Genomic DNA, 144,179 nt, shown 5'->3' on the forward strand with positions numbered 1-144,179 from the left:
TTGGTGTAATCATGTAAAAATAACTCTGCATTCCACCCACATTCATGGCGAAACAGAGCGATAACATCAGAGTGATGAAAGTTGGCCGGAGTGACTATCCTTGCATATCACCCACATTTTACTTAACACATTATTATAACACAAACACATTACACACTATCCTTGCATTTCGCCAACATTCATTGAGAAACAGAGTGATAACATCAGAAGAAAGTTGGTTGGACAGACTATCCATTGGTAATTACGCCATCGTGTACATGCAGCGCTTCTGCCCTTTAAATACTCTTTAAATCGGATGATATATATGTGTGTAAACTTATCTATGTGATATTTTACCTTAGGAAGCGAAAGGTGTATGTTACCTCTGGTATACTAAAATGTCGGTCTACTTTGAGAAATGGGTGATGATAACCAAACACGACAACACCTCCACATTTACGTCATCTTCACAAATATCCGGTGACGGCATCAAGCTATCTACTCAACGTACAATGAAAATCAATTGATAGTTCTTTGCCAAACTGGGTAAATTATCTCAGCATGATAGAACACAGCCATGTATGTGTTGTGTGACCTAAATTGGTATGTAAACGAGAGAGAGAGAGAGAGAGAGAGAGAGAGAGAGAGAGAGAGAGAGAGAGAGAGAGAGAGAGTTCAACTCTTATCAAAGAAAGACAAAAACATGTCGAACTATTTGCTTGTTAAGTATGATGACGTGGCGATTAAAGGGGGAATTTTCATCAACTTATTGCTTTGTACTAATGGTGTTTGTCTTCGCATGGGGCGCCATCCCTTCGTTGTGTTTGGATGTCAACGTGTGCAGGGATGAAGATGAAAACTGCTTAAGCAAGATTTCGGAGCGAACCTTCAGTTCTGAAAAAGTTGTCCGTATTTGTACATTTACATGTTTGTTAGCCTCCAAAGAATATTTGTCATGCTTTGAAGGGTAAGCAGACAATGGAAATGTTCTACCTTAAACTTTTGTTCTTGTTGCAAAGCAAGTATCACGTTTGTTGTTGCATTGTCAAGTTTGGTTTTTGCAAAGAAATAAAGGCAATGTAATAACTTTCTTGTCAAATAATCCATCTCTCTTGCATCCGCTACGTACATTTATAGTAAATGTATTGTTGTGTCATTTGATATGCACCGGCTGTTCAAAAGTTAAACATAATTCAGGATTCAGACAGCCTGCAAGGAGGAATGAAAGTGATTGTAGGCATCGTGCATGTGAGACAGTGGTTTCGAATACAGGACTCATATCACTATCAAGGGGGGGGGGATACTGAGTTCGACTCGGACTCAAAAACTGTGCGCACATGCTGTGCCTCAGAGTAAGGTACCGTGCCGTTTGTAGAAAGCGTGTCATCTGTAATTGGGTGTTCGCATGTGATGATGGATTGAATAAATAAATGACCATATGAAAAAGTTATAGGGCCCCTGTTTATTGTTGTCACACGCACACTTCAAAAATTGATGACGTGTTTCTCCGGGATAATCGTAATTAAAGGGGAAAAAACCCCTGATGGTTTGATTGTACACTTGTACAATGAACAATGCAGTCCAAGTCCGGCACATATCGCATATTACCTTCAGTGGCGACTCAACTTTTATTTTCGTTGTTTGAACTTCAAAATAAAAATCATTAACAAGTCATGAAAACACGAAGCAAAGATCAAATATATTCAATATTTATAACTTAAAGGTTTATGGAAGTGCAAATAATTGCCCTTTGTCAGCAAATGTTTAAAGTTCGACACCTTTACCCCTACGTGTGTCCTGCTAGCATTTAGGCGACTTGCAGAACAACGATACATGTGGGAAATAAAATTGATCATGGATGCATGTTGACATAGTCTTTTTCAATTATCTTAAATCACCACGCGTGGTTTTTTTATTTTCCGTCTATCAATTGGCATTATGAAATATTAATGACATCATGGTTCGAAGTGTAGGATTGCGAAAACATTAATTGTTTTCAAGACTTGTATTTCATATAATTATGTTTATTCAAGAGGTATCCGGCTTATAAAATTTTCACAGCTCTATGCGTACAGGTGAAGGGTTCACACACACAATGCGTGAGTCCAAGGCGATGTATATGCATATATGTACACAGTGATTTGCATACCACCTTACCCGGTAGACAGTGGCAGCAACGAAGTACAGCGATCTGGAAATGTCTGCATTCATGACAAAAGGCCGTGATCATCGGACGGAGACAGGCTGGATAGCTGTTCAGTTCGAAACAGGTCGATCTACAAAATATGAAATTGCATTTCTAAATCGATACAGCAATATTACATCGGCTTTTTTGTCTTGATATTTAATTAGAAAAGCATACTAACATTTGTGGCTGCTGTTGAAAGCGAGGTAGCAATATCTTCTATAGCGTTTCCATTTTGAAATAATATAAAATCAAATCATTTTTCTAAACTACTGCATGTTCTCAAACAAATCAGTTTTAGCACGTGTCCAGTAGATATAAAATATTACGAAAATACCGACATTCGATAAAACACACGAGATTATTTCAGTCTCACTTAAATATCGGCTGACTATCAACTGTAAAAATTTTCTTTCTTAAAACATTGATTTTCGCCCCTTCCAACCTTGGTCGAGGAAAATGGCGATCGTCAAAGTGCGTGATGCTTTCATTTCAAGTAGAAATTGGAGATTTTATAATGAGATGAGACATGAACGACACTTGAGAAACATAGGATTTCAAATATGATATTTATATGCAGTATTTCAAGGAACTGTATTATTCAGAAATACAAAAGAAGTGTAAATATCTTCGTTAGGAGACTTGGTACCGTACGTTCTGAGTTTGAATCGAATAGAATATTCAATGATTTGAAACAGATTGTCCAGAGGTTAGGCTGCGTTCACAAAAAACGTTTAGGGGGTTGGAGGAATTCGTCGGGGATTCGAAAAGTTTTGGGGTAGTAGAGGGCGCTTGAAAATTTTGCTCTGTCTGTTGGGGGGACATGAAAATTTTTTTGTTCCCTTTTACGTTTCAGATTTTCAAATTCCAGGTTTTTGTAGGTAATTTAATGAAAAATGAATACCATTTTATGTCATCCAATTGTTGTAATTTTTGTAATAGTTTCAAAAAATCTAGAATCGTTTTGTCACATTTCATGACTTTTATCTAGAAAAAATCTAAATATGTATGATTTGTTGTAAAAAACCCCCCAAACTTGAGCCTAGTGACAGGGCAGAAGCTGCAATTGTTGATGATTTTTGCGATATTTCTGTGCAATATATCAACTACAGTTTCTTGCTGTTTCCCTACAGCATCCTCAAACACATTAGTTTGTCGACAAAATCTATACATACAAATATGTATTCGGTGATAATTTAATTAGAGTCCAGACTGACATTCAGTTGTCAGTGATACAAATGCATGGCACACATACAAGGCTGTGTTAGCAAGCTGAATACTGGACAGTTCAACATGCTGCAGGGAATAGAACAAGAACACAGTTGTGTAAACTGAACAAAAATATTGTCAAAATTATCTAAATTAATACAGCTACTGCCTACGGGTAGTGTCACTATCAGGTACCGCCCTGCTACTGCAGTGTCACTGTCACTGCATACCTGAGCAGTGATAGAGATAGCTCTGACTCTGATGTATATGGTAGTTGAAGAAGAGTTTCGTTCAAATGACACTCATGACAGTGAAACACACTTTCACACAAGATCAGACCAGAGAGCAACACATGGAAGACCAGGAGACTTTAAAAGTTATCGGGGATTTTGGAATTCTGGTATATGAGAATAATCAAATATTGAAGAAAAAAAAGGTCACCATGCTTGATTTTCTAAATTTTCACATATTCAGCATAAAATAATACAAAAGCAAAACTTTGAACAGCAAAAACTCAATGAAAAATATGTGACTAAATGGAATTATTTATGTTTTAACCAAATTTGCCATTATTACACCATAAATTTCAGAGATGAAAACATTTATTTGATGGAATATTTTAATTTTCAAGTATTGTCAATTTTGAGTAGCATCTAATTCATATTTGTCTTGTACTTTTGAAACAAATTTTTGGTAGGTCACTGCGCTCAGTTTTTACAATATGACAATTAGCCAGAATTCACAATTTGCCCACTCTCTCATGACCATGCATCATTTTGTGTGCTCTTCGGCAGGAGCAATCTACCTGGCCAGAGTTGGATTAACTCAAGTTACCTTAGATTGATAAATCCTAAAAGTTCACTGATGCGTTTAAAACTGAATCATTTTAAGAACTTGCTTTAGGAATATGACTTTATAAACTGCTAATAACAGGTAGTGTTGAACATCTGCGAGCGGAACAGCGCGATACATGTTTATTTGTACATCCTTTACTGATATACGGGCTTGTGATAGTTGGGGGGACTTGAAAAATTTTGATCATATAGAGGGGGAATTTGAAATTTTTTTACGGTATTGAGGGGGATCTGAAAAAAAAAGATTTCAATCGCAATTCCTCCAGCCACCTCCTAATCATTATTTGTTATGCAGCCTTACTCTACCCTTCGGAGACATAAGTCATTGGAAGCTTTACAATACCACAGATGATAGTACAGAACCTGTAATAAATACACAATACATAATATTGAGTGGTAATTTTCAGTAATCTCTATCTTTTATAACGTCTAGGGGTTGACCAGGTAGCCTCTCAGGAGGATATCTTTATCCTTTCCGATCAGTAAGACATAGATTACACTCTATTTCGCAGGGAAATGGAGTATTTCTTAGGGCAAGATACATCTAAGTCTAGACAAAATAACTAGAGTGTCAACTTGCTTTTTTCAACGTTTTTTAATTTATTAATCCGTTACACAATCGACTGGGGATCTCCTGTCCAGCGATACAGTGTTAGAGAGAGAGAGAGAGAGAGAAAGAGAGAGAGAGAGAGAGAGAGAGAGAGAGAGAGAGAGAGAGAATTGGTATGCTGAGTTGGTTTGCTTTTGGATGGCTAAGGTACGGAGACAACAGAACAGCGTGAATACAGTTTTTGGACCTTCAGTAAGATGTGTTTATTCTCGAAATACAAAATTTTATCCCTTTTTAATTTCCGTATCATTTACACGCATAGACAGGCCCCTGTGTTTATTCCATTCTTTCCAGTGTAACTATTTCAGTGCAATGTCTCTTCTTTGGACAAAACAAATGATGTTGGAAATTTTGAACAATACAGATGACAACACCAAAGTCCTGAACACCTGAAATTTCTGTCTCTGCGCATGTGCCCTACTGAGAGTGCTAACTTGTCACCTGCATATCTGTTCAAACCGTTAACGCCCTTTTCGTTCCAGAGCACATGATCAGAGAAAAATGAAATTTGGTAAAGAGATATCGTTTTATAATTAAATCTATTTGCATTTTAAACTAATGACATTGTTGTGGACGGGTGATTAGTCGTAAAATTGGTCTTCATTGGCATGGCAAATTACATTTTGAAATTAATTATCACTCACCAAGAGCAGCAATTTGAGAAACTTGTACTAAAGTAAATTGGCTCCAGCGTCATTATATTTTGTGGTTTTCAGATAAATGAGCAGTTGGAAATTATGGACTCATTTGATAGGCAAGCATTTAAACAACAACAAAACGATTAATAAAACATGAACATGTCATCCTTAAATTGATCAGAAACTTGTAAGACAATCTGGTGCTTACAAGACACGCACTTAATTGGATATTTATCTGACTGTGCACGCAGTTTGGCAAATACGTGTCTTATTATTGGACCATCAATTGTCAGCGTTACATCTCTGAGTCTGAGGGACATTTCATTTCCTGCACATTAGTTAGATTTGGGTCAGTATTTGCTCATAAGATGGCGATACTAAGTGCATGATTATGAACTTTATCCATACGCATATTGACATACTGTAAGGCATACATCATACAACTTCACAAGTTGAATTTTAAGAGTATGATTCAGCCATGCAGAGATAAGATGCAAATTACCCACTTGCCAATTTGAATATTTAATTGGTATATCAAAAAAATCTGGGAAAATTACTAAAATATTTTTGTGGTACAAAAGCTATGAGATGAAATGATGTCTGATAAAATGGTGGTCAGCACGTGCTCAAAAATGTAGAGCTTTTAATTATATGTAGTAAGAAATGATATATGTTGAAGAAATACCACATGTTACTAAATACTTCCCGTGGTTAAATGAACATGAAACTTATTGCATTTTCGCGTGACTCATTTGGTTTTAATTTGAAAAATTGCCTGCTTCTGTCATCTCTGTAAACATGCATGTCTGACCTCATCAAATTTTGATGAGTATGTTTTGTTGATTGTTCGTATAGAAGAGCTTGTCACAAAACTATAGCTGTTGAACGTCTTTTATTCAGCTTTCATGACATTTAATTTTCGCCCTCGTGTTGTGAGGGATGAACAGCTTTCAGAACTAACATGCACTAACTTCAATCAAGCACTTTAATCCCCCTCCCCCTCTGTGTATGTCTCTGTCTGTCTGTCTGTCTGTCTCACTCTCTCTCTCTCTCTCTCTCTCTCACTCTCTCTCTCACTCTCTCTCTCTCTCTCTCTCTCTCACTCACACTTTCTTATGTTAAGTGTCCTTGATGTGTGTGCTAAATGCAACAGTTGCACATAAAATTACTTCAAGTTGCAAGGTAATAATATCTGTAACTCAAGTTACATGCATTTTCTCAATCATCAGATAGAAAAAAACCAGCGATTTATTCGGTTGTTCTATGTCATAAACGTGCCAGAAAGACTTCTTGGTAACATCGACTCTTAGATCTAGAATTAGATCATGCAACGAAGGCGTTTGCTGCACAAATAACGAGTTCACTCTACGTTTTAATACTATACAAACATTTGCAAGTAATGAAACCGTACGAAAGTCCATTTCTATGCGAAAATACGAACGATTTCACTTTCATAACGCTTCTTTATGTATAAGAGACAGCACATTTTCAATATATAATTAATTACACACCCGGCTCGGCCGATTTTACTCTCTGTCATTTACTATTGAAATATCACAAAAGTTCACATTCTAAATCAACTCTACCACGTCATAAAAATGTCAGCATTTTCTAAAAATAACAGATACAGTTCGCTTTATCCAATGAGCAATCTCGTCGCAAAATTGACATGAGGAAACTAGATTTTATAAAGTTGGAAACATCACTGTTTCACGTATTAAAGCAATTGTCATATTAACATGATCGGTGCGAATGAAAGCTCTCGTTCCTTATGTGCATGTCCTGACGTAGAGGGCGTAAGCGACGCACGATGGGACTTCGCGCCAAATCGGCAGCAAATATAGTGCGGAAGTCTCGAACCTGTCACATTGTCGTTGCTTTCACAGTGTTGTGCTTTCGTTGCAAAATATAGATCTGCGTTGTTAAAAACTAGTACACTAAGGGTATATCGTTTATATGTCCTGTCCTTGGTCCTGTTCGGGGAAACATTGTTTCACTTGCTGTATTATTGCAAAGTTGGTGTATTAAGGGCTACATGTAGGCCTACAGTTGTGCATGTAAGTCTAAACGATATAAATATTTTTCATCGTTGAGTATTGATGCTTCACCGTTAACACTGCAGGTAATGGTATTTTAGGCAAATATCTTACATAAGTAATTTAGAAGATCACGCTCAGATCAATAAAGTAGATTATGCGTATAAACCTCCCTTCAGAAAAATGAAACTTTTCTTTCAAAAGTTAATTTCTTTAATTAACCCGGTGAGATTGTTAAGCGCAAACTACTTTCTTGATTGCGAATCTGCTTGACACCAGCAACTTAATATCGAATGCAAACATATCACACACACTGAACGTATTAAAATATATGATCGTATCAGTTTGTTAAAAGGCCAATTGATAAGCCGCAGGGGAGGGCCGAAAGGGCATTTGATTCTTCAAATATGCCCAGAATTTATTTAAAGAGGAACTTGTCACAGTGATGGAAAGCCGTAAACACGCAACGTCAAGTAGATAGGGTCACCCAGATTCCTGGTTCAAGCCTGTCAAGTCACGTGACCCTGGATGACGCCATCTCCAACAATAGCCAGTTTGTCAGTGCAGCGTGTCCGTGTGTGACTTCCACCGGGCTCAGGCACCAAGAAATAATAAATGTAGCATACTTAAGTTTCATACATCTTGCAATCTTCAGATATAGCTCCAACTTTTCCTCGTGCCTTTTCTCTCATTGATATGGTTGGGACGTACCATTATGTTACGGTTGTCGGGGGGGGGGGGGGGGGGGGGGGGGGGCGGGGGGGGGGGGTTGCACATACGTACCATGGTTTTGGTCCATATTTGTCATGTTGATAAATTTAGACTTCTATAAGAGAGTCGTCATTATTTACGGTCTGGATTAAAATAGCTTCTTCCACATGTGATGATATTGAACAGATACGAATTTTTAAGTCAATAATGCTTGTAGCTGTGTCGTGTATTTTGATGAAAGAATTCACAACTTCAAACGATGGCCTGTAAGGGATTTAATTTAATATACCTTTCCAAAACGCAAGCTTAAAATATTTGAATAAACCCTTTTAAAATACTTAAAACACTTTTAAGACAGTTTAATGAACTTGCTTTTCTCTTTTTGTTTTGTTTTTCGTGTTTTAAACCACAAGCCTCACCACTACAGTCTTTCCTTGATAAGTTGAAATAAGGAACATGTTTCATGTGATCAAAACTTATTGTTCTGTTAAAGTATTCATTTTCTTTTTTATAAGATTTATAAGAGTAAAATATACTTCATCAAATAATCATTTTTATGCATAGAATGCATTTTATTATTTAGAGTATCAATACTTTGTTTCTACAATATTGTATTTATCAAGAAATAGAAAAAAAATGTGTCAAAGAGGACAGAGAAAATAAACGCTTTTAAGACAAAGGAAAAAAATAATGTAGAGATAAATTTACATTTGGCTGATAGATACAAGGAATCTCTATCGCTCAACTAATTTTGGACTGTGCAAAAGATCGGTTTGTAAGTGAGGCAGTCCACTGTAGACTTTGTATAATTAGCTTTTCTTACATATTCTCCCCAATAATCAGTACATTATAGAGACAGCAGATGTTTCTCATGCTTAATCAGGTAAATATGCCAATTTGTTTGAACAGGAAATACTGAAAAATTACTCAATTAGGAATGATGGTCAATATAGTTTGTAGGCCTATACATATACATAAATTGTACCATGTTTATTTTAAATTGTATCATTTTTAATCTAGTGTAATTTTTATTTTTTTTTCTATTTGTATCATTTCATAATTACACTAAATGCTTCTGTGCATTTCTTTAAAAATGAGTAGACCCCTGCTCCTCTCCACATTATGAACACTCCCTTGTACCTTTCAGTTTCTTGAGACCCCTCTGATTACTCTGACCCCTAGTGACGGCTCCCTCAAGCACGACATAAATTGAATAGTTGTAAAGTCAGTATTTCAACCAACCTGTGAACGTTTAAATTTGCCCCCGATTCAGGCTAAGGGTGACCCTATTATTTTTTTTTGTTTCTCATCTCCAGAGGAATATTCGGGCAAGCCGGGCGGTCGAAATAAAAAAAAAAACAAGTACCAAAAAAATAAAAATCTGTATTTGTTTCAGTTCAATGTTCTGTCCATTCAGTCTCTACAATTTTAAGTACAGAAAAACGTGTACTTGTTTCAGTTCAATGTTCTGTCCATTCAGTCACTGCAATTTCTTGTCTTTCAGTTCAGTGTTCTGTGCTCTCTGTCCTTTCAGTCTGAGTCGCTGCAATCTCACAATTTGATGATGGTGGTGCTGTTGCTAGGATGATCGCCTCAGAGGCGGCGCAAATAAAAAAGTTTTTTTTTATTTTCATGTCGGAGCTGAAATTTACGGTCGGTCGGGAGATGAGAAACACAAAAATAAAAAATGTCGCCCTAAGGGAAAATAGCAGAGTTTGTGTTTTGTGGTACCAACTGTGGAGCTGTTCGGGTTATACCTAAGCTTATGGCAAAACCCAATTCGGGGATAACAACAGCGCCCCCACCTCCACCCGGTTCGAGAGCACGCAGAGAGTTAGAATCCAATAAAGAATTACTGAAATTTCCTAAGGGACTGGTCAGTTTCTTCGGCCGGGGGGCGGTTGATTATTTTTTGCCGACGTCAAAAAATGGCTGACCCCCCATTCCAACTTTCGAAAACAGGGTGACCCCCCCCTGTACGCGACAAGGGTAAAACAAAAGGTTTAATATAAATTGAATAATTCTAAGTATTCAGTGTAATTTTGGGGGTATAATTTAAACATTCAGTCATTCTGTGTGTTAACGAAATCGTTGTCATGTCAATTGTAAGATAAAAACTTGAAAGTGTCAATTCTAAAGTTTGAATACAGTATTTTGAATGAACTGTGAATGTACTCCACTCTTTTTATGCATAACCAGATGTCCAGAACTGTTGTAAGAAAAATGTGATTGTGAAATATTAGTGCATGTTGCTTTCTAATAATGAATTCTCAAAGAGAAAACAGAAAAGTATCAGGAACCTGTCATGCTTTTCATATGAACTGCAGATTTCATAATGATTAGTACACTTTGCAAAACAGACTTTCAATTTACAGACATCAAGATATATCTGACATATATCTCTGATATATTAATTTACTGCACCCGAAGGGCGCACGGAAAAATATTCAACATCCAGAAGTCTGATATATATATGTCTGATACGTGAAAGTCATGCAGCTGAAGGGCATGCTGAAAAATATTGTTTGACATTTTAAAGAAATGTGCCCGAAGGGCGCGCCGAAAAATTTTAAACATAAAGGTATCTCAGATACATATACCGGTATGTCTGATATATTAAAGTTTTGCACTAGGACGGGGCTCTTAAAAATATGTCTTATGAAAGTTACGCGCCCGAAGGGCGCGCCGAAAAATACAACTGAATGATGAAATTTGTGGCTGGCACAATGTATTTTTCGCAAGTATTAGCCATGTCGAAATTCAAAAACACACTGACCCCCCTATTGGGCATTTCAAAAACATGGTGACCCCCCTATCGCCAAAGTCAAAAACAGGGTGACCCCCATGAATCCACCCCCCCCCAGGCCGAAGAAACTGACCAGTCCCTAACCTTAGTTACTCAAGACGAGACTTCAGGACTATCATCCGGCAGTCTAGGTAAAGTTCCAAAATTGCAAAATCCAATTTCTTGTACTCACATGCACGTTTTACTTCCAAGTTCAAGCATAGTACATTTACATATATTATCAAAAATAATATATGTGCAGATATAGCTTGTTTTGCGGGGGAGGGGGATTGTCAATAGTTTGCCCTATAGACTCCGATGTATTATGATTTGGTATTTTTTGGTGAAGCACTATATGGCATCTAATTTTTTCTTTTAATAATTTTACCAAGGAAAGAAAACATTTATACAATAGTTGTGAAATTACAGATGACAGACTCACTGATGTTTACAAGAGAAAAGCTGTTATCATCAACATCATGAGTTACAATACATTACCATTAGCAGGGGGATTGCTTCCTTCAGTAGCTCTGCCCAAGTTGGTAGGCCAAAGTAAGTAAATTCTTTGTTTTGCGTCCACTCTAAATGGGAAAAGGTACGCGTCTAAGCGGCTGAAAAACACACACAGAAAATTAACACAATGTAATTTGATTGCAGCGAATAAAAAATTGTAACAAATTTTAGTTCAGAAAAGCTAAGCGGCCATGTCCTTAAATTTCCTATTCAAATACACTGTGTGTTTTTTATGAATTACTTTGGCCTAATTAGGTATTTTGCAAAGCTGTTCACTCATGCACGGGTATGTTCATTGTTGCATTTATTGCATTTACTGACGCAATTCAGTTATGTTATTATGTAATTTTCCCACTGTACTATTAGTGTACTGTACCTTACAACACTCTCTGATAGTGTATGTTGAGTACTAATAAAATGTTAAATGTGTTATATCATCCACATTTTGCCTTCTTTTAGTTGAGCATAGTATGATGACCCTCCCGCAAATGTGTGATCCTTTAAAAATGCTTGTGTGATAAATTGCGACCCTCCAAACCAAAACGCCATCCCTCTCGTCGTAATTTCTGCCTCCAACTTGCATAACAATTGAACCGATTGTTATGTAAATTGGCTCATCCTGGAACGTTTATTCCTGGGGAGAATACTGCATTGATTCGGGGTGGGGGAGGGTCTAGTTTTAGGGTGTCGGACAAGGGAGAGGGTCACATTTTAGACAAGAGGTTAGTGGGACGGTCACATTTTACAGCACAGGCGGCCCAATCACTATTAATAAGCTTATTTATTGAGTTTTTCTCACTGCTTTCTCTATCATTTTCTCTCCTTTTCTTCATGCTCTGACTAATCGGAGTAAATAAAATAAATGATTATATAACCTAACCTAGCCTCTGTGACTCTTTATTTATTTTACACCCCATTACAAGGACATATATCTCTCATACACACATGTTGTAATTAATTAGTCAACACAACTAATTATGCTAATCAGTGGACTTATCAGGGATTTTACCGGTTGGTCAACATCGCGAAAGATAGGAAAGGTTACATCTCTATTATCTTTGCAATGTTGACCAACCTTTGATAAGTCCACGGATTAGCATAATTAGTTGTGTTGACTAATTAATTACAAGATGTGTGTATGAGAGATGTACGTCCTTGTAATGGGGTGTAAAATAAATAAAGAGTCAAGAGGCTATAGGTTAGGCTATAGGCCTAGTCATTTATTTTATTTACTCCGATCAGTAAGAGCATGAAGAAAAGGAGAGAAAATGACAGAGAAAACAGTGAGAAAACTCAATAATAAGCTTATTAATAGTGATTGGGCCGCCTGTGTTTACAGTACAGGAACAGGTGCGCACGGAATTCCCCGGCCCACCGCACCCCCTGTATTTACTGAAGGCTTCCTAACCGAGACTAGAAATTCCCACGATCGAAACTCAGCAGAAACTCGGCGTTCAGTGCTGTCCCAGGATGGCGCGATGACAACCTTTGACCCCATCCAGCAAACAGATCAAACAGACGCTCAACCTGCGCCTGACGCGACGCTACGCGCTTGTCGGCGTATCAATCCTGATCGATAAGGTACATGTCGCTCAGGCTCAACGTGCACGTAATGCTGGTGACTGAACCCAGTAATTCTCGAGGAAGTCGAAGGCCATTTACTTGTCGAAAAAGAGTCACATCTTCTAGAAAGGTGAGTGTAAAAGCTCTATTCCATCCAACCACTGTGTAACTTCCTCAAATACACCCCCTGACGACTTCGACATGTCGATGTCGTTTTCGACTGTGAATGTGATGAAACATATGTAAAGCCCCTATAGTCGGCACGGAACTCATCGACATTTAAATGTTGTAGATAATGTGACAGCTCATGGAAAGATGTATTTCGTCACTGAGATCCTGAGGCTGAACAAATCTGGACAAGCAGACTTTTATTTAAACAATATACATACTCGCCGTGCAAAGTTGCACGGTGCAGTGAACACACAAGAACGAATGTTGTAGTGTACCTCAATGGCCGAATTCGCGATGAGTTCGCTTATCAACATTTCATTGCAGTCTGTGACATGTGCTGCATGTCACTGAAATCTCCGTCAATTCATATTCTGTTTTTCTCTGAAATTACTTAAGTTGACAAAAAATCGTTTTCAAAAGCATTTATGATTCATAAGGAAGGTGATGTTGGGAAACTAAATTACTTTCGTTTTGTTGTCAGCGAGCGTCCATCCCGAGTACACAGCCGCCATTTATATACACAGTCACAGTAGAAAATGCTCAATTTAATCCTTGACGAGCGGCAGGGACAGTGTTTGAGGTCTGAGACGTCTCGACGTAACAGTCTCTGAGCAAAATCTCAGCTATTGCACTAGAAACATCCCTAAACAATGTGTAAACATGATTGTGTATAAAAGGTTGGTCTAGATTAAATTTGTCAGCCATATGTACTACCTTAGAGGAAGGAAGATTAAGAAATGTTAGTGTGATATTGCATGGGGTTCATGATGAAGTATACAGCAGTGTAATCATGATTGTGCCATTGTTTTAGTTTTTGGAGCCATCATTTTCTTGTCTTTTCATTTCTTTCGGTATTTCATTTGTTCATTTGTTTGTGTCAGAAACTTCAGATGAAAATGTTATGTAAACAGTTGTCGGAATAACAAAGTGAAAGTAAAACACTATTTACAGATGTAGACACCATACTCCGTTTCAGTGTGGTGCATTATACCAATTTATATGAACAAGATACTAATTTTTGTCGATGTCCCATTTTAACAACAATGGTATATGAATGTCGAAAATTTGATGCTAAATCACGGCTGGATAAAAAAACTCACTGACCTTGAAAATTCTTGAGATTGTCTCGCTATAACTTAATCTTAAAGCCCTGTTAACTGTATCTTTTTGCATTTTACTTATCATAATAATACCACAAAAATGCCGTACAATCTTCAAAGATGTTTTTTCATTCTCATTATTATCTTTAAAAAATGTCGCTATTTCAATCTTTAGCGATGGATTTGTTCAATTATTCACAGTTTTTTGTGTTGTCACTTGTGGTGACCACACCTGTATGACTTGCAAGTACAAAATCATGTTTAAATCTGAGTTGCACGTTTTTTGCCAATTTTTGTAAAAATTATATGGTCACACTACAGTATGTCTTTAGTTAAATGAAAACATAGGTTGTTTTTACTGTCGTCATGACAGCAGGGAAAGGGTTGACTGAGACCTGCAAAATACCAGCCACTGACCTGTCGCCATGTCAACAACATTGACCAATCAGAACCAGGGGTGCGGCACTAAAAGCCAATGAGAAGTCAATGACACTATTGTATATGGAGCTGAATTCCTAAAATTAGAAATAGAAATGGTACATATAATTTTTACTCTCTCAAACTTGAGACATCATACCAGGCATCATACCAAATTTTTTTTTAATTGAATGGAACCGTGCACACTTGGTCTCCAAGGCTGTTATCTTTATTCTGTACAATGATATTTTTTCCTTCTTTTTACCAATAGGTTGACTGCCACCTCAGTCTTCTGAATTTGAACGTAGAAGCCAAGTATTTCGAAACTTGAAGAGTTGCAAGCATAATGTCTGGATTGAGTAATTTGTTCAGCAGGATTTTCTCTCGTGATGTTGTCATCACCACAGTTTTATCCATACTGATTGGTGTAGTGATCTGTGGAGTAGTTGGAGTTCAGAGTCCGATGAACATACTTGCTTTGGTTGGTTTCAGTTTAGTCAATATTCTCTCTGTGGGTGTGCTGAGGTATCTTGATGGAAGAAATGAGCAGATACAGTTGTTGCGAGATGACAAAGCCCAGATGAAGAGCAAAATTCGGCGGCTCCAAGACAATGTGACAAGGGGTGAGGAAGAAAAAGCCAAATTGCTGAGGCAGATTTCCACCATTGAACGAGAATTTCGCTGTCAGTCTGTACAAGTCAGGGTGGACAATTCAAATGAACAGTTACATAGAGCTGAGAGGGCAGCACATGAATGGCAAATTCAGTGTCGCGATACCAGTGCACGAGTTATGAAATTGGACAGGAAGCTTGCAGAAAGTGAAGAGAGATGCAGTCAGCTTGCTCGTGATAAAATACGCATTCAAGAGGAGAAGCTGGAATTAGAGGAAAGTGTGTTTTCAGTGCAGGAGCGGGAGAACAGCAGGTTGCATGAAATGAACCAGATGCGGATGAGAGTCACAGAATTGAATGAAGAAAATGAAGAACTGACCAGTAAGTGTCAAGAGTTGGAAGCAGAAATGAAGTCAGTAATCAAGAAGATGACACAAAGCTTGACTCCGGATGACAGTGGATTTGGTGATGACCTCAATACCAGTTTAGCCAGCAGCTATTCCATTGAATACACTACCCTGACAGAAGCTACAGATGGCATTGTAGCAGCTATTAGAGATGAACGTCACACTGTAGATCTCTTGAATCGAGACACAGATGACTCTAAAAGAAAGATTAAGAGCCTTGAGGATGAACTGGGGTTGTGTAATGCTGAAGTTGACAAGCAACAATCAGAGAACAGCAACAAAGAGCAGCAATTACAAGCACTGCAGGAACAGTTTGCCAACTTAAAAAGTGAGAACAGTAAAATAATGATGACTGTATACCAATTGGGTGTTCAGAATAAAGATTTGATGCAAAAATATTCAGAATTGATGCGCACAGCACAACTACAAGACGAGAAGATCAAACATCTTGGGGCAGAACTCGTGAAGATGACAAATCAATGTGAGTTAGCAGAAAAAGGTCTGAAGGGTTGTGAAACAGAGAAGAAGAAAATTGAAAATGAAAACGGTGAGCTGGAAAGCAAGAATGATGCACTGAGCAGAGACCTAGACGTCAAGAACCAGGAACTGGAGAAGCTACAAGAAAAATGTGTTGAACTTGAGAAGGCAAAGGATACTCTTGAAAATGAGATAAGTCTACTCCGTGAACATGTTGATGATGTAGATGCAAGGCTGCAAGAGAAACAAGAACAACTTGAAGAAAAGATTCAGAAACTCAAGAAGTTGGAACATCTGCAAACATTCAAGTTATACATAAACAAGATAGGAGACACTACAGAATGACACCAACAACAAAAATGTCTGATCGTGAACAAATTGTTGATGCAATCAATAATATGACAGGAAAATATTAATCCTTGTAAATCTTGAAAGTGTGGAAATGTATATGAAACTCATTTTCTCTTTCGAAATGAAGTTATTATTTTTTCAAAAGAATAATTTAATTTAATAATTTTTTTAATGACAAGGTATTTGTTTGCTGAACTGAATTTTGTTTAGTCCAAAAAAGTGAATACCTGTGCCCTAAATTTGATCACAGTTTCTCAAAATTCAGTGTCAAAACTTTGATGAAAGTTGAGCTCCTTGCAAAAAACCCAGTTTCCTTCAATGAAGTGACACATGTGTGTCTGTCTCCTGTTGTTTTCAGCAAAGTTTTGGCACCCTCAGGTTTGTATGGTACAATCTTTTCTGTTTATCTGTCTGGCAAGAATAGAGTTTATATTATGGATCTTGTATGGTCACGGTACCTCTATCACTGTGCTTTAGCTTTCAATCAAAACAAAGAATCACAGTACATGTAATACACTATAGAGTAGTGGTTAGGGTACTTGACTTACTATCAGAGGATGGTTAGTCTGAGGTAAGTCAGGAGTAACAGACTCACTGTTAGAGGATGGTGAGTTTGAGACTTGGTAAGTCCATAGTAACGCACTCAGAGTATGTTGAGTTGGAGACGCTAGAACAGTGTTGTGCCCCCTGAGCAAAGCACTTTACTCCCCATTGACGTAACCCATAACCTATTTGGTTGTGGGTTACTCATCCTGTACTTGGGCATTTGCCTGTTGGATTGATTAAAAAGGGCAAGTACGTGGTATTTTGATGATTTTTCTACGATTTTTGTTTTTAATGCCATAGAGTAGGTTTTTGTTCTACTACCCAAAGCACACCATATTGAGCTCATTAATTCAAGGCTGTACATGTATAAAGTGCATGGTTATCATTGACAGGTGAACTCTGGTCAAGACTAGAATTCAAATAACAGTCCATTTTACAGTGTTGACAAGCTAAATAGTGGCTGTTTCAACATACTTTGGGAAGTGGAAGAAGAACTTGCCATTGACATGCAAACTGAAAATAATAAAAAATTTATCAAAAGTTACAGCTAGGAGCTCTTTTGAGTGAAAACTGTGAAAGAGACATGTAATAAAAACATCATAGCCCAAACAAGGGACTATGTACCCTCGGGGCAGGAGACCATTTACCCTCCTTACGTTGGGCAAATGGTCACCTACCCTTGGGCACATAGTCCCATGTTTTGGCTATAACATACAATAGCTTCACATGTAAATATTCCACTATGTTGTAGATTATTTTGTATGTAGCAATTAGTCACGAATGATTTCATTCGTTGGTATTGACAATAATCTTATTGTTGTAATATTTTCTTGAAGTGCAACTTAAGAATAAAGATAATTTCAATACAGAATGTCAATATTTTATAATAAAGTACTAGATTTTAGATACTTGTAACCAGTATAGTACTTTCTCACTGACATTTTGCCTTTTGAAGGTTCAGAGTCAAGTGTTCTGATTGGTTTGTAGAAATCTTGTTTAATTACCATAATTGTATACAAAAGAAAAATGAGAAGTTTTATTCAAATCATTTATTTTAAGATGATCTCATATTATACTTTTATTATAAAAGGACTATTCCAAATTTGTACATATAAACATTAATTTTAAATTGTATTTCTGCATATTTTCATTATGCAATTGAAATTGCATTTTAAATGACAAGTATCCAATGAAATGTGTGTCAGTGATCCATTTTTGCACCTTGGTGTTTTAAAAGTACTCCAGTTGATTTCGGGAGATAAGAGTTTGAATGTGTGTATACATATTTTGAAATATCTCCCGAGGTATTTGTATATCATGCATGTTGATAAATGTTTCGTGTAAGAGTTGGTTTTATTGTAATTATCACTGGTGTTTTACATTTCAAAGTAATATTTTGGCACTTCTTGAATGAAACTACATAATTCATCGCGTAAAAATTGCCAATATGACAAATAACTGTAGCCTGTGTGACTGAATGACTGACTTTACTGTAGCGTGTATTGTACAGCTACGGGCTCATAGTAGGAAGCTTTCAATGAAAAAACACATTGATGAAGGATTGTAATTTAGCATTCCAGTATTTAGTAAGATCTGCCTTATTTCTTGTAGAGCTGATAGTTCAAATGTTTGTTAGTGTTTTTCTCAAGAATTGTTTCAGCGGCATTGACATTCATTTTACTTTTGTTATATTTTCTTGTAGTGCAACTTGACTTCAAAAAATGAAAATGCAGAATGTCAATTTTCATTGCTATAAAGTAAAGTGAACGATACTTTCTTCACAGTGTTTTGCCTTTGAATTTATTTAGCTCTAAAGGAATTCTGTGTGGCTTATAAACAAAAAAAAGAAATTGAATTGTTCATTTGAATTTTTTTTAGTAAAGATAGTCTCCTGTGCTATTTAGTTTGATTTATATATATATATATATATATATATAATATATATATATATATATAAATATATATATATATATATATATATATATATATATATATATATATATATTTAATTCAAGTACAAAGTAATGAAGTCTATTACTTAAGTTCCATGTTTTCCACGAGGACACTGTATACTTATATATATATATATATATATATATATATATATATATATATATATATATATATATATATATATATATATATATATATATATATATATATATATCAGTGGCTTGGCAAGTTCCAGGTCTAGCAATACCTATGCAAGACAAGTTCCAGGTCTAGCATATATATATATATATATATATATATATATATATATATATATATATATATATATATATATATATATAATATATATATATATATATATATATATATATATATATATATATATTTATATACTCCTCTTTGTGACCAAGATGCCTTTGCAAGTACTTTAGGATGTCAATTCATTATCACTTTTTGAGTTCACATGTGTAAGACAGCATGTTTGAAACTAGTGTTGCATTTAATTGAAAAAGAACACAAGTGTTTGTTACAGAGTTTCATATATATACAGATTTATTTTAACAGATATTAGAAATTATATGTTTAAAACTAAATTGTTGATGAGTTTTATCATATTTTAGCATGCAAGGATGTTTTGGTTTTACAAGTGACTGTAATGTTTATTCGGAAAAGTGATGGGTTATGGAACAGCTATCAGTTCTTATCTGCAGTGAAAGCATAAATTTTGGAAGAGAAATGTATTCATGGTGAAAGGGAACAACACAGATCTTAAGTTTGGAGAAACTGCAATGCTTTGCTGATTTTGAAATTTTTTGAAAAGTTGCATGCATGACTGCCAAGCTGTCAATCTTAGAAACTATTTCTTAATTCTTTCTTGTCTTTCTTGTGTTACCTATTATCCTCTTCCTTTTTTTAAGAAGGTTGTTGAAAAATGTTTGAGAAATTTCTGTACAACCAAACAACCCCCCCCCCCCCCCCACCCTGCCAATGAACTGAAATAATAAAGATTACCGGGTAACAACTTCTCAAGTTTTATTGTTTTGCAATTTCTAGGTGTATTTCAATGTCCTTCATTGCATTCAAGTTGTATTTTCTATTAAACTTAGGGGCTGTCCATCATTAAACTCACTGCGTTTAATCACAAACTTCATCTCCTGAAGGAAAGCGGGACTTGCCAAATTTGGGGACAAAATCATGTTTTGATCTCCACCTTGACATGATTGATACATTGCTGAACTTGAAGGCTGTTTGAAGTTTAAACTGCTGGTATAGGTTTTGAACAAAAAAATTTCAAAACCTACAATGAGTAGGAGTGTCATGGACATACATGTATTCATTGCAAAGAACCAATGTGCATTTGCACACGATAAACAATTCAAGCTACACCAGCCCTTCCATTAAATGTCATGAGTTTTTATTTTCATGTGTGCACTATAATTATCTACATCCCCTGAGAAATATAGAGATTGATATCCAATGTTATCTCTCTGTAATTACTCATAATACCAATTTCTTCATGGTTACGAAAGTTTTAAACTTTTAATTATATCATATCTGCTTGTTTTTACATAGAGTGCTTTGTGTGATACACAGATTAAAGCAAAGATTAGAATACAGAATTTCAAAAATTCAAATATGTGTGTGTTTTTGGGTTTGTAGCATGACAGTATACACCATTAATGTGCTTTGATAATGTAACTGATGCTTTGTTTTTCTTGCCATTTGAAGTTGAAATAAAATTTCACAGAGTTTTCATCACCAGCCAGTGTTGTATATTAATCTGTCACATGTAGCATTGTTGAAATAGAGGAGAATGTGAGACTAATGATATGAATGGTCCCTGTCAATGATAATGATTAGGATATTGTAACCTTTTGAAGTTTGAATCAATACATGTATTCCACTCACAACAATTTTTGGCCAGTATGCTTTAGTAAAAGTAACAACCATTGCGGATTATTAAAATACCTAGTTATCAGTAAACTAGTCAAAATTCCCAAATGTACCAGTATTTTGTTACCGCCAAGTTGATAAAAGTAGACAAGAGCATATGTAAATATTAAATATTTAATATGCGAGTTTTGATTTTCAAAATGACCACAAACAAGCTGTAATTTACTTTGCTGAAAATAAAACTTTTGGTAGAGTCATTCCCACTACTAGGGAGGAAGTTTCCATATTAATGCTGTTAATCCTCCAACCAAACTTTTCTCAGCGTTGATCACACATGATCAGAATATCAAATGAAGCCTTCCTGGAAATTCATTCAGGGGAAGGGGGGGGGGGGGGGGGAGAGGGGAGGTTAGTAAGCTCAATTCTCTGAGTTAATTCAATATTCCACAGGATAACTGACAGCAAAAGATTCTTTAAGTTTGTATGCACCTCGAAAGTGAAAGACTTAAAATTTTGCTCAAACTTTCCTAAATTAAACTTTCAACAATTATGTTACCAAATCAACAACAAAAATCACTTGCACGAAGTCATCAACTTAAGATGTGATATCTGGACTTCTGTGCGAGTCCCTGTTGAATCCATAGGATCCTTAGGCAGAAAGATGAGGTGATGACTGTAGCCAAAACTCACTATACACGCACATGAAATGAAGAGCCCCATCTAAGTGATAGGACCGACCACAGTAATTCCGACTGATCCATTAGCTCAGTTGGTAGAGCATCCGAAATGTATTCGGGGGTTGTGAGTTTGAGTCCCACATGAGTCACTTTTCATTTCATTTACTACATTACACAAAAAAAAATTTCGTATAGTGAGGTGAGTCACCACTTCAAACCCAAAAAGTTACTTTGCATTGAATGCTTAAAGTGCCAGTAATTAATAAGGTAAAGTCTAACAATTTTATCATTTCCCAGCATCTGCTTGTTTTCATCCCGCATCATGCTGTGTATTTGAAGAACATGAAGACTCTCAGTGATGTTGTCATTATGGCGGTCATGTCAATAGAAAACAGTATTTGGCCAGCCAGTAAAGTCTTACAGTCATATGCCAAGTTGACAGGTAAAAATAATGTCCTAGTTTTGGACTGCTGAGATTTTTGTAATATCTATGTATGATATTTTGCTGAGGCGGGCAACAAAGTTACCTGCCTTAATGTTTGCTTGTTATGTATGGGTCAATCATTGAAAGTTATTTTTCATATTCTTTAAAATCAGGATATGTAAATCTGGCCAAGTATTTGAATATGGATAGAACAGTCAATCATTGCCTGGGCTTATGTGTATATCCAGATAGAACTGGGGCAAATTTATTTTCAGAAATTACAGTGATTCAAAATATTATCCATGTCAGCACACTTCAATTGAAATCATAGTATCAATCAGGTCCACATTCACCCACATGTACTTGTGTACTCTCATGTTCTTTTAACCTAAAGGTGTGTGTGTGTGTGTGTGTGTGTGTGTGTGTGTGTGCGATAACCACAATAAGACTCATAAAGGTACCAGCTGCCCCAGTACTATTTTCATCTCGACGACAGATGGGTGTGTAGACTGCTGGGGTCCGTATCTTCAAAGTTATTTAAAATTCATGGATGTGTAAGGATATATACCATTTTAATATCATTTTACACAATTACTTCAATTATGAGTTGACTGATCATACACAATCTGTGAAAATTGTGTGCCTTATAAATCATCCAAGACTTTCCAGACTACTTTCATGTCCAAGGCCTTTCCTGATGTCTGCCAGGAACTTAGGGGCCGTCGATAATAAAAGCTGACGCACAAGAAACGTAATTCCTTCGTTTTACTTGAAACTCCCTCCCTCCCCCTCAAAACGAAAGTTCTTATGCGAAATCAATTTCGTATTATGCCATTTCTGACAAACCAACACGCATGATCTCTGATCCGCACGCCCATGAAAATACACCGGAAGGGCACATCAATTAATAAACGTCCACTTCAACGCGTTTCACTTTTTAAGACAGCACATTTTAATGTGTTTCGTATGTAGGAAAATGTTTCACGTACATGTTTCATGTTAAAAAGGCATACAAGTGTCAGTAGTTAAGGAAGTCTGGATAGCACACTTAATATTCATATATTCCTGCCTACGTCATCATTACGTAAAACTATTCATACTTTTTATGCTAATGTACTTCCTGCTTACGTCATTAATGTATGCTCATATGATGTAACTCATTAAATATTCATAATGTTTTTGAATATATGAATATTAAGTGTGCTATCCAGACTTCTTTAACTACTAGTGTCTATTTCACATTCATGTCTTTTCATTGTCTTTTCTGTCTCCGTATTTTGTGGTCATTCAGTTCTCGATGAACGCGAAGGTAACATTGCGTTCTCGCTGCGAAGTCACACTTCGAAAACAATAGAAAATCCCTATGCGATTTTGACGCACACAAAACGAAATGAGCTTTTACCCCCTCCCCCCCTAAACAAAAGAATTACGTTTGTCGTGCGTCAGCTTTTATTATCGACGGCCCCTTACAGACTCTAACTTCAGGTTCAGATAAAGACGAGTCCGATTCAGTGATGCATTTCCAACAAACATGGTTAAGATACAGATTGGAATCTGTAATTTTGATTTGAAATGGACATATTTTTCTTTGCCAGACTAGTATACCCTTCAAAATTTCACATACGTGTAGTTTGCCCAGAGTTCAACAATATCATCTCTCTCTCCTTTCCAGTTGGCCAGGAAAGATCCAACATGTCCTCAATTTTTCCCAAAGCCTTGTAGACCCAGTAGCTGTAACTTTAAAGGACTTTTTCAATATTTTTGTTTTGCATGCCAACTGTAGTTTCTTATTCTACTTCCCAAACCATATTGAGATGTACAGCATTCAGTTTCTCAGCCTGTACAGGTGTAAACTGCATTGTTAATGCCAACAAGAGAATTCTCAGTGGCTCCAACTAAAATTTGTATGTAAATAATAACAGTGCATTATACATGTACAGACACTGTGTTAAAGGTATACTGTCACCGTTCCAATTTTGCCACAGTTACAATGGAAAGAGAAAATCTAACCAATCACAGATTTTAAGCGGGTGGCCACTTTTTAAAAACAGCGCCCTCACATGGACATTTAGATTACAGGTGACTGTATGCCTTTAACAAGCTAAAACATTGCAACTGCCATACAAAACAAAAATAATAAAGTAAATAAGCAACAATTACATCTACTGGCTTTTTAAATGACTATAAGCAGACAAACAATTACCAACAGTCACATTTTTTAATGACATCTTTAAAAAATGTTTTACATTTCATAACAAATGTTGGTATTCTCCTAGCTTTTAGGCCCAGTTTGTATACACCTTTGTAGCAAATATCTACAAAGTGATTCTGTATTTTCAAGTCGAAAATATGTGAAAGACAACAGGCTATGCCAAGACCAAGGGTTCCCTAAAACTTGCAAGTTTAATGTGTATATTCCATGGAAAACAAAAAAAAAAGCTGAAAATTTCCTGATGGATTGAAGGAAACATCAAATTCAAGGACAATATAGATGTGTACCGCAACGACATAAATAATGAAATGAAATGTGCCAATATTCTGCCTGTTTTGAATTATCTGGTATATCTGTACAAATTTAAAATATGCGTCTATTGGAGTTGCAACAAGGATGGGTTTACGGATCTTAAAAATAGAAAATTAAAAGGTAATGTTAAACTAGCAAAAGTGCGCTAAAAACTGACTTCAGCTTAGAAGAGTGCCCCACCCTCTTTCAACAGAAAACTAGTGATTTAATACACCATAATACTACGTGTAGTTTATGTTCAAGTTCAGAACAAGTACTGCCTGTACCATGATGGATATCAATCCCTAACTTCATTCTATGTCACCTTTGAATAACATGGCTTTTGAAAGTTTTTTTAAAAAAATGTTTTCTGGAACTGAAACAAGGCAAACTCAATTATTTTATAATTCGTCTTTGCCAGCGTCTTCCTCTTCATCATCCATATCAAAGTCACTGAGATCAATGTCATCCTCTACAGGAAGCTGAAAAATACAAAATTGTCACAATCACTGACTCTGTCACCCCTAGTATTCATTGTGTGAACATCCAAGACCATATTAAAACACATCCAAGACCATTTTAAACCAAATAATTTGGAGTGGTAGGGGTGTTGTACTTTGTCTTATGGGAAATACATATTTTAATGTGCAGTTTGCTAAAGCATGAAGCAAATGTCTTCTGTGATTCAGACAACGGGTCAATTTTGACAAAATGCAGAAATTTTTTTAAAAAACATTCAAAAGTTTCACAGTAATTTTGGACAAACACTTCAAACATCATTATCGAAACCATTCATGATTAGTTTGTGATACTAATCTTAAATGTCCTTAGGCTGTTCACATTCACAACATCCTAAAAAACCAACATGAACACAATTCTACACCACAGTTTCATATCAGGATATAGACTATGTTGTACTTACTTCTCCATCTTTGCCGTCCCATGCATCTATTTTATTTACTGTTGGTAGTTTAGCTCCTCTTATGGGTGCTGTTGAACCCCGTCCAAATGACAACTCTCTGAAAATCACAAAAATATCACACATTATAGCATACCAATATATTGAGGGCGCAAATACAGCGATCTGATTGGTCGAGATGCGAAAAGAACAGTGGTATATTCGTGATATACTACAGCTGGCATATGCACAAGCTCTTAGCTTGAGCAAAAATCAGTTTTTGCATCCCACGCCAGAATTTCAATATACTGTTATGATATCATAGCAGTAAATCACACCAAGTGACGGTACACCACGAGATTTTGACCAGTTCACTTCATATATGCACTCACTATCGCTCGTGCATACATGTTGTGAACTGGTCAAAATCTCGTGGTATACCATCGCTGAGTGTGCTTTATTGCTTAATTATGGAAGATGGCATTCTGGACTATTAACCCTTTCATCACCATGGTTTGGCCCAAACCCATTGTTATCAATGGTGACTGTGGACCTGATTACAGGAAATGGGGGTGAACAGGTCACAAGTCAGAATATAGAAAAGCCAATTATGGAAATAAGTTCATGCACTGTATACCTGATAGTTCAGTCAAATCTTAATATGATGCTGGGAAATAAATTTAAGTCCCATTTGTAAAGACTCAGTCCTGTTGTTACGTCAAGGTCTCCTCAAAGAACACATGGAATTCTTGACTGCCAATAACTTAATTCTTATGAATCCTTCAACAGGAAACTGTATGAAAGACTGACAAAAGACTGTCACACACACTCTCTCAACAAAGTTCAACACAAAACATCGGTAGAATGTATTAATGTCAGGATGAGTGTTATTGCTGTTGCAAAAATGAAAATTGTGAATAGAAAGGTGCAATGCAGAGAAAATGCTGAAACACTGAATACAAAACATGAGACTTGTCACATGAATTTACCTGAGAAATTCAGTGAGACCATCTTCACCAAATGATCCTTTTAATAATGCAAATTTCATTTTTCTAGTATTTACAGCAGCCATGGCTGGATAACCAAATCCTCCAATTCCTAGTGATTCTTCTACTGCAGACTGGGCACCTGCTTCAGCCCATACCCATCTGAAATGTTGACATAAACAGAAAATTAACGCATATATACAAATGGTTTTTCTTCCTCCAATTTAAACTAAATTTTGAAAAGAGACTTGAATTGATACCTTCAGAAGAAGAACCCCTTTCTCATCAGGTATGTTACCTGTCATCATGCCATCAGTAAAACAAAGTATTGAGTCAAAAGCTACATTGTATTTTCACAAACTCTACATGTTTTATGCAAGAATATAATAAATTATCTTCTGTTCAACAGTTTCAGCCTCTGGCCTCATAACTCATCTAAACAGGGTGTGTCACACCAGACTTGGTTGGCTATCATAAAGAGATATTACTGAATTTCACAGACTTTGCAGATCAAATGGCCCCTCAATGTCAATGTACTCTTTAAACCACATATTTGTTCCATTAACCACAGACACGTTCGTTTTTCTCACTAAATTGTTCTGAAGTTGCATGGCAGATTTCACAGAATGATTTTCAAACAGAGGACAGAAACCTTAAAACTAGAACTCTACAGAATATAGTTTGATCCGCTAGTTCATCAAAAATAGAGCAACTTTCTGAAAAATTTAGTCTGGAAAATGTACACTTCTATGTGGAGGACAATAAAAATAACAAATGTTGAGGCACATGGGAAAGTTGGAGCTGTGCACCAGAAAATAGGAGTGAAAGCCTGTCAAATTCTGGCAGTAGGAACTCACCCCCACATCTTCTTCTTGTATCTGTCAGCCATGTCCCTGAGAAGATCAAGGTATTTGTTTCGTCCTGCTGCTCCAGTGTCTAGAATATGTGGCAGGATGGAAATAACGCACAACTGATGTTTTTCACAGGCATCCTTCAGGACTTGCTCTCCTACAAGCTGAAGATGACAATATTCAACCAAGATCAATTAAAGGAACAATAGTTGTTACTGTTGATAATATTACATTATTTTCGTTAAATAAAATGTTTTCATATTCTTCTCCTGAAAGTATGAAGAAATACAGAGAACTAGCTTTACCAACATATTGGAAGGAGCGTGTATAGTATGCAATGTCAAAGTCCACAAATGACCATGGTACTTGATGGAGGGACCGTGCTAAAACGGCGTTTGTGATGGAAGAACTGTGCTAAAACCACGTACATGGCAAAGGACCGTGCTAAAACGGAGTTTGTGATGGGAGGGACTGTGCCAAAACCATGTATGTGATGGAGGGATCGACTGTGCTAAAACCATGTATGTGATGAAGGGACTGTGCTAAAATCATGTATGTGATGGAGGGACTGTGCTAAAACCATGTATGTGATGGAGGGACTGTGCTAAATGTATGTGATGGAGGGACTGTGCTAAAACCATGTATGTGATGGAGGGACTGTGCTAAAACCATGTATGTGATGGAGGGACTGTGCTAAATGTATGTGATGGAGGGACTGTGCTAAAACATGTATGTGATGGAGGGACTGTGCTAAAATCATGTATGTGATGGAGGGACTGTGCTAAAACCATGTATGTGATGGAGGGACTGTGCTAAAATCATGTATGTGATGGAGGGACTGTGCTAAAACCATGTATGTGATGGAGGGACTGTGCTAAATGTATGTGATGGAGGGACTGTGCTAAAACCATGTATGTGATGGAGGGACTGTGCTAAATGTATGTGTGGAGGGACTGTGCTAAAACCATGTATGTGATGGAGGGACTGTGCTAAAACCATGTATGTGATGGAGGGACTGTGCTAAATGTATGTGATGGAGGGACTGTGCTAAATGTATGTGATGGAGGGACTGTGCTAAAATCATGTATGTGATGGAGGGACTGTGCTAAAACCATGTATGTGATGGGAGGGACTGTGCTAAATGTATGTGATGGAGGGACTGTGCTAAAACCATGTATGTGATGGAGGGACTGTGCTAAATGTATGTGATGGAGGGACTGTGCTAAATGTATGTGATGGAGGGACTGTGCTAAATGTATGTGATGGAGGGACTGTGCTAAATGTATGTGATGGAGGGACTGTGCTAAAATCATGTATGTGATGGGAGGGACTGTGCTAAAACCATGTATGTGATGGAGGGACTGTGCTAACCATGTATGTGATGGGAGGGACTGTGCTAAAACCATGTATGTGATGGAGGGACTGTGCTAAATGTATGTGATGGAGGGACTGTGCTAAATGTATGTGATGGGAGGGACTGTGCTAAATGTATGTGATGGAGGACTGTGCTAAAACCATGTATGTGATGGAGGGACTGTGCTAAAATCATGTATGTGATGGAGGGACTGTGCTAAATGTATGTGATGGGAGGGACTGTGCTAAATGTATGTGATGGGAGGGACTGTGCTAAATGTATGTGATGGAGGGACTGTGCTAAAACCATGTATGTGATGGAGGGACTGTGCTAAATGTATGTGATGGAGGGACTGTGCTAAATGTATGTGATGGAGGGACTGTGCTAAATGTATGTGATGGAGGGACTGTGCTAAAACCATGTATGTGATGGAGGGACTGTGCTAAAATCATGTATGTGATGGAGGGACTGTGCTAAATGTATGTGATGGAGGGACTGTGCTAAATGTATGTGATGGGAGGGACTGTGCTAAATGTATGTGATGGAGGACTGTGCTAAAACCATGTATGTGATGGAGGGACTGTGCTAAATGTATGTGATGAAGGGACTGTGCTAAAACCATGTATGTGATGGAGGGACTGTGCTAAAATCATGTATGTGATGGAGGGACTGTGCTAAATGTATGTGATGGAGGGACTGTGCTAAATGTATGTGATGGAGGGACTGTGCTAATGTATGTGATGGAGGGACTGTGCTAAAACCATGTATGTGATGGGAGGGACTGTGCTAAATGTATGTGATGGAGGGACTGTGCTAAAACAATGTATGTGATGGAGGGACTGTGCTAAATGTATGTGATGGAGGGACTGTGCTAAATGTATGTGATGGAGGGACTGTGCTAAATGTATGTGATGGAGGGACTGTGCTAAATGTATGTGATGGAGGAACTGTGCTAAAACCATGTATGTGATGGAGGGACTGTGCTAAAACCATGTATGTGATGGAGGGACTGTGCTAAAACCATGTATGTGATGGAGGGACTGTGCTAAATGTATGTGATGGAGGGACTGTGCTAAATGTATGTGATGGGAGGGACTGTGCTAAATGTATGTGATGGGAGGGACTGTGCTAAATGTATGTGATGGAGGGACTGTGCTAAAACCATGTATGTGATGGAGGGACTGTGCTAAAATCATGTATGTGATGGAGGGACTGTGCTAAATGTATGTGATGGGAGGGACTGTGCTAAATGTATGTGATGGGAGGGACTGTGCTAAATGTATGTGATGGAGGGACTGTGCTAAAATCATGTATGTGATGGAGGGACTGTGCTAAATGTATGTGATGGAGGGACTGTGCTAAATGTATGTGATGGAGGGACTGTGCTAAAATCATGTATGTGATGGAGGGACTGTGCTAAATGTATGTGATGGGAGGGACTGTGCTAAATGTATGTGATGGAGGGACTGTGCTAAAACCATGTATGTGATGGAGGGACTGTGCTAAAATCATGTATGTGATGGAGGGACTGTGCTAAATGTATGTGATGGGAGGGACTGTGCTAAATGTATGTGATGGGAGGGACTGTGCTAAATGTATGTGATGGAGGGACTGTGCTAAAATCATGTATGTGATGGAGGGACTGTGCTAAATGTATGTGATGGAGGGACTGTGCTAAATGTATGTGATGGGAGGGACTGTGCTAAATGTATGTGATGGAGGGACTGTGCTAAAACCATGTATGTGATGGAGGGACTGTGCTAAAATCATGTATGTGATGGAGGGACTGTGCTAAATGTATGTGATGGAGGGACTGTGCTAAATGTATGTGATGGGAGGGACTGTGCTAAATGTATGTGATGGAGGGACTGTGCTAAAACCATGTATGTGATGGAGGGACTGTGCTAAATGTATGTGATGGGAGGGACTGTGCTAAAACCATGTATGTGATGGAGGGACTGTGCTAAAATCATGTATGTGATGGAGGGACTGTGCTAAATGTATGTGATGGAGGGACTGTGCTAAATGTATGTGATGGAGGGACTGTGCTAAAACCATGTATGTGATGGAGGGACTGTGCTAAATGTATGTGATGGAGGGACTGTGCTAAATGTATGTGATGGAGGGACTGTGCTAAATGTATGTGATGGAGGGACTGTGCTAAATGTATGTGATGGAGGGACTGTGCTAAAACCATGTATGTGATGGGAGGGACTGTGCTAAATGTATGTGATGGAGGGACTGTGCTAAAACATGTATGTGATGGAGGGACTGTGCTAAAACCATGTATGTGATGGAGGGACTGTGCTAAAACCATGTATGTGATGGAGGGACTGTGCTAAAACCATGTATGTGATGGAGGGACTGTGCTAAATGTATGTGATGGAGGGACTGTGCTAAATGTATGTGATGGAGGGACTGTGCTAAATGTATGTGATGGGAGGGACTGTGCTAAAACCATGTATGTGATGGAGGGACTGTGCTAAAACCATGTATGTGATGGGAGGGACTGTGCTAAAACCATGTATGTGATGGGAGGGACTGTGCTAAAACCATGTATGTGATGGAGGGACTGTGCTAAATGTATGTGATGGGAGGGACTGTGCTAAAATCATGTATGTGATGGAGGGACTGTGCTAAAATCATGTATGTGATGGAGGGACTGTGCTAAATGTATGTGATGGAGGGACTGTGCTAAAACCATGTATGTGATGGGAGGGACTGTGCTAAAATCATGTATGTGATGGAGCTAGGGAATGTGCTAAAATCATGTATGTGATGGAGGGACTGTGCTAAATGTATGTGATGGAGGGACTGTGCTAAATGTATGTGATGGAGGGACTGTGCCAAGATATGTATGTGATGGAGGGACTGTGCTAAAATCATGTATGTGATGGAGGGACTGTGCTAAAACCATGTATGTGATGGAGGGACTGTGCTAAATGTATGTGATGGAGGGACTGTGCTAAAACCATGTATGTGATGGAGGGACTGTGCTAAACCATGTATATGATGGAGGGACTGTGCTAAATGTATGTGATGGAGGGACTGTGCTAAATGTATGTGATGGAGGGACTGTGCTAAAATCATGTATGTGATGGAGGGACTGTGCTAAAACCATGTATGTGATGGAGGGACTGTGCTAAATGTATGTGATGGAGGGACTGTGCTAAAATCATGTATGTGATGGAGGGACTGTGCTAAATGTATGTGATGGAGGGACTGTGCTAAATGTATGTGATGGAGGGACTGTGCTAAATGTATGTGATGGAGGGACTGTGCTAAATGTATGTGATGGAGGGACTGTGCTAAATGTATGTGATGGAGGGACTGTGCTAAATGTATGTGATGGAGGGACTGTGCTAAATGTATGTGATGGAGGGACTGTGCTAAATGTATGTGATGGAGGGACTGTGCTAAAACCATGTATGTGATGGAGGGACTGTGCTAAATGTATGTGATGGAGGGATTGTGCTAAAACCATGTATGTGATGGAGGGACTGTGCTAAATGTATGTGATGGAGGGACTGTGCTAAATGTATGTGATGGAGGGACTGTGCTAAATGTATGTGATGGAGGGACTGTGCTAAATGTATGTGATGGGAGGGACTGTGCTAAACCATGTATGTGATGGAGGGACTGTGCTAAATGTATGTGATGGAGGGACTGTGCTAAAACCATGTATGTGATGGAGGGACTGTGCTAAAACCATGTATGTGATGGAGGGATTGTGCTAAAACCATGTATGTGATGGAGGGACTGTGCTAAATGTATGTGATGGGAGGGACTGTGCTAAAACCATGTATGTGATGGAGGGACTGTGCTAAATGTATGTGATGGAGGACTGTGCTAAAACCATGTATGTGATGGAGGGACTGTGCTAAAACCATGTATGTGATGGAGGGATTGTGCTAAAACCATGTATGTGATGGAGGGACTGTGCTAAATGTATGTGATGGAGGGACTGTGCTAAATGTATGTGATGGAGGGACTGTGCTAAATGTATGTGATGGAGGGACTGTGCTAAATGTATGTGATGGAGGGATTATGCTAAAAGGACATTTGTGATGGAAGCACAATGTTTAAAACCTGGTACATGATGGAGGGGATGTGCTAAAACCACGTACATGATGAGGAACCATGCTAAAACCAAACAAACCTGATAACTCTACATGATTATTCAGTATGTGTAACACTAACCTCTTCAATCTCTGGTGGTGGCAGGGTTTCAGCAAGTTTGTCTAAACACCAGTTGACGATATCACCAGATGTCCTACCACCTGTGAATTCTTCGGCATCACCACTCTTCTTACCAGCTGGGAAATATTTGATGGTTGGGTATCCACGTACCTAACACACAAGGAAATTGTTGGTCAACTTGCAAATGTGTTGATCAGCAGCCAGATGCTGGATAAATAGATCAGCTTTTTACTCATTTTGGCAAGCTTATTTTCCATTAAAAAAAAATTGATTCGGGAGGACTTATGTATTATTGGAAATCAACTTCAAAAGCTGTTTCTAGTATTATATGCCACATACTCAGCAAATTTTCAATTATTTTCCTTAATAAACATGTACAAAATACAAAAAATTAAAATAAAATTTCCTAAGACCAAAAAATGTATCTAATATTGTTTAGCCAATGACTAAGTTTTCACAGCCTGGATCATACAAAAGGTGTAATATTTTGTTTGTCCTGTTTCTTTCTAGTGAATTAATTCCTTTCTTTGGTAAAATGTCTACGAAGTGGACCTCTTTTCTTAGCGTTACTCCTGCAATGCTTCCAAAGAACCAAACTTTTTCAGGAAATATTGAACTGTGAATCGTTTCACAACATGACTAGTTGCAGTTATCATTTTATCATAATCTTATTCACAACACAGATTGCCAGATCAGCATGAGATATCCACAATACAGACAACTCCAAGTAAAAACAGCTGACTCAACCCATATTTCTGTGCAAAGATATATATGATATACATTCACAAATACAGACAACTCAAAGTAAAACAGCGGACTTACCCCATATTTCTGTGCAAAGATACGGTATATATGATATACATTCACAAATACAGACAACTCCACATAAAAACAGCGGACTTACCCCATATTTCTGTGCAAAGATATATATGATATACATTCACAAATACAGACAACTCCACATAAAAACAGCTGACTCAACCCATATTTCTGTGCACAGATACCGGTATATATGATATACATTCACAAATGCAGACAACTCAAAGTAAAAACAGCGGACTCACCCCATATTTCTGTGCAAAGATAGTTTCAGCAGTGGCATCAACAGCTCCAAGGTTAAATTTTCCTTTGAGTTCAGCTGCAGCCTTTGCCCACTCTGGTTCTAAGTTTTTACAATGTCCACACCATGGTGCATAGAATTCTACCAACCAGTTTTCCTCACTGCCCAACACAAGCTCTTCAAAGTTCGAGTCTGTCAGGGTGATCACAGCCTTCTCACCACCACTGCCGCCACCGCCGCCGCCTCCGCTACCACCACTCTGCAAGAGAAACACAGCCAACAAATTAATTCAAATAACAGGAGAGAATTAATTGTCACATTGGTCATTTCATTACTTTTCGTTTTACACTTGAGAAAATAACAACCACACTTAACCAAAGGAGTTATTTTCATCACAGATATATGCAAATTTGGTCACATGACAGGTCCATTTCTTTATTTTATTGACTTATATTCAAATTAGTGGCATCTGGTCCAAGTAATGATATTCTTGATACACTGAGGTTGGATCATTGTCTTTGATATGGTATGCCTGCGTCTTGCAATCAGATGTACCAAAAGACAGTACATCTCTCTATCTATTTATTTATCTTCATGTATCTATCTATCTAATAAATTTATATAGAGCCAAATATCCAAAGCTACGCTATGCTCAGGGGTGCTTTGAGTGACTTTGAGAATGAAAACGCTCTCTGAAAGATGCAAGTTTCTGAGCATCTTTTCAAAGTGTTCACATTGGGAGAGGTTTTTATGTCCACGGGTAAAGAGTTCCAAAGGACGGGAACTGCTGAGGAGAATGACTAGCAACTGTAGGAAGTCAGATTCTATCTGGGTGTGTGTGAATAAGGCAATTCAGATTTATCCTTTCATGATATATTAGTAGGAAATCAAGGCTGATGTGCATAGTCTTGGAAACTGTTATCCAATTCGGTTGCTGAATCTTACTGTATAACACAAATAGACTCCCTAAGTTGCTGTGAATAGTGACAATCGACCAATCAGATATAACCTTCCAAGCATGCTGCATATCAGCGGAGAAATCAGTGTTACTTATGAATTTTAGCTGACTTACAGACTTGCTGCCACCTCCAGAGCTGCCGCCGCCGCCAGCTTTCTTACCAAGACGTTGTCCAACCATGTCCTTAGCTTTCTTCATGCACTCATTTGTAATGGCATCAGCCGTTCTGGCACCTGAAAATAGCAACATTCAAATTTTGGTTAATCCTTGCTCAATTGTCTCATCTTTTATTTTGTTGTGAAAATTCATCTACTCTTACTGACAAGAAATATTGCAATCTATTAAATATTACTTTATCTCATCTCCCTACTGTTTTGGACCTACAAACAGGGAACCAATTCAGTAGCTCTGATGAAATTTAAGGGTAACTTCTTAAATACATGCACGTAAAAACTCGGATGTTGCAGTCGCCTTTAACACTGGAACTATCCCTTAATAATTAGAAGAAACACAGGCATGACAAACAAAACTCTGTTTTTTATATTATGCTGTGCAGATTTAGAACAATAATAATCCACTTTTACTCCATGGACACCAAATCTATGCCTGATACTTAACTTCTGCCTACATTTTTATTTGATACGTTTAATTATCAAATATCCTTTGCCGGAGCATTTCATGGGTTAAGAGATTGCAGATTTTTTCTCTATTTATTTTTGCTGTTTGTATAGTGATGCCATTAGAATTTGTCGATTTGTATTAAACTTGTTTATCCAGAGTATTGTCTATGCATAATAACATGCTGTGACATTTTGTGATGATGTGGCGATCTATTTACCATTCAAATGAGCATGACATGCAAATAGAGTGATTGATTATGTCATTTTCAAATGTTGCCAATAGCTTATGCAACCACCAATGAAAAACAAGCAGAGTATATGCCAAAACTATCAGTAGTTTTAACTGTATCTTAAGGTGGTTGGAAAGGCTAGAGCGTCAGTTATAAATTTCAACAAAACTATTAAAATATAAAAGTAGTCAACATTCTCTGTGGAATAAAAAAACTAGACATTTGGGCACAAAGGCATTGCAGAGTTATAGCCTGTTAAAACTTCTGAAAAACTGACCTAATAAGAAGAAGTTGGGGAGTCCTTAGTGTATTGACTATGGTAGAGGTCCCCTAGCTGTTAATAAAATGTTGAAAAGGGAAAGTCATTGTTTGCTGTTTTTCAGGAAAGTTTGACAAGGTGGTGCTGGCATTCAGAGTGAGTGACTGCTATTGTAAATGCATTTTTAAATTCTTTGAGTGTAAAAGAGGTGTCAAAACGTGAGATTAACAAAAAAAACCTGCTCTATGACTTCAAAAGAGGGGTGCAAATATGGCTTTTTTTCGACATTTTTGACAGAATAACAGTTTTCCTACATTCTTGTATACCAATTTAATCCAACTTTGAAATGAGATATGGCCATGGAATTTTTATAGCCTATTAACAAGGTTACAGATAAGATTTGTACGGCACAATTTTCCTGTATTTGAAGTACTTTTTGAAAAATCACATTTTGAAATTTGAAAGAATTTTAATAATTTTTTGATATATAAACCCCATGTAAAATCATGAAAACAAATTTTATTTACAAATCCTGCCGTACAAATCTTACAATAAATAGTGTCAACATATTTATAACTAATTTGGTAATATTAATACTATCCAATTATTATTAAATTCAAATATGTAAAAAAAATATGAAAATTAAATTTTAATATTTACTGGTGTCATATTTCAAAATCATGGCTGCAAATGTACCATTTTTATATTCTTTGGAGAAAATATCAACTAAGGGAGTTATCCTGAAAATTTGAACTAAATATCTTGATTCTAACACTTGAAACTTGACATTAACTCTGAGAAAAGAATTGGTGAAAAAATAGCCTTTCCAACCACCTTAATTGAAAGCCCTTTTAAAAACTGAGATATGAAAATCCCCTGCGGGGAGATGTGGTAAATCATAACATATCAAAAGCTTATCATCAAAATTTCTGCTTGATTGCCTGAAGGAATTACATTAAATCTAAAACTCACCATTATAATCGGATGGTTTTGCCTTATCTTGTCCAAATATTTTCAGGGTTGGAAATCCCTGTACCTGATAGGGTGCCCCAAGTTGCTGGTGTTTTGTCATGTCAACAGCTCCAACTTTCACCACACCCTGAAAATTTGTAATTATGAATACTTTACATCTACTACATATTAAAGTTTAGTATATTGAATCCTGTAGAAAGGAACTGTAGAGATGGCATTCAACTCTTGAGCATTTAATGAGATCAAAGTTGACATGCTACTGCCTCATATGTTTTCTCCCTGCCTAAAAAATATTTTACACAATACCTATATTTGTGTAAGGCTAACTTCCTGAAAATTTCTGTTTTGACTCAAGGCGTTCAGGAATCTTAAAAGTTTGAAAGACTACTGATTGAAACTATGTACATTTTCGAAGGTAAAGTGACTCAAAACTTCGAAAGCATTAAAACTAGTGGGCAGAAAACTTCAAAACGTTTGGCAACTATCGTAAATGGATTTCTGCCACAGAGGGCGCCCTTTCAACTTGCTCAACAGTCTGTAAACCTGCCAGGAAGTATGAAGTCGTGGCAGAAGAAGATTTAATGCATCAAATACTACAAACATTCAATGAGTACAAAAAGTTTGACAATTCTGTTATTTCAACTTATTTTATTTCAACTGACAGACCATTCCATACATTATGGAAGTTGGTTAGCAACTTTTACGTTACCTTCAATGCTGTGGCAGCTTTGTCATACTCTGGTGCCAAAGATTTGCAGTGACCACACCTGAATGGAGAAAATGTATATATCAACATGAAAAACAGGGAGATCACTTCTTGAGAAGGCAAAGAATCAGGCACACAGGGCAGTGGTTTATGAAAAATATCAGGTATAATGATACGAAAGGAAGGATGCATTCAGGAAACCCTGCTAAATCACAAATTCTTGGATGGAATGGTAATTTTATATATTAAGAGTGATAAGAGTGTTTGAGGTGGCGTAAACAAAGTTGGAAAGGTATTTTATGATTCCATTGAAACGCCTTTATCATTAATCTTGTAGCCACGATGAATGCAGAAGTATGCTGAGTTTATCCAAATATATGCAAAGACACACCTTCAAAAAAATTATACAAATGAAAATTCAAAACTAGTGACAGGTGACCGGAAATTTTTGTTTTGAAAGTAAAAATCTATACAGTAATTCATGCAAGTCAGAAGTATCAGCTGAAATGTATTGCAAAGTCACTCACCATGGTGCATAGAACTCTACAATCCAAAGCGAATCACTTTTCAACATCTTGTCAAATTTGTCAGGATCAAGGTCAATGACATTGGAGGTGCTGCTGTACAAGCCATGTGTGAAACTGGAGAATGCTGCACACAGGAATATGCCTGAAATTTAAACAACAATGCCAATATGTAATGTTACGTTTTTAATTCAGGGATGCTGATTACAGAATGCAACTGTTCTGTAATAACACCACAATATACAGACAACACAATAGCTACAGTGTCTCTCATATGGGAGTTCAGGCTTTGAGCAAATTACTAGAAGAGAAGGTGTGTGTGTGTGTGTGTGAGAGAGAGAGAGAGAGAGAGAGAGAGAGAGAGAGAGAGAGATTTTTCTATTTTTCATCAGAATGTGTCAACTACCAGCAGAAGTGTTGTTTCAATTTTATCGTAAAAATTTATGACTGACCATAAATCATTTTTATAGAAAACAAGACAACAATAACAAGAAGAGATACTGATGATTTCCATAAATGAACTGAAACTTCATTTTTGAACTATGCAAAAAGACTTGTGTAAAATAGATAGGCATAAACAAAGTTACAATACATTACAATTTCAACAAAACAACAGCATAAAGCAACTACTTGTGAAGCCAGTCACTGGTGTGGCATTGCATGATTTAGAATGAGAGATTTCCTTCATAAATATTTGCAACCTACTACTCTAAACATGGAAATTGCCGCAACAAATAATTGGATCTGTGGTAGGTGGTAGTTGAATGTCTTTGAGCAACTTTCAGTGCATTTTGATCTTATGTAATCCTCTGATGTACAAGATAAATTGCACCCAGAAGACTGTAAAATGGTATCAAACAAACACATTTCCAGTTACAATCATAAAATGTGAAAATCCACAATCATGCACCTAATAGATTATGTATAGTAAAAATACAACATTATCGCTGTTCCAAGGGGGTTGCCATTAGTTTAATTCCATACGTAAACTGTGGTACATATGTAACAATACACTGTATTGCTTAAAATCCAACATCTGTTGAATCAAACATGTGCTCATCATGGTAAACACTGCCATGATAAATATTCATGTCTGGGACGCATTAATAAACACCAGCCAATCATATGAGGAGGAGTGTGACAACTACCCAATCACATTTCTTTTAGTGTATGGCAATTTTAAACAATAGCCTGAACCAAAGGCATACCAACAAATCCACACTGGCAACAATGAATAAATAATCTTTCACATGTTAATCTGATTTTAAAGAAATAACCAATGACCATAATGTATTGGGATTTAATCCCAATACATAGGCTTCTTCAGCTTTCCGCTGTATGTTTGTTGAAGCTTGCTTTGTCATGGTGCATAATTGATGTTTGAGCCATAGCTAGGCAATGAGTGCTGGTACTTGACTCAATTATGCAGCTATAGAGGGTGCCATTGGCTTCATTAAACACACAACAGGCCTTGATATAATAAACCGAAGAATGACGTGTCCTAAATCAAAAAAAGGACGGGGCGTTGCAGGTTTAAGTAGCAACAATGCAATTATAAACAGACCACGAAGACAGCAACCAGTTGAACCTCATCCTCCACAAATGCCCCAATATGGTGAGTCATGCGAATGAATGGAGGAATTGTCTATATGTGACTCTCTAATCAAACTTGGGACATACATCTTTCTTAAGGAGTGGCCCCACATTTGCTCAGTGAAAGTATATAACCTGTGATCTGAAGGTCCCCAGTAATTCACCTTCTTTATAGTTATGTTACCCTGTCTGTCCGCGCGGCCGCGCCTTGTGTTTTATTGGTATTGCAACTTGGCATAATATATTCTGATACCCTCCCGACAAATAGAGAAAGAGGGGCCATGGATATACCCTGTGGTACATTCATGCAAGAGTGAGACGATGTGCTCTGGAAGTGGAAGAAGCCATACAATACGTATCTCGATTCTTCAAAAGCCCTCTACATAACATGTTCAAACTGGACAACTTTTCCATTGTGGGTAAACAAAGTTGAATTGCGACCAAAAACAAAAGTTAGATCAGGTCGCATTTCTGAGTAGCTAAAAAAATCTAGTATTTCGTTAAATCGAAGTAAACTCAACATCACTAACAAAACTTGTTAAGACATTTTACTGACGTGACAGGAACCCACCGTTTTACTGTTTATGAATGGGGAAGTTAAGACGAGGGGTGCTGACCCATCGATGGCAAGTTGAGAACTCATTTACTGCAAAACATGATGATATATAAAGGTCGAATTTAGTGTGGAAACAGGGAAGCTGCTGACTTACCTGCAAGAAGTTTCATGATTGCTGGTTCTGCTGTGACAAAGTCACTAACACCGCTCTCTTGGCTAGTTACCCTGTACGTGGACAGCTGAGCAAGCGTGCGAATATAACCGGGGTTAAAATGGCCTACCGTGGCTTTACCTGATTGGTTAAAATGTGCTCATGCGTGGTTACTTGTTCGGTACTCACTTAGGCTAGAAACACCAACAAACGAACTGAGGGCAAAGGTTATTATCACAGCAGACGAGGGTTGAGGCCGAGGACGGCCACAAATGAAATGAACGTTTGAGCTAACCATTTTGTCTTATGCACAATGAAACTGGTAAGTACATTAGAGAAAGGTTGATTGTACATTCTGTTTCCCCATATAAATATAGATCTGTCGACGGCCTAGTTTGAGTCCCCCGAGAGAACCGCACGTGAAACCAAACAGGCTGAGCCCTTAGCTCTGCATGACAGGGCTGTGTTACCGGCGTTATACGACCTCCCACATAACGCCGGTAACACACAGCCTGCCATGCAGAGCTAGCTGAGTCCTCTGCACCACGTACCACTGTACTACAATTTAAACATTGATTGTCACATCGTATTTTCACCAGGATCGTCAACTCTGTTTAGCCGTTTGCATTCACCAAACTGTCAACGCTTAATAATTATTTCGAAGTACTTTCTTTAGTCTATTCATTAGATGGATAGTGTATATAATATGTAGGTAGGTAGGTGGGTGGATGGGTGATGTATGTATGTATGTATGTATAATGTATGTATAATGTATGTACGTATGTATGAAAAGTTGTCTGACATACAAACATATATTGCACATAGTAACTATTGGTGTTGATGATGTAAGGAAATATCTAGAAATTTCTAATTATTAACACTCTAGTCTCTAGTAATGTACCAGTAGTTATATTTTTGCAGATGTCATTGCCCTGAAAAGGGTCATTACATTTGATTTTGGTTTCTGAACTTTTTTACATAGCCTGTATCAAACAAGATGGCCTTCAATGTGAAGTTTATGTCAGTAAACATCATGTTAATTTTTTCATACTGAAACGCTTTCCTGTACTGTAAAATTAAAAAAAGACAAGATTCAAGCTAATGGCATGAATCAGTGAGCAAGTCGCTTTCAGCAATGAATGAGTAAACACTGCATCACTCATTTGGTAGTGGCCGTGCACCCTTATATAATAAAAGTTTGTTCGACTAGAAGCTACAGTGATTCCATTCTAAGCTAATCCAACAATAAAGTCTGTGTATGTATCTATGCACAAGTTTGTGAGTGACTGCGTGGTTGCTTGCATATGTTTATGTACATTCATGTTGTGTGTATCTGTATACATCTTTCTTGCATTGTTTTGAATTTTGTCAATCTTCAAAATTGCCAAAAATCACCTTGTATCTTGCAGTATTGTCTATCATCGCAGCCCAATGCACCATGCCTTGTGTTGACATTCAAAGACTGTACAGTCATGTTGGACTGTTCTCTGGATATGTCATCCTTGATGCATTTCTTACCTCTGCCAGTAGTTCACAGGTTAGTACTCCTATGGTACAGATAAGCATGTAGAACAACAACTGCTTTCTTCCTCTTTGAGGGTCAACAAATTTTAAACCACATTAACATTTCAATGCTCATAGTCCAACCCTTTCCAGACACCATCAGACAAAAGTATCCATTTTATAAGTATTTCAGTTTGTGGCAAAGTTAAAAGTTATCACAGCAACTTATCATTGACTTGAATCATTGAGGATCGAACGGTATATACCAGTTTAGCCATTTAAAGACATTGTACTCTACTTTGGTGGATGTCCCAACAATATCTCATCCATTTTCAGTGAAAGATTAACAAAGTTACCGATATGGAAACCCTATGAAGACAAGGAGTCATGTGTTGGAAAGGTAAGTGTTATGGTTAGGTTGAGGATTGTACACAAATGGTGGATAGTCACCCATTCAACTGGAAGAATCCATTTCTCAGTTGTGGCTGCCATTTATATCTTGAGTGGATCATTTGATTACTTTAATCACTTTCAGATCAAGTAAACCAAAGAAATTAACATCATCTTCAAATGGTCTGATAAATAGATTTGAATATCATAAAGCAAGATTCAGAAAAAAATCATAGGAGTATAATTTAGTGTATGTAATATTTTTATTTTCAATTTTTCCTCAATGCAGGAGTTGAAAGACTGTGGTGGACATGTCTTTGTTGATAGTAGTTTGGAGTTCTGTACACCAGAGGTAAGTATCTGTTGTGTGGTAGTGATTACCCTAACATTCCCTGTTGAAGCTACAACCTTGACTGAAGGCATTTTGTACATACAGTCCTTTACTGTTATGTCTTTGAAAAAGTAGTTATACTACAAGTACAATAACAATTGAATCATCATATGGTATACTTAGATAGAATACTACAATAAAAGACAAAAGTACTACAAGTATAGGGCCTGATGACATTTAATATTGATGCGTATCATATCAAATAAAGCTGTGACCTAATGTTACATGTTAGTCATCCAATCATAAATATTTATACTTTGTTAGTCATATTTAATAGTGAAGAGGCTGTTTTTAACCAGTGATAACTTATATAACCAACTTATTTTTTCCAAATATTGCCGATAAAATACATCAAGTATAATTTAAATACCGTAAACATGTGTGATATATTTAATTGTACTTTCCTTTCTTCATTTTCACTTTACAGACAGGTTTGTTAGATCTGTCAACAGTAGATGTTATCCTGATTTCCAATTATCACACAATGCTAGCATTGCCTTTCATCACAGAGGTGAGTAAAACAAAGTTGTCATTTATTTCTTCATGTTCATAACATATACATGATATATTAAGGTAGAATGTGCCTCAAAAGTGAAAGACTTAAACTTTTACTCAAACTTTTCTCAATGAATCTTTCAACCATTCTCTTTCAAAATCAAGGATAAAAATCGGGGGTCACCGTGCAAATTTTGTAACTAGAGAAACAAATAATCCAATATTTACCAATATTTGAACTTCAAAATGGCCACCATTCCTGTGTTAACTCTATGGTGTAAAAATAAAATTTTGGGCTTTCGAAAAACTAAGATGGTGAAAGTTTTTCTTTCTCCAAGAGCTTTAAAATAAGCCCCAACAAGTGGTAATTCAGAGAAAATTTTTTAGAAATTTGAGAGTCCGAATATCTGTCCCCGAGGCACATTCTGCTCCACTGCTACATGAATCATATAATGCAAGAAACGTTTTCCTCATTTAGCCAGATGATGACTTTAGTTCATTTACTTTTGATGAAAGGCTGTATTTCTGTCACTATAATGAACTGTCTGTTACAAATATATCCAGTTTACTGTTTCATTGTCTTTTAGTCATTTCTTTTTCAATCAGCCACAGCTCACATATTCATTACGCAATTATCTATTGTCTCTGACTGGTTCGCAGATGATCATTGTATTTGCACAAGATTTGTACCTTCACTCTCTTGTTCTATCAAAATGAGTTCCACCTTCTCTATCTTGTTCTATAAAGTTGTTGTTTCTTAAGTTTTGTGTATCTTTGTAGTACACAGGGTTTCGTGGAGCAATTTATGCTACAGAACCAACTCTGCAAACAGGAAGGTAGGGCAATTAATATGGTTCTTGGATTTCTTGCATACTTATAATTATAAGGAAAGTTTTGTGTTCTGAATCAATTTATCAACTTGTTTTATTTGTATCACAGTTAAATACTTCATTTTTCGTTAAAATTTGGGATTATTGTCACATGATTGTAGAGAAGCCTGATCCTAAAAATCATGGCATCCTTCTTTGACCTATACTTACAGTAGAGGGCAAAATAAGAAACAAGATCAAAATTGTGCAAGTTTTAAACTTTTTACAGTAGTACTAGTAATGATATTCAGAACCTGTACTTTGAAGGCCAAGAACATTCTGAGCAACCATCTGTTTTCAATGATGATGATATGCTTGACTTATGATTTCTGAATTTCAGTGTACACTTTGCTGGTAGGCAATATGTAATAGAAGATTCTTTTAAACCTGTTTTCTCCTCTGTCAGCATAGGTTCTGTGTTTCCTCTGGCTTCTAAAATTTTTTAGCAAATTTACGAATTGGGTATCGAAACTTTTCGTAAATTTTGAAATTCATAAGTAAAGTTAACCGTTCCAATACGGAATATCATTCAATCAAATTCAAATTAAGTACAACATGTGCTTAGACAGAACTATTTTGAGGTTTGGGGGCCTTGAGCTCTCAATCAACCAACTGCTTTGCTTCCTTGCATTCGTATATTTACGAATCAACAATGAAAAAAATTAGTAAATCATCTAAAAAATTAGTAATTTTACGAATTTGAGAGTGGCAGAGGAAATACAGAGGTTCATCTAATGCATTGACAACAGTAGGGTGCCATCATATCTGTAGTTGTAAAAGGCTTATCAGTACTGTCAGATTATGCAATAACATTTGAAATTAAAGAAGCGATAGGTACTACTTTGCATTCTGATTTGAAAGGAATTGTAAAACCTTCTTGATCCCTAGGCAGCTTATGGAAGAACTGGTAGAGTACTGTGAGAGAGTACCCAAGTTACAGCCAGCAACAAAGTGGAAACAACCAGACATTATCAAAACACTGCCATCTCCATTACGTGAAGCACAGAATGTACCATCATGGAGAAAGTGCTACAGCAAACATGATGTCAATGCTGCTTTGTCAAAAGTCAGGTTTGCTGGTTATGCAGAGAGATTGGTGAGTTCCTGTTGTGTTTTCTTCCACCCTGAAACAATAAAAACATAGCTTACAGCGCCACCGTAGGGCGGTCATACAACATACCGGTAGCTGTCATATTGACTATTGAGGGCGCTATCTGTGATATGAAATCATAGAAGAGGAATCATACCGAGGTATAGACAAATAATGAAAAAACAACGTATTATGAGTGACAGGGTGACATGCCAAAGGGCAAAGCACTGTCATGGAGTAGTGTTTTGTTTTTTTCTTGAGATCATGCCACCACAATGATCCGTCCACTACATTGTATCACTAACAATAGTAGACCCAAAGAGTCAAGTTGCCCACAGTTCCTTTATATTTGTGATGGTACTGAAATGTTTTAACATGATGAACAAAGCTGTCGGTGTGAGAAAAAGGCTGTGCCTGTAACTCATAGTTAAATTGCACTGTTGACATTTGTTTTCTCTTCTTTAATACCGTGTGCTTTTCAGAACATTTCTTTGTACATTATTCACTTTCTTCTCTTATTTACAGTTAGTAGACATGATGCTTCATGTTGATTGCCGACGTATCTTCTGTCGAAGTTTTATGAATGAATAAATTTAATTTTGTTGATTGTATCATGTTCCAAAGTTTGTCAGATTTTACTAATTATATTAATGACAGCCTAGTATAACTTTGCTTTCAGTATGCCATATATGAGCTGCAGCAAATGTGATGCAGAAGCAATATTAACTTATTTATGCATAAATATGTACACACCCAGTAAATACATACACCATGTCAAACCAAAACACATGCACAAAGAAACTGCAAATCCTGAGTCACTATTTTTGTGTCATTTCTAGAACTTGTACGGGGCCCTAACCATGATCCCATTGAGCTCTGGTTACTGCATTGGTAGTTGTAATTGGGTCATACAGTCTGAGTATGAAAAGGTGAGGACTCTTTGTGTGTTTGTTCATGTCATTTGAAAACCATGACATTTTAATGTGTTGATGGGTGTCATCACTAACATGTAAAGACAGAATCATGACTGATAGTCCAGTACAGCAGTTGCTTCTAGTGATTTAGATAGATTTGAAGGAATATCTGGACAGATGGATGGATTGATGAATGGATGGATGGATGGACAATAGGACAGCTAGATAGATGTTGCACACAGTGAAAGGTAAACCTATAAGAAGGCAGATCTTTCATGTCATGCCTAACTTGTTCAAAATCTTGAAAGTAAATGAAAGAGAGAGAGTTACATTTAGGTAGCTATCAAATCATTTAAACCATGAATGATAGTGACAAGTTTAATTTGTAGATAATTAATTACATTGATTACAATCTGGTACTGTATTAATTCAACAGGGTTCTTGTTTAGATTAGACTTGAAACTAGTATCTTTGACAGGTGACATACATTTCTGGGTCATCGTTGCTGACGACACACCCATTGCCAATGGATACAGCGCCAATGAAGAACAGTGATGTGCTAGTGTTAACTGGGTTGAACCAGACACCTACATACAACCCAGACAGTATGCTTGGAGAATTCTGCAGCAATTTGGGTCAGTATCTGCATGTACTTATGGGTTGTGACGTAGTCTACCTAAAAAACAGAAATATAGTTACAGCTATACTGTCATTGTTTCACAGTTTTTCAACAGTGTAAAGTCAGTCCTTTTTACTGAGCTTGCTTCAACCCTATCATACCATTGTCCAATACACAGGTCTACAGTAATTGTCATTGACAACAGCAGGGCTTCCAGAAAATTTGGAGGTATAAGGATGGTTCCACACCTTGGAGTGTAAACATGTATAGCCATCAATTCAATAAATTATGCGGTTCGTAGATTTCTGACTGATATACTTTGCTATATAGTTTTGTACTGTGCTTGTAGTCACACAACTGCGTGGGCTCTATCATATGTGACACTTGTGTCTTTCTGCAAATTGTTGTTTGCTAGGTATACATACTGTGTGTATCAAAGTTTTGTTTGCTAAAGTTCATCACAAGACAAATTAAAAAAAATTTCCAGGACATATCAAGTTATGACCTCTCTTCTCAGATGTTCCGTTTTTTTCGTTTCAGCTGTCACAATAAAAAATGGTGGCAATGTTCTAGTTCCGTGCTGTCCATCTGGTGTCATCTATGATTTGTTTGAGTGTCTGTCAGCATTCATGGACAGTGCAGGGCTGACACAGACTCCTATGTACTTCATATCCCCTGTGGCAGACAGCTCATTAGCATATTCCCAGATATTTGCTGAATGGTAAGTAACTAATCAGCATAAAAATGGTCTCTTTTAATCTCGTGTCTAAGCTTATTGGATGTTAAAATGTTGGCTTCTTAAACTTCTAATCTTGTCTCTAATTGGTTATTAAAATGTTGTCTTCTTAGACTTCTAATCTGGTTTCTCATTGGTTGTTGAAATGATGTCTTCTAAGACTTCTAATCTTGTCTCTCATTGGTTGTTGCTGTTTGAGGTAAATATTTGGTAATTGATTTTAGCCATCATACCCTATTTTATTCAAACTCTCAATGAACAGCACCCAGTCACCCAGCAAAGTCATAACACAAAACCAATTGGCAAAATCCCCACCCTTAAAGACGCCCATTGGTTATAAATACCGGATTACATGAAAGGACGCTCATTATGCAAAGAGACACCGTGCGAGTAACTTGAACTGAGAGCTCCACAGATTGCGGTTTTTTGCGTGTTTTTTATGAAAATTTATGAAATGGGAATGCTCTACAGCAGGGTAAATACCTGATCAATACATAACGACTCCATATTTTTTAAACCGATAAGTTTTCAGGACAATTTTAGTGAGTAATCGTGCGTGGCCAGTGAGAACGTCGACCCAGGGGACGCCGATTGGGATTTGAATACCACTGTCAATCAAACCTTGTGCAAAGTAAGACACGAGTCAGCTTGATGTGTACCTAATGTAGATTAGCATTCGTCTTATCTGCTAATGGTGACTAAAATAAATAAAATATGTGTCAAGATTTCCAGTGTCGAAAGATGTGCGCAATAGTTTCTTCACAGTTCTCCAACTTTTGTACCTACCCGCCGCATTTCTGGCGATAAAAAAACGTGATCAGACTACATTCAAGTCGATTACATCTTAGTAACCGTGAACACGGTCCCTCCACAAAACGTTCCGTGAAGAAGAAAATGTATTATCGGGTTCTATCTTACTGGAAAGTTTGATGGCCCTGAAAAGGGCCATTTGGTTTTTGGTTTTGTGGCTTCTACCTTACACCCAAGGATGGCAAATGTGTATGGTACGCCGGGCAAATTTGGATTCAACGATCGGACAACAAAAGTCACGCAAAATGGCATATCAATTTTCTTCTTTTGATGGTTACGTCATTGGCCTGCATCAGATGCTGTTTTCGGGCCAAAAATCGCTCATCACGCCAAGCATGTGTCCGGTCAAGGATATCCCAAAACTTCCGACAGAGTCGGAGTCAGATAGACGCGTTGTCGTTGCCAAACTAATGATGCTAAACTCAGAATGACAAATCAAGAAATGTCTGAAATGTTCAATACCCTGGCACAGAGGTGTGAAGCGGTACGGTATCCGTGTATAGTTTCCCATGGAGTGTCGTTTGTACCTCCATGAGTCTACTAATAAACCAAATGTTTATTTGACTATGGAGCTAAAAAGTATGATTTGACTTCCTCTGTTTCGTTCCGCTGTCACTTCGAGCGTACGTATCCACGTGAGCAAGTGCCATCTTATCGATAACCGACGCGATGCAGTTCCGCTGAATATCGATCAAAGTTCATTCCGTCTGAGAAATTTACGAGATTTCCTGTCCGAGTTTCGAAATGCATCTGATTTTTGTACTTTTTTGGTTCCAATGCAAACGAAGTCTCGCAACACAAATTGGCAAATAATGTAATACACGATGATCTGGACTTGTTTTCTGACTTCCGACCGCCATCTTGGCCTCATAAAAGTTTTACGTTGGCTGGTTGAGTATGTCGGGATCACGGTTCAATCTTCAGAAAATACTCATTTTATATTATTTCTACACCGATGTTTCCAAATTTAATAAAACATTAGTTCTAAGAATTTGAGAGATTCGAACGATGCAGATCGTGCTTTTTTGCGTACCAGTATATTGACTTGTAATTTTGTGGATCGAGGCATAGACAGTAGAGGGGGAAGATGGTCGATGACACTGTCCGCATCCGGCGCCAAGCGACACACTGCTGGAATCGGTGAAATCTGTAACTCGAACGCACAAGTATGGTGAAAATACCTCATGCCAAAATGTAGGCCTACGCACTCCGACATGCTCATCGACGTTCAACGTGAATTTATGTTTGTAAATCTACCAATATAGCGGCGTTTGACGCAAAACAATGAAAACGATACTATGTTGACAGGGTGGAGTACCCACTAATGCGCGAACCTGGGATTGAGAACGGCGGCTTTAAAAAGAGTGATTCAATAATCGAGCTAGGATGTCACAATTTTTCTGACTGCGGCCCCGGAACAGGCTGTAGAGTTCATGAAGCACTCTCACATACAAACTCCCTACCACACATCGGACACAAATTTAATCAAAGATATGAATACATGGCAGAAGTGGGGTTCAGACAGCCTTGGGGAGAATTCTGTCCACCAGCAGAGCTATCAACTCAGGGTTGACAATAATGCATTATTCTCAGATCATGACTTTGGTGTTAGTTTCTAATGGTCACAACTTTTTCATTGAGACCACCAATGTGTACTGCTGATCAACAACATGGATAACCATGTTATATTTTTGATTTCATACCTTGTACACAGTTTATCAGGTGGCCAGTCAACACATTGACTCTCAAGTCTTAAGCAATGAAAAGATGAAATTACAATGTTTAGTGTTTAGTGTTTCAATCAGGTATAAATTCCATGTTGATTTATATACACCAAAAGGAATTTGAATAATCAATTTTGAAAATATTTAATTTTTCAGGTTGTGTATATCTAAGCAGTCTAAGGTTTATCTACCGGAACCACCCTTCCCTCACAGTGAATTGGTGAAAAATGGCAGACTGAAACACTTTCCATCCATTCATGGTATGAATAGTTCAATGTATTTTGAATTGTTCCTCATTCCAAATTGATAGACATAAAGATTTCATTATCTTGATGTATAGTAAGGTGTAATAAATTCATATGCAACTCAATCAAAATGTGGCAAAGAGACATAGAGGACTTGTAAAAACTATTTCTGTAGTTCATTTATGTTAAAATAAACCTTATTAACCAAAGAAAGAGCAGCATAAATTGTGTACCGGTATAAAATGTATAACTGCATAAAGGTGATTACATGTCAGGTCAGAAATTTTATCGAACAAATAAATTTATTTTGATTCTTTTACCACTATGGTTTGGCCCAAAATTGTTATTAATTGTCAATGTGATTACAGGAAAATGGGGATGGATAGGTTTACACATGAATAGTCTTTTCTGTGTATGGTAAATGCCTTTTTCATTACTTTGTTTGTAAAATCGCATTTTCTTCACTAACTTGATTTGGTTTCTTGCTTTGTCAGGTGACTTCAGCAACCAATTCAAGACTCCCTGCGTTGTATTTACTGGTCATCCATCTCTCAGACTCGGAGATGCTGTGCACTTCATGGAACTCTGGGGAAAGTCCAGTGCTAATACTATCATATTTACAGGTAAACAAACCAAAACAGATAAACATGCCATATGAATCTCTCAGGTACATAAATTCTACTTGCAAGACAATGTTTTCTGCATATGATGTTTTTGAAAGAGCATTGTCATGTTTCATTCATAAATAATTTTATCACAGAAAAAAACTGAGGTCTTGCATTAATTAGCAAGATCACCATGATACTGTATCACCTTGGCAACTGTGTGTCATTTTCATCTTGCACTGCTGTATCATAATCTTTTTAACAAGGCTTTTCTAACAGTTTAATGTTAAAGATTGTCACACAGAATACAATATGACAGGTTTTGTACACTAGATAGCAGTACATGTATGTCCACAGCCTAGGATAAAGCTGTTAATTTTTTTATCCATAAACAAACACATTATTTGCTGAAATTCACGCCCCCTTCCCAATAAAGAACCAGTCTGTTCTTAGGTTCTCTTCACAAGAATAAATTCATTGCAATTTAAACTACATCATGATAATTCCAAATAGTTTTCTGTGCATGAGTTCCATCACTGGTAAATCTCACTAATCTCACTGGTTCTTACAGTCTGGTTTGCCAAAAAGAAATGTGAAAGTAACAAGAGAAATTGTCCATGTTGAGAGTAAAAATTCCACTTAGGATTTGACTAATCTTTAACCGGAAATCATATTGTTTTCAGAACCATCTTTTAATTATCTGGATGCTCTGGCACCATACCAACCACTGGCCATGAAAGCCTGTTACTGCCCTATAGATCCAACTATGAATTTTACACAAGCTAATAAACTTATCAAGGATCTGAAGGTGAGAGTCACAGAAAGGATTGTGATGCTAATAGAAAATGGCTAAATGGACAGTAATTGGGAATAGCTTCTATGTGCTTATGTTTGACAGGTTTTATGAGTAGAAATAGACACAGAATGATTAATGTAAAATTACCTATGAATTGAAAAGCACATAAAATAACTTTATTTTTGTTTTTTTAGTCATGTTTTACATAAAGTACTCTTGAATCAAATTAGGTTTTCCATACTTCTTCATCAGTGTTTTTTTTTATGAAGGATGGTTCCACAGTAAAATTCACCTGGGTTTCCCACCAGTTTGCCAAGATTTGCCTCAGCTTATCAATGGAATCCCCTTTTGGACAACTGAAATGGTACCGGGATTCCCAAATCATTTACACCTACCTTCCAAAACTATTTTGATTTGATTCTGGCCGAGTAGCAGATTTGATATAGGTACCAGAGGGAGTAAGTCATTGAGTGCATGAGTGTGTGCCTAGAACCTTTAAATTGCAATTGTGTGCCTGATGAAACTCTTTAATATCAGTTTATGTAACAGAAAATTCTATTTCTGATTTACTTTCCACTTTATTATCGTCTTACAGCCTCTTCATGTTGTTATACCAGAGTCGTACACATCATCACCAACTATGTTACCTCACAGAAATGACTTGGTGGTGGAAACTGTGAGTATTGATCATGCTTTCATTACAAAATGTAGCATTGCAGTAAAATAAATCTGCTGCTGCCATGACAGTGTGGACAAATTTGTCAGTTTTGGAGCACATATATTTATTACTGTGGTGTTTGGTCAGAATCTATGATGTGTAATTTTGTTAAGTTTTGAACATAAAATTTGAAATAGGAAGCACAATCTTTGGCATTGTTTTGCTCGATTTTCAAAAATCTTGACAACAATTTTAAACAATTATTAATGTTTCCATCTGTGAAGAACTGTAAATACCCAAGTAGTACACAGATTTCGAAATGGTGAATGTCTGCAGCAGTCATTATAAATAGATTGAGTCAGCACTTATGGATACAGCTGTGTTCGTTTCTTCATGCTTTATCAGGTACATTTTGATCCTAGTAAAATCAAAGATCTTATTTTAGCAAGTTTTGTTTATGTTGTGTGTGAAAATCTACAAATATGTTAAAGGTATACAGTCACCTGTTCCAATTTTGCCAGAGTTACCATGGAAAGAGAAAATCTAACCAATCACAGATTTTAAGAGGTTGGCCACTTTTTAAAAACAGCACCCTCACATGGGTATTTTGAATACCAAGGAACGCCCCTTTGACCATATATGGGCATATTTAGATTACAGGTGACTGTATACCTTTAAGTGTTGCAAATATATTTGCATATATTATGAATATTCATGACAGGATCCTCCACCAACGCCGTATAGGAGGGCAGAAGTGCTACCTCTTCCAATCAGAAGACGGTATGAGAAGATAGAAATCACTCAAGAGGTATTTAAATTCTTGAACAATGATTACAGAAAGATTCTAAATTTGCTCAATGATTCAACATCTTTGCAGAAGTGGTGAAGTCAGTCCCACATCTTCATTCTCCAGAGCTACGGGACATGAAGCTTCAACTTTCAGAGATATTTTTGTTAATGTTTCCATGATGCATGGCATCTTGGTTTTTCAGTTGTAACGCCAAAGTATGACACAAAAGTATTTATTTTTGCAGTTTTATACACATTGAGTAAGCAGAAGTCTCGTATCGATTATACCACCAGTGTTTCAAACAGTCAGGTTTATAGGAAAAACTTCAAAGGTTAAATCAATCCTTCTGACAGTCCAGTGTGCTCATTTGAAGGATTACTGGAATGACTTGCATAATAATAATGGTGAGACCCACAGTATACTGACTGAGTTGACAAACATAATAGTAAAAGTTTCAATGCATTCAGTAAATGTAGTTGTCATTTATAAATAATGAGTGTGTTTTAAGGTAGTATGCACCTTAGAACTGAAATACTTAAACTTTTGCCCGAACTTTCCTCAAGGAAACTTTCAACCATTGTCTTTGCAAATCGAGAATGAAAATTAACAGTCACATATTCGCAAATATTTGGAATTTACACTAAAATGCAGATTAGAATGGACAGTGAAATTGATCTAAATGTTATCACACTTGTGTAATTGGTTTGTAAAGTTGTTCCAAAACTTGCCTCAAAAGTTGCATTGACTTGTTGTAAGTGCTGTGAAAATGAAAGAGTTTGTTTGACCCGTAATAAACACACTCCAGGGAGTACATTTTGCAGTGCAATTCACATACACAGAATCATATTACATTCCTTATATACCACCGCTCTTAAATACATTGTATCACTGCCGAGTCAGAGTCTAGTTGTCATTAGACTCGTTGCCTTTGCAAGGTATGAAATTCTTTGGCAAAAAATCATGATCCATGGGAAAATAGGTGTATGTACACCAGAAGCTGTATGTGAGAAAGTTGTTGAAATGTACGGGGATGGAAAGTCAGGAAATCTTAACCCTACTCACACAGACACTAATCAGTTCCTACTGGCCGACAGGCTTTGTTGCTCTATCTTAACAATTACAGTGGAAGCCTTCTGTGAAACAACACTATCATCCGTCTGTTGTTCGCCGCAACATAACTACAATTACTGATCCTTTATTACATTTTGAAACAACTTTACAAACCAATTACTCAATTGTGATAGCATTTAGATCAATTTCACTGTCCTTTCTTATCTGCATTTCAGTGTAAATTCCAAATATCAGTAACTATTGGGCATTTTGTTTCTCTATTACCAAATTTGCATGGTGACTGTTAATTTTTATTCTCGATTTGCAAAGACAATGGTTGAAAGTTTCCTTGAGGAACGTTTGGGTAGAACTTTAAGTATTTCAGTTCGAAGGTACATACTACCTTACCACAGTAAAATTGGCTGCCATCCAGGTGTCAACGCTGTGGGGATGAATGAAATGTTTGGTATTTGCTAAACCATTGACAGCAGAGTGTCGTTTCTACCATCTATGGCTAAACCAAAGGAGTGAAAAGTTCACTGACTCCAAGAGCTTCAGATGTAGAGTACGTTGACATCTATACTTACACTGTATTCTCTTGCTGTTGCCTCTCAATACTAGGCGACAGCAAGAGAATACGTTGTAAGGATAGATGTCGCCGTACTCTACAACTGATTTAGTCAGATTGACAATAGAAAGTTTTTGGAACAACTTGAGAGTTGGTAAATCTACCTTAACTCAAAACAATAAATGTGGAATTCAAATGTAAATTTATATATATATTTTATGTTGTTATTATTCAGAAATTACCACATGCTGTATTGAGTTTTAAGGCTTTTCTCATTTTTCCTATCAGCTGGCATCCACCCTGACACCAACAGAAGTCAAGGCTGGTGTGTTTGTGTCAACTGTCAATGGAGCCTTGATTGTCAAAGACAACAAATACATGCTACAGGTCAGTTTGTTTCTCATGCCTTTCCATGAGTTTTCACATGCCACAGGTGTGTTATATTTGTGGAAAGAACATTTCAAAAGTGATGTTAAAGCCATAAAGTTTTCTGCACGTGTAGTAATAGGCCAGACCTTTTTTCGTGTGTGTACACAGAGTTGAAATTTTCCAAAGATCACAGTGATAACTGTACAGAAATAAAAAAACTGTTTGATTAATTGTTTTCTCTCCCTCTAAATTTGTATTTTTTGGTGTTAAAAATGGCCAGGTGAGTTTTTGATTATGGCCAAAAAATGACAGAATGTTGGTTTCTGTCTTTTGATGGGCATCTATGTTAAAAATATGGCAATGCATCAACAATAATTCACAATCTCATTTACATTAAAATACTCTGTGTGAAAAATACTACAAGAGCAGATGTGAGGAGCCTTTGTTATTTCAAAATAGAAACTTGAAAATCCCTGAAATCTTTTGAGAGAGTCTTAAATGACATGGCAATTGGGTACACCCTCCTCTCTGTAAATCATTTTTAGTCATTTCAAAAAGCTGTAATTCAGGGAGTTTTTTAACCAGTTCTTCAAATTTTGTACAATTAAACTTGAAAATATCAATACACTTATGCAAAATAATTTACCAGTAATCTGTCTCATAGATTCTAACAAAATGGTTAGTTTCAACCAAGGAATGAGACTCCCAAAATAGTGGATTGTTCTTCTACAGTGCTGGTGACATTGATCTAAACAACTGGCATACTAGTTTTGAATATGGTTGTCTTGATCATGGTGTACTGAATTCACAAGAGAGACCATCTCAACCAGTATACATGTACTGTATAAACTTGACAGAGCAATATGCATGGTCCAGACATGATTTTGTTGGAGAACAGATATATCTGACACAAATCTTTCAGTTTAGGTTGAGATTGAAACCTAGAGTACCCACACATGACCAAATATTTCAGTGTGTCCGACTGCCAACTGACAGATTTATAACCTTTGACCTTTTGACCTTCAGCCTCTTCCAAAGTCACAGTCTGCTGTTCCTGGCAAGAAGAGGAAAAGAGAGGAAGAGGTGGTAACTAAGCAACCAAAACATTACGTGTATGGTAATCTGGATATTGATGAATTTGTGCAGAACTTGGCCAAGGTAAATATGGAAAGTTTCTGCCAGTCCTACAAATTTTTGACATTTTCAGCTTTGCAATATTGTGGTTATTATTACTGCGGGTGTTCTGAAAAGAAACTAATCCATCAAATGTGAAAACTGCGATCGAAAACAAGATACATTGTAAATGTAGAATGTTTTAAGTGTGCAAGAACTAAAATAGTATCCAAACGTACAAATGTTGGTCTCTAACACCATGGAAACCATAACTTTTGACAATTGTTCCAAAATTGGTATTTTTCTTATCAATTACAGTTCCTTGTTTTGCTCTCCGAAAATATTCTGCAATGCTATATAGTATTTGTCATGTCAACACAGCCCATGTTTTGAATTTCTATCTAGATATTTATTCAATTGTCAAGAATAACCACCTATTGCATACAGGCTGTGTTTACAAACTAAATACTTGGTATTTTGAGACAATGAAGCAAGTAGACTAGAAGACTTGGTTGATACGTTGAGAAAAATAGAAAAAACGTCAAAAAGTAAATGACTTACTGAGAATTAAGTTTTCAATCCTCATCTTTCACTGGAGTAAATTGGTTTACTCATAGAAAAGTACATAGTCTTGTGTCACATTTGGAAACTGTAAATTGTTTTCATCAAAGATAAAGAAATTTAGCTGTTAGTTCATTCTTGTACTGTAACATCTTATTAATTTGTAAATTTGTACTGAATCTTCATTACCCACATATCTTTTCACTAGAATGGAATTACAGATGTCAAAGTTGAAGACAGCCCTGGTGGCCACATAGTTCATCTGGTAGGTCAAATTTTGCTCATTAGGTCAGTAGGATGATTTGATGTTTACATCAAAAGTTACAATTGGTTGCCAAACTGTTTATCCTCAAGAACCTTCCAGTAATGTAGAAAAGCTTCACAATAACCTTGCAACAAAAAATTGAAAGGGGTACGACACCCAATTTTTGCTCTTTAGCATAGTATGTCTATGACTAATTTTTGGTTGTGTGAACCCAAAATGTAAGAGTGACCATGAATAATTTTGGTTGTGTGGACCCAAACTGTAATGGTGACCATGAATAATTTTGGTTGTGTGGACCCAAAATGTAACTTAATAGTTTCAAAAAGGTGACTGGATCTTTTGTTATTTCAAGTTCACATTCTGTGTACCTTAGCGTGATATTGTGACCAAGTATAATTTCCGGTTTTGTGGATCCAAAATGTAATGTAGAAGATTTAAAAAGATGAATGCATCTTTTGTAATTTCATGTCCACATTTGGGACGTACTTGTATTGTTATTTGCTTTGCCTGAATATGTACATGTTATTCTGTGCAGTCAGTTCACAGAATGCCCACATTACATGCAGGTTTAAAATTTTGCACAAGTACTGTATGTTGTAGTAAGTAAGAGCCTAAAAGTGTTCAGTTCAAAAATGAAAACAAAGTGTGATATGAGATAGATAATACCTGATCAGATAATCACAATTAATTAAAAAGAGTTCAAAATATTTGTATTTACAAGTAATTTTCATTTGTATATATTGCAGCAATCAGAAGACACAATTATCCAGATTGAAGATGGATCAACACATATCTTTTGTGAAGGCAATGAAGCACTACGGGTGAAACTGCGAGATGTCTTGATCAGCTGTCTGCCAAAATTCTGAATTAACTTTGCAAAACATACAATAGAATTTCTTTTGCTGATACCATTTTTACTGTACACTTTTTATAGCGTATCTCAGATTTGTCATCCACTGCGATCAGACTCTTGCCTCGGTTTTACAGGAGTGTGACATCCAGATGTCATGACCTTTTTATCGTACAATCATGTAACAGTTCCTTGGATTTAACCCTTTCACTACCATGGTTTGTCCCAAATCCATTGTTTTCTATGGTAAAGTTGGACCTGTATACAGGGAACTGGGGGTGAAAGGGTTAAAGGGACAGTAGCTGTAACTTTTCATGATTCTTTCACTACTTTTGTGTTGTATGTCAATTACAAGTTCTTGGTCTACACTCAAAACATGTATAAACACGTATTGAGCTGCTTAATACAGTGTCAATATGTGTAAAATGCACTGTCAATGTTTATGTTTGAATTCTAGTCCAGACCAGAATTCACTTGTCAACAATAACAGTGCAATTTACATGCACACAACTTGATTTGATATGGTGAGTGCTGTGTATCTCCATATGCTTTTTGTAGTAGAACAAGACTTTGCAATTGACATACAAAACAAAAATAGTGACAAAACCATCAAAAGGTGCAGCTACCGTCCCTTCATTTCAGCCATGTTGATATCTGAATCCTTTCATTCCATTTACTATTTATTTTTTAATTTATTAAAAAATAATATAGAAATAACAGGCGACGTGCTGACCATTAACGTTTATTTATGGGCAAGGGTGAGAGGAAAGCCAAAAATTAACAAGCGAGGCTTGCCGAGCCTGTTAATTTTGGCTTTCCTCTCGCCTCGCCCATAAATAAACGTTAATGGTCAGCGTGGAGTCTGTTCTTTCCATTATATTATCAACGAATCCCAAAACTGTCAAAATTTACGAAAATTTCCCATGCAAACGACAACAGGGCCGCAGAACTTGTCAGTGAGTAGTGCGCGCTGCAAACATTTTGCAAATCCAGAGATTTTTTGACAAAAGTGTATAAACTTGGCTCACAAATGCTCCATTTTATTTTGTGATTGATTATGATCTTTGTACAAATCACAATTTTCGTTTAAGCTGTAAGGTTACTATGTTTACAATGTTATTCATATTCATGGGCATATAAACAAACCATTACTGTGTGTTTGTGGGTAGTCACGTGGTTTAGCTCGAACAATTAAAATGCGATGGACAGGGCATGGTAATATAATTTTATATACCACCCAATACGTGGTGCCTTACATACAATTTTGCCACCTGAGTGAGTCATAAAAAGTCTCAGGCGGTCGACCATGTTCTCAACATGATGGCTGATTTCTACAGGTAAAATAGATATTATTTCAGAGGTGAAAGTCGTGTGTTATGTTACACAGAATTTCACACCAGAAATGCCTAAAAAAGATGAAAAGATGCACAAGTTGTGCTAGTTTCACAAACAAACAGAACGTATTGCCATGAAAATGATTGCATTTGTGTTAAAAAATATTGATCAGATCACTATCTTAAACTCTTGCTGTGGTGAGAAGTCAACTTTTACCCACAGTGCCTTTCAGTATCAAGCACTTTGACCCCTTAGCACAAGACAAAAGCTATTTAAGGTAGCAAAAATTATCTTACCAAGAAAATCGAGAGAACAATACTTTTCTGTGGTCTGAAAGAGTAAGTGTGTACTATTCCTTTCCAGAGTGGTTTCCAGAAGCATAAGATTTCACTATATAAAAAGTTGTTGAGATTTACTTGAAGATAAATCAAACAGGATTAGAAGTCCCTTAGGTTCAATAAGTCTAGTTAAAATAGTGGTCACTATTTCTGAAAGTCGCAAACCTGTTTGAAAATTGAAAACCATTGTAGGCAATATATGTTAGATATATTTTTATATCAATAAACTTATACAGTTCTTGTAACATTGTTGCAGGTTGTGATAGTTACCAACTACAAGTAGTGTGACTAACCACAAAGGTCAAATTGGTGTAAATACCTTTCCACAATAACAACAACAAAGGGTGTTCGTCTACCTAGTTGGCCACTCTGTTAAGATTTTGATGACTTGTAAATTAATGTAATGTAATGTACATTGTTTTGCGCACCCTGCACTGCAGGTTATACTGCAGACTGATAGAATCCTTTGATCTTGAAGGCATTTCAGTGGACCGGTCTATAGCGTTGCTAAATCATCAAAGGAAACACTGGCAAACAGAGGAGAAAAGAATGTCATATTAAGAAACACATTCTGCGAGTTAACATTGCTGTAAATGAATAAATGCAATGAAAATGAACGAAAGTTCAAATGTCCGAAGAATGGAACCAGGGTTTATAATCTGTATTAGATCTTCATTTAAAATAGAGGTGTCAGTAGAAACAGGAGCTGAAGGTGTATGTTTGATCGCCAGTTTTCAAAAATCTTGAAAACTTACAGAAACAATAATACCAGACAACGTAACTAATAGAATACGGAACACTGAACAAATGTGTCTAACATTGTCTTATTCATGTAGATGATCATGGATTGTAGAAGACGGGGGATAAAATACAGTAACAGACCAATGTGATTTAATTTTTTCAACATTTCCAACAGTTAATCTTTAAAAGGGCAGTTCCTTTTCTTTTTTTTAACTGATTCAAGTGACTGACAATTATACATGTGAGGAAGAGTTTCAACTTCACTAAATTAGAAACGTTGGCCAAGAAAAGAGCGGCCAGTTTTAATATTGTTTATCAAAAATCCATCAGCTATCAGTAATTGTGTTTACCTTCTGGAAAATGAACGCTGACAAAGCGAACTGTTCTGGAAAATCTTCATGATCCACATTTGTCCTTCAGGGGTTGGTAAGATATTTTTTGATTTTTACTTTGCTTTTTAAAGTCAAAGTTGCTACAGCCTAAACTTAATATATACAAGTGTTCGAACAATTAGTCAGACTCTAATGGAATTAATATACCAGAGCTATAAATTCCTGTTTTTGCATATTTATCAAATCGATGTCCTTAATACTTGTCTGTACATTATGCATATGGCGTTTTTAATTAGAATCAGCTGCATTAAAATATCGATTTTAAAGTGCATTCCCATTGAGGTGAATAATGGGAAACGGCATCTAGACGCCCCCGCCCCCGGAGGCCGAAATAATTATGGATCTAAAATGACGATTTTTAAAAAAACTATCATATCAATGGGTCGTAAATTCGTGACTGAAAGTTGCTGGTACGGCATAGTGGATCTATGTATGTTTGGTTTGGATTTTCAATCTTCCATTATCGGAGCTAGACTATTTCTATTTTGGGAAATCAGTTGCGTATCAGATTTGGCATCGACGCCATAGCACAGGATAAAGGAAAGTCCAACGACTATATAGTGACACTGATTGTTAGATATCTAGTTTTCTATCTGTGAAACAATTGCATTTCTGATTCAAAAGGATGGATAGTCGTCATGAATTGCTCGGCAACAATTCTATTGGCTATACTTAAACTTTAAAGTACTATGGTATTAAGAGCCTTAACACGGTAAACATGTTGGGAATGTTCCTTATCAGGTGGTTGTTTTACTTGCACATATCATGTTTTCGGAAGACATTGTCTTGATACGAGTAGTATAGAGACGCTTACATCTGGACCACTAGGGGGTGTGGGACTATTACATTTGTAAATAGAGGCTCCTAGCCCCTGAACAAGGCTAAAATCAAGATGGGCCTTGGAGCCTTCGTTTAAAAAATATTTTTTTCAGAAGGTGCCTATCCGCTTAAACTGGTTAATGGAAGCACCCATCCTCTGAAAACAACCCTCACACCTGGACAACTTGTGGTTGTGGGGCTCTTATATTGGCAAATGGAGGCTCCTGACTCCCAAAAGGGGTGGGACTCTTACATTGGTAAATGGGGGCTCCCATCCCTAAAAAGGCTAAATCCAGGGTCACTTGAGGGGGTTGCACTCGAAGTAACGATTTGCGCCCTTGCAGCGTACCCTGTTCTTTCCTATTATACATCCGGCGGTATTGGGGTGGCCCAAAAGGCACAGCAATGAGAAGAGAAAAAAATATTTGCCGTTGGCTTAAACTGAGCTCTGTAGGCTCTGTGGCTAAAGATGCATGGAATCTCATTTCACTGACACCAACTCAGAAAAGGATTGTGCACGAAGCTTTGCTATGTGTGTGGTAAGGTGATAATTCTGTTATCTCTCTATGGAGGGTGTGGTTACAACCAGATATGAACTGAATGTGCCCACGTGTTTTTACAACAAGTACGCTCCACAGAACAATCAGATATCTGTTATATCATTATATGTAGCAGGTTTCATCTACTTTCACAAAGTACTCTCAGAGTTAAATCACTAATTACAAAACTTTATTTAATATGCAAATGAGCTGTTTATTAACTTGACACTGCTCAATGCTTCATTGGACAATTAGATATCTGTCAGATCAACATCTGTATAACGTGTCATCACATTTAATGCTGTAATATTGGAGTAATATCACTAGTTACAAAGTTCATTAAAATTGCAAATGAACTCTTAATTAACTTGACAATGCTCAATGTTTCATAGGACAATTAGATATTTATCAGATCAATATCTGTAGCAGGTTTCACCAAATTTGCTGTGGTAATTTCAGAGTTATGACACTAATTACACAGTTCATATATGACATCTGTAGGATCGGCATCTGCAGCAGATTTCATCAAATTTGGTGCAGTTATTTCGGAATTGTATGACTAATTACAAAACTTCATAAAATATGCAAAGGAGCTATTTACTTACTTGACACTGCCAAATGCTTCTCAGTACAATTGGATATTTATCAGACCAATTTCTGTAGCAGGTTTCACCGAATTTGGTGCCGTAATTTCAGAGTTATATACCCAATTACAAAGTTCATTAAAAATAAAAATGAACCCTTAATTAATTTTACACTAGTAAATGCTTTACACCATGGTCAGATATCTGTCGGATAAGTATCTGCAGCAGATTTCATCAAATTTGATGGGGTTGTTTCGGAGTTATATGACTTATTAGACACTTCATTAAATACGCAAACGAGCTATTTATTAACTTGACACTGCCAAATGCTTCCCAGTACAATTTGATATGTATCAGATCAATATCTGTTGCAGGTATCATCAAATTTGGTGCAGGAATTTCGGAATTATATCACTAATTACAAAAGTTCATTAAATATGCAAATGAGCAGATAATTGGACATGGCACTCACAGTATCATCATTATGTTATGGGATTGTCATCTGTGGAAAGTGTCATCAAAGTTCTTGATATATGTCGACACTGTCATTACTGTTTCCATAGGAAACCATTATATGGAAACAAATGATATTTTATAACTTCATTGATATGAAAGCCACACTAACCAAAATCTAATCAGTTCTTGAAATTAGCATATGGTACCTATCTACCGAATCTTACTTGAATCCGTTCAGGCGTTTTTGAGTTATCATGTAAACAGACAGACAGACAGACAAACACACACACGGACAGACAGACAGAGAGACATCGCTACGACATTAGCTCACGTGTGCGAACAGTTGAATTAAAAATGAAGTGTCTACACTGTGGCACAGAGAGCAGGGGGGCTCTCGATAAAACCAAAGGATATTTGAAAAGGAATACGCCCGGCTTGCGGAAATTGTATGGCCTTTGATATGAGGTAATGTTTTTAGAGAGAACTGCCAAGCAGGTATTGCACATCCATAGAAGCAAGAGAGTGACCGAATTTTAATATTGTTCATCAAATATTCATCAGCAATCAGTAATTGTGTTTGCCTTCTGGAAAATGTACGATCACAAACGTTAATTTTGCGAACTATTTTAGAAAATCTTAATGATCCGTGTATAAATTACATTCCTTCTTCAGGGAGTCGTAAGATAGTTTTTTTTACTTTGCCTTTTAAAGTCAAAGTTGCTACAGCCTAAACTTAATATATACACGTGTTCTAAAACTTAGTCAGACTCCAATGGAATTAATATACCAAAACTATAAATTTCTGTTTTTGCATATTTATCAAATCAACATCCTTAATACCTATCTGTACATTATGCATAAGGCGTTTTTAATAAGAGTCAGCTGCATTAAAATATCGATTTTAAAGTGCATTCCCATTGAGGTGAATAATGGGAAAAGGAGTCTAGACACCCCCCCCCCCAAGACCGAAATAATTATGGATCTAAAATAACGATTTTTAAACAAACTATCATATCAATGGGTCGTAAATTCGTGACCGAAAGTTGCTGGTACGGCATAGTGGATCTATGTATGTTTGGTTTGGATTTTCAATCTTCCATTATCGGAGTTAGACTATTTCTATTTTGGGAAATCAGTTGCTTATCAGATTTGGCATCGACCCCATTGCACAGGATAAAGGAAAGTCCAACAACTTTATAGTGACACTGATTGTTAGATATCTAGTTTTCTATCTGTGAAACAATTGCATTTCTGATTCAAAAAGATGGATAGCCAGGCAAGACTGCTGTAAATTAGTCGTCTTGAATTTTGCTCGGCAACAGTTCTCTTGGCTGTACTTAAACTTTAAAGTACTACAAGACGTCTTAAATGTTCCTTATCATATGGTCGCTTAGCTTGCACATATGTTTTCGGAAGACATGGTCTTGATTCTTTTTCTAAATTCTTCTCTAAATTAATGCTAATAAGTCATTCAAGTCGGATTTCAGTAAAAGTGAAGTCTTATTGATCAGGTGTAACGTGTACTTTGCTTTCTGCTTTGTTGTTGTGTTTGCTGTTTTCTCTCTTTGTTCGTTTTTCGGTATTTTGTTGTGCTTTTTTGAACTTTAAACTTTACCTTCCTGACTTCCAATGGCAAATAAGCTCAACTTGAATACTGGAAATTGCCTGACAGTGAATTGTTGTCTAGATGTGGCATATATCAGTCAAATGAGATAAAAGAATAAAGATATGAACTTTTGAAGGTATTTTCGACCGGTTTTTGTTAATTGTTTGAGGATTCATGTTTTGATTTGTTTGTTTTGAACTTCTCGCCGATTTGTTGTATCAAACCTTTCATTCTTTCTACTAGTACTGTTCTGCCACGGCCCGCTGCCCAACACTTCGACTCTGGGCCTTCGATCGACAATCCAAGAAAGGTTAAGTGCACTGAATTCGAAAGCTTCGCGTGCTTATGCGCAAGTGAACTCCCTAGACTAACAGTATAGGGTCGGCATTATCAACTGAAAATTGATAGAACAGGTAACATTGAACGTGCAGTTGTAATAAAGATTATTTGGTCCATTTTCAGGATTTGAACAACTGTAGTGGACCTAAGACAATTTTGAGAACTATAAACGGTTGAATTCTTTAAAATGTTGGTAACAGAATCGGCGATGGTAGCTGCACCTATTGTGTGAGTAGTGTTGGAGAAACTTTATCGTTACCCTCTGTCTACTGAAGAAAGTTGTGCATGACAAAAGCAACGGAAATCGGGGGAAAGCGCACATCACAAGAATACAGCAGTCTTCGTCAGAATGTTCATTTGTGCTGAGGGACTTAGTAGAAATTATAGCGTGGGATGGCTGGTTTTTCCAATAAAGTTATTATTCAAAGGTTAGCAGAGACATTGTTCATATTTCTTGTTCTAAATGGCCCCGTAATAGATGACTTAAAGGTATACAGTCACCAGTAATCTAAATATGCCCATATATGGTCAGAGGGGCGTTCCCTGGTATTCAAAATGCCCATGTGAGGGCGCTGTTTTTTAAACTCGGGCACCCGCTTAAAATCAGTTATTGGTTAGATTTTCTCTTGCCATGGTAACTGTAGCAAAATTGGAACAGGTGACAGTATACCTTTAACGTTATGCGCATCGGCCAAACGAGAGACAGGTTACCTCTTTGATTTAAAATTTAAATTTCCAGTCATATTATAGACCATCTGGAGTCTATTTGTGATAGATTCATTCAAATTATTATTGGTTGTATTTATTTCTTTTAGTATTTTTATCTAAGTATACATTGGCTGGTAATATCACCCGCATCTTTTCCAGTCAGGTTCTATAAAATGAAGTGAGAGTTACTTCTGTGGAATACATCAGACATCTTGCCTTAGTAGCTGAATACTCGGCCTGGTTCTGTTAAAGAAGAGCATTTCTGGATCGACTGGGTAAGTAACGCTATGACTGCCGGGCCGAACACAAACGTACCTACTTTTAATTGTACATCAAAAGAAGTTATATCCACTTAAATGGTAATCATATTTATGCCTCTGCATTTAGAAACATTTCTTCGCAAATAGGTATCCATCGACACAGCACAGATCAAATAAAAACACCTTCTGATCTATTTTGGGATTTTCTGATCTTGAGGTTTTCTGATATTTACATGATAAATTTGTTAGTTTCACTGTAATTGACTACTATTTTGCAAAATTTTGTTATCAAAAGTTTATGTTTATGGTTTATAATTTCAGGCTGCTAAAATTTCCTGCATAATTCTTTAGTTTGCAAAATTCGCCTGTTTGAAGGTTCTTCATAATGATTGACATAAAAATCACAATTCAAAATTTCCATTCAGTCCATGTAATATATTTTAAAATTTGCAAGTTCAAAAATCACATTTTTATATATGTCCAAATAACTTATAATTTCATCAAATAAATTCAGATGTAAGACATACTTGCAAAAGTGAAACCCAAAAATTGACAGTACAAAAACACATTTTTATTGACTATCATTTTTATTCAACAATTAATGAATAAAATAATACAGATTTACAACAAGAAAATTGAACTGAGATATTTTACAGGCAAAAAAGTAACTTTGCATTGGCTTTCTCAAAAATAAATCTTTTTTGGAATTTGCGCAGCATATTATTATCAGTCTGGCTATATTACCTCTGTCATAAAAAATAATTACATTTTTGGAAGAATAAAACAGGCAATTGATATTTGAGACGGCGTTCAATTGAACGCCGTCTCAAAGAATGCTTGAGATGGCGTTCAATTGAACCCCATCTCAAAGAATGCTTGAGACGGCGTTCAATTGAACGCCATCTCAAGCATTCTTTGAGACGGCGTTCCATTGAACGCCATCTCAAGCATTCTTTGAGATGGCGTTCAATTGAACGCCATCTCAAAGAATGTTTGAGACGGCGTTCAATTGAACGCCATCTCAAGCATTCTTTGAGATGGCGTTCAATTGAACGCCATCTCAAGCATTCTTTGAGATGGCGTTCAATGAACACCGTCTCAAACCCTGTAGAAATGATGTTCAATTGTGCACTGTGTCTAGGAAAATTTATTGATATCTGATGTTGTCATGGTCAAAGCATAGAAATATGAAATTGTATGTGTTACAATTTTCAATAGCAAATGACAGGAATAATTCTAGGACACAGGGCCTTGTACTTGTTAAGAAATGACCAATACCTTTCCAAACAAGTGAATTTTACTGAATACATGAGACCTTCACACAAACACCTGATACAGTACACAGCAAAACTTGTGTTCAATTAAGTCCTGCTTTGGGCATGACTTAGATAAGCCAAAAACAAGCCCAAAGTAAGTCTGAGACCCACAGAATAGCTTTCAACACTACATTATCTCTTACAATGTGCAGGAAATCACATATAAATGTAATTCAGTGGCAATGATAGTTATCACCTTTAGACTCAATGGCCCCAGACAAGGTGAGAATGAGACATGCAGACTTTGCTGTCAAGCTGGGTATGCTTTGGGCTTGCTTTAGGCTAGCCTTAAACAAGCTTAAGACTGGCATTAGGCTTGTTTTCTGCTAGCCCTGGACATGCCTTTCTGAATGGAAGCTTTGCTGTGTAGTGTTGCTGTTTCACTAAACTACCGAATAAGAGAGCAGACAGTGAGAAGGGCAGCTGCATTGGCTACATGTGCCACAAGAAAATGACAAGCTCAATTGTATACAACTTATACAACTTAATCTAATTTAGGAAATGTACAGAAAGAAAATTAACAAACTTTTGTCAGTAATACAAGAAGAATTCCTCCATTACATCCCGTTACATCACTGTCACTACAGTCTCTGAGTACATGTTTACTTTGATTCCACCAGATCATTCATCCGATGAAGTTTCATTGCTCAGCACGTAGTTGTTAAACATGTCCAGTTTCCAGGTCTACATACTTTAAGGTCTTGGGCTTATCATAGGAAAAAATAATCGCTGTAGATTTGATGTTCACTTCTCATCTACACGTAGTTTCTGTACATGTGGCTTACACAGACCACAAGACCACAATGGTTAACGCTTCCAAGGTGTCTATCTCTTATTTGAATTATTGTATCCTTTTGTTGACAAAATGTCTACATTGTTTTTTCTGTCTGTATGTGTTGTCATTGGTGACTTCTTTTGGCCAGAAGCTGTGATCAGAAAAGATAAACAAATGGTCATGATATTGACTTTGAAAAAAACAACAATTACATGTAATGATATGTCATGAAAAATACAACAAAAACTGTTGATGACACTGCACTTCCATTTTATAGAAATACTCAGTGCTAGCAAACACATACAGCAACATTGTAATCCTACAGAATGATTGCTAAGAAAATTCGACTGCAAATCATTCTTATACTGAAGCATATATGAAGTACTTCATCTCATAATGACCTGGGCACCTAATTTGTAAGAAATGGGATAAACACTTTCAAAGAAGAAGATAGTTTGATCAAAAAGTGGAAAATATTGCCACAAAATACAAATATGAGAATTTTGCCATCATTTCAATGATGAGGTTCATTTAAACAACGGCACATCTACCGGTACATCACACATGGCATGACTACTCAAAAATCAGCTCAACATGAGCAGAGGTTTGGAAGTTTTTGATCTGGACAGACAGATAGACAGACATACAAACACTGTACGGACATACAATGTATAGTCAGACATATCAAATGCAGATATTTTGATGCCATTGCAAACATCCTCCCAGTTGCCATGTGTATGGCAAATGGGAAGTAAAAAATTGGGAAATTTTAAGCAGAAAAATATTATTGGTCTAGCTTTCATGACGATTGTGAAATTGTCCAATAAGCTAAATTTTGTGTAGAAATAAACAATATTCTGACTTGGCTTTCATACTGATTAAAACTGTGAGCTTAATTGATGATCCAAATGTAATAACACATACATATACCATTAGTTTTAGTGGTCTCCAGTTAGCAAAAATTAAATATTACATGTGCATGAAAAGTGCATTATTATGCTTTAATCACTCACAGTGCCCAAAGGGTGTGCTGAAAATTAAATGGCAGGAAATGAAAGTGCTATAACATATTTGGAAAGGAATTTGATATTCAGAAATGTTTTAAGTTCCTCCTTTGCAATGTCATTTTTTTCTCAGACACCCCATCCCTGCATGTAGTACATATAACTGTTTTCAAGTCCTCGCCATTCCCCATCCTGAAGTGTTTGTGAATACAGTCTTATACTGGAAAGAGAGAGAATGTTGGACAGATATGATCTTTGTCAGATGATCACACTTACATTTTAAGGGTTAATGAAAGGCTGGTGGACTGGTGGTCTTTTCTTACAGGTAATAAGTCTCCAATACATCATCTCTGTGTCAAAATCCTGAAAAAGAAAATTTTACAGGAGTCATATGTCTAAATCATTGTCCCTCACTGAACACTTACATGATATACCAGTAGTTTATTATTACATCACAGATAGAGTTGGACTGTTGTCTATAAAATTAATAATTACAGTATACATGTATGGTATGAAGAAATGACAAAGTTCCACTCACATTTATGAAATATCTACTCTATGCTAGCCACCACTGACTTTACATGTATGTCATATAAACACTCTGACATCATTTCTTATCTTTCTATGCCAAAATAAGTATAAGTTTATACAGAAAGATGCATCCCAAGCATTTCCATCTGTGGCAGAGATCTTGCTAGAACAAATAATTAATAAGATGCTCGTAAAAAATACAATCTTGTGCAGATAAATGAACATATGGATGATTTTTTTACTCGTTTGTTACTCAATTTTCTTAATATTCACTTTTGTTGAAGATGACACTGCATCCATGATGAATATAAAGATGGGCTTCTTTTGTGAATTATGTCCAGGGGAGGTTTTTGGTAGATCCTGATAATAACTGGACAGTTTGTCTCTCCTGAGATCATTTAAGCTCAAATTTCACAGTTTGTATGGCAAATACAGTATGCTGATGGATCAAATACAGAGTTGTTCTCTATCTCAACCTCTACTGTTCTTGTCACACAAGGAATGATTTACTAATCATGATTGCAGCTGAGAAAAACAATCAAGTGATTTTTCTACAATGTTATAAAAATATGGCTGTAAATGGTTTTCTAATGGCCAGTATATTGACATACCCCCCTCCCACTGTATACAGACTGCAGCCCTTTTTCCCCACAATCAGAGGGGCTTGGATTTGTAAACAATGGTTTAACAATAGGTTAAACAAAATATAACATTACCTTCATTCAAGTTTCGCTCGCCAGCTAGTGCATTCACAAGCATTTCTTGGTAAAGCTCACATGACAGGCTGAGGAATCATTGAAAAGATTCGGCCAAACTTGCTGGATAAACAGCGTCAATATTCCCATGGATGTTTACATTCCATTCCGCACCTCAAAAGTCGAGCCAATGTGTTATGTAATGAGCTTAATCCGTCCTCATTGCTCCGATGTGTGGCTGATCGGTCAGCGCTGGAACCCGTCTTTGCGCATTTATCACGCTACGAGATCTACAAGACATGTTATCCCTGGCATAAATGTGATGAACTGGGCAGTAGTTCAACTGTCAGTCAACTTCGACGAGCAGTCTAGATAAATTAGTGGTAGTGTACTCTCTCGCTGATGAACGCTGCTGAAGTCGCTGGTCTTACACAAACTGTAAACAATTCACGAACAATCATTTCATGGCGGCATATTCCATTTTAATATATAGGTACACCTAGGGCTTGCCGCGCGGTTGTGTTAAAGGTACATGTTGTTCTATTATGCCGTAAAGTTTTCCTACTGTTTAAAATACTCGGTAGTATGTTACAGTCTTCATGATTGTTGTGGAGGTGTAGTCAATGATATGTTTCTCGTTAAGCGAGACGCTAACTCTTACACCAAGTAAGATGGTCTTTGCAAATTAACATAGTAAAGGTCACGGGTCACCCAGCTGTGAGGCTTTTGCATTGTTTCAAGTCGAACGTGTAAAGTAAACGGCGCGGCATTCGAATGATTTTGTTATGTCCACTGCACTTATTTCTTAGTTGGGAAAGGTTACTGATTCCGAATGTAGAACATCCATTACTCCGACGATTTAATGGCAGGACTACATAGAAACTGCAACGGAAACCTGGATATCGCCGATGAATTTGATGTCTGTCAACAACTTGTGGAGCTGGAGTGACCATGCTGTTCCCGAGAAATGATGTCAGCACTTGCAGAGCATGCAGAGCGAAAGGAATAGACCATGTTCCGAACCGCGCGTGACATTCCGAGATATCGCGAGAATATGTGGTTCGCAGTGGACGCGTTCTCGCAACACAGGACAAACTGCGTAAAACAGGACAAGTCGCTAATTACGTTAAACACTGCATAATATATATGAAGTTGCAACCTTTGCTCAGTTCTGCACTTTTTCTAGTTCCATACAAAGTTTGACTTGTATTACTAAGCTGGAAACCTGTTTCTACGGACATGTATTACAGTCTCGCGAGATCTCGCAATCAGCGGAAAATCGTCTATTGTGATCGTAGCGTGAACGTTAAGAGGTGAAAGCACTGCCAAACGGACCCTTTGGAGTTATGTTTGAGAGGATGGTACGTAAAAAGCTATATTTTCAGTTATATCAGTGGTTAGGGCATCTCCATTGAAATGATTTTACCTGACACAGTGACAGTCACCAACGATAAGGGACTCATCATTAGGGAGCCTTCAGAAATTACAGGGGGGGGGGCAATTGGGGGAGGGTCACTTTTTAGAAAACAGTTCAAGGGGAGGGTCACTTTTTTATAAACCTATCGGGGGGGGGGTCACTTTTGACAGAAGCTGATTTTATGGCCAAAACTTTGATTGTCCATGTGATATTTCCTGAATAGGAAATCACCAACAAAATACGTACACATTATCCACAAGTTTCACAAGCAAAGAAGATAAAGTGGTATCCTACACATCTTGAACAGTTAAAACTGATAAAAGAAAAGAGGCAAAAACATATGCAACAGGTGGAAAAGTGTATATCTATTATCAAATGTACATAAATTCAAAGATATTGTCAGTTTTATATTGGAAAACTTGTGCATAGTTCTCTCATAGGCTACGTACCATGTACAGTAAATCAACTTTTGAGTGAAATTCAAAAATCAAATTTCTTCAAGTGCACAACCATGGACTTACAACCACTCTAGTTAAATCAAAAACATTAATATAAATAATCAAGCAATAATACATGCACAGATTTACCTAGTTTTGTATTTGAAAAAAAAATTATTCATAGTTTCATAGTTTCATCATAGACCGCCATGCATATTGAATTGACATTTCAGTGAAATTCCAAAATCAAATTTCTTGCTCAATCATGGACTTACAACCACTCTAGTTTCATCAAAAACATTAATATAAGTAATCAAGCACACATACATGCACAGATTTACCTAGTTTTGTATTGGAAAAAAAATTATTCATTGTTTCATCGTAGACCGCCATGCATAGTGAATTAACATTTCAGTGAAATTCCAATATCAAAGTTCTTGCACAACCATGGACTTACAACCACTCTAGTTTACTAGTTTAATCAAAAACATTAATACAAATAATCAAGCACACATACATGCACAGATTTACCTAGTTTTGTATTTGAAAAAAAAATCATTGTTTCCTCACAGACCGCCATGCATAGTGAATTGACATTTCAGTGAAATTCCAAAATCAAATTTCTTGCTCAATCATGGACTTACAACCACTCTACTTTCATCAAAAACATTAATATAAATAATCAAGCACACATACATGCACAGATTTACCTAGTTTTGTATTGGAAAACAAATTATTCATTGTTTCACCATAGACCGCCATGCATATTGAATTGACATTTTAGTGAAATTCCAAAATCAAATTTCTTGCTCCATCATGGACTTACAACCACTCTACTTTCATCAAAAACATTAATATAAATAATCAAGCACACATACATGCACAGATTTACCTAGTTTTGTATTGGAAAAAAATTATTCATTGTTTCACCATAGACCGCCATGCATATTGAATTAACATTTTAGTGAAATTCCAAAATCAAATTTCTTGCTCAATCATGGACTTACAACCACTCTACTTTCATCAAAAACATTAATATAAATAATCAAGCACACATACATGCACAGATTTACCTAGTTTTGTATTGGAAAAAAAATTATTCATTGTTTCACCGTAGACCGCCATGCATAGTGAATTAACATTTCAGTGAAATTCCAATATCAAAGTTCTTGCACAACCATGGACTTACAACCACTCTAGTTTACTAGTTTAATCAAAAACATTAATACAAATAATCAAGCACACATACATGCACAGATTTACCTAGTTTTGTATTTGAAAAAAAAATCATTCATTGTTTCCTCACAGACCGCCATGCATATAGTGAATTGACATTTCAGTGAAATTCCAAAATCAAATTTCTTGCTCAATCATGGACTTACAACCACTCTACTTTCATCAAAAACATTAATATAAATAATCAAGCACACATACATGCACAGATTTACCTAGTTTTGTATTGGAAAACAAATTGTTCATTGTTTCACCATAGACCGCCATGCATATTGAATCAACATTTCGGTGAAATTCCAAAATCAAATTTCTTGCACAATCATGGACCTGTAACCACTCTAGTCTAGTCAAGAATAATAATGTTAATAATCAAGCATACATAAATGCACTGATTTATCTAATGTTGTATTGGAAAAAGTTATTCATAATTTCATCATTGACCGCAATGTACAATGTATCAACATTTCTGTGAAATTCCAAAATCAAATTTCTTGCACAACCATTGACTTGTAACCACTCTAGTCTAATCAAAAACAATAATGTAAATAATCAGGCATACATAAATGCACAGATTTATCTAATTTTGTACTGCAAAAAAAATATTCATAGTTTCATCATAGACACCATGGATACAGTAGTGAACCAGCTTTTTAGATGAAATTCAGAAATCAATTTCTCGTACACAAATGCACATTTTACTTCCCAATTCAAGCAAAGTACATTTAAATACATTATCAAACAAATATATATTACATGCAGATACGGCATGTTTTGTGGGGGAAAATTGTCAACAATTTGCCAGATAGACTCCATGTATTATGATTCGATATTTTTGGATGAAGCACTAAATGAGCCACATCTTTCCTTCTTATGGTTGCACAAAATATGGTGACCCTCCCTCCAGTAACCATCTTTAGCTCAATGGAAACCATCGTTGAAACTGCATCTGTGTGAGTTTCTTGTTTACAAACAATGTACCGGTATTTTGTTAAAGATATCCAGATGTCCCTCATCATGTGAGCTGCAACTTTTAAATTATATGATGTTGTAGATTATGACAGACTTTTAACTTTCACCAATCACCATCATACCTTAGTTACACTGTTAACATTGGTTGTACGGGTCAGATACGACCCTTGAACACAGTTTCTATGACTGCTTCCCTTTGATAATAATAGCTTTAAATTTTTACATCTTTAATTTTATTGTTCTTTAGTAAATTGTAAAATGTCAAATTTCATTTTTTCCTATCACTTTTGAATTTTCTCCTAATTTGAAATTTTAAATATTCATTTTAAGGTTTCTCTGGGAAAACACAGACTGAAGAAAAGATAAGAGATGGAAAACTTCAGCACTCTTAAGCCAGCTGTGATAGTAGAAGTGTTCTTTGTCCAGCATGCGAACGGGTTCTTCAGATTGAAAAACATGTTGAAGTGAAGAACTATGAGTATAAGTCCACCGACACTGCATCCAGCAGGATATTGTTGAACACTGCATTACATCCAGCACACCAGATAATCAGAAGGAAGACAATCGGAAGAAAGGCAATCAAATGAGGCAACATTGCAATCAGACTTTTTTTTTGATACATGCAGCATTATTGCTAAAGAAAGTAGGTGATAAATTCTGCTCTGAAAGTTTACAATTTTCAAGCTTAACCTCTGGGAAAGTGTGTATGTACATGTGCATTGTCAGCTAGGTGATATCAACATAAACTTCTGTACTGCTGTACTTGTACATGTAGGTGACTATTTTGATGCATACAGTATATATACCAACACCTCGAATATAGTGGAACATAGTATCAATTATGATCTAGTGAAGGACTGATGTTTAATCAAAATGACAGCAGCAATTCACTTCTATTTTAAGCTTCACTGTTAACGATGCAAAGTTAATCAAACTGATGGATGTCGATTGTCTGTTGTCAGGCATTCGTTGTCTGGAGTATGTCACCTTTTTACATTCCCAGCATCTTCAAAATGACTCTTCTGATTCCTTTAAAATGTGGTGTAAAATGTAGTGTACAGGGATGACTTTAATCAGATTTGTTCAAATTGTAATGAAATATGCAAATTTGTATTTTTAAGGCTAATTTTATACTTTTTCGTCAAAAATTTGTTACTTAAGTACTACTCATTCAATAGCTTGATATATTTTGTCAACAGGTTCCTAAGGGTTATTTATGTATTAAAAAATCATGAAATCTAAAAATTTTGTAATCAGGGGGCAATTTTTGCCATTTTTGCTGAAAAATTGTTTCTCAAAAACTGCTTTTCTGATAGCTTTGACATTTTATATACAGGTTCCTGGGGGTTATTTCAATGTGATGTATTAAAATTGTTATAAGATCAACACTTTTTGTATTTTTCTGGCAATATTAGCCATTTTTGGTCAAAAAATATGTTTCTCGTTATACTACTCACCTGATAGCTTTGGTTAACATGTTTTGAAGAATGATCTTAATATAATTTGTTCAAATTATGGTGAAATCTTCCATGTGTATTTTTGCTATTATTTTTTGTTACTTTTTGTCAGGCCATCCTGAAATGAGCTAACAAAGATTTCCACCTTCATCATCAACACAAGTATCACAAATTCTAGTTATTCTGTACATGTAACACAGTGAAGCTGTATCAGCCATAGGGACGCTAGTTTATAACTGTTAATTTTATTTTTCACTATTCCATGATCAAAATTTGCCACATGTATCTAGATTCTATAGCAGTAGTTGTGTAATTGGCATTGGTGAAAGATGCATGTATTCTTAAATACATGTATTCTTAAATAGGAAACACTCTGTGCTGTGTATTGATAATAATTTCTTCTGGGAACTTGCAAACTAGTTTGTTACTTTTAACAAGAGAGGAATTATAGCCAAAGTGTACGGTACATTACATGTGTTACAACATTGATTTGTTTTATTTTGTGATCAGTCACTAATAATAATAATTTCTGGAGGCAGCCTTTGCAACAATTAACAGTCAAAAGTTAAGAAATTGCTGCCTGTATGTGCAGGATTTGTGTGGTCTTTACCATTGTCTCTGGTGTTATGCGGGTAGACAAAATGTCTAACTTTTGTGTGTTTACATAATGTTATCATGTACATATTAAATTTTCTTAAATAAAAGATTAGTTCACTTAGATTTGCTGATTTTTTGAAATGCTGTTACCTACAGTAGTCTTTTATTAACTACTCACTTTTTACTTTGAAACAGTACAAACACCCTCTCAAATATATCAGTTTTATTCACCAATGATAACACAAGGTGGCCTATTTGTTCATCAGAAATGTTCATTCTCCAACATTGACATGGCCTGCTTGTGCTTCGAGACGGCCTTAAATTGAACACCATCTCAGGCTGGGTCAGCCTGTGCTTTGAAATGGCGTTCATTTGAACGCCACCTCAAGAAGGGCACAGGGTCAGCCTGTGCTTTGAGATGGCGTTCAATTGAATGCCATCTCAAGCAGGGTCAGCCTGTGCTTTGAGATGGCGTTCAATTGAACGCCATCTCAAGCAGGGTCAGCCTGTGCTTTGAGATGGCGTTCAATTGAACGCCATCTCAAGCAGGGTCAGCCTGTGCTTTGAGATGGTGTTCATTTGAACGCCATCTCAAGCAGGGCCAGGCTGTGCTTTGAGATGGCGTTCAATTGAACGCCATCTCAAGCAGGGCCAGGCTGTGCTTTGAGATGGCGTTCAATTGAACGCCATTTCAAGCAGGGCCAGGCTATGCTTTGAGATGGCGTTCAATTGAACGCCATCTCAAGCAGGGCCAGGCTGTGCTTTGAGATGGCGTTCAATTGAACGCCATCTCAAGCAGGGTCAGGCTGTGCTTTGAGATGGCGTTCAATTGAACGCCATTTCAAGCAGGGCCAGGCTATGCTTTGAGATGGCGTTCAATTGAACGCCATCTCAAGCAGGGTCAGCTAGCATTCTTCCGAAAAGACTGTACCAGGCACCTGCTACTGTGTCTACACAGCCGATGTTAGACATCTTCAACAATATATGTAATAATTTTTAATTTTTGAAATTAAAATTTCTGAAACTTTAAACGCAGGTTATTTTGTGTTTCAAAGATGTCATAATGAAACCTGTCAGAAAAAGTTGATTTTTTACCTGCCAAAAAATAAGATTTTTGATGTTAAAGGTTTAAGATTTCTATTTTTCAGTTTTTAATACTTTAAAATGTCAGTTAAATAGAGAGAGTGTGAAATTGCAATAATTTATGTAAAAATATCATGATTTGGTCAAGATCAGAAAATCCCAAATTAGATCAAAAAGCTACAGTCATCGTTCAGTATTCGAAGAATACATTTTTGGTTGTGAAAGTCAAGATTTAATCACAACAATTAATTTGAGCAACATTGTAAGAACATTATGCATTCTCATTGTCAATTACTTGGTACAACAAACTGTAACAGTTACATCCCATCCTTTAAATTGAAATTTGGTATCTGTGTCATCAAGTAATTTGTGAGTTTCTTGTATCGTCTGCCGCAAAAGTTGAAATGCAATTTATAATCACATTAATCGCAAACGCAACTGGTTTTATAACAATTGCACATATTTACCGCAATTCGGATAAAAAGAAAGACGATGTAAGGTAAACTGAAACGAGTATGCCCTGTTGCAAATTTTTGTCCCACCAAAAATGTTAGGTATACAGTTGGAGGTAGAGTCGAACTTATTGATACGTAAACGTGATCTCGTATGATATGTACGTACAAATGAAGGCACCATAAAATACCCTTGAATGGGAAGGAAATTAGTTTATCGGTTGTTAAAGAAAACCGTAATTATGAAGAATGAAATTGAAGATGTTTTCTTCTTCAAACTGAATCCTAAAGTAAAATGCGCTGCAGGGATTTATTTTTTTATTATTTAATTAACACTTATTTAACGACGGTTGCTTGCTAAGCTTCAGTAAAGATGCCTATCTACCCCAGGGCCATCGATTGAACATACAAACTAATACAAAGCAGAGCTAAATGAAACAAGGCAATCAAAGCAAGCATAATGCAATGAAAACAAAAAATAAGGATAAAAAGAGACAGATATTACCGAGGACTTTGAAAATTTTGACCCGATATTTGCAAATGAATATATTATCGATAAATTCATTGTTCTCTGTGCATATATGTAATAATCCCTTATTTAAAGAGAGTAGCGTTGCCCAAGAATATAAATGTTTTCACATTTATTAGAACAAACTTGTGCTATATTTTATGGATACCTTTGCAGTTCGCTGATTTTTACCAATTCCAAAAGACTTAAAAACAAGCCTATGGTTTACAACCGGAAGTACGCCTCAGGCTTTCGGGTGATCACAAAATTTCGTTCTCCACCAAATAATTAACGATTAATAGTTCCTCTCAAGAGTTGGCAGATTTGGGTAATTATCTCCGACTAAATGCGGCGGATTTGTTGTGAAAGAACAAAGGTAGAGAGTGGAACAATAAACGTCTACAAATATTGGCTATTACTGCAGTTTCGATCAACTGGTATACACTGATAAGTGTGTATGGTTCTCATGGTATGACGATAAAGGAACTATGAAATTTTCATACACGCATATAATTCAGACTCTTACCACAACACTTTTGATTACAGACGTACTTGGTGAGATTAAGTCATGAAGTTATCATTCGTACTACTAGCTGCTTTGCTTGTTGGAGCTTGCGAAGGATCTGATGACGACTCTTCAGCCGAAAATGATAATTCTTGCATCTTTACTGTGGCCCGCATTCATGATAACGCACTTACTAGCAGAGTGGTGTTAAAAGAAGCTAACTGCCATGACGACCTGCAGGACCTGAAGTCACAAGTTGGTCAGACGACTCCAAATGTCAACATACCAGAGTATCATGCATACAAGGATATTGAGGAAGATGGTAGAATTATTTTTGGCATATCACCAAGTAAATTGGACACTTTGTCTGTCGAAGACTATGTAAGTAATTTACAAATTCAAAATATGGACAGATAGTTTGCCAGAAATTCACATACAATGAATAATGTGTTCTGTTAGCTGCATACTCTTTATGAATATAATTTACATAATTATCAGAGGTGCAAGGGAAAATGAGGATGAGGATGACGCTACAGCGTCAGCTTCACCGGCGTCAGATCCGATTATTCCCGACTGCGTCTGATGGAATGATAAGTGTAAAAACAACAGTAAAATGGGCTCCAAGTTTCGTATGACTTTAAATTATAATCAAAACACAGTGGAGTTTGTATTTCATAATATTTAGTAACCTTTCCTCTTAATATCCGTTTCTCACGATATAGTTACGATACAACATTCTTAGCCCTTAAAGTTCAATGCTATATGTTTATTACGTCGACTTTTCAGGCTCCAATCATACTTATACAATTTAATTGTTTTATATGTCCTCTAAATAATTAGGGCTTTCATATCGCCTCACATGCTGGCGACTTTTAGACATTTCGGACCATGTTTGCCTTTTTTTGCACTAATTTTCGAAAAATCTGAACGCAAGAGTTGACAGGACACCAACAAACACATCCACGGATCATAGACTGAAAATTACGAACACTACCAAAAAAACTAGTCTTATGGGATATTTTAACGATAAAATATTACCTGCGAAGCAGTTTTACGATTCAAAATAAGTTGAGAAAGAACGAAGTTGTTATTTTCTTTATTTGTGGGCGAATTTTATCATCACTTCGACAATCTTCGGATTTTTTGTAAATTTTGCAAGTTTTTTTTTTTTTTTTGGGGGGGGGGGTTCGTTGATTATGTAATGGGAATAACGGACTCCGCGCTGACCATTAACATTAATTTATAGGCACGAGCGATAGGAAAGCTAAAATTAACGGGCTCAGCAAGTTTCGCGCGTTAATTTTTGGTTTTCCTTTCGCCCTTGCCCATAAATAAACGTTAATGGTCAGCGCGTCGCCCATTATTTCTATAATAACACCTAAAATTATTGTACTCCACGTCAAATGCAATGGACTCCGCGTCAAAGTTATTGGGTTCCGCATCCTCTGTTACCTAACTTACCGTACAGCGAAACCCCAGAGGTTACAGACGCAGGTGTATGATAAACTGATTACACCTAATTTCAATTCGGAGGAAGTGTCTAAGAGAGCGTTCAGTTATTATGGCTTGGGATGGGCCGGAAAAATCCAGGGGGGTTGTCACCTTAAATTGAAAACTGAAAGGGGTTTCCATGTATTTTTCAGACAGCACAGAGGGTTGGGGTCAATTTTCAAAAGTATATGTCCCGTGAAAAAGCAATTTCGGTGCTTAAAAATACTCCGGGAAATAAAAATGATTCACTGCATGATTTCATTCTCTGAAGTCATTTAACTGAATAAAAGTATTATTATCTGTCACACAAATATCTTGCCTTGGCAACTCTGAGGCTTGTCTTCTTGTTAATTGAGCCCACTGTGTTCAATGAACAATTCCTATCACTTACATATTAGAGATATAGCAAGTCGTCAGGGAAAATATTAAAAAGGTACCTGTAGACTACCTTGAAAAGTGAAATAATATATTTAGGTGAAATTCCAATATCATATTTTACCAGGACAGTTACCCCGGGACATTTAGTCGCCGGACATTTGCCACCTATCATTTACACCTCCCCCTCCCGTTTATTTACCACATGACACTTACCACTAAGACACTTACCACACAAGACATTTACCACCCGGACAATAACCCCCTCTCTTAAAATTAATTTTAAAGGACGTCTGATTCATTATCTTCATTTCCAAACAGTTTCAACTTTATTTTGACATAGCATAGACACTGTCTATGATTCAAACAGCCTTATGGAGTGTATTTTATATGTTGGGGATGAAGGAATTAGTATTTTATGAAACATCTAACACATATTCTCCTTGTAAAACATGAAACTGAAGATGTGTGTAAATTTCGATGCAACCCGGTTTTGATTTAAAACGGCAAAAAAGGTGTTAGGGTCAAGGTTAGGTTTAGGGTAAGCCAATAAAATGATTCGTATAGAGACATTATTTCAGTCCATTGCACAAAAAATTGCGACCCACCCGTAATTTTTGTCCAATCCCTTTGAGAGGGGGGTTCAAAATTATAGCAAGTCAGATATGAGTTTGTTGGGAGGGCCATATGAAAAGCTCTGAGAATCTATTTTTGGATCCTAGTCGCCCATTAATCCTCCGGAGGTGTTTTTTTTGTGTGCAGCTTTACTCAAGTAATGGCTAGGGGCTGTCATGAATTTTTTGTCATCTTGAAAGGGGGGTCATCAATGCTCTGGTGCAATGGGTAGGAGGTTCACTTATTTTGAATGATGAACAGGAAACATTTGCCGGCCACAATAACTGAAAGGTCCCTAAGGTTGTGCCCATTTGGTATCGGGTATCTTTGTCATTCTGAATCTGTTTACTACTGGCTAATGTGGCGCTGAATGCAGTACGCGAAACTTAATGAAAAGGAGGGACATGTCACGTGACTTTTCCATACGTATTTGCAATGAATATGCCCATAATTCATTGCAATGCCAATGGCTGGTTTAAAGGTCAAGAAATACACGAATATGAAGCTTTTCAATTAGGAAATAATACATTTGCTATCAAGTGCTTCATTACGTTCAGTAATTTTTTATAATTACTATTTTGATTGATAAGACTGCCCTGCTAATGAGCATGACGAATATCACCTGAATCAAGTTGTCTCAGCTTTACCTTGTTTTAAGAGGACATAAGCTGTAACTTGTGGCAAGTTTTTCAGTATTCTACTTTTGTATATCAACTGTCTGACCCTAATTGACCCTAATCTGTTTGTCATGCTGAAATTTCGAGTATTCTTTTTGTCAAAACAGCTTGTATGTGTGTAGTGATCATTGTTTATTGTTTACAAATGGATTCTAATCCGGACATGAATACAATTTTCAACAATAACGATGGAGATAATACTCATATAGGTTTTCGTGATATGCTAAATACTTTGCATTATATTACAGTTTCGTAATTCAATGCAGAAAGAGTAGGAAAACTAGAAAACAAAAGTTCTGAAAAAATAGCCAAAAGTTACAGTTTATCGAGCTTTATGTGAAAGTGGTGTCTTTACATTATACAGGGAACTAAGATTGTAGCCGCTAACGACGTCGATGGCTGCTTTGAGTGAACAATTAGCATTTATCACAGTCTAAATGGAATGAAGAGAACCTGTACGCCGATGGTGAGTAGTGTTTCAAGTCAGCGTAATACTATACTTTGTCTCATTGGTGTACAAATTAAGGAAAATGTAGATTCTTTATGAATCAAATATATGGGATAACAAGTGCTCGTTGACAAGACTCCTGGGTATGTAGTACATCTCTCAGAAGCAAAGAATCACATGATCTCTGCGCATATCGTCGATAGAACATCTGCAAGCATGTGAAGAGACCTTGATGGAATCCTTGTGCTACGTTTGCAGATTAAATACTGCACTGAGGGCTTTGCTACAGATACATTATTCGTCAATATGAGACATTTCCCTTAATACACTGGGATCATTCTAGCTAGCTCAATTCCTGGTGTACTCAGTATTCTGGCGTTTCAGTCCTTTATCAGTAAATCAAAACCGAAAAAGGGTAAATCCCTGAAATATTAACAGTTTTGTCTTTATCATTTACCCTAATGCTATCCTCTCAATTTATATACTGTTAATGTTAATGACTTCCAGGTGAAAGTACCATTGACGCTTTACTGTTGCTGGCAATGTACAGCGGCTTGAAAGAGTAAATCTTATTGGTAAATTTTCATTATTTATGCCAAAGTCAGAACCGCCAAACATTACGCATTGGCCCTATCTTTGTTTCTAGACATGATTACAAAATCAGAACACGAGAAAGATTGCTAAAGATGGTTATCAAAAGACAACAACTCTGTTTCAGAACATCTCGTATTAAGGTAGAACGCACCTCGAAAACGAAAGACTTCAACTTTGCTTAAACTTCCCTGAATGAAACTTTCAACCATTCTCCTACCAACAATGACAATTGGGGAGCACCGTCCAAAATTTGGACCAAGGGGAAAAATACCCAACATTTTGCGAGATTTGAAATTCAAAATGGCCGCCATTCCTGTGTTAACTCTATGGGTGAGGTATCAAATTTTTTATTTCCGAAAAATTTTTCTTTCTCCAAGAGTTTTCAAATGAGCCCCCACAAGTGGTAGATCAGAAAAGAATTGTAGATATTTAAGAGTCCGACCATCTGTCCCCGGGGCGCATTCTACCTTAATAAAGATTGACAACTTTTACAGATAATACTATAAAATACTTTTATTTTCTTAAGTGGTTATTTTGACATCATGCAAGATACTCATACGTAGTGAACGTTAACAAGATGAATACCGGATAGTTCAATATGTTGTGGAAAGTAGACCTTGAAATTAATGCTAACAAAAAGTTGAAAAAAATACAAACAGTACTAGGTCTTTCACATTCTCATTGATGACATCTGCATCTTTTCCAAAACCTAGGACTGCATCTCTCAGTTAGATGGAATATACGTGAACTCGCCTTTACCAATCTCCAGGAGTAATTTCTTCACCAAGTGTCTAAAGGAAGATAGTGATGACGGTTCCTATATCACATATTGCTTGGACTTTACACCAGAGCTGTAATCAACAGATTAATGGCTGAGAGAAAGCGGCGGCCAGCATGCTCGTCAACGAATGAAATAGGAAATGCTATCATAGTTCTCTCATTCTCTCATATTACCACTAATGTCTCTGCATATCATTTGATATTGAGTAAAGTGAATTTCTGTGTTGATGTGATGCCAACATGAAAAGAATCGTACACTAAATGACTTCTTTCCTTGACATGTGGAATATTCTCAGCCATCTGTGGTGACTTCTTAGATGTCGAAATATGCTGATACTATTACCATTACTTGAAGCGTAATGTAACTTTTAGCAGTTTCATTAAAATGAATAGCTTATGCATTGGCAGTCAATCGTCGGGAGTTTTGTATTGGGAATCAAGTTTATATGTTTGTGTACACTGCAGCTGGAATGTCTTGTATTCACAAAGAAGATGAGAAAGGAACAGACAGAGATGAAGTAACTTGAAAAGACCTTCACATCGATAAGGTCTGCCTAATTGAAGTATGACACACATGGATCTAAGATTAGAAAGATACATCTTACCTTCTGATTCTAAGCAATTCATAATAATACTTCGACAAATTTTTTGCTGAACATGGGGAGCTGGATAGTATTGGAATATCGTCCTTTCCGTAGCATTGATTTCTAAAACATTCAAACATAAAGAAAAATGTGGGATGTCAATAATGTAATGGAGACACAGAACGATGTTTTATTAACTTCAATTCAGAGACACTTCTTAAAGCAGCCTGAAAGAAAGATTTCTGTAGTAGTTTCATTTTAAATTAAGCATGGCGTACCACCGTTTTCAATGTGAAATTCCTGACCTAAGCAACCATTTCGGAGGGCTAAAAAACTATTACGTGTTTGTGCTTATGCTTCTTAAAGTTGAAAGCCGAACAAATCCCTTTTGTACCCTTGCTTGATATCACACTTCTACTGGTGGACAGAATTGTCTCCGAGGCTGTCTTTCGCCCAGTTGAGCGATATACATGCATTCATTGCTTTGATGAAGTTTGTTAGTGCGAGGCTTCATGAACTCTACAGCGTGTTTAGGGGGTCGCAGTAAGAATAATTGTGACAACTAGGCTCGCTTACTGAACCAGTCTTTTTCACTAGTAAGAGTGGGGATTTGACTAGATGCCACATGCTGTGAGTTCGAATCCGATCGAATATTAACTCGAATTTCAACGCCTACATGTGCGCTTTTTGCTGTTTTATACAGTCGGAATACAACTACAAGACCCTAAAGAAATATTTCTGCCGGGATGTAATTATTGCCCACGTCTTAGGGACTGGTCAGTTTCTTCGGCCTCGGGGACCGGTGGATTCATGGGGGTCACCCAGTTTTTGACTTTGGTGATGAGGGTCACCATGTTTTTGAAATGCCCAATAATGGGGTCAGCGTGTTTTTGAATTTCGACATGGACTCATACTTGCCTAGGCCTAAAATGCATTGTGCCAGCCACAAATTTCATCATTCAGTTGCATTTTTCGGCGGTCCTTCGGGCGCATAACTTTAATGATAACAAAACATATTTTTCACCGCCCCTTTGGACGCAAAACTTTAATATATCAGACATATACATATCAGAGATATCTGTATGTTTAAAATTTTTCGGCGCGCCTTTCGGGCGCATTACTTTAAAGTTTTAGACATATTGTCTAGCATGCCCTTTTGCCGTATGACTTTCATGTATCATACATTATATCAGAGATATCTGGATGTTTAATATTTTTCGGAGTGCCCTTCCGGCACGGTAATCTAATACATCAACGATATATATCAGAAAATCTTGATGTCTGTATATTGAACGTCTGTTTTGCAAAGTTTAGTCATCATTGTGAAATCTGCACTTCCTATAAAAGCATGACAAGTTCCTGACACTTTTCTGTATTCTCTATGATAATTCAGTATTAGAAAGCAACATGCACTAATATTTAACGATCACATTTTTCTTACCACAGTTCTGGACATCTGGTTATGCATAGGAACTGTGGAATACATTCACATCACATTCAAAATACTGTATTCAAACTTCAGAATTAACACTTTTTAATTCCTTTTTTATAACTGCAAGAAAACAATTTCTTGAAAACACAGAATGACTGTATGTTTAAAATATACCCCCAAAATGTATGTATATATATATATATATATATATATATATAATAATATATATATATATATATATATATATATATATATATATATATATATATATATATATATATATATATATATATATATATATATATATATAAGAAACTTGGGTTGACACACACTACCACACCTGGTTGTTAGGTTCCAAACGTATTTATTATACCTCAAACATAACGTTTCGCTCTAAATTTAGAGCTTCTTCAGGTGTTTTCTTCAGTAAAAAGTACGAACATGAAAATTACAATGGTTGAATTGTGTAGGAAAACGAGCAATGTAGAGTTATAAGTCTGTGAAAATCTGGAAATGTACATGATTGACCGGAGAGAGACTAAAAAATTACAATGGTTGAATTGTATAGGAAAACGAGCAATGTGGAGTTACAAGTATCTGAAAATCTGTAAATGTACATAAATGACAGGAGAGAGACTAACCTCGAGGTTGTGAGTACGGTCAAAACTGTCTGGACCTACGCCGAGAGCTGGAAATTGGCGCGCTGAAGTCCAGGGGGGTCCCTTCAAATACTGAAAAGCTGGTATGTGGGGGCGCTGTTAAAGGCTATTTAAATTTTGGGCGAATATTTAGGCCAGCTGGAGACAGTGTGACAAGTTTTTTGATCCATTGTGATTCTAAATGTTTGCGTAGTTTGTCATCCTGTTTATTGACTTGTATGATACCAATTATTGAAATATCACTGATACTGTGTTGATCAGAATTAAAATTTATGGCGACCGGGGTATCTTTTTATGACGCACTGAGGAGAGGTGGTTATTGAAACGAAGTCTGAGAGATGTTTTAGTATACCCGACATATTGTTTATTGCAGCGTTGGCATGTGAGGAGGTATACTACGTTTTTGCTGTTGCAGCTTATGGCTGATTGTGTATGTTTTCTTGTTGACCGTGCTTTGGAACTGTGATGTATTGAGGGTATATTTGCAAATGTTGCAACCCCTCGTACATTGACATTTGGTGAAACCGGGGCTGGATTCACCGGCGTTGTTAATATTCGAGCGGACAAGGAGGTCTTTGAGGTCAACATTGCGTCGATATGATATAATTGGCATGTTAGGGATGGCTTCTTTACATCTTGATGACTTATGGAGTGTTGGGAGGTTCGAGGCCGCAGGGGACACCTAGTTTCATATGTCTGGGGTGTGCTGACTGAAAATGTAAATATTGATGGGTATCAGTTGGTTTTTCGTACAAGTCTGTCATGATTTTGCCATTGTCATCGGCGTGGACTCTAACATCTAAAAATGGAATGGAAGTTTGAGAGTACTCTATGGTGAATTTTATTGTTTTGTGGAATGAATTGATGTAATTAAAGAATTCTATGATAAAGTTCAGATTTGCCGTAAACAAACTGTAAATATCATCAATAAATCTATGCCAAAACCAGGGTGACACTTTACTGGATGCCTCCTCAAGTAGTTTGCTCGCCAGGTCACCCATGAAAATGATTGCATAACTGGGGGCCATTTTCTGGCCCATGGCTGTGCCGTGAATCTGCAAATAATGTTGACTGTTAAACACAAAGTTGTTGTTATATAGATTCAAAAAGCCTATTATAGTGGAGGTTGGTGGAGTTTTGTTTTCTCTTTGATCTAGTGCTCTTTGACATGCCGCAATGCCTTCCTCGATAGGTATGTTTGGGTACAGCGATACAACATCGAAAGTAACCATGGTACTACGGGGAGGGATTTGTTCCAAATTTTGAAGTAACTGTAAAAAATGGGTAGTATCTTTGACATATGAAGGTAAATTAGCAGCTAATGGTTGCAGATGGTAATCGATGTATTCAGAAATACCTTGTGGGATGGTTTATTGTAGAAATAATCGGTCGAAATGGAATACCCTTTTTATGAATTTTAGGTAGCATATAAAATTTTCCTGGGCGAGAGTCACTACAAATGAGAAAATCACGAGTCTGTTTGGTGATATTACCTTGTTGATACTCGTCATTTATAGCAGCTTTGATATATATATTACATACATACATACATACATACATACATACATACATACATACATACATACATACATATTGAATTTATATTCCATCTTTTGCTTTACCTTTGTCGCTCACGGGCGGGTGGTTACCCTGTTTTCGAAATTTGGAATAGGGGGTCAGCCACTTTTTGACATCGGCAAAAAACAATCCACCAACCCCTCTGCCGAAGAAACTGACCAGTCCCTTGTGTTCTTTCTGTAATTTCGAGGTAATGATTCTGAATGTATATAAGGATTAACGTAAGCAGAAGTTTTGGTTCTACATAGGTGGTTCGCATTTTTAGTTTTTAAATTCCAAACTTGCAGAAGAAAATGGAACTGTGAAATTCAATTGAAGTTTTACCACATGACATATTTCAATAGTTAATCTTTATGTTTTCAATCACCGTTTGATAACGTACGTACTTTGGGTTCTCCGAAGGTGGCTGCAACCAGGATTGCAAGTCTGAACAAGGGAGTCTTGGTCGATGGTCACCAATATATCTTTGACCACTTTGTGAAGCGATGAAAAAATGTAGATGAAAGCTATAGGACATTTTAACATGTTTACCTTTTGGTTAAAGAAAGTTTAAAATACATTAACAGACAAAAGGTGAGAGACAGAGTCCTAAAATAAACCGGCAAATGTATTAAACCATCTATGTTGTATCCAATAACAATCGACATATATCCTTGGATAAGCTGCTGGATTGGCCTGGGATACGCCAACTACCTTAAACATGTATTGTAATATTCAATGTTCTTTTAAAGTGTCCATTTTCAAAAATACATATTTATCTTTAGGTTACATAAAGTAAATGTGTAATAGCTGTTAAGATTGGGGAGGTGTGTTATTTCGCTGAAGGAAAACACTTGTCATGGTCTGATAACGTTAAAGAAAATAAAAACTGAGATATTCAGAAAAATACCATACTTGCACTAATATTTTCTTCGTTTGAGGAGTTTTTGAAATTTAATTTAGTGACATATTTTGTTATCCATATGCTAGTATTATTATTGATATAATGAACATTATTTGAAAGTTAAGCACAGTTTATCAAAACATTATCAGCATGCCCAGACTGTCTTTTGTAGTTAAATAGAGAACACAGGGATAAGCCTTGCCTCGACCACGATGACAGTACAAGGCATTATGAGTAAGCGGTTGAAAGGTCAACTTTTCTCTGCTATCGCCTAATAACGTCAATTTCAACTTAGAACGACATTTGATAGGAACACAAACTTTAAGGTATAAGAGAAAGTTGATGGCGTCAACTTTCACAGAATTTCAGATTGGTCACTTCTACTGAGAGACAATAAACACGATTGGAACTAATTAGAAAGAATTTGATCTTTGAATAGTTCAAAAGTATTATGTGCCATGTAGCTGAAAGCTGCAAAATTACAAATTACCCATAGAACAGGTGTATTGCAAAAAAGAAAAACAGTCGAGCTCATAATTGCAGATCAAACCAACGTCACTACAGTATCAATTATCCCAAATTAGTTCCAGTCGTGCTATATACTTTAAGTGTTAAAATGAATTCAAAATTGTATAGTTTGCTATCTCTCGTAATGTCAAAACGTCACAAAATGATGACATCAAACCTCTAATGAAGTTACTACAGTGGGATATCGCAAAATGATCCTAGTTACAGCGACCTTCAGAGACTCCGAAGTGCTTACGATATCCGACGATGCAATCGGAAAAACATAAAGGAATTTCATTTTAACAGTTTTGTCAATCTAAGACAGATGAGGCAAGTCGTAGTCGTGCTCAATGCCTGGGAATGAAAGTTTTCTGTACAATGTCAACTGGGCTATTGACCATAGATAGGTCAAGTTGCAAAAAATTCGATTGTACTTCACAGTTTCATTTTCTTCTAGATGTGTCAAATTTCAAAATTATACACGGACATTACCCATTTAGTCCAGTCAATCTAGAACATTTTGACACCCAAACCACAACAATTTGCAACATAATTTTGAGAGAGGTGCCCAGATCAATATACTAAAAGTTCATTCGAATCTACCCTGGAGAAATATGTCCAATTTGCATAAATCAAATATGGCTGCCAGCTGTCTGACAAAGTAACATTTTTGGCCATATATCACATGGTAAACAAGCTATTTCAGTGATTTTAAAGTCTAACTTTACTTATTTGGCCGAGGGAATCATTTTCGAGATATAATGTTTAACATAGGAACTCTGATAATTTACATAAATCCAATATGGCTGCAAAAGTAACTACAAAACAACATTTTCGCCCATACACCACGTAATAAATAAGCTATTTATTGTGATTTTTTGGCCAAAGGACATTTCTTTGTCACGAAAAAACGACTTTTTGACGTACAATGTTTTACATGGGCGTTTTAATAATTTGCATAATCCAATATGGCTGCCAAAATTCCTATAAATGACATTTTCAGTCATTCGCCACGTACTAAAAGAAGCTGTTTCAGGGATTTTTAAGTTTACATATATTTCTTGACCATAAAGGAACATTTTTGGAGATTAATGTTTTGGAAAAGCGCTATAATAATTTGCGTAAATCAAACATGGCTGCCGAATTAATGCCCATGCTTAATAGTTTCATGTATGAATAAGGTTTTGGTATATTTTTATCACTAGTAGTCTATCAAAAATGAAATGTGAAGTCCTTGGATATTTATTTTTACAATATGGAAAGTATGCTATAAACCTATTAATAATAAAACTGAAAGTCTATTTCAATAGGTTTGTGGGGCACCTGAATGTGTTAAAATACTTCATGAAATATACTGTATTTTAGGCTGATTTTAGAGACTTCAATATTTGACTTAGAAACAGATAAAAGCAAGTAATATACTGATAACTTTTACTGTTAAGATGTAACAAAGTCATACGATTTTATTATTTTGTGATTATAAATTTCTGTGTGTGACAACTGTTGGCGGAGAAGTACTGTTAATAATTGCAAGTCATCTAAATCATTTATTCTCTTTCCCAATGTATCATTCGATCTATTTGTCTACAGCATTGTTTGTAATTTGTATTTGTGTTTAATGCTATACAGCGACAAACCATGTAAGATGTATGTTTACTGTTTAAATAGAAATGTATAAAATGCGTAGTTTTTATTTCAGACTGAATTCCCTCATTATGGACGGGTATGTCTTTTGTAGACCCACCCATGACAATGGCAAGAAGTCATCATACATAACAATAAAAATAGAGTAAACTCAACAAAGCTTGTGTAAAAACAGAAACAAAAAAAATAATATGACAAAAACAACAAAATGCCACAATGCACACAAATTAAAACTTAGCACTTTTGCAGACAATATCAGATTCATAACAACCTTATCACCACACAAACTCACAAAGACTGAAAACTGCATGCTTAAAAACGGCATTATTCAAGCAACTGTGCATCCTAATTGAATCAAACTTTTAATCAATACAAACAAATACTTCTGGAAAAAAGACACTCCTATTTATTGAAAATCAAAATGGAGCTCACATACAACAGAAAACACAAAGTGTAGAAAACTATCTGAAAGCTACGTAACTGGCCCCTTTAAACATCCTTTAAAAACAGAAAAATCACATGATACTTGCAGGAGGCAAAGCATTGAAATGCCATCTAAAAGGAGAAGATAATGATCAAACATTTGATAAAGATACGAGAACAGCAGCTCTAAGCGCTGATGATAACATGAAAGTGAAATGTCATCGACAACTGGACAACTAGTGGTAACACACAAAGTTGACAGCAAATGGCATGAAGTGAATAAAAAACAAAATACACAATTTCATAACAGAATTTGCGTGCTGTATGAGATCTTCAGCTTCACTGGAAATACCTGATATTACATTTCATGAGACAGAAATGAGAATAATCTAGCAACATGCATAACAAATATTGTTGTGGCAGAGATTCTGAGATGATATATGAAAATAAAGCCATCCAATTTTCAAATGTTTGTTTGAAACTGATCAGCAAATCTAATATTCAGGCCTATTTATCTTTAAAGGTTAGCGATACAGCAAAGAAGATTTTCTACACCGAAACACACAAAAGCATCTGATATATTCCGGTTCTTACACAGAAAACCATGTCATTCTAATGCAATATTCAAATACCTCATTAAAAATGAAACATTTAAGTAACATGCAACAACAAAGACTATTTTTACACAGAAAATGACATGATGTAGACCATACTAAACACGGGAAATAGAGTACATCATCGGGGTAAAGAAGGTAAAGCAAAAAGGCAAGTGGAATAAGAAGTAGCAACCCAAACCAAGATCGAGAGTTTATTTTCACAACAATGTAATCCATAAATCAGAATTAAGAGAATCATACAAATCCCGACAGAAAAGTGGTATAAACTTGAAAAAAAAAACTGGTAGAGAATCTGTTTCCAAAACAACCAGTTATCGTATACAAAGAATTAAGAAAAAACAGGCAATCGCAAGAAATCATAATTCCAACGAATTTCCTAACTTCGAACGACATGAACATACACAATGCAATTACAAGCCACCTGTTTGTAAAAGTGTCATCATGTATCGAAGTACCATTTTCCCAGGTGGTCTTGTTAGTTTTGTGTACAAGTTAAATTCTGCTGGAAAGATTAGATATTTGAAACAATTTTAACCCTTTGTTAAGCATGCCGTTTTAAAATATTTATTTTGTTCGGTGATACGGTTGTTATGAATCTGACATTTTTTGCAATGGCGCTGATTTGCGTGTATTGTGCCATTTTTATAATTTTTGTCATATTATTCTTTGTTTCTATGATATTATTAGCTATGTTGTCTTAATTATACTATTGCTATTATGTGTGATGCCTTCCTGTCTATTATCTACGGGAATCTATGAGAGATTCACCCATCAATAATAAAGTAGTTCTGATATCTGAAAAGTAAAGTCATATCATTATATTACTTACTTTATCCATTTGTAATCATATATGGAAGTCCCTAAAATCAGCCTAAACATTCTTTACAAATACAATATATTTATGAAGTATTTTAACACATTCAGGTGCCCCACAAAGCTATTAAAATACACTTTCAATGTTAAATGGGTCGTGATTATAAATAGGTTTATAGCATATTTTCCATATTTTTAAAACAATATCCAAGGACTGCACCGTTTCTTTTACATTGCTATTACTAAAATATACTAAAACGTTATTAAAACGTTATTCCGCTAGGCGACTGATGCCGTATGTTGTGTGTTCGAACCCGATTAAAAACTAGCCGTATTATAAGCATTGGGGCATTAATTTGGCAGCCATGTTGCCTTTATGCAAATTCTCATAGCGATTTCGTAAAACACTGAACCTCCAAAAATGTTCCTTTATTATTATTATTGTTATTATTATTATTATTATTATTATTATTATTATTATTATTATTATCATTAGCTTTATTTCAGGATAAAAAAACATCATCCCATATCAGTTAAAAACAAGGAAAAAAAACACGGACAAAAAAGATTATAAAAGACCGGACAGCGATTACACACATCACGAAAAAAGGTAATGCTCAATGGAAAAAAGACTATAAAATATAAAGTAGATCTCTGTACAGTTTAAAAGCAGGCGAGTAAAAATACGCATCTGAGTTAAGTACTGCTAAAATAAGACCATTGTAACTTGTTTTCAAGCGTTCAAAAAAGTTATACATGAACTTTCGCCAGAGCTCCCCAAAGGATGGAATGCTGTTAAGAACGAACATGTGACTTGCACTACAATCTCGTGAGTAACCCATAAGAATACGGAAGGAGTTGTTATATGCAACTCTAAGATTGTTCAAACACTTTTTAGTGAAATAACTCCATAACTGGGAACAGTACATATTCACACAGTAAGTTCTGAACAAAGTTGCTTTGACATCAATAGAGCACTGTGAAAATTTCTGCAGTAGAGTGTTTGCTTGACCATAAAAACTCTTTGTCTGACGTCTGATAGCACTATCGTCACATAAGGAATCAGAGAAAATGTAGCCCAAATATAAATGTTCGTGAACGATACTTAGAGATCTCTCACCCAAACGAACAAGGGGTAGAAGATCGACTCTAATTGAACACTTACGCGGCATAAAATAAATACATTTCGATTTTTTAGGATGGTACACAATGTCATGGTCAACACCATAACTCTCGCAAATTGACATGAGTGAACGCAGACCTGCAATTGACGGACAAAGAAGTGCCAAATCGTCAGCATACATAAGATGGTTGATTATTTTACCACCAATACTACAACCTTTAAAGCACGACTTTAAACGGACACTTAAATCGTCCATATACACGTTAAAAAGATATGGGGATAAAATGCCACCTTGACGAACACCATTGTAAACAGAAAAAGTGAGGAGCAAGCCCCACCCCATTGAACTAAAAAGCGTTGCGTACGGTACCAAACCAGCAATATGCGAACAACATACTTGGGGAGACCCCGATCGATAAGTTTCCGAAAAAGTGTCCAATGATTGACTCGATCGAACGCTTTTGTTGCATCTAAAAAGCAAACATAGACGGGGCTGTTATACTTATGGTAATAATTAATCAATTCTTTAAGCAGATAAATACAGAAGTCAGTTGAGTGACCATGTTTGAAACCGAATTGAAAGTCTTCTGTCGTAAGATATGCCTTAAATCGTTCAAGTATGACGGATTCAAGAATTTTCGATGATACAGTAGCTAGAGCGATAGGTCGATAATTATCTTTGCTAGTCAGATCGCCGCTTTTGTCTTTAACTAATGGTACAATGATAGTTTTCATAAAATTGTCCGGCAAAAAACCATGCGACAACATACCCGAAAGAGCAAGAGCTAGCATAACATGAAGTCTCTGGCTGGCATATTTGTAATGTTCACAGGAGAGGTCATCAGCATCGGCAGCTTTACCACTCGGAAGACTATCAATAGATCTTGAAACATCCGCACTGCTAATTGTAAAGTCACTAGATGAAAAGTCACCCGCGTTAATCCAAGATCGAACCGATTCCTCGTGAGAATTACTTTTCACGGAAGACAGCAGAGACGCATAATGATCTTTCCGAATGTTGGCAATATTTTCCTGACCTGAGCAGCCACCGACCGTTGATGAAAGGGGAGGGGTGTTGTTGACAGTACGAACTTTCTTCCAAAAGCTATTACAATCATTGTTGCTCAAGGACGATGCTAGGCTGTTTGCCCTTGCCACATTCTCATTTCGCCTACAAATTCGAAGTGCATGTTTAAATCGTGCGCGAGCATTGCTCATAATATTATAAACTGGACCGTGCTTTGGTTTTCCATATTCGAGCCATAGCTTGAAAGCATTCCTGGAGTGTTCATTGGCTTCCTTTACACAATCATTCCATCCGGGAACCAAGGGCACAGACCTTCCTTTCCTACTTTTAAAGCAAACTCTTGATGCATCTGACAGGGCCTTAGTGATGTCACAATAAAAACTATTGATGCATTCTTTGTGGTGGTCCGAGTTACACTGAATGTCACGGCACAACAATGCATTCGTTAGGATACTAACTCGATGAAGGAAAGTATCAGATACACAGTTGAATTTATTTTTGTCATTTTCGTTGACTTGGTCCCAATGTATGCGACTACCCGATGACTTACTAGCTGTGACTGACCCTGATGCTAAACCGTTCAAAGAAGGGAGATTGTCTACAGCAATATTCAGAGACAAAGGAAAATGGTCCGAAGCAAGATAGTCTAACAAAACTTCAATTGTCTGTATACTGGCATGAGCTGAGGTGGTTGACACACAGTGGTCTAGCCATGACGTCGAATTGTGAGCATCACTTATGAATGTAAATTGGTTGTTGAGAAGAGCGCAGTCTGAGAGGACATACTGATTTTCTGAGCAAAAAGAAATTAACTCTCTGCCGAACGGTTTTTCAGGATCTGCGTTCCAATCTCCAATTACAAATACGCTATTACACTCGCTGGACTGAATAATGTCGTCAATTTTGGATAGGTAGTTCACATACAAATGGAAGTTGTCCGCACAATCAGTGGGCATATAAACACACAGTATAAGACAGTTTTTATCGTTGTAACGAAGAGACAAGCCAATAATCCTGTCGTCGTCATACAAACACACTTTTGGATGAGCAATTTGTGCCAGAGATTTTTTCCACATCAGACCTACACCGCCATAAGGCCTGCCAATTCTTATTCCAATATCATCGTTCAGAGCGGTCGTGCCGGAAGCATAGAACTGCTCATTAATGTTTGACAAGAGAGGAAGTTCCCTCTTAGACAGCCAATGTTCTTGTAAGACAATAATATCATGGTCATCACAGAGGCTTTGGACAGCTGTAATGGCTGATTTAATGCCACGGCAATTGTAGGAAGCGATGCGAAGTGCCATTTAGATTTTGATTGATAGAATTTTCTCACAAGAGCTCCGGTGGGCCAAACAGTGGTGTCTAGTAGTTTAGTATACTGCTCGTGGGGTGCTTCGACAAGAAACGAAGAATATGTGTCAAATTTAGTTTTAAGCTTTTCACATTTTGCTTCTATACCAGTTTTGTTTCTGATGTAGTTCTGCACAGCTTGATTATCTGTCGTAGGGAGTAGTCTGCTAACAAAGATGCATGCAGGGGGACGTGTATTAACGACCTTCAAGCAATCACCAGTGCTCGAGTCGGTACCTATCAAAGGCTTAGATCGTTTCGATCTGCGCTGTCTTCCAGTTACCACCGTAAATGCATCATCATTAGTAGAGAATGAAGAGAGTGGATGTCCTTTAGTAGCAGCAGCAGCAGAAGCGTAAGATGGAAAGCCTCGTGTAGGTTGTTTCTGTTCGTGATGATTCTGTCTTGTTGCACAATGACCAACGTTAACAGGTGTAGAGCTATTGTCCATTGATTTCTCTGGAGTTGCTGTATATTATGCTCAAGATATATATATTTAAACCTTAAAATCTCTGAAATAGCTTGTTTTAAGACGTGGTGCATGACTGCAAAACTCATTTGTAGGAATTTTCGCTGCCATATTGAATTTATGCAAATTAGACATATTTCCCCAAGATAGATTCGAGTAAACTTTTAGTATGTTGCTCTGGGTACCTCTCTAAAATAGATTATTAAGAAAAAATTCTGTTACAGTTTGTGGTGGGTCTAACCTATCTTGACTTGACTGACTGGGAACCGGAGATTCCGCTTATGTCATCCCTGATAGACATTCTGTTTCATTGCCATTACAATTCCAGGTACAATGACAACCTCAGAAAATAGATATCACATGGGAAATGATTACATCTCTCAGTATTATATCTCCAGGGTCTATTAGTTGTATTCCGGCTGTCACAAACAACAGAAAAAGTATTTGTTTACGTTGAAAAAGGATTTATTCGGCTGTAAAAGGCCTGATAAGCTCAAACACGTCATAGTCTTGTAACCCTCGAAAAAAATGGTTGATTCTGCTATTTGGTAAGGAATTTCACCTTAAAAAAGATGTTACACTGGTAATGTGCCACCGCAATTCATTTGAAATGAACCTGCTATGGCAAAGTTTCATTGTGGCTGCTTTGAGTTGTATATCAACATTAGACAGAAACATCATTTCCTGACTCCATTACTTTTCTATAACCCGCAGTTTCCTTCATATCTTTGAACGCCGTTTGTATCGATATGTTTTTGGAAATCTGTGCCAAAGGGAAAGGACGATACTTCTATCCTATCCGACCCCAACTGCTTTCAACATAATTTTGTCGAGAATCATGAACTGCTTAAAATCAGTATGTAAGATGTAAGCTTATCTTTCTAATTTTAGATTCACGTGTTTCACACTTCAAGTAGGCAGACCTAATTAACTTTTCTTTTCATGGGACTAACAGAATCTCGCACCCCCAAGGACCTGGGATTGAATTATTCACACGAGTTGGGGACATTTTTTCTCACACTCGCCGTAGACAAAATATCCCCAATAAGTTTAAGAAATCTGATCCAAGGTCCTTGATGTGTGAGATTCTTTTTCTCACATGACCACAATATGCATTAAATTCACACAGGAAACATTGGATGTTTAACTGTATCAGTGACTATCCCACTTCGTGGCCTTGTAGTATTCCGTGTCACAAACGCGAACTCCGTGGTTAGTTCCACTGCCGATACTTCAACTACTGCTACGGACGAGATGTCCAACAGAAAAAAATGGCTATATGTTGCAAGTGACTTATGTTCACCATTTATTTGGAAATTAGGCCGTCTTTTGCGAGTCTGTCACCAACGACGTACAACATTATCAAAAGTCGTGACAACGTTGTCGTCTGCCACTGTACTCTGACCTGCCTACTTTGTAGTTCCGGTCCGTGTGCCATTGGATAATATTTTGCGAGTGGAACGAAAGGCTGTTTATCATCCAGTCAGAGCTCGTGTAATATATACAGCAAAGTTTTGGACGATTTCTGAGTGTGGGATCGATTTTTCCCACACCATCGATCCTACACTCCTAGTGCCCAGGAATGTGAGAAAGCTTCTTCTTTGTCTATTCCTTTCCAATTTTATCCATGGTAAAGACGCCTCAGCATCAGAGTGCACAAACACAGATACACACAAACATGATTCCGAATACAATAATAGACGATTAAATGAGATACTTTTAATGCATCAGCTAATCATCAAGTTACAAGACGCTTGAAGTAATTTATAATCATAACATCAGGAAATTTCGATAAGTATTCACCACATATGGTTGAGAATTCTCCATGTGTCAAGGAAAGAAATACATTTCGCTTAAGATTCTTTTCCTTTTGGCATCATATCAACACAGAAATTAACGTATAACTTTACTCAATATCAAATGGTATTGATGAAGAGACAGTGGTAATATTGTGGTCCCTACAGCGGCTAAAAGTTCTTGAAAAGATGATGATTGTTTAAACTTTCAAGTTGCAGACGCCATCGCAGGTATTGACGAAATGAGTTAGCAAAGAACGAGGGTATTATAATAGCGTTTCATATTTCATCCGTTGACGAGCAAGCGGGCAGTCGTTTCTTCTCAGGTGTTAATCAGTCAATTATAACTTTGGCGTAAAGTCCTTGCAATACTTGACAAAGGAACCGTCATCACTATCTTCCATTATACATTTGTTGAATAATTTATTCTTAGTGACAGGTAAAGGTGAGTTCACGTATATTCCGTCTAACTTCGCGGGGCAATCCTAGATTATTGGAAAAGATGTAGAAGTCAGCAATGACAAGATGAAAGGGTACTGTTGCATTTTTTCAGCTTTTGTCAGCAATAATTTCAAGGTCTGCTTCCCAGATGAAAGAGCCGGAACTGGAGGTTATAAAGCTGGTAAAATAATCAACCACTTATTATATGCCGATGATCTGGTATGATTTGTCCGTCTATTAAGTCTTTTAGAAAATTGATCAAGATATGCGAACTGTACGGAGATGATCATGATATTTTATGTACATTTCTTAAGTATACTAAAGAGTATAATCTTCTTTGCAAAATCATGCAAGCTACAAAAATATCAACAATGTATCTCTGTGAATAATCGCAGTGAAAAATTATTTGGGGTGAATTCTGTCGTCATTTAGTATGTGTGTGTTAGTATATATGCCAGGGCGAATTTGACCTCCGTAATTTAATCATTGTTCTTTCATGCATTCACAAACGTTGTTTAGACTGTTTTGGTCTGTTATTTATTGTCTGAATATTTGATTGATTATGGTGCAAAACAGACGAATACTATGAAACTGGCTTATAATAATTCGATGCGTATTGTCTTTACCTTGAAGGTTTCTGGAGTATCGCCCACCAATACTGTGTACAAAACAATATTCTAAATTTTCTTCATTTCTGCTGAATTCACTTTTTAACTTTAGCGTACGTCTACTTGAGACCAAGAATGCTTTAATTCTTAGTTTTAATGACTCTGATCCATTTTTACTTTCCTCCTTTTGGACTAACTTTAGAAATATCATTCAAATAAGAATTTCGGGTGTTGAAATTTTATTTCCTTTTTTATTGCTGCGGGTCATTCTTAGCCTGAAATAAACAATAATAATAATAACAATGGCCGCTTGTTAGCCTACATTTTATTCTAAATGAATTATACAATTCGTGGACACGTATACCAATGAAATAAACTATATATACTTTTAAATGAAACACTACTCACCAATGGAGTACACGTTTTCTTCGTTCCACCAAGACTGGCGTAAACGCTAGTTATGCAATCAAAGCAGCCATCGACGTCGTCAGCGGCAACAATCTTAGTTCCCTGCGTAATGTAAAGACATCACTTCCACTTAAAACACCGTCGGTGCATGTGTTGTTCGACCCTTCATTAGCAAGGCAGTCTTACTTAATCACAGTAGGAAGTAATTATCCTAACTGAATTTGATCGAGCACTTGATATTAAATGCATTATTTCCTTAATGGAAAAGTTTCATATACGTGTATCACTAAAATCTGCCATTTCAATGAATTGTGCGCACATTCATTGCAAATACTATGGAAAAGTCACTCGACATGTACCTCCTTCGTACGTTATTGTGGTTAAGTAATAAAGCACACCTAGCGACGGTGCACCACGAGATTTTGAACAGTTCATGACATATGTGCATGTTTGCAGGAGCAATAGCGAATGCATACATGCAGGCGTACAAGTGAATCACATCAGTATATTGAAATTTTGGAATGGAACGTCAGAAATACATTTTTGCTCTTGTCGAGAGCGACCGTGCGCCAATCGTGTTACATCGCGATTGTGCCACGCTTCTCTTCACGTCTAGACCAACCAGATTGCTACATTTGCGCCATCAGTATACTGGTATACCATTTCGCATATTGCATTCAGATCCACATTTTCATGAATTAAACGGACTCAGAATGACAAAGATACCCAAATCAGTATAACCTTGGATACTGCCTTTAAATTGCGATTCAGTGTAGTCAGTAATATTCCCGTAATACATTTGCCGGTACGTTAAATAGCATCACAGTATTGGCACCTCTGATCAAGATTTCTAATTCATTTAAACTAAGAAGGTAAGAGAACATATCAAACTTTGTATGCACATTTCTCGCAAAATACCTGTACATGTTTTGAATTTACTCACAAAATCTTCGACAGGCAGTGCGTCCAATTCACTTGCTTTTACTTCAAACATAATTCTACCATCTTCCTCAATATCCTTATATGCATGGTTTGAATGGACGTTGGTATTTGGAGTCATCTGGTCAACTTGTGACTTCAGCTCCTGCAGGTCGTCATGGCATTTTGCTTCTTTTAACATCACCTTGCTAGAGATTGCATCACCATGAATGCGGGACACAGTTAAGATGCAAGAATAATCATTTTCCCCGGAAGAGTCGCTAGAAGATACTTCGCAGACTCCAACAAGCAAAGCAGCCAGTAGTACGAATGATAACTTCATGGTTTAATCAGACTAGGTACGTCTGTAATTGACAATGTTACAGTAAGAGTCTGAATGAAATGCGTGTATGAAACTTTCATAGTTCCTTAACTATCATACCATGAAAATCATACCGATTTATCGAATGCAATTTGATGAAAACTGCAGTGATAGCCAAAGTTTATTGACATTTCCTCTTCAGTTGTTACTTCAACAACAAAAAAATCGCTGCATTTACTCTGAGATAATTATCCAAATCTGCCAAATTTTGAGAGGAACTATTTCTCGTCAATTATGTGGTGAAGAACACAATTTTGTAACCACACGAAAGCGTGATATGAGACAAACTTCCGGCTGTAAACCGTAGGCTTGATTTAATTCCTTTGGTGTAAATAGGCGAATCGCAAAGGTATCTGTAAATATCTCTCTGTTTTAATCCACCTTTTTCGTTTTCATTGTATTGTGCTATCTTCGATTGCAATGTTTCATATAGTCCCGCTTTGTATCAGGATGTATGTTCAATTGAAGGGCCTCGAGGAGATAAGCATCTTTACTGAAGCTTACCAAGCTACCCTCGTTCAGTAGGTTTGATAAAATAATAAAATAAAATAATTATCCGGGACGCATTTTACCTTAAGCTTCATTTTGAAGGACAAACCCACTTCTATTCCATTCTTCATAATCACAGTTTTCTTTAAAAATCGATAAACATATTTCCTCCCCATTCAAGGGTATTCTTACGGTCGCTACATTTTTACGCACACATTATACGAGATCAGTTTTATCTCTTGGGCTGATCTCGGTATTCATTTTTCCATACGGGGTATTTGTATCAATAAGGACTACTCTAAGTCCTACCGTACCTAACATTTCTGAATGCCAGAAATTGCATCAGACAAACCAACTCACACGAACAGCTGTCAATACTTTAGACTTTACTTTAGTAGAGCATGCAATTCATATGAAGACTTTCGAGCTAGACACATCCTATTAGCTCAAAAGTTAGTGAGGCAATCAAGGATTCTCAGAAAGTAGATTAGTGAAATCTGTAAGAAGTTCTACGGTAGATATGGAGATGTTGTATCAAAATATGACCTGTCTGTTTCTCGAATGATGAGTGACAGCATACCAAATTTTGACTCACAAAAGTAATTTGGTGAATTCACCAAATAACAATGGATTTGTCGCGTTGGGTCAATCTTGACGGGTGCAGCTAGCCGGCAGGGTACGCTTACCCATTCAGGACACCTGGTACCACCACTATTTCGTGGTTCAAGATGACCCCATAGCCTTTGTCATTTTCGATATATTCCTTGGACCTGGTAAATTTCATAGTTACCTTGAATGATAATGATGATTGGACCTGATTTGATGTCTATTTCTTTTGATAAATTAAAGTACATCCTCTGTGGTTTTTGTGCTTTATCTGTCAGCTTTATATCCAAAAATCCGAATTGTGGCGAATATGTGCAATTGTTATAAAGCCAGTTGCGTTTGCGATTAATGTGATTATAAATTTCATTTTAATTTTCGCTACAGACGATACAAACTAATCCATGACAAAGGTACCAAATCTCTTTTCAAAGTAAGGGTTGTAACTTTACAGTTTGTTTTATGTGCAACCCCACAAAAGCCATAATATATAATGTTCTTAAAATGTCACTCAAATTAATATTGTTATGATTTAACATTGACTTTCACTACCTAAAAGACTAGTCTTCTCGTACTGAACGATGACTGTAGCTTATTGTAATCTGTACTCTGTCGATGGATACTATATGTGGTTACTTACCCACTTGATCCAGAAATGATCTTCTCTTACAGAAGCAGGCCGAGTATTCAGCTACTAAGACAAGATGCCTGATGTATTCCACTGAAGTAACTCTCACTTCATTTTATAGAACCTATCTGGAAAAGATGCGGGTGATAATTATTTACCACTGTATACTAAAATAAACATACTTAAAGAAATAAATAGAACCAATCATAAATTTGAGTAAATCGATCACAAATAGACTCCAGATGGTCTATAATATGACCGGAAATTTAAATTATAAATCGAAGGGTTAACTCTCTTTCATTTGGACGACAACAACGCTGAGTTATCTATTGCGAGGCCATTTATAACAGGAGATATGAACAGTGTCACTGAAAACTTTTCAATTATAACTTTAAACGCAATGCTGGAACACACCAGCCCTCCCACGCTGTAATTTCTGTCCAGTCCCTCAGCACAAGTGAACAATCTGACGAAGATGCTGTATTTTTGTGATGTGAGCTTTCCCCCCGATTTCCGTTGTTTTTGTTATGCACAACATTCTTCAGTAAAATAGTTCAGACTGAGGGTAACGATAAAGTTTCTCCAACACTCCTCACAATAGGTGCAGCTAGCATCGCCGACTCTGTTGCCAACATTTTAAAGAATTCAAGCGTTTATGGTTCTTTTCTCCAAAATTGTTTTCGTTGCACTACAGTTGTTCAAATCCTGAAAATGTACCAAATAATCTTATTTGCAACTGAAGGTCTATTTCAACTCTAACTGATCTAAGATACTTTGGAAACATGTTTTTAGTAGCCTTCATAATTATATCAATTCAAACAAAGTAATCGTTATATCTCAATCTGTTTTCAGACAATTTCACTCATGCCATGCAGACCAAAGTCTAGGGAATATTGATAATGGATTGTATAGTGGCTTATCATTTTTAGATCTTTGTAAAGTATTGAATCTTGTGAACCATGATCATCCCTTGTCTTAAAGTTGGCGACTTAGACACGTCGGCTGATGATCAGGTGGAAGTTTGAGTCGTAATTTTTACTGGTTTCGTCCTGGATTTCAAACAATGCTATGTCTATTAACACTTCTAAGACCAAGAGCTGCGTCCTTTAACACCTGTAAAAGTCACTTTATTAGTCTATGATGCTATTTTTCTGTCTGTAATTGATAATTGCTGCATTGTAGGGGGCAAGACAACAAAGACGAATCTGCAAAGAATTTACAACTTAAAAGAATGACCATTAGAGTCATACTTAGATATAAAGTTAAGATCCATATCTATTTAGGCCTACCAAGGGGACTATTAAGACGCCTTTACACATTATTCATGTCAAATATCACTTTAAAATCGCAATTTTAATGCAGCTGACTCTGATCGTAAACGCCATATACATAGTATATAGATGGGATTAAGGATGGTGATTTTATCAATATGAAAACGTTGAAAAGGACATTTATAACTCTGTATATTACATGTATATATATTAATACTCTTGTCCAGAAGAATTGGGAAACATAACCGCGTTGTCTGCGTACATTTCCCAGAAACCAAACACAATTACTCATAGCGAGTCGATTTTGATTAAGAATATTAAAATCCGGCCTCTTCTTTCTTGGCCACCGTTTCTAATATGGAGTTGAAACTCTTAATCACATGTATAATTGTCAGTAATTTGAACCAGTTTATTCCATCGACCCAGCTGCATGCATTTGTAATAAAACCAGTAGCATTTGCGATTGGTGTGATTACAAAATGCGTTTAAATTTTTGCCGGAGACAATGCATAAAACTCATAAATTACGCCCTGACACAGATACCAAATGTCTAATTACAGTGTGGAAATGCTTCCACGCAAGCACGTATCGATTGACAGAGCACACTGTGGACCACAATAAGCTACAATAATATTTCAGTTCAAGAAGGATGGACTTCTTGATTGTGAAAGTCAAGATGTATTCATAGCAATTAATTCGAACGACTTTGTAATAACATTATAAATTCTCATTTCGCTTAGTTTTGTGGGTTGCACATGCAGTACACTGTTGCATGACTATGTCTACAATTGAAGTGGATATACAATATAAAAGTAGTATGTTTGCATTCAGATCGGCAGTCATATTGTTACTTATCCTCTTGATCCAGAAATGATCTTCTTTTACAGAACAAAGCCGAGTATTTAGCTAGGCAAGATGTCTAATGCATTTTATGGAAGTAATTTTCACTGTATTTTATAGAACCTGACTGGAAAAGATGCAGATGATAATTACCAGAAAATGTATGCAAAAACATACATACTAAAAGAAATAATTAGAACCAATCATAAATTTGTATAAATCGATCACAAATAGTCATCAACTGGTCTATAATATCACACTAACTGGAAATTTAAATCTTGAATCAAAGGGTAACCTCCCTGTTATTTGGCTGCTCAGTGATTTGGACCCTCATAAAGCTGAGTTATCTATTATGAGGTTGTTTATAACATGGTATGAACAGTGTTAGTGATAAACTTTCAATAATAACTTACTTGCACTTCTGGAAAACACCAGCCCTCCCATCCTGTCCTTTCGGTCCAGTCGCTCAGCACAAGTTAACTATCTGACGAAGACTGCTATATTCTTGTTGTATGAGTTAAGATTGAAGAAAAAACTAAACTCAGAACACTGCTATCATTTAATTGCATTTTATTTAATATAATTGCAATGTTATAACTGCACTCTTTTGTCAAGAGTCCAAAAATGAAAAGTAAGGAATTTCTGTCAAAGAGGGCACTTCACTTAAAGTATAATCTGTCTTGTTGTTTAAAGCCATGGGTTAGGGAGCGTTCAGTTATTGCGGCCGGGGGTGGGCCGGCAAAATCCAGGGGGGTCACCTTAAATTTGAAAACTGCAAAGGGGGGGGGGGTTATGTATCTTTCAAACAGATCAGAGGGGGGGATCACTTAATTTTCATAAGTATCCGTCCCGTCAAAAGGCAGTTTCAGTGTTCAGAAATATTCTGGGAGATAAAAATGATTCGCTGCATGATTTCGTTCTCTGAAGTCATTTAACTGTATATCTGAACAAAAGTATAATTATCTGTCACATGAACATCTTGCCTTGGCAATTCTGAGGCTTGTCTTACTGTAAATTGAGCTCACTGAGGGCAATGAACAATTCCTATTACTTACATATTAGAGATATAGCAAGTTTTGTCAGGAAAATTATTTAACAGTTACCTGTAGATTACTAGTACCATGAAAAGTGAAATTATGCTTTTAGGTGAAATTCCAATATCAATATTGTTGTCAACATCTGAACATTCAAATGTCCTATTTGAATCAAGTACATTTGTATCCATTGTCAAACACCTATAAAAGCACAAATTAATTTACTTTACATTATCAAAAAATTATTCATAGTTTTCTCACAGACCTCAGTGTATAATGAATCAACATTTCGGTGAAATTCCAAAATCCAGTTTCCTGCAACCATGTGAACCTTTAACCATCCTAGTCTAACTAAGTACTTCAAAATGTGTTATCAAATGTCTATAAATGCACAGATTTAGATAGTTTTGTATTGGAAAACATTATTCATAGTTTCCTCATAGACTACCATGTATAGTGAATCAACATTTCAGTGAAATATCAAAATCCAATTTCTTGCACACATATCCATTTGTAACCACCCTAGTCTAATCAAGTACATTAATATTAATAATCAAGAGTACATAAATACACAGATTTACCTATTTTTGTATTGGAAAAAAATTATTCATAGTTTCCTCATAGACTCCAATGTACAGTGAATCTACATTTTGGTGAAATTCCAAAATCCAATTTCTGGTGAACACATCCATTTGTTACCACCCTAGTCTAATCAAGTACATTGATATTAATAATCGAGAGTAAATAAATACACAGATTCACCTATTTTTGTATTGGAAAAAAATTATTCATAGTTTCCTCATAGACTCCCATGTACAGTGGATGAACATTTTCAGTGAAATTCAAAATCAGATTTCTTATACACATATCCATTTGTAACCACCCAAGTCTAATCAAGTACATTAATGTTAATAATCAAGAGAACATAAATACACAGATTTACCTATTTTTGTATTGGAAAAAATTATTCATAGTTTCCTCATAGACTCCAATGTACAGTGAATCTACATTTCGGTGAAATTCCAAAATCCAATTTCTGGCGAACACATCCATTTGTTACCACCCTAGTCTAATCAAGTACATTGATATTAATAATCGAGAGTAAATAAATACACAGATTCACCTATTTTTGTATTGGAAAAAAATTATTCATAGTTTCCTCATAGACTCCCATGTACAGTGGATGAACATTTTCAGTGAAATTCCAAAATCAGATTTCTTGTACACATAACATATATAAGCACCTTTAACCATCACATTGTAATCAAGTACAATTATGTTAATTATACAACGTCTGTATATGCACAAGTATAGCAAGTTTTTCATTGGAAAAACAATATTCACAATTTTATCGTATACTCCCATTTATAGTGGATGAACATCTTTGGTGAAAATCTAAAGTCAAATTTTTTGTCCACATACCGGTGGTAACAACCTAAGTACATTGATGTCAATTGATGTCAAATATCTATAAATGCATAGATATAGTTTTGTATTGAAAAAGTATTACATAGTTTTCTCATAGACTACCTTGTATAGTAAATCAACATTATCAACAGCTGATTATCAATTACATCCAAATATCAAAATTTTTTACACACACGCTTACGCAAAATATTGCAATCCACCTGTAATTTCTGTCCAATCCCTTTGGGGGTAATTTCAAATTATAGCAAGTTAGAAGGGGAAATTTAAACATTAACACCTTTGTTTGTAAGGGGGCTTAATTTCCAAAAATCTGAGAATCTATTTTTTATTCTATTGCCCCCCCCCCTCCAGCAGTGTTTGTGTGTACAGCTTTACTCAAGCAATAGGGGGGTCATGACATTTTTGTCATCTTAAAAGGGGGTCATCAATTTTTTGGTGCAATGGGTAGGGGGGGTTCACTTATTTTGACTGATGAGCAGGAAGAATTTGCCGGCCCACCCCGGCCATAATAACTGAACGCTCCCTTAGGCATTAGATTGTCTTACCAGAAAATTTACTACCTAGATTACAATTCCAATGTAAAGAAAAGGCTATGTCACCTCCACAATCCTCTTACAAACTAGAACAAGCTTGATCCTTGGGATTGAGCCCAGTTCTTAAAATTCAAATGCTATTTTTGTCGTTTATCTTTAGTTGACGATTCCTTTTACCAGTCGGTTCTTGTTGTTATTATGAATTATACATATTGCTGTCGTAGTCAATGGTGCAGCTTGTTGCTGGTAACTTCTAAACGTGTCGTAGAGGGCGTGATTTCAACGATTGGTGAGATAGGAGCAGCTTGAGTTTAATTTAAAGATTGATCATGAATTTTGGCTCATTATTACTCGTTAATGGCGCGTTCCATGATCCATCAGGTTGCAGCTCGTTAATGATCATAACTGTTCGTTACTGGGCATTTATTTGTAGTTATCAGAGTGAAAACATCCCGTATTTAGCTATTATCTAATTTTTTTTTCAAGTCAAATATTAGTTTCATCATGTTTTTTTGTCATTTAAAGTTTGACACATCCAGTCCTACGATACCTGTCCCTTGTTATTGTATACAACAAAGTTGACTTAATACAATTGCCGGCTTATTTTAATACCCTGTCACTCACGTTTGGTTTGATAGCGTTTGTAGAGGTTTCTTTAATCAAAAGTTAAAACATTAAAAGCTTCCCTAGCGGCCATCTGCATTTTGCATCGCTACGGTGCAAAGAGACAGCAGAAACCATTGGTGACCATCGAACAAGCTTTCCTTGTTCCGACTCTGTAACGGAGTAATGAAGCGTCGAGTGAACCATATCCTTTTCGAGCGTCTCATCTCAGTCAAAGACCCAAACAAGCTAGTTAAAGGTATACTGTCACCTATTCCGATTTTGCCACAGTTACAATGGAAAGAGAAAATATAACCAATCACAGATTTTAAGTGGGTGGCCGCTTTTAAAAACTGCGCCCTCACACGGGCATTTTGAATGCCAGGGAACGCCCCTTTGACCATATATGGGCATATTTACATTACAGGTGACTGTATACCTTTAATTCCAAGAGATCGACAACAATGCGGCCCTTGGCTCTTAATTGCTGTTTGATCCAGGTAAGACAACTCAGTAAAGTCGCCGGATTGGCCTGGGATACGCCAACTACCTTAACATGTACTGCAATATTCAAGGTTTTATTGGCATTCCTTTTAAACATGCATATTTACATTGAGATTACATAACTGTGTAATAGATGTTAAAATTGGGAAGGCGTAATATTTTGCTGAAGGAAAACACTTGATATGGTCCGATAACTTTCAAGAAAGTGAAAACTCGTAGGTTTACATAAAATGCCATATTTCCATTTATATTTTCTTCGTTCAGAGGCTGTTGAAATTATATTTTGTTACTTATAGACATGTTTGTTATTTATATACTGGTATTATTATTATTGATATGGTGAACATTCGTTGAAAGTTAAGCACAGTTTTTCAAAACATTTTCTGCACGCCTAGAGTGATTTCTTTTGCAGTTGAAGAAAGAAATTGGTTAACTCTTTTCCTCGACCACGATGACAGTACAGAGCATTATGGGTAAGCAGTTGAAAGGTCAACTTTTTCTCTGCTATCAGATAAAACGCAAATTCCAACTCAGAAAGATATAGGAGCACACATGTATAAGGGAATATGACGTTTAACAGGTCCAATAATCATTTTCAGTCAACGTAATACATTACCAGGTCCGTGGGACATTTGTGATTTACAAAGTTAAGTAGGACCATCCTGAACCACTGACAGCTAGTAGTGGTAAAAGATGTCTGGAATGGGTAAGCATACCCTGCTAGTTGATGGCATCAACTGTCACATGACGAAAGAACTTCCGTTTGGTCACTACTGCGGGATAATACATTTTAGTGTTGAAAGGAATTCAAAATTGTATAGTTTCTTATCTCTCACAATGACAGAAATGATGACGTCACACCATCATTGACCATTCGCAGAGGCTCCCTATTGGTGGTAAATACTGCGGCTTGTTAAAATACCATTTCTAGCACTATCCCCTTGCCATTATAATCTCGGTTATAGTGACCCTTCGAGAATCCACAGTGCTTTCATGATCCAACAATTCAATCGAAAACACAAAGGAATTTCATTTTAACTTTTTGTTGATTTTAAATAGTTGAGACAAGTCACGGTCTTGCTCGATGCCCGGGTATTAAAGTTTTCTGTTCAACGTCAACTGAGCTACTAACCATGGATATAGGTCAAGTGGCAAACATTCTATCGTACTTCGCAGTTCCATTTTCATTTACGTTTTTCGAATTTCAAAGCTAAAAATGGGAATTAGCCATTCGGAAAATAAAGATCCCGCTTTTGTTAATCCTGATAGGCATTCTCTGTGTCTTTCTGGCGACATTACCACTAGAATTCAGAGATATGGATAATCATTAGATCTCCCGGTAGCAATATATCTTTAGGGTCTAGTAGTTGGAATCCGACTGTAACAAACAGCAGAGTGCGTAATTGTAAGGGTAATGGATTTGTTCGGCTGTCAACATTAAGAAAGATAAGCACAAACACCTATTAGTCTTGTAACCCTTGAAAATGTCTGATTTGGCTGTTCGGTAAAGAATTTCACATTAAAAACGGGGTTATGGTGTCAATGTGCTACCATGCTTGATTTAAAATGAAACTGCTATAGTAATGGCTGCTTAGAGAAATATCACACAAAAATCGATCAATTATTTTATAACTCGCAATTTTCTTCATGTCTTTGAACGCACTATGTATAGATAAATTTTCTGAAATCCGAGATGAACGGAAAAGACGACAAATCTATCCTATCTGCCGGTTCCTCCCTACTTCTTTCAACATAATTTTTTCGGAGTTACCGATTTAAACGATTTTTCAAGAGACTGCTCCTTCCTTGTCTCTCCCTTTCCCATTTTATCCAGAATACATGACGTCACAGCTACAGCGTGCACAAACAAAAAACAAACATGATTCTAAGTACAATAAAAACCAAGACCATTAAATGAGCGATTGTCAATGCATAAGCTAATCATTTTAATTAAAGCTGCCAAGTTACAAGACGCTAGAAGAAATCACAATAGTATCAGCATATTTCGATAAGAAGTCAGCACAGATGGCTGAGATTATTCCACATGTCAAGGAAAGAAGTCATCTAGTATACGATTCTTTGCATGTTGTCTCACATCAACACAGAAATCCACTTTACTCAATATCAGTTGCAAAGACATTCACTTGTGTTTTCAAGTTGCGGACGCCATAGATTGACGAAATGAATTTTGTCGAGAATAAGAGATCAGAATTATGACAGCATTTTCTATTTCATCCGTTGACGAGTATGCACGCTTCTTCTCAGGCATTACTTGGTGACAGCTTTGGTGTGAAGTCCTTGCAATACGTGACGTAGGAACCATCATCGTTATCTTCCTTGATACACTTGGTGAATAAATTACTCCTGGTGACAGGTAAAGGCGGGTTCACGTATACTCCGTCAAACTGAGAGAGGCAGTCCTAGGTTTTTGGAAGAGATGAAGAAGTTAGCAATGAGAATATGAAAGTAGTTATTGCATTTTTTTCAGCTTCTTTCAGCAATAATGTAAAGGTCTTCTTCCATAGGTATATTGAACTACTCATTATTAACCTTGTCAATATTGACTGTATATGTGTATCTTCCGCGGTTCACTGTTTGTGTCAAAATAACCACCAAAAACAGAAATATTTTTTATGGCATAATCTGTAAAAAGGTGGCCAATGATATACTCCGAGATATTCTAAAAAAGAGTTGTTGCCTTTTGATAACCCTTTATAGCAATCGTCCACATTTCTGAATTTGTAACCGTGAATGAAAAAGAACGTTGGACCAATGTGCAGCGTCTCGGGAGTTTCCGACTTTGGTGTAAATAATGACAATCTACCGATAAAAATTAGTCTTCCCAGCCGTTGCATACTACTAGCAACAGTAAATCCTCAATGATGGCTTTAACGGGAGGTCATGAACATTCACTGTGTATAGTTGTGAGGATAGCATAATGTAAGTGATCAAGATAAAAATGTGGAATTTTGCAGGGGCTAGGATTGACCCTTTCGATATATTGGTAAAGGACCGGAACACTGAGTAGACCAGGGATGGAGCTACCTAGATTGAAACCTATAGCGTTAGGGAAATGTCACATGATGAAGGAAGTGCATCTGTAACAAAGCCAAACAGGGCAGTGTATCTTCCTATTCGCGTAATCGTTCATGATCTGCCGGACATCTACCCGGAGGCAAAAAGGATTCCATAACGGCCTCTTCACATGCTTGCAGATGTTCTAATGGTGATAGGCCCAGAGTCTCAGATCATGTGACTGTTTGCTTCAGAGAAATATCTACAAACAAGTCTTGTTATTCAGCGCTTGTTAGTCTATACGATAACGGATATTTTATTCAAAAAGAATTCGACAATTTCATTAATTTGTACAACATTTAAATCAATTATATACTTTGACTTGAAACACTACTCACCATTGGAATACAAGTTTTCTTTGTTCCACCAAGACCGATATAAATGCCAGTTGTACAGTTGAAGCAGCCATCGACGTCGCCATCAGCTACAATCTTAGTTCCCTGTGTAATGTAAAGACATCACTTCGACTTAACATAACGTGAGATTGAAGTTATTCGATTCAGGTGATATTTTTCCCACTCATTAACAAGGGCCCGGAGTCTTATCAATCAGAAAAGTAAGTAATTATCCAAACTGAATTTGATCAAGCATTTGATAGCAAATGCATTACTTCCTTAATAGAAAAATTTAACATTGATTTCGTGTATTTTTTGACATTAAAATCAGCCATTGCAATGAATTGTGCGCATATTCATTGCAAATACGTATGGAAGTCACGTGACATGTCCCCCTTCGTACTATATTGCATTCAGATCCACACTAGCTTCAATTTACATGGGTTCAGAATGACAAAGATACCAAAATCAGTACCACCTTATACATTTCCTCCGAATTACGATTAAGGTAGAACGTGCCTCTGGGACAGATGGCGGGACTCTTAAATTTCTACACTTCTTTTCTGATTTACCACTTGTGGGGGCTCATTTTAAAGCTTTAGGAATAAGAAAAACTTTCACCGGCTTAGTTTTTCGGAAATCCAAAATTTAATTTTCCCCCATAGGTAACACAGGAATGGCGGCCATTTTAATTTCATGTCTCGCGAAACGTTGGGTAATTTGTTTCGCTAGTTCCAAACGGTGGTCCCCCGATTTTTATTGTCGATTTGATAAGAGAATGGTTGAAAGTTTCATTCAGGAAAGTTCGACCAAAAGTTTGAGTCTTTCACTTTCGAGGCGCGTACTACCCAAGTTAGTCAGCAATTTGCCCTGAATACATTTGTTGGTACTTTCAATAACATAATAGTATTGGGATGGCACCTGTGATAATCATTTACAATCTGCTCATTTAAGCAATGAAGGTAAGAGAATATATAAAACATTAAATGCAAATTTCTTGCAAAATGTTTGTACATATTTTTTAGTTTACTCACATAGTCATCGGCAGACACTGTGTCCAATTTACTTGCTGTTATGCTAAATATAATTCTGCCATCTTCCTCAATATCCTCGTATGCATGGTACGCTGTGATGGTAACATCTGCAGTTATCTGGTCAGCTTGTGTCTTCAGCTCATGCAGGTCGTCATGGCAATCGGCTCCTTTTAACATCACCTTGTTCGTGATTGCATCATGAATGCGGGTCACAGTTAAGATGCAAGAATAATCATTTTCGGGGGAAGAGTCGCTAGAGGATCCTTCGCAGACTCCAACAAGCAGAGCAGCCAGTAGTACGAATGATAACTTCATAGTTTAATCACACTAGGTAAGTCTGTAATTGACAGTGTTACAGTAAGAGTCTGAATGAAATGCGTGTATGAAACTTTCATAGATTTACTGTCATACCACGAGAATCATACCATATATCGAATACGATTTGATCAAAACAGCAGTAATAGCCGAAGTTTATGGACATTTTCTCGTCTTCGCTCTACCTTTGAAAAGTAATCACATGATCCATATAACAGTAGGTACAATTCGTAATACATATAAGTCAATTGTTACAAACATAGACACAAAACAGCACAGAGCAGACAGCAAAGTACCGATACACACAACAAAGACAAATTCGTGAAAGAAAGATATATGGACCTCTTGCATAGACCGAGAAGTGATGTCAGATGTTTCGAAAATTGTAAACGCATCATATCCCACATGTGGCATCCGCAATGTATCAATCTGTAAGTCAAATAAATAGCGGTCACCAACTAAGGACCAATGACACTGATGCCATCAGCAATCAAAAAAAAGCCGCTGCATTTACTCGGAGAAAATTACTCAAATCTGCTCACTTTTGATAGGAACTCTTTATTGCTAATTGTTCGGTGAAGAACTGAATTTGGTGACCGCGCGGAAGCCGGATAAGAGGAAAATGGGTGTAAATCCGTGATCTAGAGAGGCATCCACAAAATACAGCACAAGTTATCTGTGGTAAATTTGAAAGCATATATTCTCTGGCTATGATACTCTGTTTTAAAGAAAGGATTACAACATGTATGCATAGAAAACAACGAATGCATCGCTAGCATTCATTTGCAAAAATCGGGTCAACATTTCACAAACATTTGTATTACTAGAGCATCTTCTGTTAAAGCGTTATTTTGAATGAGAAAACTGCTTCCATTTCATTTTTTATAATCACGGTTTTCTTTAAAAGCCGATAAACTGATTTCCTCCTCATTGAAGTGTGATCTTTTACATTTGCACAATGTACATACATATCAAACGGTATCAGGTTTAATTCTTGGGAGGACGTCGGTATTTATCTTCCAGCGCAGGACGTTTGTTCCAATAACTACTAACTCCTACCTTAGTTACCTACCAGTTTTGGCGGATCAAAAATTTGCAACAGGGCTTACTCACTCATTTCTGTTGACCTCAGCCCAATCCAAACATCTCTGCTTTCTTTTTATGAACTGAAGTGCATCCTCTGTGGGTTTTTTGGTTTGTTTTTTTGTTTGGGTTTTTTGTGCTTGTTACATTTGTATTCCCCGGACCCAATCAGTGCATTGATAATAAAACCAGTAGCATTTGCCATTCTTGTGATTACAAAATGCATTTAAATTTTCGCGGCAGACGATACATAAAACTCACAAATTACTCCCTGACACAGATACAAATGTGTAATTACAGTGTGGAAACGCTTCCACGCAAGCATGTATCGATGGACAGAGCACATTGTGGACCACAGTAAGCTACAATAATCTTTCGGTGCAAGAAGGATGGACTTCTTGATTGTGAAAGTCAAGATGTAATCATAGCAATTAATTTGAACAACATTGTAATAACATTATACAGTTCATTTTCGATTACTTTTGTGGGTTGCGCATACAGTAAACTTTTGCACGATTATGTCTACCGTTTGAAGTGGATATAACTTCTCTTGAGATACAATATGAAAGCAGTACCTTTGTGTTCAGCCCGGAAGTAATAGCGTTACTTACCCAGTCGATCCAGAAATGATCTTCTTTAACAGAAGCAGGCCGAGTATTCAGCTACTAAGGCAAGATGTCTGATGTATTCCACGGAAGTAACTCTCACTTAATTTTATAGAGCCTAACTGGAAAAGATGCGGGTGATAATAACGAACCAATGTTACTAAAATAAACATGTCCACGTCATTAAAAGAAAGAAATAGAAGCAATCATGAATTTGAAAAAATCGATCAAAATAGAAAAATATCACTGGAAATTGAAATCAGTTTGTCTACAAGACCTGCATATGTGAATTTTGGGTGATAATTGATTTAGACTCCAGACTGAAAGTCAATTGTCAATGATACAAATGCGGGTATATATTCACAGGCTGTGTTCGCAAGCTGAATACTGGACAGTTCAAGTAGAATAAGAATGCAATTCTGTAAACTGAACAAAATTATTGTCAAATTGTCAAAGTTAATACAGTCACTACCCTGCTACTGCCTATGGGCAGTGTCACTGTCACTTCATACCGGCAGTGACAGAGATAACTCTGACTACGAAGTAGCTGAAGAAGAATGCATGTGATGCTCATGACAGTGAGACATAATTGTACACAAGATCAGGCCAGAAAACAACACATGGAAGACCAGGAGACTTGAAAGTTATCAGGGATTATTGAGTTCTGACGTATGACAATAATGAAACTCAAATATTAAAGAAAAAAGATGGGTTTTACCATGCTTGATTTTCTCGATTTTCACTTTCTCCCCGTAAAATAACACGAAAGTAAAACTTCGTAAAGTGACGACTCTAATGAAAAAAATATTTGACTATACACAATAATTGTAATTTTACCAAATTTACCATCATTACAACAAAAATTTCACAAATGAAAATGTTCATTTGATGGAATATTTTAACCTTTCAGTATTGTCATTTTTTCTAAAACTTGTAAGTAGCATCTAATCTAACAAGGAATTCACAATTGGCATAGTCTCTCATCATTGTCATTTTGTGTGCTCTTCAGCAGGTGCCACTGGCCTGGCAAGATCTTATTGGATTAATTCAAGTCGGCTTTGACTGACAAATCATAAAAGTCCACTGATAAATTTTAAAATGAATCAATTTAAGAACTTGCCTAGGAATTCCTAGGGAATTCGGCTCTATAAACTGCTAATAACAAGCAGTGTTGAATATTTGCCAGCAGAACTGTCCAATACATGTTTATTTTTTCTTTGCGTGCATCCCTAATAAATATACGGCTACATGATGATTTGGGGGAGGGGGACTTGAAAATATTTGATCATATAGACGGGGGGGGGGGGGGGGCTTTAAAATTTTTGAGGGTATCGAGAAGGAGCTGATGAACAATAAGATTTCAATCGCGATTCCTCCAGCCCGCCTCCCCCTCCAAACGTTATTTGTCAACGTAGCCTTACGAGGCCATCAATAGCAAGAGATATTAACAGCATCAGAGATAAACTTTCAATTAATTACAACTTTTGCATTCACTATTATAACTGCCAATAGAATAACAGAACTTCGTAATTGGCAATAAATGAAACACAAACATTTCTTACGGTCAGTGATTCGTATCTACTTAAATTTCAATCCCCAAGGTTTTATAATTTATATACTGCTTAAAACGTGCTTTCTAGCCAGACAGGGACTCGTTTGAACAAAAATTGTGAGAGACTCTCCATACACGACTGTATATTGTTAAATAAAGTAACGGGTGTGACCGATGAGTAGGGTCTCCATTTTGTCTTCAGATTGTGATAAAATGGAAAATATTTGTTTGTATATCATTAGTATTAACACTTTACTAAGCGGCCGAATTACTGTACAGTAATTTTCATCGGGGCTCTTTCGGAAAAAGAAAAGAAAAGAAAACTACATATCACAGACATGCGTACAAGAGACGGAACTACAGGGAAACATTCCTTCTTATGTAGTCTTTCAAGTTACGTTTGAAAGTATAAAGAGTAGTACTCTGTCTAATATCTGTAGGTAAAGCATTCCATACTTTAGATCCTCGGAAATGAAACCTACGTTGACCAGATTTTGAAATACACCTTGGCACATAACAGTCCTGGTGATATGCAGACCGCGTATTATGGTCATGAACATTGCAGTTGAGAGTAAATAAGCTTGATAAATATTGTGGACAGACACCATTCATACATTTAAACATTAAAATTGCAGTAAAGTAAAAAATACGCTGTTTTAACTGACATAATATTCAGAGTGAAACTTATAAAATCTGTGCGCCACTCTGGTCTTGATGGATATTTCGGCCACATTTCCAACAGCAAATTATCTATCAACCTTGAGCGCTCGTTTCAGATGAGCGATCAGTTCAGCATTACTGATTGGCCAACTTTGTACACTAAACAGTGGTATAAGATTTCCATGGATGTGTGACTGATCCCATTCCTCAACCATTACTTTACATTTTTAAAGAAATATCATGGATATTTTCCTACACTGATTGAACAATAGGATCAGAGAGCTTGTAGTCTGGATTTAAACCGTTTTTTGCTCACGTGTTTACACACGTGAGCATATGGTTTACCGCTGTCTGTATGTGTGTGTGTATGTGTCTGTCTGTATATACCCGATATCTCAAGAACTGCTGAAGGGATGTCAACCAAATTTGGTGCACAGCTTCAGGATCTAAATGGCAAGAACTGAAAAGGTTTTGGTGGGCGTGGCTTGGATATTAATGAGGTTATGAAAGTTTAAGTTTGTCCTGTTACGCCGCGTATGACAAGTGAAAACGATCGACTGTTTGAGGTTTTAAAATGTATGCAAATCCAGAGATATCTACTTATTTTCATATGTCTTGCCTGACATGTACCCTATAGGTCAGTAGCAAACTGGCATATGGCCAGACACTTGAGTGAGGAGTTTGGATTGGTTGATGACAAACGGGAAATTATTAAATATCCATAACGTAGTAAGATCTTGAAAGTATGCAAGTTAATCTGTTCATCATACAATATCCTTCTGTGTCATGAAGACATTTTCTAAATCAAAAAACGACTAAGATTACTTTAAGAATGACTAATATGGGTGTCAATTAAACATCGCTGAACACTAGACCTAAAATCCTTTAGTTCATGAGAATGTGTACCGGTACCTTAGAAGAATCAGAATACCAGACCTTTTGTGCAAATTTTGTTATCTGTACTGTCTGTGAGAGGGAAACGGACATTCTCGTCAAGCACCCATGCAGCAAATTCAAAGTGACTGATCAATGTGTGTGACTTTGAAAGTGTACTGTGATACAAATATTCAAAGTGACTGATCAATATGCGTGACTTTGAAAGTGTACTGTGATACAAATATTCAAAGTGACTGACCGATATGGGCGACTTTGAAAGTGTACACTGATACAAATATTCAAAGTGACTGATCGATATGGGTGACTTTGAAAGTGTACACTGATACAAATATTCAAAGTGACTGACCGATATGGGTGACTTTGAAAGTGTACACTGATACAAATATTCAAAGTGACTGACCGATATGGGTGACTTTGAAAGTGTACACTGATACAAATATTCAAAGTGACTGATCAATATGCGTGACTTTGAAAGTGTACTGTGATACAAATACTCAAAGTGACTGACCGATATGGGCGACTTTGAAAGTGTACACTGATACAAATATTCAAAGTGACTGACCGATATGGGTGACTTTGAAAGTGTACACTGATACAAATATTCAAAGTGACTGACCGATATGGGTGACTTTGAAAGTGTACACTGATACAAACATTCAAAGTGACTGACCGATATGGGTGACTTTGAAAGTGTACACTGATACAAATATTCAAAGTGACTGACCGATATGTGTGACTTATGGGATAACGCAGTACGTTTTGGAAAGTGTCCGATTTACAATATATCAGTATTAATAGGACAGTATTTACTTTTGTATTTCAAGACAACATTTTGAGAAGACAAATGCATCAAATGGTTATCAATTTTTATTTGTGTGTTGATTAAAGGACAATACACAGTAGCTGTTGCTTGTCTCTAAATTCAAGAGAAAACTCTTCCAAACATTTTTCAAAATCATGGCAGCAAGATATAATGGCAGTGTACACACTCATCGTGTCCTGACAATTACTGAGCAACTTCTGAATTACTCTCGAAATTCTGTATTATTATCATAGAGCAGTAACTAATAGTGTCTAGAGTTTGTTGGGTTTTCCAGCAGTGTGCCCTCAAACTACACTTTGAATTCTTACTGTACTGCGGCAGCAATCTTAAGTAACTATAGAATGAACATTTTCCTCAATCTAGGAAACTTTTGCATGCCAAAAGAGTTTCATATAACTGTGGAAATAAAATTAATGCCTTGATAGTCTTGATTTTGTACAATATCACGTAAGTTATGAATTCCTTTCAGATTAAAGACAATGCCCATGTTATTCACAGTAAGCACAGGTAGTTGTAACTTTTGGTGATTTTTTTCACTGCTTTGTGTTTTCACAATAGCAAGTTCTTGTTCTACTCCCCAGGGCATGTTGAAACACCAACTACTTGGCTTGTCAATGCAGCGAGTGTATGTGTAAACTGAACTAACATTTTGAATTCTAGTGTGGACCAGAATTCAGCTGTCAACAGTAACAATGCAGACTACACATGTACAGGCTGAGTTGACAAGCTGAATACTGGGTATATCAACATGCTTTGGGGAGTAGAACAAGAAACTGTAGTTATAATTTAAACAAAAATAGTGACACCTGCCCTGAAAAGGAATGAATGTGGTTTGTCACGGTACAGCACCAATTTGTTGAAATGTAAATATATAACACTGAAAGTAACAATTTCAACAAAATCAGCAAAACAATTTCCTGCAAAAAAATCACCAACACAAGTGTGAAGTGAAGTCAAAGGACTGATGAAATACATGTATAATGGGTAAGAATTGAAACTTACAATATATTGCAAACTTACTTGTCATGTTAAAATATGCCTTGATTAAATGCCAAGAAGATGAAGACGAAAACAAACAGATGATTTTGTAAGTCCAAAAGAATTCAGAACAGTGATGACTAATGCACATCTTTTACTGGCTTCAGCGTGTCCTTCCAGAGTCAATACACAGTTTCATTTGTATTGTAATACAGTGTTCTCCCCAGGCCGTTTAACAGGATCGGCCCCGATCCTTTATTTTTTTCGCCCGATCCTTTATTTTTTCGCCCGATCCTTTATTTTTTCAAGCCGATCCTGTTTCGTGTCCGCCGATTCTCTTTCAATGTGGCTGAAGACCTATTGTTTCTCGGCGGCGATTTTGTGTGAAACGAGTTCAAGTGTGAAACGGTTCTAATGTGGCGATAACACGACGTGCCAGATGATTAAAAGGTTTATTCCATCGCCAAAATGTGTGAAATGGTTAGACGGTTCTCCTCTCATGTCGATGCTTTAGGTGTTTTACACACAATGAGGCAGGGTTATCGGGTGCAAAGCACCCAAAGTCGCGCTTGTCTGTGAGGAGAATAAACGGGGCGGCCGTAGTGCAAATGAACATCGGCTAAGACGGATGAAACTTAAATTCAAAAAGCATGAAATGTGTTACGCTGCCGATCGTACAGACAACGGCCATTTTATATAACATAACGGACAAAATTCAGATGCAAAAATGTATGGTACTGCCGCGTGTTCATATCGTTGCGTGTCCGAGTTTGCCATTTCCAGATCTGTGTACGTCCACATGACGTTGAAGCCATGTGTGTCACCTCGTGTCACGCATTCGTAACTTGCATGGATTCGTTCGATTGACTTTGAGAAACAATTTCACTTGATCCAGTTTCAAAACCCACGACCCGTTTTACAATATTCAGGGTACCATGAAATGAAATAAAAAGGAACTACATGAGTTAAAATAATCATTCGTGTGATCATCTGAATACAGCAGCTATGTATGTACGGTTAGGATATACAGTATAGGTTCAAAGGTCGCGTGTGTTCAAGCGTGCTCCACACACACAATGCATGGCTGTACGGCCGACGCCGCGCAGTTGTCGAAGTTTCGTACGTTTGTCGAAGTAGAAGTCGATGCAATTTCAAATCTTGTTCTTGAAAATACCCGGTATCAATATTTTCGGGTTTCTCTTTATTATGAATTGAGTTTTAAAGTCAACATATTTCTCTGCAGGCATGCTCCTCTGACTAATATTCAGTCCCGTATGAACTTGTCCATGTAACTAACTGTTTTGCCATGGACGTTTAAAACAGACGTCCATGGTTTTAGCAATCTGGCTACAGACAAACACGTACCGGTCGTAACAGAGGATCACATAAAATGTCTGATTTTGAATGTTATTCTAGAGAGAACTGGAAGACTTTGAATGAAAATATGGATGTAATATATGAAGTGCTTAAAGTGCACAAAAGATTTTACTTTATCCTTTTATTGTGGGATTTTTTCTGATGCTATGGAGTGACATGTGTATTGCATAATTAACATAAAATTTACATAGTTATTGTTATGCAAATTAGCCGACCCTGTTTCAGAAATTTCTGGGGAGAACACTGTAATATTTTCAAAGGGATTTGTAAAACACACTCCCTCAGTGTTAATTTCCAACATCGACCTGTAAACATCCAGTTCATGTCCACATCTGGTCAAGCCTTGCCAGCTATCATGTGTAATTTACAATGAGTTCCAATGTCTGGTAGAGAAGTTTGACATGTGCAGTCAGATGATAAGATGACCTTTGACCCTGATATGACCTCTGTAGCTTCAGCTCCATTTGCATAGCTTTCGCTACTTTTAATTCCTTCACTTTCCAAATCCTTCTCAGAAGACATCCTTGAAGTGATTTCACATTGTTGAGTGACATTAACTGCCTCACTGGGCATAGTTTGGGATGTTGTCTCCTCCATTTGAGTCTCTTCATCCCTATCTTCTGCAATGGTAGCTGCCACATTATCACTTCTAGTCTGATTGGTCACAATGTTTTTGACTTTGTAGCCACTTAATTTGGATGCCAAACTCAGCTTGCTTACTTTCTTTCTTGGTTTCTTCTAGATGATGAGAAGAAAGAAAAATTCATAAACAAGTCTAAGTTGTATTTTTAAAATATTACTCTGACAGGATGATTATTTTCTTATCGACTACATTTATCTCACTGAAAATTCCCAAATCAGCATTCTGCTTTATTATTAAATCTTTGAGTGCTGTAATTTTTCCACCAAAATTTTTCCCATTAAAATTTTAATGCATCATCTTATCAATTTTCATAGATTTTCTGTAATTTTTATATAATTATGGACCGAATTGACATAACATTTCTAGATTTTTATCAAAACTTTGGCATAAATCTGAAAAAAATTGACTGGGTAACAAGAACTGACATTGGCGCTCAAAGGGTCAAGAAAAATTCAATGATCATTATCTTCATGTAGGATGATTAAAAGAATTTATCCTAGCACATACAAATGGAACAACTTATAAAAACGTTTAAATCAATTTTGAGTGATCTGAAGATGACTTTTACAGATATTCTCTTACTAAATATGCTTCAATCACACAAATAAAACCAATTCAAATGTCTTGGCTATACATCTTGTTTTTCTGTGAAGTGTTTTTCCTTACCTCTTTTGGTATCCTGTTTGGATCATGGACAACTTGATGCTGGACAAGAGATACCTTATGTTTGAATGTCTTGGTGCAACCTTCATGAGCACACGCATACGGCCTCTTGCCCTCATGGTAGTTCTCTACATGCAATGTAAGACTCTGTGCCTGCAATGTAATGTTCAAGACAAGTACAACTACGTGAATATTTAATGCCAACTGACAGCCATGTTGTCACATTTTTAATCCTCTGTGAAGTCCTTCAGCAGAAACATGGATAAAGTGTTTTCGCTGTCTTAATCTGCAATGAACATTCAGCATAGTCACTTTGTATGTGGAGTATTATCCAATCTGCTGAGACATGTATGAGTGGTGTGATGAAGGTAGTATGTACCTCAAAAGTGAAAGACAAACTTTTGCTCGAACTTTCCTAAATCAAACTTTCCACCATTCTCTTACCAAATTAAAAATAAAAATCAGGGTTCACAATGCAAAATTTGGTACTAGAGAGACATATGACTGGAGATTTCTCAATATTTGAAATTCATAATGGCCACCATCCCTGTGTTAATTCTATGGGGAACAATAAATTTTTCGATTTTCAAAAAACTAAGACAGTGAAAAGTTTCCGTTCGAACACCAAGAGCTTTAAAAAGAATCCCCACAAGTGGTGGATCAGAAAAGAATTGGAAAAGCTTGAGAGTCCGAATATCTGTCCCTGATGTATGTGGGGATTATAGTCCAATTGCAACTGTCCTATCTCCGTAACCGGAGCCTACCTAAATTACATTTGCATCCTGATAGAGTGCACTCAAGTATACAATGCAATAAAGTCCAACAAGATTCATCCTTCGACAATCTGAATCAAAATCTGTATCCCTGTAACAGAGACAATTCTTACCTTGAGATAAGTCTCTTCACAGCCAGCGTATGTACAGTGTATGTACATTGTATGTACAGCGTATCTACAGAGACAATTCTTACCTTGAGATAAGTCTTTTCACAGCCAGCGTATGTACAGTGAAAGATTTCTCTCTCTTTGCTGTGAGTCAGGAGATGTAGTTTAAGCTGAACACAGAATAACACAGTCAAGTTAGTGTCATGTACATGTAAATCATCTCACAAGACTTGCACACATCAAGAGATACTTGCATTATAAACCTACAAATGTAACCTCTTGACCTAGTCTTCACAAAATTATGTCTTTTATTAATGTAGCTTTTGGAAGCAAAGTGAATATTTGTATTTGAAACAGGTACATCACATCAATTCAGGATTTCTACCTGCCAGGATTAAGGGGCAACAAGTTGCAGATTATGTTTTTGAGCGGAGGTAAAACTTTCACAAATTTCTGGTTGAGTTTAGAACCGGTGAAAAGGTACTAATTTGACATTTTAATAACATGTTCTGTCGATGTCAAATGGATGAACATACTTGAAATGTTTTAGGAAAAAATACTCTGTGCTAACAACATACATGTAGGTTATGAGACTTAGAGAAGTTATGTTAATTTTATCATTAACCCATTTAGGTACATACATGAAGCTTTTCATTTTCTCTCTTAAACTCCCATCATTTGTATCACTTTGCATTTTTGCTTATTGAAAAATCCCAATCCAATCTTTGGAGAAATGTTTTTGATTCCCGTTATCACATGTACACCACATTGTCTTTGAAAATGTCACAATGTCAATCCTTGGCAATGGATTCAGGATTTTGTACACTTGCTCACAGTTGCCAAATATAGCTTGCAAGTTAAAAAATGTTTTTTTTAAATTTATATTGTGCATTTGTTGCAAATATTCGGAAAATATTCTGTGGTCACACTTCAGTAAATATTTTTACATCAGGTGCCTTTGATTTAACCCTTTCACCCCCAGTTCCCTGTATACAGGTCCAACTTTACCATAGAAAACAATGGATTTGGGACAAACCATGGTGGTGAAAGGGTTAAAACTATATTATCAAAAGAATGCAAAAAGATATGGGTACCGGGCTTTCAAATAGGTAACACTTTTGTTTATCTGAGTACTATGAAACGTAACAAAACACCTATGGTATTTAAAAATCATGGGCAACCATGGCTGAACCATCCTACCAAATCCAGACAGTTGTGTAATTTTTGAAACTGCTCTTTTTGAAAGCCCAGTATGTATCATATGAAGTTTGTTTGCCATCTAGGCACTTCTGCATTTTAGAAGTTATGTGCTATTACATTAAAGGGAAACCGTCATCAGAACTGCACCTGTGCGAGTTTCTTGTTTACAAACAATGTATTTCGTACACGATATCTAGATGCACCTCATCATCATAGCTGTAACATTTAAATTATAGGATGTAGATTATGACAGACATGTTTTAACTTTCATCAATCACCATCATACATTGGATACAGTGTTTACATTGGTCGTATGGGTCCCATATGACCTTTGAGCACAGTTCAGATGATTGTATCCCTTTAAAAAAATTCATTTTATAGGAGAACTTCATAAAACTGTTTATTGACATATGGGTAACTCAGTTTTATAAAATATCCTTACTGCATTACTGTAGCAAAATCAATGTCATTGTTATGGTAATTAGCAAGTGCTGTGTAAGCTTTCCCTATGTACTTCAGATTGATACAGTGAAAATTTTGAACAAAGAAAGAAATAATTAATTCCTACCTTGTGTCGATTTTTGAAACTCTTGTCACAAACTTCACATGGATGTTCTGTAAAATTAAATCACTTGTCAATGTAGATGTAAATTTCACCTAAAGATTCCTCAAACCAAATACATTAGTCCAACCCAACCACTGATACTAATGGCTATACCTGCCTGCCATTTGGTGTAACAATGGTCTGACCACAGAATTGAAAACGATGGCAGTATCACCTTGTAAATCACACAGGGAACTTTGACAAATCAATTTAGAATTTAGGATGAAAATTCCGTATCCTAGCTAAGCTAAAATATTTACTTGATTTTCCTGAAATAAAATGTTGATATTCTTCGTTGCAATCTCCTTCATAGAAAAGTACAGAATATGTCTTACATTGTTGTTGTTATGGTTGGTAACCAGGTAAATGTTACCCTGGCTCCCCTTGGTATATCAATGCAATCGGACTAGTGAACAGCAGAAATGTCATCAGGTTTGTCAAACTTTTACCAACGTTCCCGAACCTTACCAAAACACTGTCCTACCTTGAACATGGTTACTCATATGTCGACGGAGTTCAGACCACTTGTCAAATACTGCTGTACAGCCCTCCTGTGTACACCTGTATCCTGAAATAAATAAATAGGTAAATAAATAAATAGGTAAGTAAATAAGCCCTTAATGATACTTTTACCATTCTATCCAGCGCAAATCAGTTTATTATTCAAAATACTCAACCAAGCTCATGATTGTTATTCAGAGAGAAATTAATGAATCTCTTGATTTTTTATGATGAAGGACTATAATATTCTAAGATTTATATTTACATATTGTTTCCACTGCATTGCTATGTTATGAATGCCTTTATATAGATTTAAGAATATATTGGAAATGTATTGGTATTGTCCATATTTTAGTTTGTACTGCACTGGACCAAACAGCATTCTGAACATTCTGAACAAGTCAGAGACAATGTAAACTATAGCAACACAGTAAGAGTTCTCTCACCTTGATGTATCTTGGAATGTCTTTTCAGTTTACTTGGTATAGTAAATGCAGCATTGCAGCCTTCATGTTCACATCTATGAACACAACACAGATAGAGTCTATTCAGTTGACTTGGATCAAAGAGAATTTTTGATAGAATTCAAGTCTGACTTTCACTGGAAATTTTAAAGGTATACTGTCACCTGTTCCAATTTTGCCACAGTCACCATGGAAAGAGAAAATCTCACTTATCACAGATTTTATGCGGGTGGTCGCTTTTTAAAAACACACCCTCACATGGGCATTTTGAATACCAAGGAATGCCCCTTTGACCATATATGGTCATATTTAGATTACAGGTGACTGTATACCTTTAACTGGGGCATATCAGTCATGTGCATCTGACGCCTAATTTTATACATAGGGCCAAAGTCCCTGAAGCTACTATAGACATGGATACAAAATTAAGTATTTCCTAACTGTATGAAATTATCTCACTAAGGTCATCCTAGGGACATGTAAACCAAATATTAAAGCTGTCTGACCAGCGGTTTTGAAAAAACAAGCGGCTCAACAGTTGACAGAGCTCTGCTGTGTTATGTAGAGAATAACCTTTTGTGACACATGTATTGATGAAGAAGGTGGATATCTTTGATAGCTCATTTCAGGATGGCCTGACCAAAAATGGAAAAAAATTCCGTAAAAATACAGATTTGCATATTTCATCAGACTATATTAGTCTATAATAGCAAATAAACGAGAGTTATTACATTCTAATTAAAGTAAACAAGACTTGCTTAAATCAAGATTTACGTCATAAAAAAACAGCATATCTGTCAGGTTATAAAGAATCTTGAGCTGGTTATCTTTTAATATCAGTACTTTCATCCTATTAACCAAGCACATTTTAACTTTCAAATTAACATTGTAAGTAAGTTCTGTTGAATAAGTTGAGACTGTACGTACTCAGAGAAAGCACACTGAAAAGACAAATGTTTGAAACTTAAGAAGTTCAAGGTCATCAAAAGCATTATAAGGAATCATGTTACAATTTCATTGCACTGTTTACACAGATTGCATAATTGCTATAAATAGCACATGAGGAATCTTACAGCAGAGCTTTACCATAAAAACCCTATCACTTTGACCACTCTTATAATTGACCACTCTATTTTTTTCCTCAAAAAGTAATCTTATTTTATCCTTACCAAGTCAACCATAAATGGAAATTAGAACTTTCTCTATCTCTATTTATTTGACCACCCTATCATGACAAACTATTATGAGCAATTTCTTTTAGATAACATAAATGGTGGTTTAGAATATATCAAAGTTGATCCTCAATTCACTATGAACTGTCAAAAAAAGTTGAACTTTCTGATAATTCTACACTAAATTTATTTTGGCTTTGATGATTTCCTAATTAATTCAATTATTTAAAATCATATTAATTATTCTTTTCTGGGTGAATTGATAGGGTTTATACAGTACAAGAATTCCATACAAACTTTGACCAAAAATGACAAAAAAATTCCTTAAAAATACACATTTGCATATTTCATCACAATTTGAACAAATCTAAGTTGGGTTATCCCTAGGGACCTGTATACCAAATAACAAAACTGTCTGACCAGCGGTTATGAAGGAGATTTTTTACCAAAAACACCTTTTTTGGCATTAATTTGCCTATTTTCAACAATATCAAAAAATTAAATAAAAAAGTTTCTCAAAATCACATTTTTCATCTACACAACAAATATCAAATCAGTAAGTACTGCGGTTCTCAAGATATTTGAGTGGACGGACGCCTCACAAACGGACATACATACATACATACATACATACAGACTGACGACGGACGCCGGACGGATACCCATCCCAATAGCTTCTATAGACTATAGTCTATAGTAGCTAAAAGCATACATAATTGTATGACAGCCACTGATGGAGAGGACCAATTACAACATATGTCACATTTTACAGATCAGCAGGTCATTTCAAATCAGCTTCAAAATGCAGATATCCAGATAATCCATGTTACTTATACATTTGAGACACAGACTATAACATTGCTGGAGTAATGACATCAACAATATTCCTAGTTGTACCTGTGTTGATAAGAAAGACAGAAGAAACTGCAAACAACATCACTGGAGCTATACTATCAGCTATCCTCCGCAGATATATCAAATCAGTAAATATTATCACTATCCTCAGCAGATATATCAAATCAGTAAATATTATCACTATCCTCAGCAGATATATCAAATCAGTAAATATTATCACTATCCTCAGCAGATATATTAAATCAGTAAAAATATCAAATGTAAATCTTAGCTACTACAGTAAAACTGCTAACTTCTTAATATTGTTACTGCAGTCACTAACACAAATGATATCAACAAATTTATGTCATATTTTTGGGATACATTTGCATATCTGTATGGATTAGACATTATTAAGTGAGTAGGATACTGCAGAGTGTTAATGAAGAGAAAGCCTCACAAGGGTGCCCTCACAGGACCAATGTGATTTGTCAGTTCATAAATGCTTCCTGCCAGGGTAGCTCTACAGCTCTCATGACTTCTAGGGTGCATACACTGTGATCTCTGCAATTTCCCTGTGTACTAGAAGTCAGTTGCTATGTATTTACTCTCCAACAGTCAGTCTTGAAAATCAAAACAGTAATTTTTTATAGTAATCAGCACAAATTGGGAGACATTATCAGAAATGGTGTGGATTCCAAAAGTCAAAAGTTTTAAAAGTCACAGCAGTAATAGTTGTTAGCGCAGAATGGGAGAAATTATAGTAGCAGTGCAGTGATAGCAACTGTTGGTACTGATGAAAAGGACACAAACTGATGAATTAATGAATATAATGTTGGGTCTGTGTTTGTCTATCAAATCTCCTCAATAACTTGTAACAAATCCAAGATAACTGGTTTGTGATGTTGGTTGATCTAGTTTAAGCTTTGACACTGACGTGTGCATACAGGATTGCTGCCAAGGTTTATACCTACTTGTACGGTTTGACGTTGGTGTGTTCATATTGGTGAGTTTTCAAGTGTTGATGTTTTCGGAAGACTTTACCACAACCTTCAAACTCACACTGGAGAAAGAAGAGAAAAATGGTATATGATAATCTCACGCTCACAATAAAAATGGAATCTTGAATGTCGAAAGGCTATATATACTGCTTGATATCTTAATCCTCTTTCTCCCAAGTTGTATTTATTTCTGTGGTTTGTCTATGAAGCCTGGTACAAAGAGGATTAAAGAGTCCATGAAATAGTCATATACACCAATTGTAAGGATTACTCATTGTTGTCCCTGGATGTGATATGTTTATTTCCACGATTATCTATTGTGCACTTTATGCTTCTAATAGTGGAGTACTTCCATAATGCCATGGGTTCAACACAAACCACTATAAATCCCAATAAATAGTGAATGCATTTACAGTATCCTGCATATGTAGCCACAATGGCTATGGCTAATGGCTAATATATTTTGTAGTGACGTAGCATTGCAGTACGCACTTGCTGTTCGAAGTACTTCTCTCCTCTTGGTTAGAGTCTAGAGAACAACAGCCTCCATGTTCTCCTGTACAAGATGTAGTCATACACTACAAAGTGACGACATGAATACTACACTTTGTAGTATATGATTACAGATTGTATAGAAGGATATAAAGCCCGTTGTGCTCTAGACTCATAAAGAGAACGGTACTTCATTCTGCACATGTGTACGAAATACGTCACTACACGAATATATTTAAGCAATAAAGCACACCCAGCGACGGTATACCTCGAAATTTCGACCAGTTCACGACATATATGCACAAGTGATAGCGAGTGCATATATTGAGTGAACTGGTCAAAATTGAGTATATTGAAATTCTGGCGTGGAACGTCAAAAACAGATTTTTTCTCAAGCTGAGAGCTCGTGTGTAAGCCAGCCGTGGTATATCACCAATATACCATGGTTCTTTTCATGTCTCGACCAATCAGATCGCTGTATTTGCGTCATCAATATACTGGTATGATATAATATTATATACATGCATATCACTCACCATGTACCGATCATCTTTGTGGTATCTCTTTAGGTGTTTGTTTACGTTAGACTGACATACAAATGTCTTTTTGCAACCTTCCCTGGGGCAACTGCAATAGAAAACAGTGAACCATAGAATAAGAACTAGAATGTACCAGTATACACTAGACAACAATAACCCTTTTTTAATAACAGTCTTTAAATCATAAATACCTCCAATGTATTTATAGATTTGCATGTCAAATATACACACAAAAACATAATAATTTGGATTCAAACTTTTTTTTGAGCAACTAGTTGTAACTTTTAATAAGAGTTACATATCATAAGACTGCATAAATTTATTGTTTCTGAGACAAAATACCTACATCTACTAACCTTAGCAAAAAACAAAATTGGGATAAAAGCTACCGTTGATAATATTTTCATTAGTTTTGTTCTCAAAACCAAGTATATAAACTGCTTTTTCACAATAGTACGGTATATCAGAATACAAAGCCTTAGCCATGCAAACACAACATTACACACTGTGTATAATATCTAGTATCATTATTTACAGATTATGCCCGTCTGTTCTTAAATTTTGATGTCATCAATAACAATGGATATTTCACACATATAAACATTGCTCATTTGTTACAATTTTTTTTCCTTCACACTGAACTCTATAAACTAACACTAATGCTTTACTGTGACTGTGGAATTATACACTGCTAAGCAGCATCTGGCGTCAAATAACAACATATGTGTACATCTGGTAACCCAACCTACCCTAGAAAAAACCATCGACCCTAGACATTCTATTGCATTATATCTCCAAACAGTTCAAGTAAAATATTTAAATTTTACTGCATTATATTGTATGGGTCTCTGCCGACCAAAAAAAAAAAAAAAAAAAAAATTTATTCCAACCTACTAACCCTAACTTTTGGAAGTACGTTACCTGAAACACACATTTTTTTGGGGTCTAATCTAGGAAAACACTGAGCAGCTAGCTGACCTTGGTCTAAGACCATTATGGAATAGTGCTGACCTTGGTCCAAGACCACTATTGAATGGTGCTTGGCTGCCAATAGTATTATATTTTACTTCTCCAGCACAGGACATTTACCAGTACTATAAAATATGTATGTTTGAGAACACAGGAGCTACATCATTCTTGAGAATAAAATACTTTTGTTTCAGAAGTGACAAAACTGTCTTCTAAAATCATACCACTCCATCCTGAGCTACTTACCTGAAAGGTTTCTCACCGGAATGTGTTTGAATGTGACGCTTCAGATGTTCTTTACTCCGGTAGTCTTTGTTACAGCCTTCATGAGTACATACAAAGGGCCTCTATGCAATGAAAGTTACAACAGAGATTACAAACCTACGTAAGTAGAAATGTTCACAGCAGTCCTACATTATTGGCCTATGTTCCCAGACCTTAGCAAAACATGGGCATATCTTGCAACATTCATCTGTTCACTATCAAGTCAAGTGGTGAACACCAGTGAGGTATAAAATGTCCCAGATGTTAAAGTTTAACAAAGACTGGACTATTTGAAGAATGTGAAAACAAAGATAACATAAACAGGATTTTAGCTGACTAAACTTGCTACAATATACCATGAAAAGTTGGTGAAAATTTGTATAAATTTGGCCCAATACCTCTTTTCACTAACTTTACGATAGATGGAGAAGTGACAGGCATGGCAGGAAAGGGATAAATCATCTATATTTGCTCAGAGAAAATTAGTACCATTCCCCACTACACTGACATTATGAAGTTTCACCTCAATTGTTGGTCAGTTGAAATCACATGTGCAAGTTTCATCTATGTGTAATGTGTAAGTTTCATCTATGTGTAATGCAGTGCAAAATTCATCTATGTCTAATGTGCAAGTTTCATCTATGTGTAATGAAATGCTGTCACTAAAGTGTCTTTGTGTACAGCTTGCAATGCAATGAGACAACATTGGAAAGAGAAACTATCGCTTGGTTCATAACAAGGACCAAAAATATTCATACAGTGCTGTGGCATCAGAGTAATGAACAGAAAATGTCAAAAGCAGATGAATGAAGACTTAAGCCATGTATTCAAAGTCAACTTGATGGAGTAAAGGTATACCAAGGTTTGAATGAAGACAAACAATGGACAGAAATACTGCAAGTGACATCACAATACTCATGTAACATATCATTATATAGTGTATGTGATGGTTCAGTAATCTTCAAATATAACTTCTTTTTCAGTAACATATGCAATTGTCCTTGCTAATCTACATAATGGGGCACTAGCTGTAGTTGTGCTGTATTTCCATTATTTTTTATGATAGTACTATGCACGGCGCACGCATGGTATACAGCATGCAATCTCATTGTGGACAATGAATTCTTTAATGCTTTACTTGCCAAGTTCATATTTCACCATCAGGCCAAGTTGATTAAAACTAGTGAAGCAAAACATGTCCCATACTCAAGCTGCTATGACATAAACAACGCAACGCAAATTGTCGCAATTACTGGAAGTACAGTGGCAAATAAAAAGTTTCAGTTGATACGATTTACATATTTATTTTAGGAAGCATGCGCACCAATCATTCGTAAACTCTTAATTTGGAAGTACCATGAACTTTTTGCCACTTTTGCAACGAATCAGAAGCCTTGATTCTTGAACCTGTAAACATTGGCGTCCGACTCCAAAGAAGTGGCAGATACGCCTACCATGTGGAGTTTTCCTACATGGTGTTCGCTGGCCGAGTTCTAGTACCATATTCCTTCAAGTTTTAACTTTTGTTGCACCTTGTCATAAAATGCATTATCAAAGCTCAATCGACCAAATTTAAAGAAGTTACATTCGTGATGGCGGAATGTCGAAACATCGCCGGCTGAACCAGAGCAGAGTTGCATTTGCGTTATAAATGTCCTGTCTGTCTGACCATTAGACTAGACTAGAAAGGCACGCCTTTCCACGGTCTGTGCTGTTACGAAGGCCCTTAGGAGTAAAAGCGAAATACTGTGGATCATGTGGGTGTATCTACTTTACATGATGAGCCGTCATTGGTAACATCACTGCAGATACGGTACTGCAATGACAGAACAATATTCCGTGCTTACCTCTCCTGTGTGTTTGTAAATGTGAATTTCCAGTCGCCATGGTTTATTGAAGAAGGCCTCGCAGCCTTCATAAGGACAGATGTGAAGCATATCCGTAACCAGGGGTCCGCTACCGGTCACATCGGGGCTAAGTCGGGAGACCAAGGATAGCCATGTATGTTGTACGGTAGTAGTAGTGATACCATGTGCCACAAAGTACATCCGGTGACCCACTTTGCGGTTTGCGCATGTGCAAAACGTCCACGTTTGGGGGCGCAATTCACATTGGCATCAGGGAAAGCGTGCCCTCGGAAAGGGATGCATCATGAACTAAGATTGACAGTTAAATATGAAGTATTGAAGTGACACTATTTTGTTTCCTGTAATTTCACATCGTCTGTTTTTCTCGTATTCATGCGTGTATTTTTCCTTTGCGTCATTTATTCACAGTTATGTAGACATTACACTTTATGTTCACAGTAAGGATGATCTTTTACCATAGTTTGAATAAACTCAAATTTAGATCCTAAAAACAAAAAGCGTGCCCTCCTGCCCTGTAGCCCGAATCCGGCTGTTTTCATATTTGGTTTGCAACTGGTAAAGATGCCGGCGCCGCAGTCTTGTTATCATTTTACTCGGAAAACTATATTATACGCGTTAGCACAACAACAGATTATAAAGTATCCTAAAAACTAGAACCGAGGAAACATTTGTTTTTGAAATAAACAATCAGTTTGAAACAAAACTACGTTTAAAATGTCTCATTTTTGCATTGTGATTTTTCTCGCCACCTTGCCATACACGTAATGTTTCTCCCCATCGGCAAACTCAGGTTTTGGTCTCTTTCCTATCGCATGACACTTCCCTGAGACAATCTTTGCGGTAGCACTGGCTCTTCTATTAGCCCAGAAAGCCTTCAAGACTATCACGTTCTTTCTTTTCGATTAAGCAAAGGTATAATGTACACCGGGAACAAATATTCTGCAAAACTGACTCTCAAACTTTTACACTACTGTCTTGATCTACCAATTGTCGGGGCTCAATTTCAAGTTTATAAAGTAAGTCCTATTTTTGTGAAAAAATGAAAATTTTACTTCAATACAGGGATGGCAGTCATCATAAATACTAAGGTTAGTAAAGATAGGGCAAATTGTCACTATAGTGTGTCAGATGACCCCTGGTTTATATGCTTGATTCCGAAAGAAAAAGGTTGAAAGTTTCCTTGAGATAACTTTGAACAAAGGTTTAAGTCTTTCAATGTTGAAGCGCGTACTGATACGAATGACGAACTTCTTGATGACAAAAATCTCGCTGCATTGCGGAGTTGGTCAACAATGGTTTACCGAAGGCATATACAACCGTCACGTTGGTATATCGTTTTCAGATGGTTTTCATATATCTTTCGACCTTTGTCATCCCTGTCACTCTATAAATGTTACGACATTGTTTAAAAGGCCGATCCGTTCACTATCAATCAATTAATCAATCTTCATTGTACTCGACGCACTGACAGACAGTATGGTACGGCACATCAAGATACATTGCAAATGTAAATGAACGGTAAAGAAATAGTAAACAATCACCTAACCAGGCTAACTTGAAATACCCAGGATTTCCAACCCAAGCTTAATGGCACACATACTGGAACTTACCTTGTCCTATATCGTTCTCTGGATTTAGGAATACATTTCACATATCGCCACCAATCAGAAAACATTTCACATATCGCCACCAATCAGAAAACATTTCACATATCGCCACCAATCAGAAAACATTTCACATATCGCCACCAATCAGAAAACCTCACACAGCATGCCGTCATTGCTCAGCGATTGATTCTCACCCAGTCTTTCTTTCAATAGAGATTTCAGATGTGCTGAGAATTTGTTCAGAGGAGTATTTTGTTCTTAAAGAATGAATGATAAACTTTTGACTTGTTTAAATCCGAGACAGCTTTTAAAATGAGCGTTCACTTTCCAGTGGATATATTAATTATTTTAGTGAAAGTAAGATAAAGCCTTATAGAAAAAGTAACAACAAATGAGAATCGCATGTAGAAAGTAAAATCAGAATTTTCATTTTTAACAGATACAATTTCTTCGGGCGCATATTCTTATCAGTTTTCTTAAGTACTAGTTGTTGATGGGGTGTTTTATAGCAAATCATTTATAAAATAAAAACAGGGTCAACTCCGATACCCTCTAAAGTAATAACAAAGTGATCTAGCATTCTCAAGGGACCGAAGACACTCTTTAAAGAAAGACACATTGTGGCAATGTACCAACCACAAGAAACACGCAAGCAGCATCGAACTTTCCAAACACATGCGGAAACTTAAACAAAAAGGACTGCCATTCAAAATCAGCAGGTCTATTGTCACCAGGGCAACAGCGTACAGTAATGAAACAAAAACGCTGCAACCTAGGCCTTGCAGGAAAAAACCTGCATCATCAACGCCAACAAGAACAACTTAGTCTATAAAAGGTCAGAACTTGTCTCAAAATGTCGCCACGGAAAACAAATTCTACTTGAACTACATCCACGACAGCAGCAAGAAAATATATAACCAACTACACATACCAACACCTCTGCCACCTGGGTGCGACCGAATATAATATGAATGGCGGGAGCAAGGATTCCTCAGTAGTCTAATAATCGCATAGAGCGTGAAACTCAGAGTCACAACTCAGTTACTTTGTCACTTTAGATGGCGACCTCCCAGCAACTACCACTATACAAGATGCTACATCAGCAACCATCTAATATTCCAAGCCTACCAAAACAGATGACTCCACAACATTGTCAAGAAAACGAAATCTATTTCGTGTTGCATTGATCCTATCCCAACACATTTCCTGAGAAAACTCAACTAGTGTTCAAACACATTAAGGAGAGAAACCCTAAGAAGCTACAAATCAAATTCGAAAGTTGTCAAACCAGCTGTATCAAGGAAAATGATTGACCAAAAATGAGAAAACCAGTACAATAATTGCACACATGCAAATTTCTTATCACATGAACAAATCCAAGTTCGGTAAATTTGAGTGACTTGCACAACAAACATGAATGTTTTTTGGCAGTGGTGTTCGAGATTGGGTCAAAGTTGACGAATGACGATAGATGACGCCATAATCAACCTAACTATCCTTTTAGCTTCACTGTCAGAGACGCTGAGCTAAAATTACCTTAGATCTTGAAACCCGATACTTTCCTTTAATAATTCAGTGTGTTTGTTGGGTATGTTCCGAACTTTGAAACTGACAATTCAATTGCATATTCACAAAGTGTACCGAACGTAAACTAGTCTCTACAAAGTCACTTTTCGCTACAACAGGGATAAGATGAATGTTTGAACATCAAATGACAACGTGACAACAAAAGAGTTGGACACCGGCACAAGGTTGCACAGGGATAATGAAAATGTTCACTATTGAGAGTAGTTTGTGTCTGTTTGGTTCGAGAAACGTGTCCATTCGTTGTGAAGTCTTGACAAGGGTCGAAAAAAATTGAAAAGGGGAAAAATCCCCGTCGAGGAAAAGACAATCATATATATATATATATATATATATATATATATATATATATATATATATATATATATATATATATATATATATATATATATATATGTATATATATATATACATATATATAATATATATATATATATATATATATATATATATATATATATATATTATATATATATGGCGTGAAATCAAAGTATTTCGTCATATAGCTATCTCGTAAGATGTATTTGCACACACTTAATTAAAGTTCAGAACTTTATTTTCTATTTTCATCGCAACATAACACATTACAAGCAAGACTTAAAGATTCAATTACGTGCCGGCTATAGAGGGCATCAGGCCCGACATAACATTCGATTAAATCGTACCTAACGCATAATGGCATGTTATGTCTTCTTGGATAAATGCGCAGTGCTTCATGTATCAGGATCGGATTAAATGTCACTGACGATCTTCAAATTGCCATTTTAAGGTTGCAACGTGATCTCATTTTTATAATAAAGAAGAAATATTCTTATTCCTTGTTATGATGAGAGGTATTGTATACCTCATCCTTTTATTATTCTGCCCTCTTCAACTATCCTCTCTATTTCTTTTGTTTATTGACGGTCATTTTGAGAGATCTTCAATGCTGACACGACCGCCACAACTTATAATAAGAGAGGTTTCGCCTTCAACAATCTACCCAAGGTCAGAATATGTGTCATCCTGTTATATCTTATCTGTTAAAGTATTATTTAAATTGTTAGTTCTGTTTGACAATGTGTAGTTAATAGTTACTGTGTAGCTTTTAAATATCATGATGAAGCGAACACAAACTATGCGTGAAACATGCACTGACAGTGACGCAATGCAAACAAGGGTTGGCGCCGCATCGCACGATTCCAGAAAATCCATCGATTAACATTTTGTCACTTTCATAGCGTGAGAAATTTCTGTCAAATCTTTCTCGGCTGTCTGTGTGTCTCCTTAGATTTGTCAACTTCACAATTCTATTTTGTTTCGCACCTCGATATCTGCGACCTTAATTTGATCAGTGAAAGGTTTCTTCGCCATGTAGATGTGGTCCATGTAAGAGTAAGGAATCTCTGTTAGGTCAACAAACCCGATGTCCTGCATGGCAAATGGAAGAGCCAAGCTTTGATACTCTTTCATGAATGGTTCGGGTCCGTTTTCTGGTTCGGGGCTGTCCCAATCAACTCCCCCCGTAGCTGTCTTGATGGCCATATTACGAAGGAAGGGATTGTATCTGTATGGAACTGAAATAAAGATTGAAGAACAGGAAGAACGATTTTGAGAATTCAATATGAGGACATGTCACGTTTCTGTGGTTAATAGTTACACTTTTTAATCCGCAGAGTCTAACACCAGGAAAAATACGAGTTTATTATGATTTAAAATCATCAACGTATGTGAGAAATGAAATCCGGAGCGATGAGCCTTGCCGATGTACACTGTGCCACACGTAATATATCAAAGAAAATAGTCAACATCAGCCCACTATAATCCCCGTTTTTGGTTACTGGGCTGGTGTTGACAGATTATGGAATAAATTTTCTGACCGAACAAACCAGCTCAAAAAGTACGAAGGATAAAACTGTCCGTCGTATAGTACTTTCTACTGACATCGTGACTTTGGCTTTGAAAATGTCTCTTACCTTCAAACCCGCAAAGGGCGCCACCCGGTGTCAGAAGTCGATACGCCTCACGTAAAATTTGCCTACTATTTTCGGCGGGCATTTCGTGCAGGACGTAGCTGAAATGTACGACATCGAATGACTCAGAGGGGAAGGGTGTGTTTTCCGCATTTGCTTGATAGAATTTGGCATTTGTTGAGTTTCTGTGGGACTTCCAGTGACGACAGAATCTGAAAACAAGCATAGAGGACATGCAGTTGTATCAAACTAAGGGAGCCTTCAGTAATTACAGGGGGGGTGGGCCGGGGGAATTTCGCAAACACCTGTACCGTAAAATGTGACCCTCCCCCCAATCCTCCTGTCTAAAATGTGACCCTCCCCCTTGTCCGACATTCTAAAACTTGACCCTCCCCCCCCCCCCAACCACTGCGGTATTCTCCCCGGGAATAACTAAAACAGTATCAGCTAATTTACATAACAATTGGTTCAATTGTTATGTTAGGGACAAATTACAGAGGGGAGGGCTGGTGTTTTTGGAGGGACAGTCGCAATTTATCACGCAAGAATTTTTGAAGAGATATGGTATTTCATACATTTGAGGGAGGTCACCATATTTTGTGCAACTATAAGAAGGCAAGATGTAGCTGATTTAGTGCTTCATCCAAAAATATCAAATCATAATACATGGAGTCTATCAGGCAAATTATTGACAATTTACCCCCACAAAACATGCTATATCTGTATTTTATATATGTTTGATAATGTATTTAAATGTACTTTGCTTGAAGAGGGAAGTAAAATGAACATTTGTGTACAAGAAATTGATTTCTGAATTTCATCTAAAAAGTTGGTTCACTATCCATGTGTTTATGATGAAATTATGAAGTTTTTTCCAATACAAAAATAGGTAAATCTTTGCATTTGTGTACTCTTGATTATTGATATTAATTTTCTTGATTAGACTAGAGTGGTTACAAGTCTATGGTTGTGTAAGAAATTTGGTTTTGGAATTTCACCAAATTTCATTCAATACACTATGCATTGGGGTCTATGATGAAACTATGAATAATTTTTTTTCAGTACAAAATTAGATAAATCTGTGCATTTATGCATGCTTGATTATTTAGATTATTGTTCTTGATAAGACTACAGTGGTTACAAATCTATGGTTGTGCAAGAAATATGATTTCGGAATTTCACCAAAATGTCCATACACTATGCATTGGGGTCTATGATGAAACTATGAATAATTTCTTTCAGTACAAAATTAGATAAATCTGTGCATTTATGTATGCTTGATTATTCACATTATTGTTCTTGATAAGACTAGAGTGGTTACAAGTCCATGGTTGTGCAAGAAATTTGATTTTGGAATTTCACCAAAATGTCGATTCACTATGCATAGGGGTCTATGATGAAACTATGAATAATTTTTTTTCAGTACAAAATTAGAAACTAAACCCAAATATTTATACTGAGAAACAACGTCTCATTTCTAAATGAGACAAGAAGCTTCTTATACTTAAAGGTCTGGTGAAATGCCCATGTTGCAAAATCACAGAAATACAGTTGATGGTCTGTAAAACAGTTACGTTCATTACTTTTTTCGTTTAGCGCGCGTGATTATGAAATATGGCAAAAGAAAAATGCAAGGTGGGCGTGTCCCCCGAGCCTCTCCAGTCGACTTTTTTCGGCTTTCCGAAGTTTGCCCGACGCCGTATCTCAATAACGGGAAGTAAAGTATTTCACACCTCCGTAAGCTCCCCACGGGGGGTAACTTCTAGGGTTTCCGCTTACACGGTCAGGACAGTGTCCTCCTTCACTGTGGAAAGACCTTGTTCTTTCGGTGGCTGTGACAGCGGCAAGAACATGAACGGCTCAACTGTAAACTTTTTCAAGTTCCCGTCAAGTGTTGAGTGTTTGAACCATAATGTGCTTGTCTCGGCTGGTTCGTACGATCGGCCACGGTCCCTCGGCTGAGCCTGCCTCGCTACTCGCTACACAGAAGCATGGAGGTAGTAGGAGGTTGGGACCGCAATGCAAGTCAACTGCATGAACACCAACAATGAACGTTGTGACTGCCATTAAAATGCACTAGTCTACAACACGGAAAGTCGGGACCGCAATGCAAATCGACAGTAAAAAACGTAAATGGGACCGTGATTAAAATGCACTACAACTACAACACGGAACCACAGTCGCGAGTGGAGTGATACGTACCGGCCGCCGCGTACTATGCCAATTATTATATGCATAGTACGCGGCGGCCGGTACGTTTCACTCCACTCGAGACTGTGCACGGAACGTTGGCCGGGACCACGATGCAAATCAGCTGCATGAACAGCAACACTGAACGTTGAGACTACCATTAAAACGAACAACAACACGGAACGTAGAGATCGCGATACAAATCATGGAGGTAGAGTTCTCCATGATACAAATCGACAGCAACATTAACACGGAACGCGTCGTTGGGACGGCAATTAAAGTGAAGAACAACGGGGAATACCGGACCACGAGGACCGCGATGCAAATCGACCACAACATGGAATGTTTAAGACCGTGATTAAAATGCACAACACAGAACATCTAGACCGCAATGTAAATCAACTACCGGGTATAACACCGAACCTTGTTGCCTCGATTAAAATGCGTATGTCTGCTATGTATAGCAAAAGTTTAAATTCTCGCGAGCGAGCGTTCCTATGCCCGCTGTACACTGGGTAAAATGACGTCAAATTTATCGCAAGGGCTCGATAGCGTGTGTCTTAGTTTCAATTCTCGCGAGAGCCATTTATGCATGCTGTACACTAGACTAAATGACGTCAAATCTCTCACGAGACTTGGCTCGATTGCAAATACGTACGCGTACGACGGAAAGAACGCAAGAATACGGAAGAAGACACAGTTTTTGCGAATCGCCAAGAGAGAAGCGCAGATTAAACAAAAGACTAAAAAACCCACGTTTTTCCTTTATTTTACCATATTTTTAAAACAAAAATCAGTTTCGCCACTGTGGCGAATTAGGATCGATTTTTTTTCGCCACTTGGGATTTCGATTCGGATTGGCGAACGTGGCGAACTGGCAGCGCGAACACTGGCTCAGCCTGTTTTGTTAGCGGATACCGGGCAGAGATAAGGCGGTGTTGGACCGCTATTCGATGTAAATGAACACACCTGTGACGTCACAGACGGCCAACCTTGACTCCCGCTGAGGGCGTGACCTGAGTGTCGCAAAATGACCCCATGAAAGCCGCGCATAGAAATATAAAAAAAATCAACACTTGCGCGTACTTTTAGGATGCAATTCTGTTGCGAGTGTAATAGTATTGACCTCCTGGAAGATATTCAGTCACACGAACGGGACCATTTCACCAGACCTTTAAATTACATTTCGAGCTCTTCATATCTATGTACTTTATTTACTGTTTTAGTGTCTTGTAAGCCCTTGGGCCTGGGTGTGGCAACCAAGCTGTTTAAGACCACACATGACACTTTAATAAATAAATATAACATAACATAACATTAGATAAATCGGTGCATTTATGTATGCTTGATTATTAAGATTATTGTTCTTGATTAGACTAGAGTGATTACAAGTCTATGGTTGTGTAAGAAATTTGATTTTGGAATCTCACAAAATGTCAATTCACTATGCATGGCGGTCTATAGTATAAGTGTGTGGGTATTTTGTTGGTGATTTCCTGTTCAGGAAATATCACACGGACAATCAAAGTTTTGGCCATAATATCAGCTTCTGTCAATAGTGACCCTCCCCCCAAGATAGGTTTATAAAAAGTGACCCTCCCCCAATTCCCCCGGCCCACCCCCCCCCCTTGTAATTACTGAAGGCTCCCTAAACATAAAACATAGCAATGTACAGGTTTATTACATCATCATCTGTCATGAACTGCTTCAAATGTAATTTCCTAGCTGTCTTGTCAACATAAATACATGATAGATCCATGTCTCTCTTTCAATAAATAAGCTTATCTAGAGTGAAAACAAAATAATTCTATCATACTGTGGTTTGTACTGCCAATGAAAATTCAATGGCAAGTTAAGTATATAAATTTCTTTAAAACAAGAAAATCACGTAAATAAATTTTATTTCTATCTCATTATTACAGTATCTTCAGGCACTGTTGAGGTCAAATAAAGATATATGCGTTTCCGGTAACAAGACCTACCCTAGAAAAAGCAGCCGTCCTTAGACAGCTTCATCACATTTTCGAAAAAACAAATCGAGTAATTCTCTAAATTTAACCGTGTTTATAGGTCTCATCCAAGATAAATAGAAATAAAAATTTCCTCCGACCCACCTACACTAATTTCCGGAGGCATATTACGGGTAACAGGCATTTTTTATTTGGCCTTACGATCAACGGATAGACAAAGAACCTGAAGTCCAAACATGTTAATGAACTTAAGATTTGAAAGCCGCCGTTCTCAATCCCAGGATCGCGCATTAGTGGGTACTCCACCCTGTCAACATAGTATCGTTTTCATTGTTTTGCGTCAAACGCCGCTATATTAGTAGATTTACAAACATAAATTCACGTCGAACGTCGATGAGCACGTCGGAGAACGTACATTTTGGCATGAGG

General features: G+C 36.7%; 7 protein-coding genes and 3 long non-coding RNA genes across 10 annotated transcripts in view; 4 read left to right on the forward strand and 6 right to left on the reverse strand.

Moving 5' to 3' along the window:
- Nucleotides 1-13,016: 13,016 nt before the first annotated feature.
- Nucleotides 13,017-18,992, forward strand: LOC139115138 (CAP-Gly domain-containing linker protein 1-like). Its single transcript, XM_070677048.1, has 2 exons — nt 13,017-13,213; nt 15,043-18,992. Exon 2 carries the CDS (start codon nt 15,118-15,120, stop codon nt 16,609-16,611), a length of 1,494 nt encoding a protein of 497 aa, XP_070533149.1. The 5' UTR covers nt 13,017-13,213; nt 15,043-15,117; the 3' UTR covers nt 16,612-18,992.
- A 5,317-nt stretch (nt 18,993-24,309) lies between these two features.
- LOC139115141 (protein disulfide-isomerase A6-like) lies at nt 24,310-40,702 on the reverse strand. Its single transcript, XM_070677051.1, has 11 exons — nt 40,535-40,702; nt 38,235-38,376; nt 37,711-37,768; nt 37,002-37,128; nt 35,035-35,153; nt 33,967-34,221; nt 32,903-33,052; nt 27,355-27,512; nt 26,501-26,659; nt 25,536-25,632; nt 24,310-25,095 (listed from the first exon to the last, which is right to left on the reverse strand). Exons 1-11 carry the CDS (start codon nt 40,548-40,550, stop codon nt 25,015-25,017), a joined length of 1,362 nt encoding a protein of 453 aa, XP_070533152.1. The 5' UTR covers nt 40,551-40,702; the 3' UTR covers nt 24,310-25,014.
- A 1-nt stretch (nt 40,703) lies between these two features.
- On the forward strand, nt 40,704-59,860 carry LOC139115140 (integrator complex subunit 9-like). Its single transcript, XM_070677050.1, has 19 exons — nt 40,704-40,853; nt 41,941-42,068; nt 42,371-42,434; nt 42,714-42,776; nt 43,243-43,326; nt 44,091-44,146; nt 45,068-45,275; nt 46,109-46,198; nt 46,662-46,818; nt 47,343-47,523; nt 50,229-50,332; nt 50,812-50,940; nt 51,606-51,730; nt 52,314-52,394; nt 53,098-53,184; nt 55,073-55,171; nt 56,180-56,311; nt 57,036-57,092; nt 57,839-59,860. Exons 1-19 carry the CDS (start codon nt 40,845-40,847, stop codon nt 57,956-57,958), a joined length of 1,974 nt encoding a protein of 657 aa, XP_070533151.1. The 5' UTR covers nt 40,704-40,844; the 3' UTR covers nt 57,959-59,860.
- Nucleotides 59,861-66,627: 6,767 nt separating this feature from the next.
- On the reverse strand, nt 66,628-70,825 carry LOC139115142 (uncharacterized). The gene is made up of 3 exons (XR_011548062.1): nt 70,402-70,825; nt 69,431-69,517; nt 66,628-68,301 (listed from the first exon to the last, which is right to left on the reverse strand). It is a non-coding gene; the product is annotated as an uncharacterized lncRNA (long non-coding RNA).
- A 20-nt stretch (nt 70,826-70,845) lies between these two features.
- Nucleotides 70,846-76,613, forward strand: LOC139115143 (uncharacterized). The gene is made up of 2 exons (XR_011548063.1): nt 70,846-71,741; nt 74,767-76,613. It is a non-coding gene; the product is annotated as an uncharacterized lncRNA (long non-coding RNA).
- Nucleotides 76,614-79,092: 2,479 nt separating this feature from the next.
- LOC139116433 (uncharacterized) lies at nt 79,093-84,343 on the forward strand. Its single transcript, XR_011548290.1, has 3 exons — nt 79,093-79,419; nt 82,561-82,662; nt 83,952-84,343. It is a non-coding gene; the product is annotated as an uncharacterized lncRNA (long non-coding RNA).
- A 14,533-nt stretch (nt 84,344-98,876) lies between these two features.
- LOC139116434 (uncharacterized) lies at nt 98,877-103,484 on the reverse strand. Its single transcript, XM_070679070.1, has 4 exons — nt 103,416-103,484; nt 101,327-101,666; nt 100,384-100,485; nt 98,877-99,411 (listed from the first exon to the last, which is right to left on the reverse strand). Exons 2-4 carry the CDS (start codon nt 101,642-101,644, stop codon nt 99,268-99,270), a joined length of 564 nt encoding a protein of 187 aa, XP_070535171.1. The 5' UTR covers nt 101,645-101,666; nt 103,416-103,484; the 3' UTR covers nt 98,877-99,267.
- An 8,047-nt stretch (nt 103,485-111,531) lies between these two features.
- On the reverse strand, nt 111,532-116,208 carry LOC139115144 (uncharacterized). The gene is made up of 4 exons (XM_070677052.1): nt 116,070-116,208; nt 114,061-114,397; nt 113,030-113,131; nt 111,532-112,036 (listed from the first exon to the last, which is right to left on the reverse strand). Exons 2-4 carry the CDS (start codon nt 114,373-114,375, stop codon nt 111,878-111,880), a joined length of 576 nt encoding a protein of 191 aa, XP_070533153.1. The 5' UTR covers nt 114,376-114,397; nt 116,070-116,208; the 3' UTR covers nt 111,532-111,877.
- Nucleotides 116,209-120,021: 3,813 nt separating this feature from the next.
- On the reverse strand, nt 120,022-134,638 carry LOC139115146 (transcription factor IIIA-like). Its single transcript, XM_070677053.1, has 10 exons — nt 134,427-134,638; nt 132,562-132,662; nt 131,344-131,434; nt 130,289-130,377; nt 127,291-127,364; nt 126,828-126,911; nt 126,308-126,354; nt 124,626-124,709; nt 123,660-123,809; nt 120,022-123,088 (listed from the first exon to the last, which is right to left on the reverse strand). Exons 1-10 carry the CDS (start codon nt 134,625-134,627, stop codon nt 122,687-122,689), a joined length of 1,323 nt encoding a protein of 440 aa, XP_070533154.1. The 5' UTR covers nt 134,628-134,638; the 3' UTR covers nt 120,022-122,686.
- Nucleotides 134,639-138,147: 3,509 nt separating this feature from the next.
- LOC139115147 (uncharacterized) overlaps nt 138,148-144,179 on the reverse strand; it is a 10,074-nt gene continuing 4,042 nt past the window's right edge. Inside the window, exons 2-3 of the mRNA XM_070677054.1 lie at nt 139,594-139,802; nt 138,148-139,194 (exon numbers count right to left, since the gene is read on the reverse strand). Of these exons, the coding sequence (XP_070533155.1) occupies nt 138,920-139,194; nt 139,594-139,802 (484 nt within the window). The 3' untranslated portion in view covers nt 138,148-138,919. The remainder of the gene's footprint in view (nt 139,195-139,593; nt 139,803-144,179) is intronic.

The sequence above is a fragment of the Ptychodera flava genome, chromosome 17, assembly GCF_041260155.1.
Source record: "Ptychodera flava strain L36383 chromosome 17, AS_Pfla_20210202, whole genome shotgun sequence".
NCBI lineage: Eukaryota > Metazoa > Hemichordata > Enteropneusta > Ptychoderidae > Ptychodera > Ptychodera flava.

Coding starts and splice junctions, on each gene's coding strand:
- LOC139115138 (XM_070677048.1), top strand. CDS start 15,118: ATGTCTGGATTGAGTAATTTGTTCAGCAGGATTTTCTCTCGTGATGTT.
- LOC139116434 (XM_070679070.1), bottom strand. CDS start 101,644: ATGAAGTTATCATTCGTACTACTGGCTGCTTTGCTTGTTGGAGTCTGC. Junction 100,486..101,326: donor CACTGCCTGTCGAAGATTTT/GTGAGTAAATTC, acceptor TACATTACGCAG/GGAACTAAGATTGTTGCCGC. Junction 99,412..100,383: donor AGAAAACGTGTACTCCATTG/GTGAGTAGTGTT, acceptor CCAATAATCTAG/GATTGCCCCGCGAAGTTAGA.
- LOC139115144 (XM_070677052.1), bottom strand. CDS start 114,375: ATGAAGTTATCATTCGTACTACTGGCTGCTCTGCTTGTTGGAGTCTGC. Junction 113,132..114,060: donor CAGTGTCTGCCGATGACTAT/GTGAGTAAACTA, acceptor TACATTACACAG/GGAACTAAGATTGTAGCTGA. Junction 112,037..113,029: donor AGAAAACTTGTATTCCAATG/GTGAGTAGTGTT, acceptor CCAAAAACCTAG/GACTGCCTCTCTCAGTTTGA.
- LOC139115141 (XM_070677051.1), bottom strand. Junction 33,053..33,966: donor TCTTTGCACAGAAATATGGG/GTGAGTCCGCTG, acceptor CTTGTGTGTTAG/GTACGTGGATACCCAACCAT. Junction 27,513..32,902: donor CACCACCAGAGATTGAAGAG/GTTAGTGTTACA, acceptor TGTCATCTTCAG/CTTGTAGGAGAGCAAGTCCT.
- LOC139115146 (XM_070677053.1), bottom strand. CDS start 134,627: ATGTACTTTGTGGCACATGGTATCACTACTACTACCGTACAACATACA. Junction 126,912..127,290: donor ACATTCCAAGATACATCAAG/GTGAGAGAACTC, acceptor TATTTATTTCAG/GATACAGGTGTACACAGGAG. Junction 123,810..124,625: donor GTGAAAAGACTTATCTCAAG/GTAAGAATTGTC, acceptor ATTACATTGCAG/GCACAGAGTCTTACATTGCA.
- LOC139115140 (XM_070677050.1), top strand. Junction 44,147..45,067: donor CCAACTCTGCAAACAGGAAG/GTAGGGCAATTA, acceptor CTTGATCCCTAG/GCAGCTTATGGAAGAACTGG. Junction 47,524..50,228: donor TCCCAGATATTTGCTGAATG/GTAAGTAACTAA, acceptor TTAATTTTTCAG/GTTGTGTATATCTAAGCAGT.